The sequence below is a fragment of the Schistocerca nitens genome, chromosome 11 (assembly GCF_023898315.1).
Source record: "Schistocerca nitens isolate TAMUIC-IGC-003100 chromosome 11, iqSchNite1.1, whole genome shotgun sequence".
Classification (NCBI taxonomy): domain Eukaryota; kingdom Metazoa; phylum Arthropoda; class Insecta; order Orthoptera; family Acrididae; genus Schistocerca; species Schistocerca nitens.
Genome location: NC_064624.1, coordinates 37,177,960 through 37,322,138, shown reverse-complemented (window position 1 = coordinate 37,322,138; position 144,179 = coordinate 37,177,960). Strand labels below are relative to the sequence as shown.

The following is a 144,179-nucleotide window of genomic DNA, read 5'->3' as shown; positions in this document are numbered from 1 at the left end:
GTGTATGATGTTAAACGTCACCTAAAGAATGGACATTCTCACCTTAACCTTTGAAGTCCCCAAAGAAAGATCTTAGCAACTCCTACGGAATAGGAAATGGTGAAGAATCAGTCACACTTGTCTGCAAGGGTTGTGCGAAAGGTGTGGTGTGTGTGTGTAGCGTTAACGTTGTGTACCTACACTAACACCCCCCTTTCAAAATTGGTACAATCCCTCCCCACTCATATGCTATCTCACCAAAAGGTATAAAATACTCTATAAAAATAGAAAATTATACACTAAAGTCAAATAGTTATTTTACCAGTTAGTCACTTCACATTATATCTTATACACACATAAGATACCCTGTTCACTTTATTCATCTAGGTATCATACAGTACCATCATATTATATCTTCTTCTAGAATGTTATTCTGTTAGTTTTACCTCATGCTTAGATGTTACTGTTTACTGTGATTCCTTAAAGTAGTCATGACGTTGCAGTCAGAATCAGTCACTTAAATACTAATATGATAGGTTAGTTTATGAGGTTATAAATATATTACAGAATTGTCGAAGATTTGAAGGGAATTCAGTGTAGGAAAACTAATTGTGGAAGTAACACTGCACCCAAATCAGGAATCGGTGGTCGTCACTCCCCCGTTAACACAGAATGTTAACGTTCCTGGGGAATACACCACTTTATATCTTTAACATTATATTTTCCTTTTTCTTCTCCAGTTGTATGATTCACTAAGAATAAGGTTTGTGGGTGGATTACCCATTGTACTCGGTAAGGTTCCACACACTTTTGAAAAATTTTATGCATTTCTCTCTTCAAGGCAGAGCTCTGAAGATGTTGTTTTACTGAGACTAGATCATCTAACTCGTATTGAGGTTCTATAGCATTCCAGTTCCTCCCCCCAAGAACCATGGACCTTGCCATTGGTGGGGAGGCTTGCGTGCCTCAGCGATACAGATAGCCGTACCGTAGGTGCAACCACAACGGAGGGGTATCTGTTGAGCGGCCAGACAAACGTGTGGTTCCTGAAGAGGGGCAGCAGCCTTTTTAGTAGTTGCAAGAACAACAGTCTGGATGGTTGACTGATCTGGCCTTGTAACACTAACCAATACGACCTTACTGTGCTGGTACTGCGAACGGGTGAAAGCAAGGGGAAACTACAGCCGTAATTTTTCCCGAGGGCATACAGCTTTACTGTACAGTTAAATGATGATGGCGTCCTCTTGGGTAAAATATTCCGGAAGTAAAATAGTCCCCCATTCGGATCCCCGGGCGGGGACTACTCAAGAGGATGTCGTTATCAGGAGAAAGAAAACTGGCGTTCTATGGATCGGAGTGTGGAATGTCAGATCCCTTAATCAGGTAGGTAGGTTAGAAAATTTAAAAAGGGAAATGGATAGGTTAAAGTTACATACACTCTTGGAAATGGAAAAAAGAACACATTGACACCGGTGTGTCAGACCCACCATACTTGCTCCGGACACTGCGAGAGGGCTGTACAAGCAATGATCACACGCACGGCACAGCGGACACACCAGGAACCGCGGTGTTGGCCGTCGAATGGCGCTAGCTGCGCAGCATTTGTGCACCGCCGCCGTCAGTGTCAGCCAGTTTGCCGTGGCATACGGAGCTCCATCGCAGTCTTTAACACTGGTAGCATGCCGCGACAGCGTGGACGTGAACCGTATGTGCAGTTGACGGACTTTGAGCGAGGGCGTATAGTGGGCATGCGGGAGGCCGGGTGGACGTACCGCCGAATTGCTCAACACGTGGGGTGTGAGGTCTCCACAGTACATCGATGTTGTCGCCAGTGGTCGGCGGAAGGTGCACGTGCCCGTCGACCTGGGACCGGACTGCAGCGACGCACGGATGCACGCCAAGACCGTAGGATCCTACGCAGTGCCGTAGGGGACCGCACCGCCACTTCCCAGCAAATTAGGGACACTGTTGCTCCTGGGGTATCGGCGAGGACCATTCGCAACCGTCTCCATGAAGCTGGGCTACGGTCCCGCACACCGTTAGGCCGTCTTCCGCTCACGCCCCAACATCGTGCAGCCCGCCTCCAGTGGTGTCGCGACAGGCGTGAATGGAGGGACGAATGGAGACGTGTCGTCTTCAGCGATGAGAGTCGCTTCTGCCTTGGTCGTATGCGTGTTTGGCGCCGTGCAGGTGAGCGCCACAATCAGGACTGCATACGACCAAGGCACACAGGGCCAACACCCGGCATCATGGTGTGGGGAGCGATCTCCTACACTGGCCGTACACCACTGATGATCGTCGAGGGGACACTGAATAGTGCACGGTACATCCAAACCGTCATCGAACCCATCGTTCTACCATTCCTAGACCGGAAAGGGAACTTGCTGTTCCAACAGGACAATGCACGTCCGCATGTATCCCGTGCCACCCAACGTGCTCTAGAAGGTGTAAGTCAACTACCCTGGCCAGCAAGATCTCCGGATCTGTTCCCCATTGAGCATGTTTGGGACTGGATGAAGCGTCGTCTCACGCAGTCTGCACGTCCAGCACGAACGCTGGTCCAACTGAGGCGCCAGGTGGAAATGGCATGGCAAGCCGTTCCACAGGACTACATCCAGCATCTCTACGATCGTCTCCATGGGAGAATAGCAGCCTGCATTGCTGCGAAAGGTGGATATACACTGTACTAGTGCCGACATTGTGCATGCTCTGTTGCCTGTGTCTATGTGCCTGTGGTTCTGTCAGTGCGATCATGTGATGTATCTGACCCCAGGAATGTGTCAATAAAGTTTCCCCTTCCTGGGACAATGAATTCACGGTGTTCTTATTTCAATTTCCAGGAGTGTATAATGGGAATTAGTGAAGTTCGGTGGCAGGAGGAACAAGACTTCTGGTCAGGTGAATACAGGGTTATAAACACAAAATCGAATAGGGGTAATGCAGGAGTAGGTTTAATAATGAATAGGAAAATAGTAAAGCGGGTAAGCTACTAGAAACAGCATAGTGAACGCATTATTGTGACCAAGATAGATTCGAAGCACACGTCTACTACATTAGTACAAGTTTATATGTCAACTAGCTCCGCATATGACGAAGAAATTGAAGTAATGTATGATGAAATAAAAGAAATTATTCAGATAGTGAAGGGTGACGAAAATTTAATAGTCATGGGTGACTGGAATTCGGTAGTAGGAAAAGGGAGAGAAGGGAACGTAATAGGTGAATATGGATTGAGGCTAAGGAATGAAAGAGGAAGCCGCCTGGAAGAATTTTGCACCGAGCACAACTTAATCATAGCTAACACTTAGTTGAAGAATCATAAAAGAAGGCTGTATACATGGAAGAAGCCTGGAGATCTGACAGGTTTCAGATAGATTATATAATGGTAAGACAGAGATTTCGGAACCAGGTTTTAAATTGTAAGACATTTCCAGGGGCAGATGTGGACTCTGACCACAATCTATTGGTTATGACCTGTAGATTAAAACTGAAGAAACTGCAAAAAGATGGGAATTTAAGAAGATGGGACCTGGATAAACTGACTAAACCAGAGGTTGTACAGAGTTTCAGGGAGAGCATAAGGGAACAATTGACAGGAATGTGGGAAAGAAATACAGTAGAAAAAGAATGGGTAGCTTTGAGGGATGAAGTAGTGAAGGCAGCACAGGATCAAGTAGGTAAAAAGACGAGGGCTAATAGAAATCCTTGGGCAACAGAAGAGATATTGAATTTAATTGATGAAAGGAGAAAATATAAAAATCCAGTAAATGAAGCAGGCAAAAAGGAATACAAACGTCTCAAAAATGAGATCGACAGGAATTGCATAATGGCTAAGCAGGGATGGCTAGAGGACAAATGTAAGGTTGTAGAGGCTTATCTCACTAGGGGTAAGATAGATACCGCCTACAGGAAAATTAAAGAGACCTTTAGAGATAAGAGAACCACTTGCATGAACATCAAGAGCTCAGATGGAAACCCAGTTCTAAGCAAAGAAGGGAAAGCAGAGAGGTGGAAGGAGTATACAGAGGGTCTATACAAGGGCGATGTACTTGAGGACAATATTATGGAATTGGAGGAGGATGTAGATGAAGATGAAATGGGAGATACGATACTGCGTGAAGAGTTTGACAGAGCACTGAAAGACATGAGTCGAAACAAGGCCCCGTGAGTAGACAACATTCCATTAGAACTACTGACGGCCTTGGAAGAGCGAGTCCTGACAAAACTCTACCATCTGATGAGCAAGATGTATGAATCACGCGAAATACCCACATACTTCAAGAAGAATATAATAATTCCAATCCCAAAGAAAGCAGGTGTTGACAGATGTGAAAATTACCGAACTATCAGTTTAATAAGTCACAGCTGCAAAATACTAACGCGAATTCTTTACAGACGAATGGAAAAACTAGTAGAAGCTGACCTCGGGGATGATCAGTTTGGATTCCGTAGAAATGTTGGAACACGTGAGGCAATAGTGATCCTGTGACTTATCTTAGAAGCTAGATTAAGGAAGGGCAAACCTACGTTTCTAGCATTTGTAGACTTAGAGAAAGCTTTTGACAATGTTGACTGGAATACTCTCTTTCAAATTCTGAAGGTGGCAGGAGTAAAATACAGGGAGCGAAAGGCTATTTACAATTTGTACAGAAACCAGATGGCAGTTGTAAGAGCCGAGGGACATGAAAGGGAAGCAGTGGTTGGGAAGGGAGTGAGACAGGGTTGTAGCCTCTCCCCGATGCTATTCAATCTGTATATTGAGCAAGCAGTAAAGGAAACAAAAGAAAAATTCGGAGTAGGTATTAAAATCCATGGAGAAGAAATAAAAACTTTGAGGTTCGCCGATGACATTGTTATTCTGTCAGAGACAGCAAAGGACTTAGAAGAGCAGTTGAACGGAATGGACAGTGTCTTGAAAGGAGGATATAAGATGAACATCGACAAAAGCAAAACGAGGATAATGGAATGTAGTCGAATTAAGTCGGGTGATGCTGAGGGAATTAGATTAGGAAATGAGACAAAGTAGTAAAGGAGTTTTGCTATTTGGGAAGCAAAATAACTGATGATGGTCGAAATAGAGAGGATATAAAATGTAGACTGGAAATGGCAAGGAAAGCGTTTCTGAAGAAGAGAAATTTGTTAACATCGAGTATAGATTTAAGTGTCAGGAAGACATTTCTGAAAGTATTTGTATGGAGTGTAGCCATGTATGGAAGTGAAACATTGACGATAAATAGCTTAGACAAGAAGAGAATAGAAGCTTTTGAAATGTGGAGCTACAGAAGAATGCTGAAGATTAGATGAGTAGATAATGTAACTAATGAGGAAGTATTGAATAGGATTGGGGAGAAGAGAAGTTTGTGGCACAACTTGACTAGAAGAAGGGATCGGTTGGTAGGACATGTTCTGAGGCATCAAGGGCTCACCAATTTAGTATTGGAGGGCAGCGTGGAGGGTAAAAATCGTAGATGGAGACCAAGAGATAAATACGCTAAGCAGATTCAGAAAGATGTAGGTTGCAGTAGGTACTGGGAGATGAAGAAGCTTGCACGGGATAGAGTATCATGGAGAGCTGCATCAAACCAGTCTCAGGACTGAAGACCACAACAACAGCCTTCTCGTTATGTTTGCTCACTAGTTGTTGGGCTCTCTTAATTAAGTTCTTAGCAACTGTCGTTTGATTCAGTTGGTCATCAGTAGTATGCTGTTCAGACCACGTACATATTTAATAAGTGATTCACCTATAAAGGGTTTACCTATTACTTCTAATGGTGTTAGTCCAGTTGATAGATACGTCAGCTGAACAAATTAATATACTTACCTGTCAGAAGTTAGTGTTACAGGAATAGTGTGAAGAATTGGTGCAAAGGGGTGAAACTGAGCACAAAGCTTGTCAGATAACTGCAAGTTTTTCAGGAACACCTCCAGCTAGTTCTGCAGCATCTGTAGCAATTATTCCAAACAGCTCCTCTGCCGTCTCTTTTATACCTACATTTTTGAGAAAGCCGAATGGAGGTGTTACCACTTTCTTACAGAATGTTCGCGATCTGGGGCATTTTTGGACTTGGCCGAATGGAATATTACTAAAGATAGTAGGGTCAAAGTTGCCAGATGACAGACGTAAGTACGTTTAATATGTTGATGCATTATAAAACGTAATAAAATCTGAAGCAATTCAGTTCAATTCAATTTAGTTTATTACTACGAATCTTAGATATGTTTTCTGGAAACTCCACACAGGTCGTACATATTGGTTAATAATGGTGACACTTCCAGGCTCATAAATGTCTTTTATCACTAATATGCATTCTTGTGATCTCATACACATGATGATATGGCTCACACCCTAACCAAAACAGCGCTGCCCTGTAACATACCACGATATTCATCAGACATAGCCCGACTATCACCAATTAACCATCTACAGGTGTAGTGCGAAAGTCACCGTGACCTGCAGATGTATGCTCCACAGAGTTCGTCGCAGTATTGTTTTGTTGCTGAACAGTCTAAGATGATGTGTCAAGGTGCTGGCAGTGAAGTCCATAATGGTGTCGAAGTTAGCTTCGTGATATGACCACACCACATGAAATGGTAATTTATAGTCAGCACAGGCAATATTATGCATAATTTTGGCCGATTTCTGAGTAACAGATTTTTAGTGTTCTAGACAGTTTCTTTTCTCGCCTAGAATAAAGCCTAAATATATACTAGCAGAGCTGCATTTTGCAGGTATTCTGTCAAGCCTCAGGGAAGGATTCCGACTAAGAGAAGACCTTCCCTTCAAAAGTATGTATGTGGTTTTATGAACAGATATAGTCAGTTTGTTGCTCTTGCATCAACGCTGCAACTGAGCAAGCCCATCGCTCGCCTTTGCCGTAAGTCTCGCCCTGGAGTCTGCAGACACACCTACTAGGATGTCACCTGCGTATGCGACAACAGTTTCAATAGCATCTGCCCCAGATGTAACAGTGTCAATACTAAGATTCCAAACCGGTGGACCACTTACGTAACTTTGAGGATAGTCCTTGGTAATCTTTTTAATTACTTTTCTCTGAAGCCCTGGCATACGATTTAGCAGAGCACTATTCCGACAAATAAGAAGTCAGCTACTACAGAGACCATTTATCCACGTTAAGGCACAAGCTGAATGAAGATTTTGTTGATCAAATACGAGCTGTGTCAGGCGGCACATATGTGTTAGGGTGGGATGCCACATGTAATGACATGTTAATTGAGCTAGCTAGAGCCAGAACAATTGACGTCTTCATACGTGGGATAGATCTGCAGATATGTAGTGAAGTAAAGGTGGCCTCACATACTTCACTGCATGAAGCAGTAAGACTGACACATTTTTGCAAGAAGGCTGCAAGGTTCATCTCTACTCTGGCACAAAGCAATAAGCTGCGCCACGTTTTTGTAAACGACACGAATTCCAAACGCTGATATACACGTAGGGGGATCAGGCCCCACCACCCATCCTCAACGTAACGTGGGTAATGTATCCAGACCAAGACAGAAGTGTAAATGAGGTGACTTGCATAATTTTAAAGGACAATATGAGAGGAAGAGTTGCCAAAGTGTCGGTAGATACAGGGGCTCAAATTAGAGCATTATTTGTTTCTCTTAATGATAAGAGTGCACTTAAATCGTTTCGCTGTAACATTAGTGGATTAAGAGAAGAAGTAGTACTGCCCACAGGAAAATGTTTTGTAAACCTGCAGATGGATGGTAAGAATTATGGTTTTGATAGGTAAGTTGGGAGAAGACGCAGAAGGGATTTCAGTGTCATTCTACAGAAGGATATCCTACATCAGTACTGGGTGGTGGTAGATTATGGGACGCATATTGTTAGATTCAGTGAGGCAACTATTTCGGCGAAATTCGCTACCCTCAATCACTAGGAATTTGTGGAATGAGGCCTCTTCCACAACCTCCAACAGAATCACATACATGGGCATTTGAAACTTACACAACTGGTAACAATCAGCGGTGGCACAGGACCGACTTCACAATCCAAATGTTGCCTAGATTAGACTTTCTCGTTGATACACTCGGTCTAAACAACGTTCTCTAAAGGTTGTTGATTCGTGTGAGAAGAAGTACAAATAAAATAGAGACACTGGTACAGAAGTTTTGTGCTCCAGTATTTATTGATGATTTTCGGTAAGAAGATATACAGATTACACCTGGAACAATACTTGATAGTGCTCAGGAACTTGGAGAGGAAGAATTTCAGTGTGAAAATAAGTTAAAGTGTAAGAGCAAGAAGCAGCTGATGGAAGAAGAGTTTGCACAGTAGCGACCTTACTTAAAAATCAGGCCTATGAGAAGTTAGCACAATTGCCAGTGTAAGTGAAATCTTTTGTACTCGGTAGTAAATGAATATGCTTGGTTGTTCAAGGAACAGCAGTGTATGTCAGTCACTGACGTTGTACAACACGAAATTCAAACTTAAGGCATTAGGCCAATTGCTTAAAAACTGGACAGGGTCGGAACTGGGCAGATTCCTATTTTATCTACAATCTGTTATTCAGGATGTTACACTACAACAGCTGGCTGCAGGGATAGATCATTCCTCTGTGAACCCCTGCTTGGTCCCTATCGTTGTGGGACCAGAAAAAGGCAATCAGTAGAGAGAAAGCCTATCGCCTATGCATTAACGTACAAGCAGTAAACAAGATAACTGCCACTGATACCTACCCTCTACCCCATATCGACGACACATTGGAGAGATTGGGAAACTGTAGGTATTTGACTACATTTTACATGCATTCTAATTACCACCAAATTCTGATTGCACCAGAATACCTAAAATACCGCATTTGTGGTTCCCTGAGGGTTGTATGAGTTTTTACACATGCCTTTCAGCCTTAGAAATGCGCCTGTCACTTTCCAAAGACTCGATGACTTGTTAATAAGATATTTGAAGCGTACAACATCTTTTGTGTATTTGGATGACATGATATATATTTGCAAGGAGTACTGAGGAACATTTGGTGAGATTGAGGTACGTTTTATCAAGGTTACAGCATACACATTTGAATTTAAAAAATTTTTTTCTGCACAATCAAAGGTTAAGTACCTGGGACATATTATCAGTTAAGATGAAGTTAAGACAGATCCACAGCTAACCAAAACAGTTGAGACTCTTCCAGGCCCACTAACGATAAGGAAATGCAACTTTTCTAGCCTCCATTAATTATTATCGTCTTTGGTAAAGGGTTTTGCTATGACAGCCAAACGATTAACTAAGTTGTTAAAGTAAGGTGTAGTGCTTGAGTGGATAGAAGGATATGAATAGGCTACGAGGAAACTTAAATATGATTTGACAGGTTCACATTATTAATATACTGATTCTGAAAAGCATTTTATCCTTTGAACAGACACCTCGAATATGCTATAAGTGCCGTTCTTTGTCAGGAATAATTGCTAGCACTTAAATTCGGAGTCAACTATTGCAGATATTATTTCTACAGAAGAAAATTCGCTGTGGTCTCTGATTATACTGCTCTTTTGTAGAGTCGCAGTTTAAAGGACCCCAGTAGTCATTTGACTCGTTGGGCATTAAAACTATCAAAATATGATTATGACACATGCCAAAAACAAGACTGTTCATACCTGAATGTTGATGCACTGGGCCATAAGGTCAAAATGATTCATACTGACAATGTTTTAATAGAATAATTGAGAGATGTACAATGTAACTGGTACAATTCTCTTCAACATTTTATCACAGTTGATTATATTGTATGCCACATAAATTCTCCTGAGCAACAGAGTCAAAATTGCAGAAAGAGTTGCAAGCATGTATAATAGCTCAGTATCATGACAGTTTGCAGGCATGTCATAATGGACAAAAAGCCATGAATTGCAGAATAGACAAACAGTATTGATGAGAAGGTAGACAGACTGATGTTCATAAGTATATACAAAACTACTTGCCTTGTGGTCAGAGTTCAGTCCCACAATGGACTTAAATTGCCTTGCAAACACTTATAGACGCTACAAACCCATTTCAGAACGTTGCCTTTGACAGTGTCAGACCGATCCCACAGACCACACAGAATTATTAATATATCCTATCTACCACTGATCTAGATATCTAAGTCTAGTACAAGTTCCAGGTATGACTATAGGAATAGTAATGAGTGCCTTTGTAAATACTTAATTTTTATCATTCGGAGGCCCTGATGATATTTTGACTGAACAGAGGACTAATTTAATGTACACCCTGTTTCTACAAGTGTACAAATTACTATGAACCCAAAAATAGAGAAACACTCCTTATCATCCAAAAGCTAATAGCCACCTTCAATGTGTTCATCAAACAGCAGTTCGGATTTTGTCTTACTACATTAACCACTCAATGACTGGGACAGGTAGGTTGCCTATGTAACTTCTGCATAAAATAGTCATATACATGAATCAACTAGGTATACATCCTATGAGGAAGTATATGGATGGCCTACGAGCTCCCCATTTGAACATCATAAACACCCATCTGCCGTGGATCTGGCAGAAGTTGTCACCTAAAGGCTATCTGGAAGCAGATACAGCAAAATAAATATAAGCTACCCAGAAACAAGATGAACGAAGTAACAAAGGGACTGTGCTTTCTCAGTGTAAACTTGGGGACCTACTTTTGATTTGTAACCCCATGATTAACAAAAGGGAAGACTAAGAAATTCATGTCTCAATACGAAATGCCTTATGCCATCACACGAGTGACTTCTGTTTATGCAGATATTCATTTTCTGACCATACAGTGGTAGTATATTCTGACTGGTTACAGCTGTACCATGGTCAAGCTCTGCCACCCTCTGCAGTGTCACTTACTTCAGTTCAAAATTATTTATGACAAGGCAGAGGTACTATCATGCAGAAATGCAGGAAAAAAAGGACAAGTTGCTGTCAGCTCATCCTCTGTATGCCTTGAGAAATAAGCACCCTTATGCCTTAAGGTCATGGGATTGAGGTATCGTTTGTTCGAACGAGTTTTATGTGGTATTTTATTCTGTGTAGGATTGATTTCACTATAGGAAGAAATTTATTTTATTGATGCTGTTTTGAGTAATAATTCTGTCATTCAGTCAGTCATTTTGACTGGCTAGTGCAAAAGAATTGTGCTAGACTATAGAACCAGTCTCCAGTTGAGGCTAGTTGGCCATCTTTCTTTTGCAGTTTTTTATGCAAGATGCTGCCAAAATTGCTTTCTAAAGTAAGAGTGTGTCTTGCTGTCTTATAAGTTACTGTATATTAACAGCAAAGTAACGAGAGAAGTGATAATGTAAATGATTAAAGTGTGACCAGAAGTAATTGCTTGTACGGTGGACACGAATTTAGAGAGATCAGTTGTTTTATAATAATCAAGTACCAGTAAAAGAGAATGTGAGGGGCTACAATTCAACACCATCAGGAGATTACTATGTTACTCAGTAAAGCTGTAAACATTCCTATATATGAGACCCGTACTATGATGATACATGAAATAACTGTTAGTTTTACATTATGTGCACTAGAGACTTTACATCATGTGAAATGGACTTTTTACGAACGCATTTACACTATTGAAAACGAGGTTTACTCAGTACTACATTGTTATAAAATGAGAATTACAGTTTTGAGGTAGAACGATGTTTTACTTAACCAACTCATAAGCAGCATTGAAGTGAAATAGATAATTGGAGACGTTAAGTAACGAAGTCTCTTTCCAGTAGCTGATATTGATCGAATGGTTTCTTTACAGCAATACATATTTTTCTTTTGCCGAGTTTCGTACGAAAAACACATACAACAAATTTTCACTTATTGTCAGATGTCATGCTATTTCCACTTTACTATCAAAATTTACTTTAGAATTCACAGTTATATTGTCCACAATAGTCAACTAAACTTCTTAATTTAATACATGAAGAGACAAGAGATAAGTGCATTCATTTATATAACAGTTAAGAACCAAATCTGCAACAACCAGGCGACCTCTATATCAAGTGCTTTGAGTTAATACTAAAGACTAATTCATGCAAAGAGTACCCTACAGAGATCATGTACTTACAGTCGCCTAAAATCTGCAAACCACAGCTATAAAATTACCCAAGACTCTCATAGTATACATTAGTGGGAAGTTATAATGTATAAGACGGTATTATCTCGAAGTTGTGTTAGCGTTTTGTAAACAAAGAATAACTCACACTGCAAGATATTACTAGCACTCAGGCCAACACATGCATATAGAGCAGCAGTTACTGTTTGGCAGGACTTTTGCACGTCAGATGATCTATATTCTTTCTATGTGAAGGATAACACAACAAAAATAAGTCCTGGCCTTCGCAATTTGTGGTAGAATGTATAGTACCTCATGTGGATTGATCTGGTGAAACAAGCGATTTATGGTTATGAAGTTTGCCATATGCCATTATAGGAAATGTATTACGCCTTTAAAAACTATACTTTCCTCCATTCTCCACCTAATTTACAATAGACTTCAGATGTGAAATCCTGAACATCAGAGTTATGTGCATTATCAGAAGACACTGCTGCATGTCGAGACCATAGATCCAGCATGACAAAAATATAGGATATCAAGGGTAGGTCAGGAGAACGAAAGCATAGATAAGTTGAATTATATACTACTTCTGTATCACAAATGACCTAACTTCATTACCAAACAATGATAACTGAAAGGCACTAATGACACAGAAGGTGTCAAATATAGTTTCACAGCAATGGTTTGTGAAAGGTAATGTGTAATTATGCCCCATTCTATATGAAGTTAAGAGACAAACAATTTTCAAACAACAGTAGCATCTTCACTGTCATATGGACGAATAAGAATTACATACGGTTTTGCAAAGAAGGGTAAATGCATTGATTGTTGTAATTATACAGTGATGGACTAACTGCTCTTGTCACTGTGACAGTTGCTATAAAAACAGGCATGCCAATCAAAATGTTTCAAATGGCTCTGAGCACTATGGGAGCATCTGAGGTCATCAGTCCCCTAGAACTGCTGTGGTCATCAGTCCCCTAGAACTTAGAACTACTTAAACCTAACTAACCTAAGGACATCACACACAGCCATGCCCGAGGCAAGATTCGAAACTGCGACCATAGCAGTCGCGCGGTTCCATACTGAAGCGCCTAGAACCGCTCGGTCACAGCGGCCAGCTGTTCTACATTACTCGTCGCCATTGTGCAAAAACGGACCTCAGATATTATCTACATCCTCCATTGAAAAAAATGTGGCATTCATCAGTACAAAATCACATTTATCAAGCAGTTCCTGGATGATGCACCTGGCACCACACCAATTTCAGCCTTGCTCACTCCTTCAAGAAGAAATATGAATAATAAAGTCTTTTTCCAATGTGGCCGCCACCAATGTTATCAGTTACAATCATTAATTAAATACTCACTAACCCACAATTTTGTGCATCTGTCCCTCTAGTGATGTGTTTTACCTGCCAGTTAGGCTCTGCTATTTTGATGACGTGAATGCGAACGCATCTGATGCCCACCATTCCGTTTATGGGAAGATTTAGAATGCTTCATGCAATCTGTTCAAATTCTCTGTGCTTCCCCATCTCTCACTAACCAATAGAGCAGTGGATATGCATACATTACTGATACAGGTTTCTTTTGCGACCCTTTCATATCCACTGATACGTACCACATTATGCATTCACATGTAGTACACTATAAGTAACTATACAATTGGATACACCACAGCGCCTTACACACCTACAACGTTAATGTACTACTTGTCAGCCTTGCATCACTGAGAAAAACTTTAAATGCTTTGACTCTTTTAACTCATTTACTTACCTCACGTATCTACAGGCGTTTCTGCTCATTTCACATTCCTTTACCACATTTAGCTTTGACATACTTTTATAGCAGCAGAATAAAATTCTATGGCTTCATGACACAAATCTTGTATGGAAGCAGCACACTCTTTTCGATTCCTACCACTTGTAAGTTCATTACACCTTGATAGCCTGATGAGATGACGAAAAACGTCTGATTCATCTAGAAACGAGCTCCTGCCATTTCTTTTGCTTCCCTTTATGATTAAGTTGCAGTAACTGTAGTGCATGATGTCACCTCTTTTCCTGTTAATGTATTTCTGTTTTCCAGTTCATATTGTCATGTTCTGCGATCTGTTTTTATCACATAATTTAATTAGGACTGGCATGAACCAGTTAGGTCCCTCAACAGTCATAAGACTACAGTCCTAGCCATCATGAGTTTGGACAGTTAATCATGATTCCCTTCCTAGTTCACCTCACACTCTCATTGCACCACCCATTATATTTTAATGCATTACAATTAAAAATGTAACCAATACTCTCAATTTTAAATTCGTTACAGATAACTAAAGCTGGTTTGGCCATTTTCCTAACAGCTAAGCCCTCTATTCTTTCTCATAGTTCACCAAGGAAGTTATCACTACTGGGTATGTCTACTGGCTCCCATTTTGACATCCTTGTCCTAAATCTAACATTTCCATACTCATGCCAGTTTACATAATGGACGCTTCGAAAATGTGGTTTCATTCTCATTAATTTTCAGAAAAGTGGTGATAGAAACTCACATTTATTTTCTCAACAAAGTATAGAATTAGCACGCTACAGTAAATCATACACATTAGCCAACTGTTGACCTAATTCTGCAATATGCCAGGCTACAAAGTCTTTTGTTCTTTCTAAAAGCATGCCAAAAACAACTGGCTGTGAATTCAGTCCCCTCAAAATTCAGCCCTGCTCAACATACTTCATCAGTATTTTTTCAAAAGAATAATGATCTTTTAAACTTTTGCAAAGTCTCAATACAACTAGCACCTGTGAACACTCTATAAATACTGCCGATCAATCATCTTGATTGCGAAGCCGTCGACCTTGGTACCCTGTTGCTATTGCCTCTACACGAGTGCTATCTCTTGCAGCATGCAAGCAGAAACGACCAGACAATGTGTACTACCATCTCTGTCTTTTCACAGATTTAATTCTCCTTCACTGCATTACAAACACTGTTCATCCTGTGAACAAACAGTCACAGTACCACTCCGCATTGCTATGCAAGTTTGGTTTAATAGAACAAATTTGGTACCCCTGATCAGACTGATGATGATCGCTGTGATATAGCTCCCCAGCGAGCTTCGTTCTTTGTTATGCAGTATCATGAAATCCTAGTATCCTGGCATGTGCAGCTCAATCACATTGAAGACAACTTTTGGTTACCAACTGACAAATCCATAATATAGCCGCTGTGCTAATACTGAAATACTAAGAACTTAAAAACGCGATCCAGCGTGACTTAATAACTGCACACAGGGAACTGTGCAAACTGACTGCTACTTTGGAAGGGACCAAAGCCTTACAGATCTTGTTGTATAACACCCACACAACACTTGAATGTTAACACTGTGCACACTACCATTCAGTCAAGACTGCAACAGAGCCTCAGCCCTAACTTAGTGGCAGTTGAAACCTTCCAGCAAACCATAACTAATAATTCATTTCATGCATCAGTACACATGCAAATGATCTACTCCATCTAGGAATCAACCTTGCTGTATTATTGCACTGCTGCTATTGTACAACTGTCATGATCTACAGATGTTTTAAATGTGCAGATATCCCTGCCCATAACTTGCACCAGTCGCAAATTTGAGTGTTATCACCATCTCTTTCTCTATCGCCTGTGTGGCTGCCTATGAACGCAATGTTTGGCAAACGGGCATCCTGATTGTTTCCAAGGGTTGTCCATCACACTGCCATGTAGTTCGAGTTTCAACTGTGCATTCACACTAATTATTACAAGCCTCGTACCTTATTACTCTACATTAGTGCATTGTGAAATTGCATTGCTTTTAGGGGAAACTACAGAATTCCCTTGCTCTCACATTGTTGTGGCAATGCACAAATCTTTATTTATGCCCACTGGGAACAGATTACTGTATTTGGTAGCACAGTCAACTATAGTAGCAGTTCTCTGCTGTGACCATGCATTTACACTCCAGACTTCTCGAGTTTCTCTAACGGTAGACTTTTATTCAATGTTCTTATTATGATGTATCACACCCACCATTACGTTATTTGCTCATTTAACTTACACACAGAATAACATTTAAATTTTTCTTCTAATTTTCCTGAAACACCTTTTGTGCTGGCACCCAATCGACAGCCTGCCTACACTATCAAAAAAATCAAAGACTCACCTTCTGCAAACCATTGATGAATACTAGCTTGGGAAAATTGCAAGTTACCATTGACCACGGCATTGCACACATCACTGAGTGGAGTAAGCTGGAATTCCTACATAGAGTGGTTGCCCTGGTGTCATGTATCTTCCAGTCACTGTAGTTGTCCTCAGAATGGTTATATGGATCATATGTAATCCAGGATACTGTGAACTATTCAGATCACCAAACCAGTGGTGCACAAGCAGCAGCTGTTGGGTAATTTTATACTTAAGTGGATTTTGGATCCTGGCGCAATTCAGTCACGACTCTCGTTTATGACTAAGCATTAGGAGATGGGATGCTAATATGTATTAGATTGTTTCCATTGTATAATTTTGTTATTTTGCGTATTTTGTAACATAGGCGAGCATTAAATTCCACTTAGTTAAGGACCAAACCAATGATATAGGATTTAATAACCAATATCAATTAAGTTAGTTAGTTATTGAGTTAGTTACGTGTTCCATTTATCAATAGCACGGAAAAACCATTATGATGTGGAATGTGTCAAATACACAAGAAATGCGCCCAGGAAACAAGTTGCTATTTTTGTTTACATTATAGTGTTTACATTACCTAAATATTCCTATTATCTACCCCATTCCCTTAAATGGCACAAAATGCATATATTATATCTCCAGATTTATTTACTCATATTCAAGAGTTCATCTATGGTATAGAGGGAGCTGTCAAGGAGTTATGATTTCAATTTGTTTTTGAAACTATTACTGCTGTCTGTCAGACATTTTATTTCATCTGGTAATTTATCGAAAACTTTTATAGCAGCATATTTTACCCCTTTCTGTGCCAAAAATAGGTTAAGTAAAGGACAGTGTAGGTCTTTCTTTTTTCTGGTATTGTAATCATGAATGTCACTGTTGATTTTAAACTGGTCCATGTTGTTGAGAAAAAATTTCATTACTGAGTAAATGTACTATGAAGCAGTTGTAAGAATCCCTAACCTTTTAAACAGATGCCTACAAAATGTGCGACTATGAACCCCACACATTATTTTAACTACTTTCTTTTGACCAATGAATACCTTTTGCCTAAGTGTTGAGTTGCCCCAGAATATTATTCTGTATGACATCAGAGAGTGGAACTATGCAAAGTATGTTAGCTTACTAATTTCTACATCCTCAAAATTGGCAATTATTCTGACTGCAAAAGTTGCTGAACCTAGTCGCTTTACGAGATCCAAAACACGAATTTTCCAATTAAGATTATCATCTCTATGTACACCCAAAAACTTAGTATGCTCTACCCTGGCTACAGACTTCTTTTGATGTGTTATGTTTATTGAAGGAATTATTCGCAGCAGAAAATTGGATGTACTGTGTATTTTCGAAGTTCAGAGGAAACCCATTCACAGAATACAAATTAATAACTTTTCAAAAGACCTTATTTGTATCATTTTCTATTGGACTTTCCTTTACTGGATTAATAATTATGCTTGTATCACCAGCAAACAGTGTCAGTTCAACATCTTGTTTCACATAGGAAGGGAGATCATTCACACATATCAAGAACAGGAGGAGACCCATGATCAAACCTTGTGGAACACCTAATGTAATTTCATTCCAGTTAGCTGAAGTGGCAAACTCCTTCCAATCACTAGAAGCATACAGGGAGACTTTTTGCTTCCTGTTCTGTAGATATGACTTAAACCACTCATATGCTTTTCCATTTATACCATAGAATTGTAATTTCTCTAACATAATGTCATGGTTCACACAATCAAATGCTTTGGATAAGTCAGAGAATATTCCTACTGGTGACAATTTACTATTTAAACACTCTATTATGTAGACAGTGAAACTGCATATTGCTGTCTCAGTGAAACAGCAGTTCTGGAATCCAAACTGTGACTTACTAAGTATCCCATTACTGTTGAGATGGCTAACCACTCTTGAATACATTACTTTCGCAAACATTTTTGAAAATGCTGTAAGCTAGGATACTGGCCAGCAATGATTGGCATCTGTGGTTTCCCCCTTTTGTAGAGAGGCCTGACAATGGATATATCTTAACCTGTCTAGAAAAATTCGCTGAGTCAGTGATGCATTACATATGTGACTCAAAATATCAGCTGTAATTGCTCCAAATTGTTTTGATGTCGTCTAATCTTACAGAATATTTATTTTTCAATGATTTAATAATTTTCCTTATTTCACAAGAGTTTGTTAGATGAAACCTAATCTGGCTAAAATTTATCAAAACTGACTCTTCCATGTGCTGCCTGGCTTCTTCTTTTGAACTATTCTCACCAATTTTTTCTCCTACACTTAAGAAGTGATTGTTAAATACATTGGCTACCTGTGTAATGTTGGTTAAGATGGTCTCATCCTCTTTATCAGTAATACTACCTACCCCACTGGTTAGTTTTCCTGTCTCCCTTCTAACAACATTCCATATTGATTTGAATTTATTGCTGGAGCTGTTAATTTGTTCTCTAACATATATATTTCTTGATTTCCTTACAACTATTCTCAGTGTGTTACAATAATTTTTATAGTGTAAAACTACTTTTTGCTGTCTCATACAGTTTTCTTTTTCTTTCTGAAGACACAATAATACCTACAATAATCCAAGGTTTCTTTAAAAATATTGCGGTGTTACATTTAGTAATTTTCTTTGGAAAACAATGTACAAAAAGGGATATAAATTTATAAGGAAATATGCTGCATTTATCATTAGCATTTGGATCATTATATATATCTTCCCACTTTACATTTCCTAAACTTGCTCTGAAGTGATCTATAGATACCGGGTTGAGCACCCTCACACTTTTACTTAATGGTTTCTGAAGTGTACACCATTATGTTTTGTAAGTTAATCAGTTGTGCATCATGGTCAGATAATCCATTTACTACAGGGAAAGCATGTGTTTGTTCTACATCCTCTTGCTGTACAAATACATTATCTATTAGAGTACTACTGTCTTGACCTATACGTGTAGGGATACTGATTCTAAGTTATATGTTGTTAACAACACTTCTAGTTCACTTTTCCTATAAGAATTGCTTAGAAAAGTTAACACTGAAATCACCCCAGATTAATAACTTCTTTTTGTCTGACAGACAGCATAATAGGCAGTCAAACTTTTTCATGAATAGCTCCCAATCTCCTGTACACTGTTGCTAATATCAACATTATCTAGCTGAAGCTAACATGCACAAACCTCAAAGTGCTGATCAACACAAAATTTGCTCACTTCAACAGTTCTATATTTATACCCTTGTTTTATGAAAATGGCAACTCCTTCTTTATCCATACTAAATCTACAAGTGTAAGATGCTAAATGATACCCATTTATACTGACATTTTCCATCCCCACAGTTACATGGTGCTCAGACAGACAAAGTATATCAATCTCATTCTTATTTTCGAGATAATCTAAATACACTATCAGCTCACCTACTTTTTTTTTATTCCTGTGATATTTTGGTGAAGTTGATATCATCCTTAGCTTTATCCTTATTTGCTGTGCATGAAGTTTCTTTTCTTCTATTTTCCTTGGTTGTTGTCTGTCTGGAAATTGACTTTAACCTAAAAAAACCTGTCTGCCTTGGTCGCAGTAACCACAGGGATCACCCCTTGTGTGACTGTGGCCCCCCTTACAGTATCTGCTAATAGAGAAGCTAATTTATCTTCCCCCTTCCTAATAAGGTGCAGGCCATGTGTAGTGTAGCCCCACCTACCAATAGCATCAACTGGACTAACACTCATGTGAGACTTTGCCGGTGTCTGGAGCATCCTGTTCAGTTCAGTGTTAACACGCGATACCTAGGGCTGATCATAGCGCTGAAATACCTCCAAAAACCAAACATTCATGTGCCCAGTTTCTGCTCCTATTTTATCCAGGTCACTCCTAATACTATACTCTGGATTCATAGCCAGGCTGCTTACTGCTCCCCCAACTATAATTACCTGATTTTCCTTCTCAAAGTCCTTGCATAGCTGACATACGTTTTCTGTCACCTGGCTAAGGCTAGCACATGGTTTCACAAAACTTGTGACCTGGTACTCCGTCCCTAATTTCTCCTGTAGCTGTTGGCCCACACCCCTCCCATGACTGCTACCTATAAGCAGAATTTTTCTTTTCCTATTCTGGTTTGATCCCGACCTGTCTTTTTTCTTTAAGCTAATATTCTGCTTCAACCTACATTCAACTAAATCTGAATGAGGCCCTTCCTCCACTACTTCAGGTAGCAAGCCAAACTGATATCCTAACTGAATTTTATAAGTTTTATCAACTGTTTCCCTTTTTCGCCCTTTGCTTGCTACCTTTTACCAGCACCCAGAGTCCTTTTCCTCCCTTAGCTTACAGAATTCCAAATTCTTGATTTCTAATTCAGCCTTAAGGTCACAAATCTTTGCCGCCAGTTCCGCGATTTTTCTATCCTTTCTATGTAACCTACACTGCCATGGAAGAGTCTCATCATCTATCCTTGTTTCCTCTCCGCTACACTCTCCCCAATGAAATCACAACCTACAGTCTATATAGAACACTCCCTCTTTCAAATTTCTACGGCAACCACCACACTTGTCACAAATGGTTTGATAGTAAAACGTGACACAAAAGCAGAAAATAACTTCAACAGCACAATAGGTTTTAACCTGTCCGAGTATGTAACTAAACATTAATGTAAACAAACTTATAAACTTGGCTCAGAAACTTTTAATCAACCACACAAATTCTGGATGAGAGACACGAATTAATTTAACTTTGAAGAGCTAAGTCTAGTCAAAAACAAATATCTACACTCGAACGAAATTTACGCCAAAATATGTAAACAACAATGCAACTGCCGGGCTTCACAAAATATTTCCTTTTCGATGTAATTACGTTTAGAAAAGCAAAACCTTCAATACATAGATTAGATAAGAAGTAAATGCACTAGTCTAAAATGTAAAATTAACTAAATTAGCTCTTATTTCAATATTAATCGCTTAACTTAGTGAGAGCTTCATACACGCACATCTGCCTGGCTACAGGGCTGTCAACCTAAGTACATGAAATAAGATTTAATAAAACAATGAAAGTGTTACAGTTGTCTTAATGAGATTAGTTTATTATGGATATATAATCAGTTTGTAATGTATCCTTCAATAACTTTGTAATTTTAACTTTTATACTACAAACTGCAGAGATTATAGGAAAAGTAATAAATCTTATTAATATTATTGAGCTAGACCTCCTTTTGTATCGAAATAACCAGCCAGCCTTGGATGATGCACCCATCTGATGCAGTGTTACAGCCTTTCATGATCTGCGAGGCTAGACCTTCACAACTGGTAACAACAATTGCTGGCCCCAATGCTGTCATTCTGAACCACAATACTCCATCACTGTCCACTGGCATCACCATTGCACCAGCTTAGCTACTGCCCAGCTGATGTATCTTGGCAGCCCTCATGCTGTCCCTGCTGGTTCAGTACATGGTCAGTACACCTGTTGCCTCGGCACCACCACACCACTGTATCAGTGCATCATTACAGTTGGCTGTGTATATTTCTACAATAGCCAAAATTGGCCAATTCGAACTCTAAATTACTGTACTATTATTTGTCACTTCTTAAATACTTTTAGTTTCCTATTCCTGTCCACTTTTTTTACTGCATTTTGGAAATTATTTGTTTCCCCTATTAGAACGTTGCATCCTTTAGCAAGAGCCACCGGTCCAAAGGAGCATTTTCAAACATCAAACTACTACTTTTGTAATTTTGAAATAATTAGCCTACTGCTATGGAGGGGGAGTGAAGTGTGTGTGGTAGATAGATAGACCGAGTGGGGAACACTTTATGAAATGTTTCACTTCAGAGCTGTGGCTAGTCAGGGGCTAGTTCTGTATCAGTTACCGCTGTATATGCCTTGTTCACATTCATACAATTCTGACAGTGAGGATACTGATGGGGAGACACTTCCGAGAAGCATCCTTAGTGAGGAAAACCTAGAAAACCATCCAGCAACCAATGAGACCGCTGTTAATGGTCACATGGGACCATAGGGCATAGCTGGGATAAATTTGGCTCACTATTGGCAACCAGCTGTCAGTCTGATCAGAGGTGTGCTTCTATCCCATTCTCCAGCACTATGCCCCTCAGTCTGTTAGTGGCCTCAGAAGTAAAGTTCTGATGCAAATACCAGTTAGTTGTTTTAAATTACTCCTCATTGTTGTTTTTTTAAACAATATGCTTGATTACCCTTACTCCTGGATCCACAACCTACAACTGACTTGTCCTTGACAATTCTTATACAACAGTTTATTGTGTAGTGATTAGCTTAGGTTATTATTTTAATAGGTGCAGTTACACTCTTTAATTTATGGTTATGTACAGTGTTTATGTAGACTCAGTTCTTTGGGTGGTTTTCCACACAACCACTGAATATGTTTATTTTCTGCTTACATCTCGTGTACCAGAGAAACACCATATGACTCATCCTTAGCTGATGCCTATAGATATTCAGTCCATATTGTGTACCTTTTTTTAACATGTTAATACAAATTTTACTGTTTCTTAGAGATTCATAATATGTATAGTCGCCACACTTTGTAGTACATTTTCAGATTCATTGGAATATAAGGCTATTGTCCAGAAACCCGGTTTTTCTTTCCTTTTAATGGAAAATAATATTTAATACAATTGTATGTGAATGTTGTCTATTATGAATAACCCATACAGCAGTTGTGGATGTACTATCATGGGAAAGATGAAATACAATGTTATCATATCACTACAAAGTGTCACAGCTGAAGTGTAGCAACAGTGCCAATCACTTAATTATAACTATCTCCCATTGTTACACATATGATGAAACATACTAAACCACTTTCAACAATAACAAATATGTAGGAAATCAGAATTAAAAACAATCGTTCTGAAATTGAAACTGAAGCATAAGTACAATTTTCCAAAAACCTCATGTATATTTACCACAAATTAAGAAAAATACCCACAATCGAAACATCTTTGAATATAACACACGAAATATTTAATGCTCACGTTCTGAGCTCTCTCAAGTGTTGTTCTTGTGTATACAAATAACTGGAATCAAATCATAACACCTAATGTTTATTTACATATTTCTTTTTTTTTGTAGAACTTACGCAGTATTAGATGCTGAACAAGTAATTAAGAGCTTTGGTGGATAACACTTACCTATATTATCTCTGAATTATGTACAGAGCTTTGTGAAACAAAAATATTTCACAAAAAATATAGCTATTGTGCACTAGTGTAAATGGCAACCAAGCATGATGAATTTCTTAGATTACACATTTCTGCATCTGACCCATTTACATGAAGATGCACTGATGGGCAAAAATGTGATGAACACTGTTCATGAGGAGAATGAATGCCACGTTGTATGCACATGATGCAGTAAGCAGATTACAAGTATATAAGCAGACCAGAGATTTACACTTTTTGTTCTATCAGTAAGATGAGCGTCGAACATGTAAATTTAATGATGTAAGTGACTTTAGCAAAGGGCAAGTTAAAGTGGCATTGCAGTTGGGAACTAGCACCTCAAAAGTGGTGAAGTTGGCACAAAAGATCTATGCTACTGTTGTGAACATCTGAGGAAAGTGGCTGAAAGGTAATAAGTCCATAACATTATGAAAAGATGTAATACATCAATACTTCTTCACAAAGAATGGAGGTCAGAAGCTTGCCTGCTCTGTAAATCTGGAGATGTGGCAATATGTGCCATATCTAATGACAGAAAACAACGCTGGGGCAGCCATACACGTTTTGAAACCCACAGTTCAATGTACATTGTTGAATGTGTGGCTCTGGAACATATGGTCACTGTATGTTTCCATACCGATTCACCAAAATGTTCACCTGCAACTGCAGTGGGCAAGGGATCATTGACGCTGGAGTGAAGGTCATTTCAAATGTTAACTGTCAGGATGGGTGACATTTCCTGTTACACCAGGTCAGTTGCACATCCAGATATGCTATCATCTAAATGAATGTAACCAAATAGAGGGCCCATTATGCTATGGGGGCAGTCACTTTGGCTCCTGTGGGACACCTGTTAGCAACAGAAGGCATCATGACAGTTGCAGACTACATGACATTTATTGCAACTGCATGGATTCCTTCATTCCTGAAGGCATCATGACAGTTGCAGACTACGTTACATTTATTGCAACTGCATGGATTCCTTCATTCCTGGTGTGCTCTCCCATAGTGGGGGCATCTTTCAGCGGGATAATTGTCCATGTCACATGTGCATGGTCTGAGTAGCATGGTAACTAACACTGATGTCTTGAACCATACCATTTAGCTAATCTGAACGTGTGGAATACAACTGGTGCAACATACACCCAGAAACATGTAAATGATGTGTCAAGTCCATATCATGTAGAATTGTCAAAGTACTGTATTCCAAAGGTGGCCGAACATGCTATTAAGCAGGTTCGTATATTTGTTGTTATGTTTACTAACGCAGGATTAGTACCAACAGAACATAAATGTACACACTATTAATGACACACCAAGTCTCTTGAGAAAACATATCTGAGTACAATAATTGTTATAATCATGTTTCTCCAGTATTGAGCCTCAATGAAGCAAGTGCCATGAATATATTTTTACTGTCACTGTTTCTAAAATACAGAGTTACAAGTACTACATGATGACTTTGTTTGGAATATTAAGCAGCAAGCCATCACATTTCCTTGGCCTTATACTGAATATTGCAAGATACTTATGATTACTGAGAAATGTAAGGATTTATCACAATTCACAATCTTCTTGTCGCAAGATCAATAGGAAAAAGCAGCAGTGCTAATGGCAAAAACACATTTGATTCGTGTTTCTTAAGTATTTGGTAATACCATTTCTTGACATCTGGAGCTACAGATATGAACTTTTTGTCACATTATCTGTTAGCGCTCTATAGTACACATCATAACAAATTTTTTTACAATTCTACCAGATTTTAAAGTTATTTCACCGAAAGTACAATTTATTGTCCCCTGGTACATACATTATTTTATAGGCCTTGAGGGCACCAACCACGAAAACCTATTTGCGTAAACTAACACATACTTACATTTTCTTTCTGATGTGAAGTAATGCATGTGTCTTGAGAGTATCCAAGTAAGTGAAACTTTTGTCACAGATACCACATTTGTGAGGTCCACTTCAAGTGTGTTCAAATGCATGTGTCTTGAAATCACCTGATGTAGCAAAACATTCCCCACAGATCTCACATTTGTGAGGTTTATTTCCAGTGTGAAATAATAAGTGTCTCTTGCGATGATCTGCCCTAGCAAAGGATTTCCCACAAATCTCACATTTGTGAGGTTTATTTCCAGTGTGAATTAATGTGTGTTCCTTCAGATAGCGTGACAACGCAAAAGCTTTCCCACACATCTCACATTTGTGAGGTTTCTTTCCAGTGTGAATTAATAAATGTTTGTTAAGATTGCCTAATATGGTAAAGGATTTCCCACAAATCTCACATTTGTGAGGTTTCTTTCCAGTGTGAATTAATACATGTTTCTTGAGATCATCCAACATAGTAAAAGTTTTCCCACAAATCTCACATTTGTGAGGTTTATTTCCAGTGTGAATTAATAAGTGTCTCTTGCGATGATTTGCCCTAGCAAAGGATTTCCCACAAATCTCACATTTGTGAGGTTTATTTCCAGTGTGAATTAATGTGTGTTCCTTCAGATAGCATGACAACGCAAAAGCTTTCCCACACATCTCACATTTGTGAGGTTTCTTTCCAGTGTGAATTAATAAATGTTTCTTAAGATCGCCTAATATGGTGAAGGATTTCCCACAAATCTCACATTTGTGAGGTTTCTTTCCAGTGTGAATTAATACATGTTTCTTGAGATCACCTAACATAGTAAAAGATTTCCCACAAATCTCACATTTGTGAGGTTTCTTTCCAGTGTGAATTATTAAGTGTGAGTTAAGATTGCCTAATGTAGTAAAAGATTTCGCACAAATCTCACATTTGTGAGGTTTATTTCCAGTGTGAGATAATGTGTGTATCTTGCAATGATCTGCCCTAGCAAAAGATGTCCCACAAATCTCACATTTGTGAGGTTTATTTCCAGTGTGAATTAATAAATGTCTGTTAAGATTGATCAATATAGTAAAAGATTTCCCACAAATCTCACATTTGTGAGGTTTCTTTCCAGTGTGAATTAATAAATGTTTGTTAAGATTGCCTAATATGGTAAAGGATTTCCCACAAATCTCACATTTGTGAGGTTTCTTTCCAGTGTGAATTAATACATGTTTCTTGAGATCATCCAACATAGTAAAAGTTTTCCCACAAATCTCACATTTGTGAGGTTTATTTCCAGTGTGAATTAATAAGTGTCTCTTGCGATGATTTGCCCTAGCAAAGGATTTCCCACAAATCTCACATTTGTGAGGTTTATTTCCAGTGTGAATTAATGTGTGTTCCTTCAGATAGCATGACAACGCAAAAGCTTTCCCACACATCTCACATTTGTGAGGTTTCTTTCCAGTGTGAATTAATAAATGTTTCTTAAGATCGCCTAATATGGTGAAGGATTTCCCACAAATCTCACATTTGTGAGGTTTCTTTCCAGTGTGAATTAATACATGTTTCTTGAGATCACCTAACATAGTAAAAGATTTCCCACAAATCTCACATTTGTGAGGTTTCTTTCCAGTGTGAATTATTAAGTGTGAGTTAAGATTGCCTAATGTAGTAAAAGATTTCGCACAAATCTCACATTTGTGAGGTTTATTTCCAGTGTGAGATAATGTGTGTATCTTGCAATGATCTGCCCTAGCAAAAGATTTCCCACAAATCTCACATTTGTGAGGTTTATTTCCAGTGTGAATTAATAAATGTCTGTTAAGATTGATCAATATAGTAAAAGATTTCCCACAAATCTCACATTTCTGAGGTTTCTTTCCAGTGTGAATTAATCCATGTTTCTTGAGAGCGCCTAACACGGTAAAAGATTTCCCACAAATCTCACATTTGTGAGGTTGCTTTACAGTGTGAATTAATACGTGTTTCTTGAGATGGCTTGACATAGTAAAAGATTTCCCACAAATCTCGCACATGTAAGGTTTCTTTCCAGTGTGAATTAATGTGTGAGCCTTTAGATAACGTGACTGCGCAAACCATTTCTCACAAATATCACATTTGTGAAGTCTTTTCCCAGTATGAATGGAAACATGTCTCTCGAGATCACCTGACCTAGCAAACAATTTGCCACAAATACCACATCTGTCGGTTCTGTTTGCAGTAAGTAGATCAGCCTGGGCACTGACATTAACAGCTATAGACAAAGTTCCATAATTACTTGTTTTCTCTCTATCATTTGTCATATGTGTGTTACATATGTCATTAGAGGGCTTCTTTGAATCTTTCCAAGTTTCCTTACGTGAAGACTGCTCATTGTGTTCTGTGACAGAAACTTCTGGCTCGCTATCCAACGAGGTAGTGGTTTGATGCTCTTCACTATGTCCATATTTTTCATGACTGTCAGCAGTTAAAACTTGACGATTCTCACTCATTCTCATATGCTTTTTCAAGCCAACATTACTGTGAAATACCTCACCACACCACTTACAAACATATGAAGGTGGTTGCGTTCCATCAATGTGCATAAACACATGCATTATCAGTCTGTATTTTGAAGAAAAGCTCTGTTGGCAGAAATTACAGCTATATACATGTAATTCCTTTTCCCTCGTACTACAGTCAAATTGGGTGGCAACTGAGCATTCCTTATCAATAGTCACTTCTTCTGTATTGGTACTGAACCCATGTGTTGACTTCTCCATGTCTATCACCAACTCATCCTGGACCAGTCTATGGTGACAAGTTTCTTCACATGATATGCTGCAACTCCCACCAGTAGTCTGAGTAAATCTGAAGAGTGAGGAGGATAATGTTAAATATTGAGATATACAACAAAGAAACAATATTTGAGTGACCATAAATCCAGTACTATAGGCCACAAGTCATAAAAGTGCATAAGAATTGACATATTCAGTAACTGTTACTGATTTAAAATTATAATATTCCACCAGAAGTAAAGAACTGATGAGGTAAAAGTGGTTTAAAACAAAAATAACCAGAGGAAATTGAATAATAATTATTCTGAGTCACTGCCGATTTGATCTGAAATTTTTAGATTAGAACTAAAATACTTCACTTTCACCTGTTACAATCTTTTTTAAAATACAGTGCTACAAGTCAATAGTCTACAACAATTTATGAAATGTATCAAAAAATGAATCAGTTACATGTTTTAATTCAAAATTTTTAAGTTCAAGGTATTTCAGATTTATTTAAGAGAAATAATTTCTAAATGTTCCTCTCCCATTATGTTAGCTCTGTAAGTGCATTCTCCTGGTTTCGCCAACACTTTCTCCTCTAGAAATGGTAAATTTATTTCACCTGGTAAACAATTTTTTTGTTTGATTCCAAATAAATCAATTACTAGTGCAAGCATCAATATTTTCATTAGTTACCTACAATGGATGTTGATCAGCTGGACAATGACTGTTCATGAACAAGAATCAATGTGACAGCAATCAAGGGCACAAATTTGCATACTGATGAATGAATGTGAATGACACACTTGCAGATGGTTTTAATCTAAAACTGTTTTTGGCACTGCAACTTATATGAAGCCTTCCACAAATGGAAACATTGTCTGAACAGATGGAAATAGTGGCAAATTTTCCAGTACACTTTGAGTGAGCCTTGTTGAAAATTTTTACATCTTCCCAACATCTGGTCTCCTGGCATTGCAGAACACCATTGTCTGAAGGACACATACATAAATGGTCACATCATCACCCATTAAATACTGAAGGGTAACACTACATACTGAGTGGCAGTGATAACAGCTGATGCATGAGCTACACCTGTAGTATCTGGGTTTCATTATTATACCTGCAGTTAAACCCTTTCCCACAGAAAAGAGCTGTAATGCTTTTCAGGTCCCCAGTATGTACATAGATCGATATGAAAGATTACAAACTACTGAAGGTGTGCAGGCTCCAGAGTTTTCTTTTGTTCTGACTGTACCTTTTCATTTTATTGCATTGTGTTGAGTATATAGTTTTGTTTGGCATCGTATCTGGTAAATTTCGAGTGTTTTTGAACAATTAATTGGATCACACGATTTTTTAAAATGTAACTGGTATCACGGTGTGTCAGATTCTAGAAGTTGACAACTGAATCACTAAATATTGTAACTTTTATAACTCAATAATTTACAACTTGTATTTTCATACACATGTAAGTGAAGTAACTGAACACTAATAATGATAAAACACATCAGAAAAATATGCAAATAAGATTTCAAACAAATACCTTTCTGTTTTTCAAACTACTAGAAATAAAACTTACAGTTAAAATTTTACAATATGCCAGTCAACCATAAACCTACCAGAATAAGAAACAGAATTTCTGGAAAGCTTTAGCAATAAATAAATTTTGAGGTTTTTATTTATCAATTGCTTTAGAGACCACCATGTAAGCATTGTGTAGATACTGCGTGCTTGTGTCATATCCCTAATCTTTACTGCACAGCATTTTGTGTGGCAGGTACATTGATAAACTATTCATCTACATCTACACGATTACTCTGCTATTCACAATAAAGTGCCTCGCATATGGTTCAATGAAGCACTTTCAAACTCACTCTCTACCATTCCACTGTCGAACAGCGCGCAGGAAAAAGGGGCACTTAAATTTTTCTGTGCGACCCCTGATTTCTCTTATTTTATCGTGATGATCGTTTCTCCCTATGTAAGTGGGTGCCAACAGAATGTTTTCCCAACCGGAGGAGAAAACTGGTGATTGAAATTTCATGAGAAGATCCTGTCGCAACGAAAAACGCCTTTGTTTTCATGATTACCACTCCAATTCACACACCATGTCTCTGACACTATTTCCCCTATTTCGCGATTATACAAAACGAGCTGCCGTTTTTGTACTTTTTCAGTGTCATCCGTCAGTCCCACCTGACGCAGATCCCACACCACACAGCAATACTCCAGAAAAGGGTGGTCAAGCGTGGTGTAAGCAGTCTCTCTAGTAGACCTGTTGCACCTTCTAAGTGTTCTGGCAATGAATTGCAGTCTTTGGTTTGCTCTGTTGTTGTTGTTGTTGTTGTCTTCAGTCCTGAGACTGGTTTGATGCAGCTCTCCATGCTACTCTATCCTGTGCAAGCTTCTTCATCTCCCAGTACCTACTGCAACCTACATCCTTCTGAATCTGCTAGTGTATTCATCTCTTGGTCTCCCTATACAATTTTTACCCTCCACGCAGCCCTCCAATGCTAAATTTGTGATCCCTTGATGCCTCAGAACATGTCCTACCAACCAGTCCTTCTTGTCAAGTTGTGCCACAACTCTTCTTCTCCCCAATTCTAGTCAATACCTCCTCATTAGTTATGTGATCTACCCGTCTTACCCATCTAATCTTCAGCATTCTTTCGTAGCACCACATTTCGAAAGCTTCTATTCTATTTTTGTCCAAACTATTTATCCTCCATGTTTCACTTCCATACATGGCTACACTCCATACAAATACTTTCAGAAACGACTTCCTGACACTTAAATCTATACTCGATGTTCATACATTTCTCTTCTTCAGAAACGGTTTCCTTGCCATTGCCAGTCTACATTTTATATCCTATCTACTTCGTCCATCGTCAGTTATTTTTCCCCCCAAATAGCAAAACTCACCTACTACTTTAAGTGGCTCATCAGCTAATCTAATTCCCTCAGCATCACCTGACTACATTCCATTATCCTAGTTTTGCTTTTGTTGATGTTCATCTTATATCCTCCTTTCAAGACACTGTCCATTCTGTTCAGCTGCTCTTCCAAGTCCTTTGCTGTCTCCGACAGAATTACAATGTCATCAGCGAACCTGAAAGTTTTTATTTCTTCTCCATGGATTTTAATACCTACTCCGAATTTTTCTTTTGTTTCCTTTACTGCTCGCTCTATATACAGATTGAATAACATCGGGGAGAGGCTACAACCCTGTCTCACTCCCTTCCCCAACCACTGCTTACCTTTCATGCCCCTCTACTCTTAATTGCCATCTTATTTGTGTACAAAATGTAAACAGAATTCTACTCCCTGTATTTTACCCCTGCCACCTTTAGAATTTGAAAGAGAGTATTCCAGTCAACATTGTCAAATGCTTTCTCTAAGTCTACATATGCTAGAAACATAGGTTTGCCTTTCCTTAATCTTTCTTCTAAGATAAGTCGTAGAGTCAGTATTCCTCACGTGTTCCAATATTTCTGTGGAATCCAAACTGATCTTCTCAGAGGCCGACCTGTAACAGTTTTTCCATTCATCTATCAAGAATTCGCGTTAGTATTTTGCAGCTGTGACTTATTAAACTGATAGTTTGGTAATTTTCACATCTGTCAACGCCTGCTTTCTTTGGGCTTGGAATTATTATATTCTTCTTGAAGTTTGAAGGTATTTCGCCTGTTTCATACATCTTGCTCACCAGATGGTAGAGTTTTGTCAGGACTGGCTCTTCCAAGGCCATCAGTAGTTCTAATGGAATGTTGTCCACTCCCGGGGCCTTGTTTTGACTCAGGTCTTTCAGTGCTCTGTCAAACTCTTTATGCAGTATCGTATCTCCCATTTCATCTTCATCTAAATCCTCTTCCATTTCCATAATATTATCCTCAAGCACATCGCCCTTGTATAGACTCTCTATACAAAGTGTTACAAAAAGGTACGGCCAAACTTTCAGGAAACATTCCTCTCACACAAATAAAGGAACAGTGTTATGTGGACATGTGACCGGAAACGCTTAATTTCCATGTTAGAGCTCATTTTAGTTTCGTCAGTATGTACTGTACTTCCTCGATTCACCGCCAGTTGGCCCAATTGAAGGAAGGTAATGTTGACTTCAGTGCTTGTGTTGACATGCGACTCATTGCTCTACAGTACTAGCATCAAGCACATCAGTACGTAGCATCAACAGGTTAGTGTTCATCACGAACGTGGTTTTGCAGTCAGTGCAATGTTTACAAATGTGGAGTTCGCAGATGCCCATTTGATGTATGGATTAGCACGGGGCAATAGCCGTGGAATGGTACGTTTGTATCGAGACAGATTTCCAGAACGAAGGTGTCCAGGCGGGAAGACGTTCGATGCAATGGATCAGTGTCTTAGGGAGCACGGAACATTCCAGCCTATGACTCGCGACTGGGGAAGACCTAGAACGAGGAGAATGGATGAGGCAATTCTTTGTGCGGTTGACGATAACTCTAATGTCAGCGTCAGAGACGTTGCTGCTGTACAAGGTAACGTTGACCACGTCACTGAATGGAGAGCGCTATGGGAGAACCAGTTGTTTCCGTACCACGTACAGCGTGTGCAGGCACTATCAGCAGTTGATTGGCCTCCACGGGTACACTTCTGCGAATGGTTCATCCAACAATGTGTCAGTCCTCATTTCAGTGCAAATGTTCTCTTTACGGATGAGGCTTCATTTCAACGTGATCAAATTGTAAATTTTCACCATCAACATGTGTGGGCTGACGAGAATCTGCACGCAATTGTGAAATCACTTCATCAACACAGATTTTCTGTGAACATTTGGGCAGGCATTGTTGGTGATGTCTTGATTGGGCCCCATGTTCTTCCACCTACGCTCAATGGAGCACGTTATCATGATTTCACACGGGATACTCTACCTGTGCTGCTACAACATGTGCCTTTACAAGTATGACACAACATGTGGTTCATGTACGATGGAGCTCTTGCACATTTCAGTCCAAGTGTTTGTACACTTCTCAACAACAGATTCGGTAAGCGATGGATTGGTAGAGGCAGACCAATTCCATGGCTTCCACGCTCCCCTGACCTCAACCGTCTTGACTTTTTATTAATGGGGGCATTTGAAAGCTCTTGTCTACGCAACCCTGGTACCAAATGTAGAGACTCTTCATGCTCATATTGTGGATGGCTGTGATAGAATATGCCATTCTCCAGGGATGCAACAGCGCATCAGGGATTCCATGCGATGGAGGGTGGATGCATGTATCCCCGCTAACGGAGGACGTTTTGAACATTTCCTGTAACAAAGTGTTTGAAGTCACGCTGGTATGTTCTGATTCTCTTTGTTTACATTCCATGATTAATGTGATTTGAAAAGAAGTAATAAAATGAGCTCTAACATAGAAAGTAAGCGTTTCCGGACATATGTCCACATAACATATTTTCTTTCTTTGTGTGTGGGGAATGTTTCCTAAAAGTTTGGCTGTACCTTTTTCTAACACCCTGTATACTCCTTCCACCTTTCTGCCTTCCCTTCTTTGCTTACAACTGGGTTTCCATCTGAGCTCGTGATATTCATGGAAGTGGCTCTCTTTTTCTCCAAAGGTCTCTCTAATTTTCCTGTAGGCAGTATCTATCTTACCCCTCGTGAGATAACCCTTTACAGCCTTACATTTGTCCTCTAGCCATCCATGATTAGCCATTTTGCACTTCCTGTCAATCTCGTTTTTGAGACGTTTGTATTCCTTTTTGCCTGCTTCATTTACTGCATTTTTATATTTTCTCCTTTCATCAATTAAACTCAATATTTCTTGTTACCCAAGGAGTTCTACTAGCCCTCGTCTTTTTACCTACTTGATCCTCAGCTGCCTTCACTATTTCATTCCTCAAAGCTACCTATTCTTCTTCTACTGTATTTCTTTCCCCCATTCGTGACAATTGTTCCCTTATCCTCTCCATGAAACTCTGTACGACCTCTGATTTAGTCTGTTTATCCAGGTCCCATCTCCTTAAATTCCCATTGCAGTTTCTTCAGTTTTAATATACAGTTCATAACCAATAGATTGTGGTCAGAGTCCACATCTGCCCCTGGAAATGTCTTACAATTTAAAACCTGGTTCATAAGTCTCTGTCTTACCATTATATAATCTATCTGATCCCTTCTAGTATCTCCAGGATTCTTCCATGTGTACAACATTCTTTTATGATTCTTTAACTAAGTGTTAGCTATGATTAAGTTATGCTCTGTGCAAAATTATACCAGACGGCTTCCTCTTTCATTTCTTACCCCCTATCCATATTCACCTACTATGTTTCCTTCTCTCCCTTTTTCTCTACCCACAATATTATCTATGTGATCGTTCGAATTTAGGTTATTTGTAATCCCTAAGTATTTAGTTTAATTTACAGCCTTCAGTTTCGTGTGACTTATCGTGTAATCGTAATTTAGCACACTTCTTTTAGGACTCATGTGAATAACTTCATACTTTCCCTTATTCAGGGTCAGTTGCCACTTTTTGCACCATACAGATATCTTATATAAATCATTTTGTAAGTCGTTTTTATCATGTGATGACTTTACAAGACGGTAAATGACAGAATCATCTGCAAACAATTTAAGACGGCTACCCACATTGTCTCCTATGTTGTTAATATAGATCAGGAACAATAGCGGGGAATGCCGGATATTACTTGTTTTACTCGATGACTTTCCATCAATTAGTATGGACTGTGACCTTTATGACATGAAACATGAATCCAGTCGCACAACTGAGGCGATACTCTGTAGGCACACAGTTTGGTTAGAAGACGTCTGTGAGGAACAGTGTCGAAAGCCTTCTGTCAATCTAAGAATATGGAATCAATTTGACATTCCTTGTCGATAACACTTATTACTTCAGAGTATAAAGAGTCAGTTGTGTCTCACAAGAACGATATTTTCTGAAACCATGCTGACTGTGTCAATAAATCGTTTTCTTCGAGGTACTTCATAATGTTTGAATACAGTATATGTTCCAAAACCCTACTGCAAATCGACGTTAGTGATATAGGCCTGTAATTTAGCGAATTACTCCTACTTCCCTTTTTGGGTATTTGTGTGACTTGAGCAATTTTCCAGTCTTTAGGTACAGATCTTTTGGTGAGCGAGTTGTCGTATATTATTGCTAAATATGGAACTATTTTATCAGCATACTCTGAGAGGAACCTGACTGGTATACAGTCTGGACCGGAGGCTTTGCCATTATTAAGTGATTTAAGCTCCTTTGTTACTCCGAGGATAACTACTTCTATGTTTCTCATCTTGGCAGTTATTCTTGATTGGAATTCAGGAATATTTACTTCGTCTTCTTTGGTGAAGGAGTTTCGGAAAACCGTGTTTCATAAATCTGCTTTAGTGGCACTATCTTCAGTGACTTCACCATTGTTATCGCACAGTGAAGGTATTGCGTGTTGCCACTGGTGTGCCTTATGTATGACCAGGATCTCTCTTGGTTTTCTGCCAGATTTCGAGATAGAATTTCGTTGTGGAAATTATCGAAAGCATCTCGCATTGAAGTACGCACCATATTTCGAACTTCTGTAAAACTTTGCCAATCTTGAGGATTTTGCGCTCTTTTAAATTTGGCATGCTTTTTTCGTTGCTTCTGCAACAATGATCTGACTCACCTAGTATACCACATTAATTTATGTGATATTTATCTCTCAATTGCTATCGATATTATCTCTTTGAAAACATACCACAACTTTTCTACACGTACATGATCGGATCGGAAGGAGTGAAGACTGTCTCTTAAGAGGGCGTTAAGAGCATTCTTATCAGCTTTTTTAAATAGATATACTTTGCATTTCTTTTTGATGGTTGCAGTGATGATGGAAGTGCACATGTATTTTATCAACACACATACTACAGCCTGGACAGTAACACTGCTGATGGTTTACACCACATTCGTTAAAAATTTTGGCATGATAGCTGTTACCTCTATTTTATTCCTTCCTTTGTTCTCTCAATTTTCCAACCAAAGGGCTGTCATTATGAACAAAAACAGTTTCTTACATTCGATTTATCTACGCCAGTACTCCTCTACCCAACAACTAGTTGGGTTGGGGGATCAATGGGACTTCGCAACCTTTACTCAGTCTTTTGGCCGAGGCTAGTTGCAAAGTGCCATTCCCAAAGTCCCTCCCCCCCCCCTATTCCGCGATATAATTAGTGAATTAATGTACCCTAACTGTTTCCATTCAGTGTAATCCATGGGAAAATGCGAATGTCTGCAAGCTGTGTAACTGAGGTGGAAGGTGGTGACCAGCCTGCTATTCACCTAGCAGGGTGTAGAAAACCACCTGAAAACCACATCCAGGCTGGCCGGCACACTGGCCCTTCGTCGTTAATCTGCCAGGTGGATTCGATCCGGGGTCAGCACGCCTACTGGAATCCAGGAAGCAGTGTGTTAGTTCTCTCGGCTACCCTGGTGGGTCGTTTCTTACATCACTGTGAAACTATTACATCTGGTTCCACCTACTAAGGAAAGATTGTCAGTGCACTCGATGCCAGGGTTGGAGACTGTTGTGAATACAAGCAAGCCTTTTAAATCTTATCTCAGAAACATTAATAACACGCAAAGAAGGTATGTTCCTTTGAACATTTTTATATTATCAAGATTTTTTTTTTCATCACTGTTGAATATCTAAAATATCTTCAGGGAAAAGTACACCTGATTTCTAGTTCAATGTCTCGATTCCTGCCCAACGCATTACCACTGAGTCACAGGGCAGGAATCTGCAAAGCAATGTTATATTGTCTAGCACAAACATTGCTTGGATTGTGCATGTCTCCATTTGAGTTTCCCCTACAATAAAAGAAGGAGTCATGGTGATATGAGTATGTCCTCTGTTATCATTTTCACAACGACCACTACTACCACCACCACCAAGCCATTTTCTGAATTTGTATCACCAATTTCCATCATTTAATCTTGATGAATATTAGTGTCATCCACAACTTCATAAATCATTTACCGAAATATACGTTGAGGTACAGTTCTCTTACTCTCAGAAGTCATGTATGATGATGATTGGTTTGTGGGTCACTCAACTGCACAGTCATCAGACCCAATTTTTAAGGTCTTTTTTTTTACACAGTCCAATGTAGCCACTGTCACGAATGATGATGATCAAATGATGAGGAAAATGCAAACACCCAGTCATTAGGCAGACAAGGTCCCCAACCCAGCCAGGAATCGAATCCAGGATCCCATGATCCAGAAGCAGCAATGTTAGCTACTAGATCACGAGCTGTGGACAGAACTCATGGAGAAAAGAAGTCCGATCTGACTGGTTTGAATGGTTAGGGAGACATGGGGCACACTGCACAATGTAAGAGACACTGACAGAGGTCACCATAACTATTACACTGTAATAACAATAAACACAAGCTGTTGATAAAAACCCCTGCTGAGTGGCAATCATAGAACGAGTGTGGTATCTGCTAGACGTCATAGCAACTTTATTAGGAATTTACTGAGGGCAAAATTGTCTGAAAAGCACCCTGTTTTCATAACAAGAAATCGATCCGAGGCGTTTTAACTGATTTTAATTAAACTGAGAGTGTTCTGGGTGCTGCAGTGTGGGCTCTATACTTTGCAAGATGCTGTAACATTGTAGGATGTATATTAACTGGTGTCCTCAACGAGCATGCTGAAAAATAATTTTTCACTTTCCGCCACCAGGTGAAAATATGGCGCTATAAGCAGTGAGAATGAGGTATCAGGTAGGAATAGAGAAGAACGATCAGACCAATGATAATGGTGGTTCTGGTACCTTTGTTAGCATATGATCAGAAGTTACATATTCAAAATGGTCCACTGCCTCTGCAACTTGATGTATGCATGACATGACATAGTTAATAGTTGTCTACATCATATACAGTGTAATCAGATTGACTGTCATCATATGATAGCTTACTGATCAGGGGTAACCGGATACATCCCCAATAAATCTTTCACATATCCCAACATCCACATGTCACATGAATTTATATCAGAGGATCTCGAAGGCCACATATCTTGAAACTGCCTAGATATGATGCAGATGATACTGAAGTTTACATGAAACCAATGGTTCACTCGACAATGACATACCATCAAAATAATGGTACATGTGTTTTCATGAAATGCTGGAATCACGTTGCATAAGAAGGTCCATATAAAATTCAGATGTCACTGTACTCCTAAGAGGTGCATGACTTGTCATTATCTTCTAGGAACACTGACTGAAAATGAAGGGGGCTTGTGAAATCACACCACACTATCACATAAGCTGGGAGCAGTGGATGTTCCTGCACAAGATTTAGGAGGAAAACCCCCATATGTGACAGTTCTGTGCATTCACAGCCCTATGCAGAGTAAAATATGCCTTGTCCATCCAAAGAATATTCCCCAGCCAAAAGTCGCTCATTTCCATGTGTGCCAAAAATAAAGGCAAAATGAAAGTGTTGTGGCCTATCTTGGGGCTGCTTTAGCAGCACATTCAGAGCCTTCTAGAGATACTAGTGTAAAATGTGCCACCAAATCTTTTTAACTGTTGACTGGGGGGGAGGCAATCAGAGGTAGCGTGTGTGTGGAGGGAGGGAGGGTGGGGGGGGAGGGTGGGTAGGGGAGGGTGGGTAGGGGGGAGGGAGGGAGGGGAGGAGGGAGCGAGGGAGGGAGGGAGGGAGGGAGGGAGGGAGGGAGGGAGGGAGGGAGGGAGGGAGGGAGGTAGAGAGAGAGAGAGAGACAGAGATCCTGTGAGAACACTAGCATTTACTGCAGAATTTGAGGCATCTGCTGCATGATTAGCTGTAGCTAAAAGCAACTTCAACAACCGCTATGGCAATCTGCTGCACCACCCAATTCACTTATTTCTTCAAATTCCTTCATTGTATTCTTCAACACATTTATTGACATGGGGCCTCTTCACAGCCATGTATTTCAATGATATTCCTGCAATGCAGTCCTGCTGTTCTGATAAAACAGCTGTACCACCTGTGCACTGCATTTCTTCTCAATAGGCACTTTATTTCATATGAAAGAGATACCTTCTTAACTGGGTGTATATACAAACAAGAAAAAATTTCCAGATTTCCCAGCTAGAAACGCGCTTGCTATGGTGAAAAACTTTTTATTGGGTGGAAGTACATTTTTCCATGTGAAAAGATGGTATCGTTTCCATAGGAGCTGTAAACCTGATCAATACATTGAATGGTTATGGAGTTATAAGCCTGTATAGAACTTTCTGGCAGTTTAGGAATCTCAACCTACCTGGAGATACGGGCTGGGGAGATACATGGGAGACAGAGAGAGGAAGGGAGGGTGGGAGAGTTAGAGATAAAACAGGAAAAGAACTAGTGCCTGAGGTGCACAGGATGGAAAGGGGATATGGGAGGGGAGGGGGGAAGGAGAGGGATGAGAGGACCCTTGTGCCTCCTCCCTGTGCTTCTGCTACTTGTAGCTTTAGCAGCTCCTGTTCGAAGTGCGCTCGGCTCTGCATGCACAGGACCAAGATTTCAGTACAATTCAAATGCATATTCACTGTTATGAGCATAAGCATCCAGCCATGAACACCTCCACTCCCATGGCCAGTGCTCCATCAACTATCATGCAGCACACTTTGCCCCGTGCACCTCACATCTCTGAGCCCATTATGTCATATGACGTTACTGCAATTAACATGTATGAAGTGTTGCATATGTTCGAATTGTTTAACATGCCTGTAGATACAAGAAACGTTTAAAAACTGGTCTACCTGTAAATCTCATTATGTTTTGTTACTATTGTATCAGTAGGAGGTTCTACTTTCTTTTTGAAACATATATGCACAACACTCTCTCAGCATTTGCATCTTGACAATGACTGATTAAGACATCGACTGTACATATTAAAAACAAAAAAGAAATCCCACTGCTAAGCATTCGATTTTCTGTATTCAGTTGATTAACTTTTTGTCCATGGTACACTGTAATGGGAGTGCTGATGATGAAGATATTGACGCAATTTGCTGTTGTTGCTATGGTATTCCAGAAAATGTAATGAGAACAGTGTCAGTAAATATGTGAAGAGCAAGTGACTCTGAGACAATTATCAGCCACACCACCTAAACGTCCGAAGCCCACAAGCATATATGTAAGATGACGATGATGACTGATGATCTATATCTACATGATAACTCGGCAATTCACGATTAAGGGCCTGGCAGATGGGCATCGAACCATAATTTTTAATTTACTTCTCTACCATTCCACTCTCATTGCGTGCAGGGTTACATATTTCCATGTGAGCTCTGATTTCTCGTACTTTACTATGATGATAATTTCTCCCTACATACACTCCTGGAAATTGAAATAAGAACACCGTGAATTCATTGTCCCAGGAAGGGGAAACTTTATTGACACATTCCTGGGGTCAGATACATCACATGATCACACTGACAGAACCACAGGTACATAGACACAGGCAACAGAGCATGCACAATGTCGGCACTAGTACAGTGTATATCCACCTTTCGCAGCAATGCAGGCTGCTATTCTCCCATGGAGACGATCGTAGAGATGCTGGATGTAGTCCTGTGGAACGGCTTGCCATGCCATTTCCACCTGGCGCCTCAGTTGGACCAGCGTTCGTGCTGGACGTGCAGACCGCGTGAGACGACGCTTCATCCAGTCCCAAACATGCTCAATGGGGGACAGATCCGGAGATCTTGCTGGCCAGGGTAGTTGACTTACACCTTCTAGAGCACGTTGGGTGGCACGGGATACATGCGGACGTGCATTGTCCTGTTGGAACAGCAAGTTCCCTTGCCGGTCTAGGAATGGTAGAACGATGGGTTCGATGACGGTTTGGATGTACCGTGCACTATTCAGTGTCCCCTCGACGATCACCAGTGGTGTACGGCCAGTGTAGGAGATCGCTCCCCACACCATGATGCCGGGTGTTGGCCCTGTGTGCCTCGGTCGTATGCAGTCCTGATTGTGGCGCTCACCTGCACGGCGCCAAACACGCATACGACCATCATTGGCACCAAGGCAGAAGCGACTCTCATCGCTGAAGACGACACGTCTCCATTCGTCCCTCCATTCACGCCTGTCGCGACACCACTGGAGGCGGGCTGCACGATGTTGGGGCATGAGCGGAAGACGGCCTAACGGTGTGCGGGACCGTAGCCCAGCTTCATGGAGACGGTTGCGAATGGTCCTCGCCGATACCCCAGGAGCAACAGTGTCCCTAATTTGCTGGGAAGTGGCGGTGCGGTCCCCTACGGCACTGCGTAGGTCTTCGCGTGCATCCGTGCGTCGCTGCGGTCCGGTCCCAGGTCGACGGGCACGTGCACCTTCCGCCGACCACTGGCGACAACATCGATGTACTGTGGAGACCTCACACCCCACGTGTTGAGCAATTCGGCGGTACGTCCACCCGGCCTCCCGCATGCCCACTATACGCCCTCGCTCAAAGTCCGTCAACTTCACATACGGTTCACGTCCACGCTGTCGCGGCATGCTACCAGTGTTAAAGACTGCGATGGAGCTCCGTATGCCACGGCAAACTGGCTGACACTGACGGCGGCGGTGCACAAATGCTGCGCAGCTAGCGCCATTCGACGGCCAACACCGCGGTTCCTGGTGTGTCCGCTGTGCCATGCGTGTGATCATTGCTTGTACAGCCCTCTCGCAGTGTCCGGAGCAAGTATGGTGGGTCTGACACACCGGTGTCAATGTGTTCTTTTTTCCATTTCCAGGAGTGTAGATGGGCGCCAACAAAATATTATCAAACTCTGACGACAAAATTCGTGTTTGAAATTTCACGAAAATCTCTGGCTCTAGCGAAAAACGGCTTTGTTCTAATTACCGCCATCCCAGTTCATGTATCGTATCCACAGCACTCTCTCCCTGATTTCGTGATAATACAAAAACAGCTGCTATCCTTTAAATTTCTTTGATGTCCCACACCACACTGGAATACTCCACAAGAGGACAGGCAAGCACAGTGTAAGCAGTTTCTTTAGTAGACTTGTTACATTTTCCAAGTGGTCTGCCAAAAAACCAATCTTTGGTTTGCTTCCTCCAGAGCAGTATCTATATGAATGTTATGATTTAATTTACTCATAAGTGTAATCCCTATGTATTTAGTTGAGTTCACAGCTTTTAGGTTTGTATGATTTATCGTGGTAACGAAATTTAGCACATTCATTTCAATACTCCTGTGGTTTACTTCATACTTTCCATTATTTACAGTCAAATGTCATTTTTCACATCTTAAAAACATCTTTATCACTTCACAATTCGTTTTGATCATCTGATGACTTTACAATAAGGTAAATGACAGCATGATCTGGAAACAATCAAAGAGAGCTTCTCAGATTCTCTCTTAAATCGTGTACATAGATCAGGTACAAGAGAGGGCCTATAACACTTACTTGGGAAACGTGAGATATTACTTCGATGACTTTCTGTCAGATATTACGAACTGTTACCTTCCTGGTACAAAATCACGAATAAGTGCAAACAACTAGGATGATACTCCAGGGGCACACAACGTAATCGGAAATCACTTGTGAGGAATAGAGTCAAAAGCTTTCTGTAAAACAAAAAATATGGAATCAATGTAATGTCATCTGCCCAAATTAGTCATTACTTTGCGAGAATAAAGAGCTTGATGTGTTTCACAAGAATTATGTTCTCCGAATATGTGTTGGTTATTTGTCCATAAATGATATCTTGAAGGTCATTCACAATGTTCAAACAGATTATATTTTCCAAAATCCTACTGCAAAGTGACGTTAGTGGTATGGGTGGGCATTTCATCGGAGTACTCCCATTTCCTTTCTTGGTTTCCGGTCTAATTTGTGCTACTTTCCTGTATCTGGGTACTGATCGTTCTGCAGTTGAAGAGTTGCTTATGACTGCCAAGTATGGAGCTATTGTATCAGCATATTCTGAAAGGAACCTGGGTGGTGTACAGTCTGCCCCAGAGGCAATGCCTTTCTTAACGTGGGTGATGTACAGTCTGACCCAGAGGCATTGCCTTTCTTAAGTGTTAAGCTACTCCAACACATTTAGGATACCCACTTCTAAGTTACTCATATAGGCAGTTATTCTTAATTAGAATTCTGGAATACTTTGCTTTTCCTGTGCAGGAATTGATAAAATCCGTCTTCAGTAACTCGCTTTAGTAGCACTGTCTTCAATAACTATACCATTGTTATCGCGCAGTGAAGGTATTAATGCATCTTGTCAATTGTATACTTTACATACAACCAGAATTTCTTTGGGTTTTCTGCCAGATTTCGACACAGAGTGTCGTTCTGGAAACTATTAAAAGCCTCTCTCATTGAAGTTTGCACTAAATTTCGAGCTTCTGTAAAACTTGGCCAATCCTGTGGATTTTGCATTCTCTTAAATTTGGCATGTGTATTTCATTGCTTCTGAAACACTGGTCTGACCTGTTGTGTGTCAGTACCACTTATTAATTTATTTGATATGTATCTCTCAGTTATTACTTATTTTACTTTAAACCACATCTGGGCTATGTTTAGAAAGACTTATCTGAAGGAGTGGAAACTCTCTCTCTTTGGGATGTGTAAAGTGAATTTTTATCTGCTTTTTCAAGGGCATGTATTATGCGTTTATTTTGGTGAGTTTTGATGTTACAGTATTCACTCTTGTGAACTTTTCATGGCTCAACAACATTGTGGTCACTAATCCCTGTACCTGTTACGCTCCCTGTTTGACCATGGTTATTAAAATGTTTTCTCAACCATTTACACTTTCAGTGCGTTTCTGAACTCACTGTGTAAAATAATTTTCAGACACACCATTCAGTTCGCTTTTCGACGACGTTTTATGCCTACCACTGACATTGTATTTTCGCAAATATATCGAGGGTAGACGAAAGTCCCCACCAACTCTAATTCTACAAGTGGCATACCTATTTCAAATGACAAGTTTTCTTTTAACTGTTCAGCATGTTTCATCCAAGTCAGAGCATTGGTGAAGGGAACTTATTAATTTATTCCAGTTCGTAGGTGTAAGCTCCACCCGTACTTATCATACTGTATAGGCTTTCACAGTCAGCATCCCCATTAGTTAAAACTTATGGCCTGAGAAGCCATGGTCAATCTGTAAAACTACTACTTCCTGACGTTTCGTTACTAACAGAGGGCAGCAGTGAGTCAATGACTGGCTGCCAGGCTATGGAGGTCCCAAAATTGCCTGTCCATGATTTATTTGGCTCTGAGCACTATGGGACTTAACATCTCAGGTCATCAGTCCGCTAGAACTTAGAACTACGTAAACCTAACTAACCTAAGGACATCGCACACATCCATGCCCAAGGCAGGATTCGAACCTGCGACCGTAGCGGTCGCGCGGTTCCAGACTGAAGCGCCTAGAACCGCTCGGCCACCGGCAGCCGTCCATGACTTATTTCCAGTATGATAATGAGTTTCACGAACAAACAGAAGGCGTGGCCATGGGCAGCCCTCTGAGTCCAGCTGTTGCTAATGTTTTCATTGAATTTTTTGAACAGTAAGCACTGCAGCCGGGCAGAAAAAGTCATTGAAAGTGGTGTCGGTACGTGGATGGGACTTTTGTGATATGGAATCACAGTAGAGAGGAACTGTACGGTTTCTTGGTGTATCTGAATAGTATTAATCCAAAGATACAATTTACTATGGAGAAACAGAGAAATGGCAACTAATTTTTTTGGACGTATCAGCAATTAAACAGGTAATGGGATTCTAGGGCATAAGGTGTATACAAAAGAAACACACATCGACTATTACCTCCATAAGCATTCGAACCATCATCCCAGGAAGAAGAGAGGTGTCATTAAAACATTGGTGGACAGAGCTAGTAAGTTTATTTTCAAGTTGATCTAAATCATTTACGAATGGCTGTTAAGAAAAATGGATACGCCGACAACGACATCGAGAGAGCACTTCATCCCAGAAGAAAAGTATGTGACAACATGCAGCAACAACTGTCAGCTGGAAAAGTTTTTCTTCCATTTATTCACAATATTACGGACTGTATTGGGAAAGTTTTGGCCAACCGAACACAAAAGGAACTGTAGACTGGGATATACCGACAAATCAGCTGTACCGAAACATGTTTTTAAGGAAGGCTGTCATGAAATAAAATTTAGTGAGACAAGCGTGTTAGCCAGAACATCGATTATTATGCACGTATGTATAGAAAAGCTATAGAAATTCTGGAACACCACAATGATTTCAACACAAAAGGAGACGGCTAAAAGTTAGACAGGATATTGTGGTCGACTTTGTTCCAATCATGTGACGATCGAGTACATTCGTTCAAGAATAATGATGTTAGTCAGAGATAGACTTATAGTCTGCCCCACGTGACATATGTTGGTGCCATTTATGCACACTATATAAACGGGAAATCCATGGCCTGGCAGCCATCGTTTACTCACCTCCGAAGATGTTGGCTGCAGTAGGCAACGAAACGTCAGGAAGAGGTAGTTTTACAGATAGACCATGACATCTCAGATCACAACTTTTAATTGATCGCTACCCTTACTACCTCACAGGAGCTATCTACTTAAATTTCACTACAAGGTAAACTACTTCGAACAGCAATGAACACTACACCACCAAATGTATTTCATCTATTCTTTGTGAATATGCTTAGGTCTCTTCAAAAATTTCAGCTGAACTTATTTAAATACCTATAACAATTTGACATTCAGTGCTTTCTGTTAGCGCTTTGAGCCCTCGTTCTTTTCTAATGCAACTATGACAATTTACAGCTACGATACTTACTGTGTTGTATCTACCCTCTTTCGGTGTTCTACTTGCAGCCTTTGAAACTGAAGCACTTTCTGCACTTACCTGAGACCCTCTAATTTTAAAAAAAGCCCAGTCCCCTCTACACATCCGCATACTCGTGGAACTGCTTCCTTTGTGTAGTTGACTCCTGAGCCATTTAGCTGAATCCATAAATCCACCACTTTATGACGCTAGTTGGGGAATCTGCAACCTACACAGCTGCAGAACTGTCTGGGACTCTGATTCAGACTTCACTCCACTCTATAAAAGAACCACCTTCAGTTCTGCCCATGATGCTTCAGATGGTGAGCTCTGCCTTCATCTCGCACACAAGACTGGCAGTCGTTACTAGCCAGTCACCTGAAACCTGATAGAACCTCTTCCAATCCAATGTGGCACATATTGTTAGCACCAACGTGAGCCACCACCTACTGCTGGCTATTCCATGTCTTTCATGGCATCCAGAAGCACCCATTTCTTATCTGTTAAGACTCCTCCCAGTATGTACATTGGATTCCTTCCCCTCCTATACAGTCGTTTCACTAAATGGTGCCATTACACACCTAACACCGGAGCTTCCAATCACCAGTAATACTACCCCCTGTCCTGTCTTGCACACTGAGAGGCTTTCTCTGGAACATGGCAAGCGACTTCATCTGGCTCATGGATTTCATCAGCCATAGACAGAAATCAAATTGTTCATCAGACGAACTGAGCAGGCTCTCCGATCAGCAACATGGATATTCTTTCCTTGCCACCCACACGCTGGAATGACTTCCCACTCGACCACAAGTGAGAGGTTCAAATGGCTCTGAGCACTATGGGACTTAACATCTATGGTCATCAGTCCCCTATAACTTAGAACTACTTAAAACTAACTAACCTAAGGACAGCACACAACACCCAGTCATCACGAGGCAGAGAAAATCCCTGACACCGCCGGGAATCGAATCCGGGAATCTGGGCGCGGGAAGCGAGAACGCTACCACACGACCACGAGCTGCGGACCAAGTGAGAGGTCAATCTCAGTATGGGCAGTACCCAAGGTGACCGCAGCAGTGGACCAATTGGTGGACAACACTACCTGGAGCTGTGAGCGAAGAATCACCAACTTCATTCACATCTGAACACAGCAATTACTATATCTGTCCATACCAGAGTTGGCATGGTAAATAAACAGACATATACGAAGTATAGGAGTTGAACGTAAGGAACACAGACAATATTTAAAATAAGTCACTTCTTATGAAAACATGTCAGCTCACAGTACTCTGATGTACTACTGCTGCTACTATGAGAGCTTCCACTGGATTGGGCGATCTAAGTGCTGCAAGTAACACAACACAAAGGAGTGATGCAATTCAGCCAGTGGTTCTATGGACCACACAGTTTATAAAGCTTATAAATGTGCCTGATAAATACACACACGTGCACAAAATACGGGATTTGAAGCTAAATAACAATAATAACAATAACAATAATAATACCATTACAACTATAATAGTAGTAGATGTCACGAAAATATACTTACAGCAATTGATAAATAATTCGCTCACTTGTGACAAACATCAAAGGATAAGGACGTCAAGTCATGCATCAAAAGTCCCCATTGTGAGCCAATTTAAGTATTAATGCTGACGAACAGAGAAAATGAGCAAATAAGCTTCTAACGAACACTATATGCTTTCCTTGCAGCAAAGGTGAAGTCGTTGCAGCAGCAGGCATCTGGTGTCAACATAATGCCATTCAATCAAACCTACTGTTTGAATACCAGTGGGTGTAAGCATATTACTCTCAGTGTAATATCGAATAGGGAGTTCTAGTAAGTGGAATTTCTTGAAAACCATCGATTTAGTGATGACAAAGTAATATTCGCTTTGCATCAATGACACTGACAATGCAATGTCTCAAAGCAGATGTCAGCCTTGTTCCACAGAAAAGTTTGTTCTCCCCTGATGTTACCAGGTGATCATACCATCTCTGTAGGGGATAGAGTTGGTACAGTTAAAATATTTAACAACAGAGGGAGCACAGATCTACAGGAGCTGATTTTTAACATTTTAATTAAATGCTGTACAGCATGAGCTAGAGTGTTGGCAAAGATGGCAGTCACATATTCTACAAGTAATTTACTGTCGATAGCTTGCCAAAATCTCCACTCATTGGAAACTACCATAGCTCGACTCCATGATGCATTCTGTGCATTGATGGAAGTGGAAATGTACGAATCATCATTACCAGATGTGGGCACTGAATTACGATCTAATTTAAGTTTGTTTATATACCCAGCTGTAAGCAAGAGTTTATAAAAACCCTCCATTTCAATGTAAATAAACAGTTACCACCATAACCAAGTGGACGAAAGAGTCTCACCACAAGGGTTTTTAAATGACTGGTCCTGCAGTGATGAAGGTAGAAACCTGAAGAACGAGACGAATGGACCATTACTTCCTGATATTAGAGGTGCTTTGGTTATTGGGGTTTCATGCTGCGGAAAATAATTACTTTTTACACTGTTGACATATCCTGTGGGAGTCCACTTAGAGCAGGTATATATTTTTCAAAAATTCTGTTTCAATCAAAATATCAACTACTGCAGGAGATTTTGCATGGAGTTAAGGTACTAACATACTAAACTGCCAGCAAAAGCAGTGATATTCCACCACCTGAAAACGTAAAACCAAACAGCATATTCATTTTTGGCAACAACTCTGTGGAAAATCAGGATATCCGCCGACATTTCTGCTTTGCTCGCCACATGGAAGTGAATATAATTTATTTGAGTGAGACATACTTAAGCATACCCAGCATGTTGTCAAAGAAGTGTAATGTTAAAAACTGAGGTGTGGAAGACAATTTGACAGAAGTTACTTTCGTGAAAGTTAGGTCAACTGCAACGAGACCAGTGTCCCTCAGCAACACTTAAGCCAGTAACTGACAGGCTGAAAGAGGTGTCATGGACTATGGATGAAACCAGAAACAGGAGGAGGAGGAGGAGGAGGAGGAGGAGTGCTGAGTTAAGAAAGAACATATGGGGTCATCAGGGCAAAACCGTATTTGTTAGGTAAGCACTCAATATGTTTAACCAAGAAGGCAATAAGAATTGGGAACAAGGAATTTGAAAGATTGCCTAGGCTGTTACAGTTAATAATTTTGAAAATGTCAACTGTTAAAAATATACCCTGAAACTATAGAAACATGTGGTCCAATATCACATATGACCAACGTATGTAAAACCCCAAAAGGATGATGGAAGTCTCATAGAGCGACAAATACAGGATTTTAACTGAACCAGCATTAGCAGCTCCACCTAGTGCAGGTAAAATAGTCAAAGTTCAGCCTGAAACACTAAACAGTCTACATCTAGAATATATAAATTATGGTAACTAAATGGAATCATAGATCGATTACAACTGTTTACAGCTTTAGCTGGTGAAGAGATCGCAGATCACATGAACAAAATATTATCGATCTTACCTGGGCTACGAAAATTAGGCATCGTCGAGTAAGTGTGAAGAGAGTTGTTCATGAGCTTTACAGACCTGCATGCAGAATAAATCTGATAATACGAGGAATGGATTATGCATGGCAGGCTGATCTCTTGGATATTCAAAACTACTTACAATCAAATAATGGTGTCAAGTACATTCTCGCAGTCACAGACACATTCCAATTTCGCTTGGGCCTTACTTTTGAATGTAAACACAGGGAAGGAGGTTTGAGAGGTTTCTGAACAGTTGTTGCAGACAGGACTGAATCGACTGTCCATCAACCTTGAAGACATATGATGGAAGTGAATTTTACGATAGACATTTCAAAGCAGAATTCGAAATAAGTGGGATAAGCCACTACTCAACATTCTCATATTTGGAAACAGTATTGCCAAATGGTTGAACTGGACCATCAAAAATGGAATGTGGAAGCAATTTAATCTTCAATGTATGTGCAAATGGCTGAACATACAGCCAAAAATCATTAACGAGTATAATCGCATTATTCACCACAGAATTAAGAGCAAACCTATTGAAGTCACAAAGGAATTACAAGAAAGCTTTGAACCCATTATGTTCCTCATAGAGCGGATCATATGATGTCAAAGGAACAGGGCATTGATGAAATGGCTTAGTTTCTCATCAAAGCTCAACAGCTGGGTGAACACCCACAATTTGCTATGTAATTCGAAAAGCAAAGCTGAAACCATGCAGTAGTGTGACATGAGTGCTACGAAACGTATCAACAAAGTTGGAGGTGGTATTCTCGAGAATCTGCCATCAGAAGTGTATATCTCTGGATACAATTTCTGTGGAGCTGGAACAAAACTAAAATAGCACCTAGCTTATGGTGATAAGGGCTTTAATGCATTGGACAATGTATACAAAGTGCACATCATTGCCTACACTACAGACAAAGATCACTGTATTGCAGAGCAAATATTCATTGATAAGGCTACACAGGTATGTCAAGGAACAGTAATTCATGCAGCACAAGCTATTTCTGAATATGTGGTTGATAAGGCAATGTTTGCTCGAACTTAAATTGGGTACTGGACTAGCCTTCAAGCATTACTTAATTCAGTTCACTGTATACTAAAGAAGAAGAAAAACCTATGGGATATTTAAAAAATTGGTGACAGCTGCAAAAGGTGCCTTTAGGCAGAAAGAAGGAAGGAAATGATGTGTTAAAACGCCCACGTTCCTACAAATATCAAAGACATCTGGTGGAATAATTCTGTTTCCGATACCTGCATTTGCTGGGCTGTCAGCTACTGGTTTCATTAGCTAGGAGAGCTGATATAATTCAAGCAGTACAGAACGCCCGAAAAAGCGAAAAGTAATTACAAGCAGCTGAAAGGCATAATATGACCATGGAGGCCATTGCTATAGGCGAAGGCCTATATTTACAATACAGGAAATGGCTTTGGTTGTACATAAAGGCCCACAGCAATGATACTGGAAAAAAGGATTAATAACACAGATCTGGTTAAACTCGTCAGCAAACTTAAAATCACGAGATTTTACAGCGTGTTTATAAAGGATACATTGCCTAAGACAATGTGGAAATCCAAGAAACATGGAACTGTCAATTTCGATGTTGTTTGGGGTATGGAGCTCTTGGTGATTTAAAGCCACCTGAAGAACTGTGTTGTCACTTCACCAATAGGAACCAGCTGATGTACAATGTTCGACGCTACCATGACTTCAGTTCATACCTCTGAGGATATTTCTGCATGATATTTTTCCTGAAAATTGCATAAAAACAAGCAGTACGCAAGTCTCCACGTCATTTGAATCTGCGATGTAATTATGTTCACTCTAATCCTAATTGGTTTAAATTGAAAGCAAACTAATTTCCTCCAATATATATGCAGGGGGTAGCGATGTACAGCATTGACTGGCTGGAAACATACGAAAGCATAGCTAACGTCACTGAATTAATAATAAATTGCATCTAGAGAATTGGGAAGTAGTGTCAATTGCAACACTGACAATTCATATGTATACTTGAAACGTTTTGTTAAGGGATTTGAGGTATGAGGTGAAGGCAAACGTTAATATCTTTAAATCAAAGATAGAAACAAAACACATTGCGGACTTCATTCACAAATATTTAATAGGATGATCACTAGGTTTCTCAGAGGGACAAGTGATGGTGCATAATACTGATAAAATTTTTGAGTTAGCAACTGATGAACCAACTGCCAGTCAGTACAATTCGTGGAGAGTGTAACAATGTAATGAATTTTGTACCTTGACGACAGATTAGTCCACATTATTTATGCATTTTTTCCTATAGTGAGTCTCGCTTATAAAAGTGAAGAAAATGACGTCTACAATGAATATGGGCTGCTACATGAAGCAAAGGTGGCGAAGGGCTCACAACCATCAGGAATGTGGCAGGTACTGTGAAGTTAAGCTGCAAAGCAGAAGCCATAAGTCAACTCCACGAGGTAACTGAGATGAATGGCATGACCCATACTAGAAGGCAAGGGAGTCATGGAATGAGAGGGAATAAGATGAGTGATCAGGCGTGAAAGAGAAACGGAATGCCTATCCACAGAGGAGGACATCATGCCAGTATGACTAGTTGTTCAGCATCTTCTGCACTGACTCTCAAACGGGCTCGCGTAAAAGCCACCAGTGGTAAAACATATTCCATGATGGTGGAGTGTGTTAAGACAGCAAATGATGAACAGAAGTGCAGAGGAATGAACTAAACACCCACAGTCTAGTTATGAATGGACATGGTATTTAAAAAAAATGGAGGAGGGTGGTCTGATCCGCTCCCCTGGAAGTACCACTTAGGAGATGTAGGACACTGAGGAACTGGGTACCATGTACAGCCAGGTAAGAATACATGGGAGGACCAAGTCAGTTTCCTATCAGATATTAGCTACAGGAATTTTCTAGTTTCAATGAGTGGAAGAACGAAAGGTGCAAGATGTAAAGATGGTGTAAGAAACTCATTACGCAGCCAAAAATTCATACAAAAGGTTTTGGCAGTGGAAAAGTCAAAGCCACTGTCCATGCTTCACGAGAAAAGAAGATAGGAACGACGCTGAAGACGCCACACAAGGAGACACGTTTGTGTGGAACTGTAACAGAGTGTAAAATCCTTGGCGAAAAGGGAGCTGAGACGCCTGTTGGGTGATTCCATAATATGGTTGCTTGAGATAGCAAAGACAATGATACCCAGGACGAGCATTCAGGCAACCCGTTTTCGTGGATAAATGTGCGTGACAAGTCAAACCATATAAACCTTGAGACAACTTTGTCTTTCAAAACTTCCTCTAGTAAATGGGGCAGACAGCTTCTAAAGTCCCAAATGTACGGACTACAGAGGATACCAGCCCTCTAGCAGATGTATCAGGACGATGGTTCAAAATGTGGAGAGCATATCTCTGCAAGCGAATCATATTGCTGCATGCCTCAGTCCACCAGGGACCAGGACACACTACAGTAAACTTGAAGTGCACGGTGGGGAACATTCTTCGGCGATAAGGATAACATTTGGAAGATACTTTATGTGGTCATCACAGCTGTGTAAAGGTCGTGGGGGAGGGGTATAGCCTACAGTCGGCCTTAGGATGTCAAAGTTAGCGTAAGGAGGGCTATGCGTGAAGTTTTCAGTGAATTCGAAAGTAAAATTCTATGTACCGATTTGACAGAAAACCCTAGGAAGTTCTGGTCTTACGTTAAATCAGTAAGTGTATCGAAAAAGCATATCCTGACACTCTGGGATGATGATGGCATTGAAACAGAGGATGACACACGTAAAGCTGAAATACTAAACACCTTTTTCCAAAGCTGTTTCACAGATGAAGACCACACTGCAGTTCCTTCTCTAAATCCTCGCACGAACGAAAGTATAGCTGACATCGAAATAAGTGTCCAAGGAATAGAAAAGCAACTGAAATCACTCAACAGAGGAGAGTCCACTGGACCTGACAGGATACCAATTCGATTCTACACAGAGTACATGAAAGAACTTGCCCCCTTCTAACAGCCCTGTACAGCGAGTCTCTAGAGGAACGGAAGGTTCCAAATGATTGGAAAAGAGTACAAGTAGCCCCAGTTTTCAAGAAGGGTCGTCGAGCAGAAGCGCTGAACTATAGGCCTATATCTCTGACATCGATCTCTTGTAGAATTTTAGAACATGTTTTTTGCTCGCGTATCATGTCATTTCTGGAAACCCAGAATCTACTCTGTAGGAATCAACATGGATTCCGGAAACAGCGATCGTGTGAGACCCAACTCGCTTTATTTGTTCATGAGACCCAGAAAATATTAGATATAGGCTCCCAGGTAGATGCCATTTTCCTTGACTTCCGGAAGGCGTTCGATACAGTTCTGCATTGTCGCCTGATAAAGTATGAGCCTACGGAATATCAGACCAGCTGTGTGGCTGGATTGAAGAGTTTTTAGCAAACAGAACACAGCATGTTGTTCTCTATGGAGAGACGTCTACAGACAAAGTAGCCTCTGGCGTGCCACAGGGGAGTGTTATGGGACTATTGCTTTTCGAAATATATATAAATGACCTAGTAGTGTCGGAAGTTCCATGCAGATGATGCTGTAGTATACAGAGAAGTTGCAGCATTAGAAATTTGCAGCGAAATGCAGGAAGATCTGCAGCAGATAGGCACATGGTGCAGGGAGTGGCAACTGACCCCTAACATAGACACACGTAATGTATTGCGAATACATAGAAAGAAGGATCCTTTATTGTATGATTATATGATGGCGGAACAAACACTGGTAGCAGTTACTTCTGTACAATGTCTGGGTGTATCTGTACAGAACGATTTGAAGTGGAATGATCATATAAAATTAATTGTTGGTAAGGCGGATGCCAGGGAGAGATTCATTGGGAGAGTCCTTAGAAAATGTAGTCCATCAACAAAGGAGGTGGCTTACAAAACACTCGTTCGACCTATACTCGAGTATTGCTCATCAGTGTGGGATCCGTACCAGGTCGGGTTGACAGAGGAGAGAGAGAACATCCAAAGAAGAGTGGCGGGTTTCATCACAGGGTTATTTGGTAAGCATGATAGCGTTATGGAGATGTTTAGCAAAATCAAGTGGCAGACTCTGCAAGAGAGGCGCTCTGCATCACGGTGTAGCTTGCTGTCCATGTTTCGAGATGGTGCGTTTCTGGATGAGGTATCGAATATATTATTGCTTCCCCCTACTTATACCTCCCGAGGAGATTACGAATGTAAAATTAGAGAGATTCGAGCGCGCACGGAGGCTTTCCAGCAGTCCTTCCTGCGAACCATACGCGACTGGAACAGGAAAGGGAGGTAATGACAGTGGCTCTGCCTGACCTGCCGGTGACTAGCGCTAAGTTGGTTGTACTTCGCAACATGAGCAGAGTGGTCTGGAGCGGATCAACTCGCCGCTGTGCTGGCCATGCGGTGGTGATTAATTGATGTCGGTGTACTTGTTCTGCCTGCCTGTCCGATGTGGAGGTCCGGTGGGGTCCTGTGATACTCTGGCCCGGAGACAACTAATTGCTAAATTTTGGAGTCGTCTGCCAGGTTAAGGTGTGAGCTCGGTTGGCTCGTCAGATTTTCCGCTGGAAGCTCCAGCTGCGGTTTCTGAACTTCATTCTGATGTGGGACGGCATTATTGGAAGTTTATGCTGTGTGTGTGTGTGTGGCACATTACGATATTCATTGGTACTAATTTAATTGCTCAACTGGAGTATCTTTTGTTTATACCGCTGAGTGGGTCGTTACCCACCCGGTCTGCTCAGCGTAACCTTTGGTGGTGCCTGTATGTTCCTTTTTGAAGGAATTCATGTAGGTGGTTCCTGTTACCTGCCCGGAGTTGCGTTCATGTATGGTATATTTGGCATTTGACAAGTTAGGTAAAGTCTGCCTAAGGAAGGCGGTTTTGGACAGTATACGCATAGTGAATTACTTCTGCTTATAATATGGTCTTCTGGGACCTGAACAACACGATCTCGTCAATTTGGTTTGTGTCACAGCATTTAGTGGTATGTTCCGTATATTTATCTTACTGTGTTATTATTAACTTGGTGGAATAGTCGCGTTTGGTGTTGGTAAGGCACTTCTAAGACTGTGGTTTCACTATTCATGTGCGCTTGGCTTTTATTGTTTTGTTTATTAAGATTTGTGTGTGTTGGCTTCTGGCACCTGTTAAGAGCGCCTGAGTTAACGGCGCTGTGGTTATGTGCTGTCGGGATGTTATATTGTTATTTCATTTTTGAATTTTATCTTGTGTTGATATTATCTGTCATGTGTTACAGAACATAACCAAGGTGCAGTTGTGGGAGGCATGTCGGGGAGCTCTCAGCATTTATTTCGGGGACTGTTTCTAGTGGGAAGGCTCTGAAGTGTGAGAGCTCGGTCGTCTGTGATTGTGTTGGGAGTTGCCCTTGCCCTTTCGTTGTATCAAATTATTATTTTGTTATTATATTTATTGGTCGTGTGTTGCGCTTCTATTATTTTATGGTGCCAAGTGCCATTATCTTTCTCAAAGTTCTTTCATATAAATGATTTTAAATCGTAATGCCAAGTTAACTTATTATTGGATCTTGGTTTGTGGTATAAAATCTTTTAAAGCACCATTGTAATTTGTTCTTGCAGAATAAATTTATCTTATTTTATGGTGCCAAGTTGCCATTATTATTAATGTTTTTTAGTTTATTGCTGCCCTTAATGTTTTCCGATTTTATGGTGCCAACTGTCATCATTCTTAAAGGTTTTTGTAAATGATCTTAAGTTGTATTGCCAAGTTAACTTATTATTGGATTTTGTCTCTTGGCTAAACTCTAAAAGCTGTTTGGGGATTATTGGGTGGAAATCCTTGGATAGTTGTCCTATAAGAACACACATTCCAAAGATGACAGGCGAGCTGGACAGTGCAGAACAAGAAGTCCAAATGGTAAGAAATGTGCATGAAATCTGAAAGGAACGTGCGTGCTCTAGTGGTAAGAGATGATTCAGAAGGTCAGCTAAGAGGGAACCTCTTGGACAGGTTCTCTAAGAGCCCCAAAGCAGATGGTGGGCAGTGAAGTTGCCAAGCAGCAAAAAGGAGTGAGGGAGCTGACCAATGAGCTAGAGTAAGTCCGACTTGGTAACAGCAAATGATGGAGAGGTGTAGATCTTGCAAAGAGAAAAGGTGAAATGAGGAAGGGCAATGCTGACTGCAACAGCTAGCAGTCGCATGTTAAATGAGATGGATGGCCAGCATGGCTCCCACATGAGGTGGAATGCTGTCCTTGGGGGGTAAAGGTCACAGAGGACCAGAAAGAAACATGAAAGGTCAAATGGGTTGTGAGGATAATTTTTTTTCTTGGAAGCAGAAAACAAGCGGACACTGCAATTCCAAGAGCAGCTGTAATCCCTCCTGGGATTTAATGCCATGAATTTTCCATTGGAGAAGTCATAATGGGGATTGGGCAAGAGGGAACAAATTAAGATTAGTCACCTTGGTGGCTGCTGAGTGCCAGCCTTCAAAAATCCACTGTTACAGGGGGAAGAGGCTGGAGAATCCTGTTCCATGAGGTCTACAAACATATTGGCTATCTACCTGGGTCAGTCTGAATTCCACGACAGAAAATCGGTAGGCAGTGGGCACCAGAAAAATGGAGGTCAGCCAGGTAAGGGTACATATGCCAACACCACTGAAGTGGATCTCCAAGTCAGCGAAGGAGAAGACCATTTGTTTTTGTTAGAGTTCTTAGAACTTTCTAGTTGACAGATGAAGAGTATGTTTTTAGCTGTAGAAAGTCTTTGCAGGGGTATTGCTTTTGTCCTTTCAGCCTGACAGTTGTGTAGCACGTGATTTCTCCACCAAATGTAAAGATCTGATTGCTTGTTGCGTAGCTGTAGTAGGAGACAGGGATACTATTGTGACCTGTGTGATTTCACTACTGCAACACTGACTTGAAGTTGGAAGTCTTGGTGGGCATATCCTCCGTTACGCACGGCATAGCAAAAATGGTACTGTAAATGCCAGACGGTAAAATGCACGGATTTTGACTAGCTAACAATTGCAAGTGACAGGGTGGGGTTTGATGTCCTTCAATCAGATCTCCTGGATGCTTACTCATTAAGACACTTGGGACATTCACGGGATTACAATTGATACAGCAGAGAGGAGGCGAACAGCTGCCCTCGTGAGCATCTCAGCCAAAAGTAACACACTTGGCCATGTTTTGACTAGATACAAGTTTTATTATAAAGTTGACACTTGTACGAACTCATCTGGTTTGGAATGTATGGTTGGACTGTGATTACTTGACAGCCTCCCTTAATCTTTGAGGCAAAAACTACTCGAGCAAATGGTAGAAAATGAGTGCATGTGGGTCCGCAGCTCATGGTCGTGCAGTAGCGTTCTCGCTTCCTGCGCCCTGGTTCCCGGGTTCGATTCCCGGCGGGGTCAGGGATTTTCTCTGCCTCGTGATGACTGGGTGTTGTGTGCTGCCCTTAGGTTAGTTAGGTTTAAGTAGTTCTAAGTTCTAGGGGACTGATGACCATAGATGTTAAGTCCCATAGTGCTCAGAGACATTTTAACCATTTTTTTTTTTTTGAGTGCATGTGGGCATTAAGTTTGCAACCATCTTTTCCATAAATGAGAAAAATTTCACAGAGTCTCCAACTGCAACACCTTCCAGAATAAGGCATGCATTAACTGTACCAAAGAAATGACCCTCTTCGGTGTGTGATACCATGAGGAACCAAGGTGCATTTGGGAGGGCCTTCAAATCTATAGCCTCATTCTGTTTATGTTTAGTAGACACACGTTAAGATGGTGATTGATACATTGCAAAAGAATCCCCCATGATTGCCAACATCTCCAATGGCATGCTCTTTCCAACTGGGAACCCCCTCAGAGGGGGCTTCACCCACCGTAAATGATTGTTCGCACCTCAGGTCACACCCCCCAAACTCCTGACAGAGGGACCAATTGGCATTTGGGAAGGTAACAGCTCAGGCACTCACCCTTCTGGGCCTGACCTGTATCAGAGGGTACATGAGAACCCTACCCACTGAATTGGAGCTGCCAATTATGCATTACTTTGTCACCTGTAATGTGTCTAACGAATGGGACAGCCTTCAGGAACACACCAGGACGAAGGAGAAACAAAGAAAATGAGGATTCACCAGTTAAGTCTTCACAGCCTTACTGAAAGTCGCACCAGCTACTTACGTTTCTTCATGATGGTGGCCTGTAAACCACTGCAAGCTTGTGCGTTACCTGAGCACCACTGCGGCACCCCATTGAGAGAGGTGTTCAACACTATATTCATTAATCTGAAAGGCTGGGAATCAGCTCCAATTTTTGGATATATAGCAATTCACCCTTTCTTCTAACTTGTTCTACTGCAGTATGATATTAGCTTGTGCCCATCAAGATGAATTTCAGTGATTTCATGTGGCATTCTGCATTAAACACAATACAGCTGCTGATATGCCACCTGAACTTTTATTTTCCTGTATGGATATCAGACATTTGCTCTATTTATCTAGGAATAGTCACATAATGGTTGTTGCAAAGAATAGTATTAATGAATCATTACAGTAGTGCATTTTATAACTGAAGTACTCTTACAATTAATAAACTAAAATTTATATTTCTGAAATAGTTCTGCAGTGAATTATGAAAACTTACCTTGCACTATCAGATGCATATCTCGTTGAGGTTTCCACCTGAAATATTTGAAGAAATGGCCAGTGATTTACAACTGATGAGACAGTAAATACATAGAATTCTATTAACGCCCACCAACATGTGATTGGTCCACAAAATGCTGTAAGTTAGGCTTGAAAATATCATTAAAGAGGACATGATAAACTCTTGCAGTTAATGAAACAGAATGTTAGTAAGAATTCATTCTCCATTTTCTCACTGTCTTCAGTACTGTAAATAACTACACAAGCCAGTAATTTGGTTGTAGCCATACTTTCTACTAGATACTTCACAAAGGAAAGTGACCAATAACATCTTTAATCTGTTATGCACTTACACTTTGTGTAAAATTTTCTTTCACTTTTTTCCGTTATGAAAACTGCCATGCAATGACAGATGAATCCATCATCGTAAGTGACACATTTGGACCTTTGTGCTCTGGGCAGCCCAGACAAACTTGCAGAGGTGAGGAGTGACTCCTAAACCCAACCTTAAGTTCACACCTGAACTACATACAGGCTTGGACCATTAAATATACAAACATTAATAAATATTGGCAAACTCAAAATAGTTTCACACATTGTAAATGGACAAGTTAAAATTGGCACTACAAAATATCACATTCACAGATGAAGAAATACCACAATCAGAGAACTGTAGATTCTTCACGGAGAACACAGGAAAGAAATTCGCGAAACTACTACAGAACTAGGCTCTGCATTCATAAATGGCAATTATGTTGCAAACGGTACCAAATTTTTTGGGAGGACAACGGTTCAATCCCACGCCCGACCATCCAGATTTAGGTTTTCCAGGCAAATGCTGGGATGGTTCCTTTGAAAGGGCATGGCCGACTTCCTTCCCCATCCTTTCCTAATCCGATTAGACCAATGACCTCGCTGTTTTGCCTCTTCCCCCAAACAATCCAAAATCCAAATTCTTCATTACCTCCAGAAGTCTCTCTCCCTGCAATAATTCAATATTTAGGTGAAAGGTACACAATAATTAATGCACATGCACCAATAGATCAGGATAACAATGCAGAAGGTAAAACAGTCCTCAGAACAATGTTGAGAAGCATCTGATGAAGTTCCAGAGAAAAACATACAGATTTTATTTAACTTTTATCCTCAGACTGGCACAGAATGGAGATTAGAACATTATCTGCCTAAACTGCTATTAAATGAATTTATTCACAACTGGAATTTTGACTGTTATGCCATTCTCAAGTGACAGCTTACTATGAACTAAGTCAGTGTTATTAAAGTCATGCTTAGTGCTTGGGGACTGGATATTAAGATGTGCAGTATGACATGACTTTGATAGAAATTAGTACATGAAGTACTACCAATTTCTAGGCATACAGATTACAAAGACTCCCATCTTGTAAAGAAAATTGAATTTGTAAACATGGTTAACACAAGGAAAGTATTACCTCAAAAGGAATTATAAAGGATTCAGACATCCCACTGAGCTACCACTTGAGAATTGTACAACTGCCAAATTAATTTTGAATAAGTACATTCCATATCAGTCCTGGTAGAAAATGTTTTCATTTATGAATGTCTGCCTGACTAGATGTAAGAAAAAAGGGAAACTGCAAAGAAAAAGACATTTAGCATACACCACTAAAAAGATACGAGGACAACAATAATATGATTTGAGAATATCAGACAGCTTGTGTGCCAGTAACAAAGCACAATTCCAAAAAGATGATGAATTCCAGAGTCAGACATAGATACCTGTTGAAATTGACCATTACCACTGAATAATAAAAGTAAGATTGCTGGCCTAGAATAACTGATAACCATGTTCACATAAGATTCAATGAAATTCCATGAAAAGTTCAAGGAGACAACAGCAGAATTCTAAAATACAAGATATATCAGAGATGGCTTAGGACAGGATGGTCCTGTGAAGGCCAAATTGATAGAGGACTAAAGGAGCAAAATACTATTGGAATACATCTGTAACATTTTAGAAGGCCTATGACTATAAAGCAAGACTGCTTTATTTAAAAATTCTTAAAGAATCTGAAATACAGAAGACAACACGGGTCTTCTTAAAAGAACTACAGCCTCATTTGAGATAAGAACAGACTATAGCCAAGGCAATGTACGAACTCCATTCTTCTTTCAGACTATACTAGAAAAGTGAATACTGAACAGATGGAGCAGTTGTCAGAATCTACTACCAGAAGCTGAATACTACTTGGTTAGAAAATTGATAATTTCAAAATTGTTTGTTCAAATTTTGTAGATAATTTAGCAATGCTGACAATGTAGAGAAACCACAGAACAGAGAGAAATAAAAACAGTAGGAAAAGCATGACTACTCGTCTCCTCTGATAAGCAGCAGTGAAGCAGTAATGGGTAACTACAGGACTGCAACATCCCTATCAAATACGAAGTGTGGGAGGGTCAGGGGAAGACAAATTTAAGGATCTATGAGAAGTCATGTAGCCAAATGGTGGGGAAACTGGAACCACAAGAGGAAGACTATAAAAGATGGACTCTGAATTTCAGATAACAGAAGATGTTTATAGTAAAAATTCATTCTCCAAAATTGCAGAACCTCCAACTTGCAAGGTAGTCATTTGGCCAAAATACACATCTGTATCACACAGAATACACATCTGTATCACAAATACTAATTTTAGAATCAACAAAAGATAGTGAAAATTACGAAAAAGAAAAGATATTAGGAAACAGAATACCACCACTAACATTTAAATTCAGAAACAATACAAAGTATAGATAAATATGTAGGAAAATAACTGGAGACAAAATTTGGCATACAAGGTTAATGAGTCTTAGCATACTGAAAAGAAAAACTGTGTAGCAGTACTAAAACCATTAAAAATCTCAATGCCTTACAAGAGTGCACAAAGACCTACAAGAAACTTGTATAAATTAGCAAGATATTTAAAACCAAACCAAATACAGAAACAGGATTGAGTTGGTAAATTCTCCACAGCATAACAGTTCCAAAAAGGCAAGATAGAAACTGAACGTCAGGTGCATGGAAAGAAAAATGTGTACAGAAGAAGTAATAGCATAAATAAATGTAAAACCTTAGCTGGCCTGTAATTGATCAGGAAAAATTTTTTTTTCCATGTTTGTAGTACCTTCTCAGTAATGCATAGCGATCGTATATGTACTGCAAACAAGTTGCAGCAAGCAGCTCAAAGAGTCTCTGCAAATATGCAGATAACAGTATTTGGAGTGTTTTGTTAGGCTACAGCAGTGATTAGAAATATTTTGCAGTGGTGTTGTTATGCTGTCAGTACTGCTTGCATGCAGTAACAAAAGAGCAATGCATTCAAGTGTCACTCCATCAAGAGCTGCACACTGCTGTGGTTACATATCTAGTGAACAAATAAGATCATACAACAACAATGTACATATGTATTCCTTTAGCTCGAAAGTTTGTAACTTGCCTTGATGGTATGGTATCCAGTAACTACTATGACTGAGGTATTCACTCAGTGATTGTTTTCTTGCAGAGAACTAGAAGTATAGCAAAACAGAACACTCGCTTGATGTGAGACAAGCTGTTTTACATGTCTTCAAGATTGGGAGTACTTCTAGGGACTATGGCATATCACAACCACAAACAAGTGAGCACAGTCAATAGCAAAAACATGGAACAACAGTAACCAATAAGCCAAGATCAGGTCATCCCTGAAGAGAGAGCAGGAAGGACAGAATGATTTGTACGCAATCAGCTGGTGTTCCAAGAGAAACATCTCAACAAAGCTTGTGAATCCCTGTAACATGTTCATTGCACTGGTGCATTTCTTCTGCCAATTGAATCCAATGTTACTAGATAGAAATAGATTTCCTGCTGCATTGAATATATGGCCATTTTTAAGGCAACCGGGAATTTTGACTGGAATACTGGACTTGTTATATTAAATTTGAGTATAACACACCTCAATTTTGGAGGCAATTTTTTGAAGAAACAAATGAATTTTATAAACTGCAATATATGGTATCAAGTCTTTGTAAGCCCCACTGGAAATTAATTTGAACAAATAATGAAGGTAACTGAAAATCCATCATGCATTCAAACTTTCAAAAATTATACGTGAGATAGTAATGTGAATCTACCATCAAATGCACAGGATTGATTGACACTGAACATTTCCCATTTAACATTGAAACATGAAAATCTATACATTTAATATTTTGCTCTGGTGAACTATGTTCCTTCTAAGTCAAGAGAAATGCCCATAACCTACTATCCATCGGGGTTACTTTCCTGTGAGAAAAGGCCGACAACTGTGAGGAAGTATTTAAATTCACATCCATGTAACTTTTGCACTTTAATCTTTAAGCAATTTTAGGACTTTCCCAAGGTCAGTGCTATGATGGCAAGTAGAATTTTTGTCACACATTTAAACATAATCATAAACTCATTCACAAACAAAAGATGAATGCGGCCAAAATTAGTGAGGGACAGCAATAAACAAAGGATGCAACAAATCAAAGATTCTAACTCTGCTGACTGATATCTCAAAAAATCAGATGCATAGCCAACTGCTAATTTGTCACTTTCCAGCTATAAAATATTATTCACAAATATTATACAGAAAAACACTAAAATTGAATTCAACAGTACTATTTCAAACTGTGCAGCCCATCTTCAGGAGATAAATAGAGCCCTGTATAGTTTTTCATTAATTTTATAAACACTGATTACAATAATGCTAAATAGTACTACATGTAAGCCAAAATTGCCACAAGCATAAACAATACATCAAACTGTACAGTGAATACATAGTTTGACTGGAACTCAACTGGATCCAGGGTATCTACAATTTGATTAGAACTACTCAATTAATTTGACCAGAGCTAAATGTACTCCACAATTCCATACACCAAAAGACAGCTTATTTTACACTACACCCTTATCCTTATCAAACGTGTATTAGATACTTTTTTGACAAATTAACTATTATGCAGTGTGATCAAGATGTGTCAAGTTCAGTTGGTTGTAATTCAAACTTGGTAAGTGCTATGTAGTAACCTAAAGCACCATGTAAATGAGCAGGAAATTACAATCTCACCTGATATGACAAGTTTGTTTGTATAAAAATATTTCCTTGTATTTAATTACTGTAACAGTTGCATATGATGGCAATTTATCATGTTTTAACTGATAATTAATGTACACTGCTGGCCACCGTAAATGCAACACCAAGAAAGACAAGAGGTAGCACAACAAAATTTATTTTGTAGATAACATGTTGACCAAGTATCAAATGATTACGTTTACAGACGTCTGTGACATGTGGTTCCTGCCAGAATCAGTAGCCGCCATTGTTGGAGATCACCGCTGCCACACGTCTCGGCATTGAGTCAAAGAGACGTTGGATGTGTTCCTGGGGTACAGCAGCCCAAGCAGCTTCCACACGTTGCCAAAGATCATCTGGTGTGGCAGCTGGGGATGTAATCTGGGTCACTCGTTTGAGCAACCATGGACCACATGTTTTCTATCGGCGAAAGATCCGGAGAGCGAGCCGACCAGGGAAGCAATTCAATCTGGTTATTGACGAAGAACCTTTGGACAATGCGTGCCACGTGTGGTCGCGCATTATCCTGTTGAAATATGGCTGTGGCTGAGCCCTGAAGGTAAGGAAGGACAACTGGCTCCAGCACCTCGGATATGTAGCGCCGGCTACTTGAAGTACCAGCAATGCGTACTAGAGGCGTGCGAGAGTAATATCCAATACCGCCCCATACCATAATACCCGGTGCAAGACCAGTGTGGCGGTGCATAATGCAGCTGTCCAGCATCCTCTCTCCACGGTGTCTCCACACTCGAATCCGACCATCATGGTGCTGCAGACAGAAGCGTGCCTCGTCAGTAAAGACAACGTCATTCCATTCTGCCGTCCACATCCGTCTGTCATCACACCATTGGCGACGGAGACGTCTGTGGTTTTGCGTCAATGGTAGACGAAGCAATGGACGTCTTGCGGACAGACCACTCTGCTGTAAACGGCGTCGAATGGTACGCGCAGACACTGGATGATGCGTTACAGACGCAATGTGCTGTGCCATGGTTCGGGATGTCACTGAGCGATCCGTCACTGCCATGCGCACAATTTGCCTATCAGCACGTGCAGTGGTGCACCAAGGTGAATGCGATCGACTACGCCTGTCCGTCGTACCCTCCTGCATCCAACGGTCACATATCCGCATTACAGTTGTTTGGTTTCGTCCAACACGCCTAGCGATTTCTCTGTATGATAATGCATGATCTCGGTAAGCCACTATCCTTCCTCTGTCGAACTTGGATACTTGATCAAAAGATGTTCGCTGTTGTCTACGAATCATAACTGATCGTCTTGTGAAACAACCACAAGGTAAACACACGTGCCGAACGTACACTCGTCGAAATCGCCAAGCGTTAAATGGCGCTATGAAGTGGCGCCACAGACGCACGTGATGTGCGTCTGCGCTGAAATTCTAATCAGTTGCATATCTCATCGCTGCAAACTCATGGTGTAAATTTCACTTGATTCGGATGCTTCCTTCAGGGTGTTGCATTTACGGTGGCCAGCAGTGTAGTATTTATCTCAGAATGTTTCGTAAGGTTCTAAAGCGACCAGCATGGGAAGGTACTTATCTCAAGCCAGGCTTCACAAAATCCTCACCAGAGTACCAACTAATCCAGGAGGTTAATTGAGGAAGGACGATGGGGAAAATACAGAGACAGCACATGAGACACTGGAACTGCTCCTCAAAACTCATTTTCCTCAATATGCTCGGGTGGATAACATAGAGCAGAACGCGAGCCCTGAAAGACAATAGTTCTGAGGCACTCAAAGAGAGGACTGGGAATCAGCTAAGGAGTGTGTCAATTTCAGTAAAATCCTATGGGCGGTGGCAACATTCTAATCGGTCAAGTCACCTGGTCCAGATGGAACCGTTTCAGCTCTCTTAAAACAAATAGGAGACAATCTTATGAGAGTCCTCTGCACGTTATTCCGGGTTAGCCTAGCAGTGGGAGTCATTCCCAATGCCTGGAGGGCAGTGAAGGTTGTCTTTATTCCAAAGCCAGGGAGAATTGATCATACGAAGGCCAAGGATATGAGAGCAATCAGTTGAGTTAATGTACATGCTGGGGACAGGAGGCTAACTAGGGCTCCTCTACATTCAAACTAACACACATAATCAGGTAAATCAAGTGAGACAGCTCTCCAACTATTTGTTGGGAGGGTGGAGAAAGCACTTTCCTTTCAAGAAACAGCCCTCTGCATCTTCCTGGGCATCAAGGGGGCTTTTAGTAACACAACCTTTGATTCCATGGTTAGGTCAACAGAGGTGCATGACCTAGTGACCACTATATGTAGGTGGACTAGGGCCATGCTTAGTGGAAGGAGGGTAGAGGCCACATGATGAATGAAAAAATAGTAATTAACACCACTAGAGGTTGTCCACAAGGAGTTTTGTCCACTTTATTGTGGAATCTACTGGAGAATGGACTCATTGAGGAATTAAATTACAGACAATGCTTTTGCCACGGATACGCAGATGACCTTGTCATAGTAATACCCGGCAAATTTGCTGACACGGTTAGGAATATGGCACAAGGTGCACTGGATATTGTGCAAGACTGGTACATTACATAGGACTTAAACGTTAATCCTAACAAGACTGTTGTGGTACCAATCACGAAGCAGCACATCTAAAGCTTTTTGATGAAACATCTGTGAAGGGGATAGTGAAATATCTAGAGATAATCTTAGATGAGAAACTAACATGGACCCTTCACATTAAGAGCATCTGCTCCAAGGCAAATTGTACTCTAGTGAGTACCAGAAGGCCTTGTGGCAAAAACTGGGGCCTAAGATCCTGATGTATGCACTGGACACACACAACAGTGGTTAGACTTAGGATCTCCTATGGGGCCGTAGTGTCGTGGAAGAATGTACAACAGCAGGCTGCAGCTAAGGAGCTTGCTAAGGTGCACAAACTGGCCTGCTTTGCCACAACAGGCAGAATTAGTAGCACACCAACCACTGGGATGTAAGTCATGCTGGACATGCCTCCACTACATCTTTGGGTTAAGATGAAGGTAGCAGCTGGTGCATACACACTCAAAACTGGTAAAAACTGGATCACATTGGGATATCTAGACACACACACACTAAAATAGTGAGGCAAATATAGGAATGGCTTGAGAAATGCCGCCTGACTATATAACAACTCCCAACTGCTTCAACAAGCCTTACAATACAATAATTGGAAGCAGGGAGCAGTGGGAAAACAGTTTGACACCATGCAGAGGACACTGTCTGGTTCACTGATGCGTCAAAATCAGACCAAGGCGCTGGGGGCGGGGTGTACAGGGTTCAGCCAAAACTGGAGGGCATCATCTCTCTAGGAAAACTGGCCTCGGTATTCCAAGCTGAAATTACTGCAATCAAGGCGTGTGTGGAGGAGAATATATATACACTCCTGGAAATGGAAAAAAGAACACATTGACACCGGTGTGTCAGACCCACCATACTTGCTCCGGACACTGCGAGAGGGCTGTACAAGCAATGATCACACGCACGGCACAGCGGACACACCAGGAACCGCGGTGTTGGCCGTCGAATGGCGCAAGCTGCGCAGCATTTGTGCACCGCCGCCGTCAGTGTCAGCCAGTTTGCCGTGGCATACGGAGCTCCATCGCAGTCTTTAACACTGGTAGCATGCCGCGACAGCGTGGACGTGAACCGTATGTGCAGTTGACGGACTTTGAGGGAAGGCGTATAGTGGGCATGCGGGAGGCCGGGTGGACGTACCGCCGAATTGCTCAACACGTGGGGCGTGAGGTCTCCACAGTACATCGATGTTGTCGCCAGTGGTCGGCGGAAGGTGCACGTGCCCGTCGACCTGGGACCGGACTGCAGCGACGCACGGATGCACGCCAAGACCGTAGGATCCTACGCAGTGCCGTAGGGGACCGCACCGCCACTGCCCAGCAAATTAGGGACACTGTTGCTCCTGGGGTATCGGCGAGGACCATTCGCAACAGTCTCCATGAAGCTGGGCTACGGTCCCGCACACCGTTAGGCCGTCTTCCGCTCACGCCCCAACATCGTGCAGCCCGCCTCCAGTGGTGTCGCGACAGGCGTGAATGGAGGGACGAATGGAGATGTGTCGTCTTCAGCGATGAGAGTCGCTTCTGCCTTGGTGCCGATGATGGTCGTATGTGTGTTTGGCGCCGTGCAGGTGAGCGCCACAATCAGGACTGCATACGACCGAGGCACACAGGGCCAACACCCGGCATCATGGTGTGGGGAGCGATCTCCTACACTGGCCGTACACCACTGGTGATCGTCGAGGGGACACTGAATAGTGCACGGTACATCCAAACCGTCATCGAACCCATCGTTCTACCATTCCTAGACCGGAAAGGGAACTTGCTGTTCCAACAGGACAATGCACGTCCGCATGTATCCCGTGCCACCCAACGTGCTCTAGAAGGTGCTCTAGAAGTCAACTACCCTGGCCAGCAAGATCTCCGGATCTGTCCCCCATTTAGCATGTTTGGGACTGGATGAAGCGTCGTCTCACGCGGTCTGCACGTCCAGCACGAACGCTGGTCCAACTGAGGCGCCAGGTGGAAATGGCATGGCAAGCCGTTCCACAGGACTACATCCAGCATCTCTACGATCGTCTCCATGGGAGAATAGCAGCCTGCATTGCTGTGAAAGGTGGATATACACTGTACTAGTGCCGACATTGTGCATGCTCTGTTGCCTGTGTCTATGTGCCTGTGGTTCTGTCAGTGTGATCATGTGATGTATCTGACCCCAGGAATGTGTCAATAAAGTTTCCCCTTCCTGGGACAATGAATTCACGGTGTTCTTATTTCAATTTCCAGGAGTGTAGGTGCTACAAGGACCATAGCATCTACATCTATTCAGACAGCAAGGTAGCCCTGAAATTATTGGGAGCTCCTGCAGCACAATATATTATTATTGCAGAATGTCACAGGGCTTTGGTGGAGTTAGGGGATTCAATAGCAGAAACTTAATATGGGTCCTTGGTCACTCAGGGATCAGTGGCAATAAAGAAGCTGACAGATTGGCCAGGATGGGGGCAAAGACTCCATTCAGTGGACCGGTACCTGTTCTGATAATCACCAATGCTATGATCAAACGAACTATGGAACTGGCTTAGAAGAAGCACATAGAATACTAGACCAAGGTCTATAAGCAAGAACATGGTAAGGTAACGATGCCAAAGTTGAGCTTTAAAAGATGCTCTGTAACCCTGGGCTCGAAGAGGAAAGAGATTAAACTCATGTTTGGACTGATGACCACTCATGGGAATTTTTAAAAAAACACCTACATACAATGGGTATAATGGAAGAAGACCATAAATGTAGCATCTGTGATGAGAGTGAAGAAACTGCATCACACCTAATCTTCCAATGCATGACATTGGAGAGCAAAGAGACAGAATTTTCAGTGAAACTAGAAGTGAATAAATTGTGTCTAACAAATTATGGGTAGAGAGACTCCTTGCACTATCTAAGGGCACTGGTTGGCTTTACTAGATATACAGCAAGCAATACTGCACAATAAACTGTTTCGGTGCCAGGTTAGACCAAAGCTGTCTTAGCTTCTCTGCCAAAATCAAATTAAATCCCTCATCCTTAGTGAATTTGTGTTCAGGTATTTTTGACAAATTAACTATTATGCAGTGTGATCAAGATGGGTCCAGTTCAACTGGTTGTACTTCGAATTTGGTATGTGCTACATAGTACCTTAAAGCACTATGTAAATGAGCAGGAAATTATGATCTCATCTGATATGACAAACTCATTTCTATAGTAATATTTCCTTGTATTGACTTATTTTAACAGTTGCATATGATGGCTGTTTATCATGTTTTTACTGATATTTAATGTTAATATTTATCTTAGAATGTTTGGTAAGCTTCCAAAGTGACCAGTATGGGAAGCTGTTTATTTCAAGTTGATTAGTTTCAATAAGAACAATGTACTTTCAATCACTTATTTTAATTAAGTTTTGTAAGATGTTTTGAGAATGACTAGCATGGTATGGTTTCTTGAGGTTTTAAATAAACAGTGCTGCTGTGCCTCATGGTCTTTGGTAATGTATGTGTGTTTCTCGCATAGTCTGGGCCGGTGAACTGTTACTGTTAAGTCTGCATAGGTTTTCACAGTAGTTGAACCAAAGTCTCTGGGCAGCCAACCAGTTGTGTCATTTCAGCTCTCTAAAATTGTATAGATGATAAGATTTTGAGCAATACATGAGGATTTTGGCATTTTCTCATTCCATTAAATTGTTGTATGTTTTTGTGACTGACGAACTCTCACTTTGCGCAACTGATAGTTCTGTTTTGTAATGAACTTTGATTGACAGTGACAAAGCATCACTGATGATTAATACCCAGCTGGACTTAGTTCCGATTTCACATTAGCTTATGTAACTGGGGAATCTGTCAAATATTCATAATTATTCACATAATTGAACTGCATTATGTTCAATCTAACGTGTTTAACCTTGCTATGTGATCCTATATAATTCAATTTAATGATTTTAAGGATGGCCATTTCTATTTTTGTGTCTTACATTGACAGTACACCATTCAACTTAACTTTGTCACTGTGTTTACATTTCCTTATTTAGTTGTCATTGCATTTAAATTCGTTTAAACAACTTGTTTAAGTATACATTAACTATTACAAGATATGCCTAACTTCATACTTTTAGATGTTGCTTGACTGACAGGTGGTTTTAACAGGGTAGATACTCAGTGGTAGATGGCCTTGACCCATGCATGGGACTGTAGAGAGACATTCTGAAATCAGCTCTGTTCACTACCCTGAAACTCAGTACATCATAGGACCAATTTCAAAGCATTAAGATTACACATCTTGATTGAATTTTCACAGTAAGCAATCAGCACACAGTGTCAGTAGCTGGACTGAAATCACTATCAGTTGCCCTATTGGCATACAAACTGAAGATAATAGACACAAGGCCAAATATTCAATTTTCTCTTTCAAATCTATTTCATTGTGGAATATCATAATGGAGTTCCTCCTTTCAGTACCGGCATAAACATCATAATGACAGATTCTGAGATGATCAATTTTTGCTGATTTTATACTGTGTACTCACTTAATAGAGAAAAGGCACCTGGGCAATATGAGATGGCTGTACAATACCACTCATATTACACTTAACTTGTTCCTTCTCTAACTGCAGCATATCAAACATCTCTGAGCCCATGGAAGTTTCCTAGTGGCTGGAAGAAGGTACCAATCAATCATATTCTCAATTAGTGTCACCTGATAGATGTACATAATCATAGCAAAATGAAACATGTGCATGAATAACGCTGTATGGTATATTTCCAAGTTTTTAGGATATCGACAAAAACTGTTAATAAAAATGTAATAGCAGATATTTATTGTTTGCAGATGCAGACTGTTGAAAATCGTTGGTTGTGCTTTTTAAAATTGCACTAAGGATAGGTTTTAGAAAATACATAACTATTAAAATGGAAAAAAAAGTGTATAGCAACTGATATACAGCATTGCTGTATATCACACTCTACTAGAACTATAAGGTTGCCTAGAGTCTCAAAGTTTTAAATAAAAAAATTATATCAAGATACAAATTAATATTTATAGTAAACTGATTGCTTTGGTCTTAAATAAGTAATAGAACATGAGTTTGTTTTGAAGTTGAGCCCAAAGCTGGCACATTACACTCAGTTCGCACACTGAATGTTTTCATAAAATGCCTGGATTTTGATTCCCTGTATTTCATCACATCCAATAGATTGACTTTCTTCTCCTTACAAGATTCAGTACCCCATTGTAGAGCAACCAAAAACCAAAATCCAATAGAATTTCTTTTACTTCAAGTTCAAAAACATGTTTCACAATACAATGTCTTTCACATGGATGAAACCGCTTATGCCTTGAGAATCATCACTGCTTAGCTTCAACCAGAGCACAGCAGTAATTTTCAAAGTAGGTGGCATTTTGTGAACCAGCTCAACAGATCCGATGCCCTTGTCTTCCATCATCTCCTTTATGGTCAACTTCGAAGGTTCTACAGTGGCCTAAGCAATGACATGCTTCCATTCTAAAGGAGCCATAACTTTTGACACTTTCTTTCCTCAATCACTGCAAAGTTCCTGTCACAAGGCAGGAAACTATCACTCTAACATAAAAACTTTTTATGTATTTTTACACAGTACTTGCAGTTGACCAGATAGAAATAAAGTGCTAAAATTCTCCAGTTATCGTTCTGCCCAACATGGTGGTCAGACCATATAATTAGTTTGTGTCCCATACCCTTTTCAGGCATCACAAATTTAATCAGACAGGAAACTATTTTGGCTGAACCACACCTTGCACCAGATCCATCCCCTAAATTTACCGTGTTAGTTAAGTACCAGTCATGAACCATGAAATTACATGACGGCAACTGTCTCTGGCAAAATACCATGGAATGTGCCAATTTATGACAAAGTAGAACGTGTTGTATGTCCACGCATGTAACATATACAGGGTGATTCAAAAAGAATACCACAACTTTAAAAATGTGTATTTAATGAAAGAAACATAATATAACCTTCTGTTATACATCACTACAAAGAGTATTTAAAAAGGTTTTTTTTTTCACTCAAAAACAAGTTCAGAGATGTTCAATATGGCCTCCTCCAGACACTCGAGCAATATCAACCCGATACTCCAACTCGTTCCACACTCTCTGTAGCATATCAGGCGTAACAGTTTGGATAGCTGCTGTTATTTCTCGTTTCAAATCATCAATGGTGGCTGGGAGAGGTGGCCGAAACACCATATCCTTAACATACCCCCATAAGAAAAAATCGCAGGGGGTAAGATCAGGGCTTCTTGGAGGCCAGTGATGAAGTGCTCTGTCAAGGGCTGCCTGGCGGCCGATCCATCGGCTCGGGTAGTTGACGTTCAGGTAGTTATGGACAGGTAAGTGCCAATGTGCCTCTCCATACAGTTGATTGTGGAATTTGCACCTCTCTGCTAGCTCTGCGAGTCGATTTTCCTGGGCTGCGAACAAATGCTTGCTGGATGCGTGCTACATTTTCATCACTCGTTCTCGGCCGTCAAGAACTTTTCCCTTTGCACAAACACCCATTCTCTGTAAACTGTTTATACCAACGTTTAATACACCACCTATCAGGAGGTTTAACACCATACTTCGTTCAAAATGCACGCTGAACAACTGTCATCGATTCACTTCTGCCGTACTCAATAACACAAAAAGCTTTCTGTTGAGCGGTCGCCATCTTAGCATCAACTGACGCTGACGCCTAGTCAACAGCGCCTCAAGCGAACAAATGTACAACTAAATGAAACTTTATAGCTCCCTTAATTCACCGACAGATAGTGCTTAGCTCTGCCTTTTGTCGTTGCAGAGTTTTAAATTCCTAAAGTTGTGGTATTCTTTTTGAATCACCCTGTATATTGTTCCTTTGTAGCCATTTCTGTGTTGTTTTTTAGCAGTTTGTATGCTCAGTCTGCTTTTGTATGACAACTGACTAAGTTCTATGTTGTGCATTTGTATCTCATCTGAAGCTGTGATCATAAAGAATCATTAATTTCTGCACAGATTGAGATTGTGGTACAGACATTCTTTCGAAGATTTATTCTTACTTCGAGAAACTCAAACTGAGTTCTTGAATCAGGGACCTGTCATCATTTGATATGACATGTGGCCTACACAAATATTTTCCTCAACCATCTTCAGGAGTGGTCACTCCACTTTCCAGTTTATGTTGAAGAGAGAGTTTTCATTGCTGGGTGATGCAAAATATGTCAAGCAATGTTTTTTGACACACTTCTTTTGAGTGGACTTCATATTTGAAAGCAGCTTGTCTCAATTAAGTACTGTCTGTCTTACCTTCCTTTCGTCTGCCTGGCACATCTATTTACGTAGAGTTTATCGAGTAAATTGCCTTTTCATTGTGCATCAAGGCATGGTATTCTCTGTACAGCCTTAATTTAATTTACGTATTTATGTCCTAGAATCCTTCTTTTGAACACACTTTTGTGTTGCACACATGGTGCTGAATCATGCTGTCAATACTACTACCCAATATTCAACTGAATTATCATACTCCACATTCTCTTTCAATAATATAGCAGTGTGTTTTCTACTTTTTCATCACTGATAAAGACAGAACTGCAGTTAGTTTTATTCATGGTCTTAGAATTATGGGACAAATTTCAAATTTGGATCAACAACAAGTAATGGAAAATCCGGGAAGGAATGTAACAATATTATAAAGAGAAAACTTGATCGGTTGGTTGGTTTTGAGTATAAAGGGACCAAACTACAGGGTCATCAGACCCTTTTTTCCTGACAGAAGCAAGGCTCAAGGTACAAAAACACTCAGCAGCACACCTAAAAAGAAAATGAGTGGAATGAACAAAAAATGGGGAAAACATACGCCACAAAGAAAAGCAGAAGAAGGTATTAAAACCATAGAGCATATAGTCTGGGCTGGCTGATCACAATAATAAATGAGGATGAGCCAGCCACTCTGCAACATATTAAAACGTCCACCTGAAAAAGACAAGGCGAGAAGAGCACATGTAGGGTAAAGATGACAACGAAGACAAACAAATGCAAAGAAAGTGCGACAGAATTACAATGGAGGGAGGGTGGCGACCTCAGAGAGAAGGCTAAATGCCCACCCTTGGATTGTATGACGAAACCCCCTCACAAATAAAACCTAAAATTAAATCTGCAGTTTGAAACATTGTTACCCAACACCAAAGGTGGGGTTCTTGGAAGGTTAAAAGTCTGCCGTAGAGTGGTTAAAAGTCAGCAGTCCAGCAAGATGTGGATGACAGTCATATGTGAGCCACAGTGACACCGATGTGGGTCCTCACGACAGAGGAAGTAGCCATGTGTTAGCCAGGTATGGCCGGCATTTGTTTGGTTTGGTTTGTTTTGGAGGAGGAGACCAGACAGCAAGGTCATCAGTCTCATAGGATTAGGGAAGGAATTCGGCCGTGCCCTTTCAAAGGAACCATCCCGGCATTTGCCTGGAGCGATTTAGGGCATGTATGGCCAATGCAGAGCCAGCAGAGAACCACAGAGTCCCTGCGACAGGATTGCATGGAGTCTTTTACACATTTGTAGGTTCCTTAAGGGCACAGAGTTTGTTGTGCATACTGAGATTATGCCATTCGGTCTCCCAAACCTGAAAAACCTTGTGGTATAATAATGATCACAGGTCAGTTACAGGGATGCCGACCTCCATAAGTGGTTTCCGCTTAGCCCGTTTGGCCAGCCTGTCGGAAAGTTCACTTCCTGGGGTTCCAATGTGGCCTGGGGTCCACACAAACAACATGGAATGACTGGACCATTCCAGGGCATAGATGGATTCTTGGATGGTCACTACCAAACGATGGTGCAGGTAGCACTGGTCGATAGCTTGTAGGCTGCTCAAGGAGTCAGCACAGAGAAGAAACGACTTGCTACGGCACATTGGATGTGCTCAAGAGCACGAGAAATGGCTGCCAGCCTTGCAGTCCAAACACTGCAGCCGTCTGACAAGGAGTGCTGTTCAGTATGTTCTCCATGAACATATGCAAAGACAATGTGACCATCACCCATGGAGCAGTCCGAGTAAACCACTTCACGGTCCCGGTACTCGTCAAGAATCGAGAGGAAGTGACAGCCGAGAGCTGCACAGTTAACTCATCCATTAGCACCCTGTGAATGGTCCAGGCAAAGCTTCAGCTTCGGTGTACACCATGGAGGTGTACATGAATGGACCTTGAGCATAGGTGGTAAAAGCAAGGACTCCACTTCAAACAGACAATATCAGTTGCGAACTGCAGTCATAAGCCCTGACCTGGGCCTCCGATGCAGGAGATGAAATACCGTGTATGGGATACGGAGATGGTAATGTGGATGCTCTGGAGAACTATGAATGTGTGCAACATACCTGGCGAGCAGTTGTGCATGTCTAACCTTCAATGGAGGGACTCTGACCTGGTCACTGGACTCGTCCTGAAACCTCCTGTTGCCAGTCAACCGGGTAGAGTAAACATATCGCTGAGGGCGCCACCAAACATTAAACCAGTTTCCCATAGTCAAGACGAGATTGAACAAGGGCTCTATAGAGCTGCAGCAGCTTAGTGCGATCTGCACCCCAGTTGGTGTTGCTCAGGCACCAGAGGGCATTGAAGTGCTGCCAGCAGTTCCACTTCAGCTGACCAAGATGAGAAAGCCACGTCAATCACGTGTTGAAATCCAGTCGTAAGAATCGATATGTCTCCATTACAGTGAGTGGATCATCTTTAAGGTAAAGTTCTGGCTCCGGATGAATGGTACGACACTGACAGAAGGGCATGACACACAACTTCGCAGCTGAAAACCAGAACCTGTGGGCTAGACCCCATGACTGCACCTTGTGAATGGTTCCCTGTAGGCACTGCTCAGCAACACCAGTACTGGAGGAGCTGCATGAAATACATAAGTCATCTGCGTACAGAGAACGCGAGACCGATGGCCTGACAGTTGCTGCAAGGCAGTTAATGGCCCCATTCTCCTGAACGTGGGGCAAACTACGGGAGGCACCAACTTGGACACAGACAGTACAGAGCGATAGGAGATTTTGCATAAAAATCTGGCACGGGCTCTGGAGACCCCACTCATATAATGTGGCAATGATATGATTTCGCCAGGTCGTGTCTTAAGCTTTTCATAAATCAAAAAAGACGGCAACCAGGTGTTAGCGTCTGGAAAAGGCTGTTCAGATGGCAGACTCAAGGGAAACTAGATTATCAATGGTAGAGTGACCCTGGCGGAAACTGCCCTGGCATGGAGCCAGTAGGCCACATGACTCCAGGACCCAACACAACTGTCGACTTACCATACGTTCTAGCAGCTTAAAAAGAATGTTGGTGAGGCTGATGGGCCAATAACTATCCACATCAAGTGGGTTTTTACCGGGTTTGAGCACTGGAATAATGGTGCTCTCCCACCATTGCGATGGAAAGACGCCATCGCACCAGATCCAGTTGAAGATGATAACGAGATGGCACTTTTAGTCAAACAATAGATGTTTCATCATCTGACTGTGGATCTGATCTGGCCCAGGAGCTGTGTCAGGGCAATGTGCAAGGGCGCTGAGGAACTCCCACTCTGTAAATGGAGCATTATAGGGTTCAATGTGACATTCTGTGAACTAGAGTGCTTTCCTTTCCATCTGCCATTTGAGGGTGCAGAGGCTCAACCGTAGTGCTCGGCAATTGCCTTTGTGTCGGTAGATAACACACAATTGATGTTAGTGCCAGTAACACTTGTCGTGGTCTGGTACGCACATACATGTCCGATCTTCTTCCCGACTTAGGAAGGTGACGTACGGCACCAATGGTCGAGACATACCTCTCCCAACATGCCTGTTTCCGTCTTTTTATAAGCTGGAGAATGCGAGCATGAGCCCTTCCAAAGCTATTAACTGTGCTAGGGAAGAGTGTCACTTACGTCACTGTAGAGCTTGTCGATGCTCTTTAATGGCCTCAACGATTTATGGCGACCACCAAGGTTTTCGCTGGAGCACTATAAAGAACAAGGGATCGTTAATTCTGTCACAGAAACGATCGTTCTAGAGACCTGCTCAACTACCACATTGATGGTACCATGTGATGGAGTTTCAATGGTGACAGCAGAGGTGAAAGCTTCCAGTCTGCATTGTTTAAAGACCATCTTGGTAGACATCTGGGGAGAATGGTGCTGGGGGAGTGACAGGAAGATGGGGAAGTGGTCACTACCACACAAGGCATCATGGGCTCTCCAGTGGACAGATGGGAGAAGTCTTGGGATGCAGAGGGATAAAGCAATGGCCGAGTAAGTGCCATGAGCCACACTGAAACGTGTGGGGGCCCCTAGTATTTAAGAGGCAGAGGTCGAGTTTCGACATCTCTAACTTGACCAGTAAGCCTAGTGCCACCCCACAATGGGTTATGGACGATAAAATCTCCCATAAGTAGGAAAGGTTTAGGGAGTTGATGAATCAGTGCAGCCAATGCTTTCAGGGGTACTGCACCATCCGGATGATTATATATGTTGCAGGCAGTTATTTCCTGCTTTGTCCTTATCCTGACAGCCACAGTTTCAAGAGTGGTTTGAAGGGGCACAGGTTAACTGCATACTGAGTTCAGGCCATAGACAAGAACTCCACCTGACACACTATTATAGTTGCTACAGTTCTTGTAATACCCCCTATAGCCATGAGGGGCAGGGGTCCGCATTGCCAGGAACCAGATTTCCTGGAGGGCAATGCAGAAAGCAGGTGTAAACCTAAACAGTTGCTGTAGCTCAGCCGGGTGGTGGAAAAAGCCGCTGCTGATCCACTGGAGGATGAGGTTATTGTGAGGCTGGGAAGGCATGAAGCATGCAAGGAGGTAGGTTACACTTCAGCGTCACCTGCTGCCACCGATTGAGTATTTGTATCCGTTCCTACTGTGAATGAGGCATCAAGTGATATCCAGGTCCTCAGTAGATGCTGAGATCTCCACCTCATCCGCAGGTATAGAACTGGTAGCTAGTAGTGGTGTTGAGGCCACCTGAGGGTTCTTTTTCTTAGCAGACTTCTTTTTTTTGTTTTTTTGCCCTCACTTCTCTTTAGGGGCTTGCTGGGAGGACTTCTCTGAAGTAGCTTCAGGCATGGAGAAGACCGTGCATCTATTTGACCAGCAGCTTTTGGCTCCTTTAGCCACTGGCGAGTGTCCGCTGTAGCATTAGTGGAGACCTTGGGAGAGAAGAGTCCCAAGCGACTGCTTCCACACGATATGAGCCAGAAGAGGCTGTTGCTTCTCTGGCTGGTGGGTGGGGACTGATGTCCCCTGCATTTGGGGAGGAGGGGGGCCTTGCTCCTAAACTAGGTACTTGTGATGGCGATGGTAATGTAGCTGCATCATATGTCGACGTCAACCATATTCGGTTGTAATCGTTCAAATTTACATTCAGCCTCTTGGTAAGTCAATCTGTCCAGGGTCTTGTACTTCATGATTTTCCGCTCCTTTTGGAGTACTGTGCAGTCTGGCGAGCCGGGGGACTGCTGCTTTCCGTAGCTGATACAAAAGGGAAGGGGCACACATGGAGTATCTGGATGCAGTGGACATCCGCAGTCTCGACATGTGGCACTGGAAGTGCAGCGGGAAGACATGTGCCCTAATTTCCTGCACATAGAGCACCGAATATGGGGAGGAACATTTGGTTTAACATCACAGTGGTAGATCATCACGTTGACCTTCTCAGGCAATGAATCATCCTCAAAGGCCAAGATGAAAGCACCAGTAGTGACCCTGTTGTCTTTGGGTCCCCTGTAAATGCGCCAGATGAATAAAAAAAAAACCACCATTCAACATTGGCACAGAGCTTGTCAGACTGCAAGAGGAGGTCGCAATGCAAAATAATCCCCTGGACATGTTGAGGATTTTATGGGGAGTGACAGAAACAGGATTATCACCCAGACGGTCAGAAGTGAGTAATGCCCGGGATTGGGCTGGAGCTGCTGTCTGAATCGAGACTGCACGGCTTCTCATATTGGACAGTGCTGCCACTTCCTCAAACTTATCCTCAAGATATTAAAAAACTGAGGCTTCATGGGTAGAAGGAGTCCCTGTCCATTCTGCTACAGACTAAATACCGAGGCGAATATGGCTATCTTCTTTCTGTAGCCCTATGTTTCTCCCATGGTGTAGCAAGGGAGGGAAAAGATTTAGGATCATATCTGTCAGCTTTGTACTCGATCTTGCCTTCTTGGAGACAGCTGGTGTCTTACAGTCACCAGTAAGGGATGACTTAGTCCACTTCATTGTGGGTCATCTGCCCTGATGCCACCCATTCCAATCATGGGCTCTCCCCATGGGTGCTACCCAGCAACAGCGAAGGCCACATAGCATGCTGGCCATTGTCAGGAGTCCTGATGCCTCAGGAAGACAGGCATCTACTCCTTGGCATACATGGGGAGTTTACAGATCAGGCATCAGCAGTGCGATCCCTGTGTTGTCAGGGGACTACCACCAGATGGGTACATGATTTCCCCACCACAACGTAATGGCTACTGTGCTGGATATTGGGTGCAGAGAAATCCAAACTGCCATGAGGGTGAAAGAGTACAGGAGAAAATGGAAGAAGATGACATACCCCGCAAAGTGTGCTCATCCAAATAGTTGAATTGCTGGTGGAGATGGAAAGCCAAGACAATAGGCTCAGGACATCCAATCTAGGGGAACTATGGATAACTCATGCACCACGTAAGGCATCCTTCCCCATATGGCCCGCACTTCAGTAGAATTTGGAAAGTGGCAGGTCAATCCATAAAATGGGACCTGAAGTTATAGGGGACAAGAGTGAGAGACTTGTTTTAGTCACGCCTTACGACAGGCAGGGATACCTTAAGCCTATTCTAACCCCCAGACCTGCAGGAGGAAGCAAAGTTGACATTTGCCATATTGCAGAGATGCTAAGTTGCAGATAGGAACAACAAAAAGAGTGTGACAAATAAAACTTTTGGCCCATAAGCCTTTCGTCAAAAATAGATGACATACACACACACGACTGCAGTCTCGGCAAGTTTAGCCACACTGTGAGCAGCAGCACCACTGCATGATGAGAGTAGTGACTGGGCAGGGGAAACAAGGAGGCTGGAGTGGGGAGGGATAGTTGGGTAGGGGTGACTTCCAGTGCAGTGCTGCTGGGGAGCATGCAAGGATGAGGTGGAAAGAGGGTAGGGCAGCTACGTGCTGTCAGGCAATTAGACAGCGGGCAGGGGAGAGGTGGGAAGGGGGGCACCAGCAAAGGAGAGAAGTAAAAAGACTGGGTGCAATGGTGGAATGATGAGAGCTGCATGGTGCTGGAATGGAACAGGAGGCTGAATGGGTGAGGACAATGACTAATGAAGGTTTAGGCCAAGAGGGTTATGTGAATGTAGGGGAAGTTCTCCCTGCACAATTCAGAAAAGCTGGTGTGGTGTGAAGGATCCATATGGCACAGACTTTGAAGCAGTCACTGAAACAAAGGATGTCATGAATAGCAGCATTCTCAGCAACCAGGTGGTCCACTTTTTTCGCTGGCCATTCATGCAAACAGGTGGCTTGTCGGGTGTCATGCCCACATAGAATGCAGCACAGTGGTTGCAGCTTAGCTTGTAGATCACATGACTAGTTTCACAGATAGCCCTGTCTTTGGTGGGAGAGGTGATATTTGTGATGGTGGTGGGAGGATGTACAGGACAGGTCTTGTATCTAGGTCTATTGCAAGGGTATGAGCCATGAGGTAAGAGGTTGGGACCTGGGGTTGTGTAGGGATGAACAAGTAGATTGTGAAGCTTTTTGGATAGTGGAATACCACTGTGGGAGGTGTGGGAAGGACAGTGGGCAGAACATCTCTCACTTCAGGGCACAACAAGAGGTAGTCAAAACCCTGGTGGAGAATGTAATTCAGTTGCTCCAGTCCTGGGTGGTACTGAGTTACATGTGGAATGCTCCTCTGTGACCAGACAATGGGAGACTGGAAAGATAAAGCATGATATATTTATTTTTGTACAAGGCTGGGAGGAAAATTACGATCAGTGAGGGTCCTCTGTATATTTTACAGACTATAAGATGCTACAGGCTATAGGGTACACATTCATACTTAAGCACTTTTTAAAAAGTAACATTTTTACAATTTGTAATATTAGATTGCAAAGCCAGGCTAACAACAATTCTTAGTGTATAGAACCGCACTGACCTAAAGGCCCCTGAATACCAAAATTGACCTTCTCCTTCATAATGACTGTCTTCTTCATATAAGAGATGGTCTTCACCGCCCACCAGAGCATTACCTATGCAGTACTTATTGACATTTTGGTCAAATATTTCTTCTCTTACGCTTGACAACAACTTTTTTCCAGTGACACACTGGTGTGATTGTAGGTCCTTTCAATGCTCTCTCTGGTGTAAGTCCTTGTTGGGTTTCGTCTGTAGCATGTCAACTGAATTTGGTGAGAAAATATGCCAGAGCAGAAGTGAGCTGCAACAGTGCCAGCTGCAGGTGGGTGGGAGTATTACATGCTGAAAAGCAATACACAACCAACTGGTGTTGCCAAGCTGAGTCAGTTGGGCGTGATATAGCAACAGGCAATGCTGGAGTGCATTAGCAGAAGGTCGGGAACGTTTCCTCACCTGCCACCAGTCGTGTTTCAAACATTTGCCTGAAGCACTAAATGAACATAGTCTGGAACGAATAAACATTCAGCTATTTGTGTACTAAATGATTCTTGTCTCAATATCAGAGTGAACAACAGCCACAAGCCTGTGACACCCAGAGTGACATCCTAGAATGCACTATGGGGTCTGCCGTTTGACCACTACACAGGGTAGCCTGCTGTGAGGCACGAGAGAGCTGGCTGCTCACTGGAGGAAGTTTATGGACATCATCAGCTGCATCACTGTCGCAGCCAGAGTGACTGCTGACAGCAACACTGAGTGACCCCATATTCAGCCTTGCTCCTTGACCTGTCAGCAATGACAGATGTCTACTATTTCACTTAAGAGGCAACTGGGAGCCTCTACCAAGCTGTTCCTGATTTACTACAGCTGAAGGTTGGAAAAAAGAAAGTAATTAAACGTATCTACAGTCGCCCTGACACCTCATTTCACCCTCCACATGTGACAATCCAAGGCTCATGCAACATTGATGTCAGAACTTTGCCATCACTTCTTAGAGCAATGTTTGAACCTACACCCTATGTTACAGTGAATTAAAGAAAAAGAAAATCCTTATATTTTGGTCATAGAAAAGCCATCTGACAGTCGTGAATTTTATAACATAGATTTTATTGCGAATAGAGAACCAGTGGATTTTTCTACTCTTAGAGGTAATGGAAGGTAGGACTAGTTAGTGACTGTTAGATGTGCACAGTGTAACCTCAAGGGTCATAAGTGCAATGTATGAAATCACTTCTAGGAAAATGTTACACATGTAATCATTTGGGCCATACGGCTAGGCAGTGCTGGGAGACAATATGGCTCATAATTACATGTAAGAATTAAATTAATGTATTTTGTCTTCTTGTCTTGTGAATGTTAGTTCTCGAATTGAGTGTTGTCAAGGACAAAGCTTGAATAGGACCAGAGATACAAGGTGTACCACAATCAGAAGTAGTATGCATATTGTTCGAGAAGGTAACAGAATTACCAGCAGAAAATAAGGAACTTTGTGGGTTGACAGGATCACGATCATTCAACCCAAGTGTAAATTTGTCAGACAAAAGTTTAATTGGTCCTTGTCCTGGTAAAACAACCGACAGTGATCATGTCTTGACCTTCAATATCTGGCTCAGATGCACGGTTGGTCTAATGAAGTATTATTGACTGTTACAAAACTGATGCTAACAAAGGAAGTAAAAACATATTTAGGGTATACAGGAGCTGTGTAGGGAGCCACAATATTTGAAGAATTTAAAGAAGGGTTAATTCTAAGATATATGGATCAAAATAGTGCCAGACACTATAGGGAACAATTCGCAGTAATAACTAAGAGAAATAATGAAACTGTGGAAGAATTTGCAGATAGGATAAGGAAAATCAATGGACATACCTGTGCATTGGGGCAGGATGCTGAAGTTAATGGCATTATTTTGCAAGAAGCATAGCAGAGGATCTTCAAAGCTTTTTTAAGAGGGCTGCATGCAGAAATGTCAGAATGTGTGTGGACAGGGTGTCTGACAGATTTGCGCACAGCAGTGCGGTAACTACAGTGTGTGAGGAGATCAATTTGTCTACTGGAATACAGGGCAAATGGACACTGTTTGCAGCTAATATAAAACATTTCAAGTTTGCACAAACAGGCCATGTAAGGACGAAGTGTCGCCAGCCTCAGGGTGATGTGAATAAAGAAAGAAGTAGTAACAGTTTTAAAAGTAGAGGAGCAGGTATAAATAAGGTATTGAACACTAGCTGGGACCCCTGGTCCACCTATGGTCTTCCCAGTAAGACTAGATGCTACAAAATTGTATGCAGATGTGGATGCCATAAGATCTGTATGGGATAAGAAGAATAGGAACAAAAATGATTCCATGATATCATTGGACACAGGGGAGAATGTTTCGGTCACCAGTAGTGATCTGGTGAAATGTACACAATTGGACCCACCACAGTACAGACTGAGATGGAGTGGGAATAAAGACATCATCACACCATTAGGACTGTGGACACAGGCATCCACCTGAATACGGCTTAATTTAAACAATGATTAGAGATTGTGTCACATTCAATTGAGGGGTACCACATGATTCTGGATTAGATTTCCTTATCAGCATTGTGCCATACTCAACTTCCAGCTACATAGGGTGGAACATGGCAGAAAAATGCTTCAGTTAGGTTAAGTCATGGTAGAGAGGTGGCAAGAAGAGTCTATTGCGAAAGATGAACCAATTAAACCATGAAAACTATACTAAGACTCGATTCGCATGATTATGTATCCAAGGGTACTGGGAAATTTCATTGGGTCAGTGTCGAGTCCAGCTTGCTGGCAGGAATTTTGTGTGTGATGGAACCATTAGAAGAGAATTAAGTATTAGATCAGGTGGGTTGTTTATTTAACAGACATATCATGCCCATACCTGTTTCTACATACCATTTCAGCACATAGGGCACATGATTAACACACCAGTTGTTAATCTCCAATATGAATATCTTGCAGGAAGAAGAATGGAACATATGGGGTGTCAGCCACAGAGAATTGCCAGACATCACTGAAACTGTATGAGGAGCAAAAGTGAAGCATCTAGAGGGAAGCAAGAGCAAACAGATGACAAAACTACTTTTGGAATTCAATGGTTTATTTTTTCAAAAGGACCATTATCAGGTACGCATATTACACAACACTGCATACCAATATGCAATGAGTCATCACTCTACCACAAACCATACAGAAGAGCTAGCAACTTTCACCCAATTTTGAAGTTGTAAATCGATCAACAGCTGAAAGATGGAATACTTGAAGAATGTGATGTCGACAGTGGACAGGAATATTTGTGCCAAAAATATAGGTTTGGTTTGATTACAGGCACCTAAATGAGAAAACCATAATGGATGCCTACCATTTCCCAAACATCACAGAAACTATGGATCATTTAGAGCTATCCTAATATTTTTCAACAATGGATTTGCAGAGCGAGTATCACCAGATAGAGCCTGTATCATAGGACTGACACAAAACAGCATTTCTGGAACCATGGGGACACTACCAAATCAGAAGGATGCCATCCTCATTAAAAAATGCACCTGTATAAATTTCAGAGATTGTTGGAAACAATTCTCAGAAGTTTGAAACCATGGAAATGCTGTGTATGTTGATGGAATAATCGTCTATGGAAGTGACAGCAGACAGTATATGCAGTGCTTAAGGGAAGTATTCCTAAGGTTAAAAGCAGTGAAGTTAACAGTGAGTACAAAAAATTGTGACTTTTTGATGGAATAGATAGCATACCTAGGACATATTAAAAGATGGATGTAACACAGACCAAGATTAATTAGAGCTGTATGGGAATTTCCCGTACCACAATCTGTAAAAGAGTTGCAGTCACTCTGGACTTGTGAACTATTACCACCAGTTCGTAAAAGGATGTGTGGATACTGTCAAAAGGTTGACAATTCTTAGAAGAAGGGTACTAAATTTGTGTGGTCAGAACAGTGCCAGCATGCTTTTGAGGGGCTAAAAGAAGCTTAAACATTGAGTACAATTGTAGCATTTCCAGATTTTAATACAGAATTTGTTTTATTATGTGATGCGTAAATTCATGCACCAGCCTGTCTCTTATCAGAAGAGGTAGAATGTGTAGAACATTCAGTAGCTTACGCTCAAGGCAACAGAATTCTGAAGAATGAAGTTATTCCACAATGGAGAATGGGAAGTTAACCTTATTTATGGACTTTCATACTTCAAATTTTATCTGTACAGTAAAACATTCAGAGTAATAACAGTAATAACGACATTAAAATAGTTGGGGTTAAAGAATCCTTCCCAATAGGTTGACATGATGGGCAGCAAGGCTAAGCGAATTTGATTTTGAACTTATTCATAAAACTGAGAAGAAGCATGGGAATGCAGATAGCTGAAGTAGAAAACCAGCAGTATTACATATTACTAAGAATATCGAAGAACTACAAATCCAAGTAGAAGTCTTAGAGAGGGAAGTAGTTATTAAAATGGTTGCAGTCCGCAGAAGATAGTGTTCCAGCTAGGGGTAAATTTGGTGCAAGAAGGAAAGTATTTAAAGGGTCTAAGGAAAGTACAGAAGGAACTATCACCAAAGTTGAGGTTCGTTTCAGAACCTGAGCACAAAGGCTTGCCCTTTAATTTGGAGTAGCCACAGCATCATTGAGAACTGATGGAAGAAAAGTTTCTATTTCCATTTCTGTAACAGTAGCAGGGAAACAAGAACATCATGACTGCTACATAATTCATGCATAACTCGTCACAAGGGGAACACTGAAGAAATTTGTAAGAGTAAAAACTCAACGACTGTCATTAACTGCAAAATATGAAGGAAGATATGTAGAAATGGAGGAAGCAAAGTTACAAAAATGCCACCGAGAGAAAATCATAGTCTGTCTGCATATGGTAATATGAGTGGGGCAGGATTCCTGTGCAGTGAAATTGATAATGGGAGAAAGGAGGAAAGAGAATAAAATTAAAAAGTGGTCCAGCCAGAATTGTACTTTCAGCATGTCGAGGCACATGGGCTTTGTCAAGACGGTAGTAGTAGCTAGTTGTTACAAAAAGTGGAGGGGTACATCAGCAACGAGGGTAGAATGAAAGGTGAATGCTTTCTTATTAAATGGAACAGCGTCCAAAGTAATGGGGCCTACTTTCTGCCTGTCCACCATGATTGCAGGGATAACTCACTTGAGCATTTCCCAGCCACATTTGTACTGGCCGGAAGAGCCCATGGAAGTGCCACCTGCCACAAACCACCCAGCTTAAATCAAACTCTAGGGCCAGAACTAATGTAATCTGTAAACACACTTCTGAACTGGCAGGAGGGACCAATCTCCCTGGAAACGTTATTGCAACATGTAAATTCATATTGTGAAAATCAGCACCAGAATGAGACAACACTCACCATTGTCATACCAACCACTGCAGTGGCACTTGTTCTGCTGAGCCTGGTGTTCTTCTGGTACACAAAAGACAAAGAACATGACCGAGTTCGGACCCAGCCATAGTTCAGGTTCCACTGCGTTGGATAAACCAAGCATAAAAGCAGCAGAATGCACAGTGATATAGTATGAAGAATAATCGATTTATTTTCACTTTTAAGTGAGACGTATAGAGTTGGAAAAAATTGTACAAGAGGCACAGTAATGAAATTAGTACCATGATGTTTGAGTCAAGGTGCAGGGCAAGGCGCCCTATGGAAATTTATAAGATTCAGTGAAAGGGCTAAGGTAACTAATTGTTAGAACGATACATAAGTGGCGAAATAAGGCCGGAAATACTTGTCACCAGTAACTCTGGTTTAATAGGTAGTATAGTTTGATCAATCCGAGAGAGAGAGAGTCTTGATAAAAAGGTCAATGTAGCGTATTGACCATAACTGGTCAAAAAATATGCTAGAGCAGAATAACAGCCAGCTGCACATGGGTGACGGTGCTATGCATTGAAAAGCAAAACATGGCCAACTTGCTTTGCAAAGCAGAGCCAGCTGGGCATAGTATAGCAACAGCCAATGCTGCAACATGCTAGTGGAAAGATGCAAGTTTTTCATCACTTGCCACCAGATTAGTATTTACAATACATGCCTTAAACACTAAACAAACATAATCTGAAATGTAGAAGTACTAAGCAGTTCATATGATACTTGTCCCACTATCACAGCCAACACCACACACCTGTGACACCCACAGTGACACCCTGGAATGCAGCATGGAGTCCACCATTCAAACACAAGACAGGGCAGGCTGCCCTTAGTCACAAGCAAGCTGCCTGCTCACTCTTGGCATTGCCTTCTGTGAAGATGTGTCAGAGGTAGACATACAGCAGGTCTCCAACAATAAAGGCCACTCTGCCAAAGCCATCTGCACACAGTTTACCTTGATACAACATGTCCAGCGGATGCTGCAGGCTTATATGCCAGCTACCGTGCAGTACAAAGGCAGTCTGTTGTGACCTTACAGCCAAATAACAGTCCTCTCTTCAGAAGTCACATGTGGTCGACCCTGCCCTGGACTTTGGGATACAGTTTCAGTCTCTATGAACTGTCGTTACATCCAAGAAACAACAGCACAATTCACACTAAGCCATCAGGCCACATCAATTATTGACTGTCCTGCTTCCTTTCTTTCTATGGCCCTCCAATGCCAAGTCTAGTAGGCATTTTCTCTGTGTCAAACTGCACTGTCTGTAGCTGTGTACATGGTGATTGTGAATGTGGGGTTACCCAACAAACACTACCTCGTTTCATACGACCCCTGACATCACTGGCAAAGTTGTCAATTGACCGGAATGCCATCTTCCATGCAGAACACGATCATACGGACATCTGGTTACAGTTTGTAGGATTGTATTGTGAATGAAACACAAGATGGGGAAGTAGTAGTTTGTTGCTTTAATTCTGGATATAAGATTAGTTTAGGCCATTTTGCATTCAGTCCTCAATTGGCACATGTAGTCTCACTCATTTTTTCAGTTCTTCCTTACTGGCAAGCCAATCACGAATGGCTCTTTCTGTTAGAGGAGGACCAAAATGCCACTCAGCTGCTCTGTTTCCATATTGGTCTGCATATGCTATTATCTTCAATTTATAGCCCACATCATATGAAACCCCTATTTTTTTCATTAATAAACTACTAAATAAAATACTCTTCTGTTATCAATAATACAAATCACTTTCAGTTCAAGTTCACTGGAACTGTAGACTGCTGTGATACATCATAGGCTTGACAGTGTTCAAGGTTTGTGATGGCGGGGCAGGAGGGGGACAGTGTTAACAAGCTTGTTAAGCTCTACAGCTCATGTTCCTTGCATCGGTGCACTGCTACTGCCAGTTGAATCGTGTTTCCAGATAGTTATAGGTTTCCCACAGCACTGAATATATGGCCTTCTTTAAGCCTGGCAGGAATTTTAAATCAAACACTGGACATTTTAAAATTAATTTTGAGTATAAGACACACCTGAATGATGTAGGAATTTTTTTTAAGAAAAAAGTGTGTCGTACTCCATGAAATATTGTATGCTTTTGTTCTGTATAAAATATAAAGTGAAATTGGTGATGTTTCGTTGTGAGTGACACACTTTAGGTCTCAGTGACCTGCCCTTCTTTCCTAACCTTCCTGTATCTGTTACTAACTCTTTCCAGATGAAGGAAATAATAATTCCGAAAGCTAGGGAAGTTCCTTGTACCTTTGTGTGCATGTATTGTCAGTATTAGCTATTTCAACTCCTGAAGTTAAGTGAAGACCAGCCATTTTGTCTGACAAATTTGTAGTTTTGAGCCAATCCAAAATGTGAACACGAGAGTAAAATGTAATTTTCTGAACCTTAGCTGTGTTTTTGCATCAAGGTTTATCTGTAGTATCTATTATCCTGTCTGAAGAGCAAAAATGTAAATAATTTCCCACATCTATTTTTTGAAAGTTACAAGTAGAGGTTACAATGATATGAAGAATCTTTGTCTTCACATTACATACCTGATGTACTGATCAGTATGACAATTCCTGTGTGCTGATCTGAACTGCGTAGACCATGTTACAAAATACATTTTGTTTGGCTACAGTGTTAGAGGCATTTTAAGTTTAAATTCATCATGTTTGCTGCCAGATATGGAACTAAAAATACTGATTAAGTTGTGATATCCAAAGAAGAATTTAATATCAAGGATTCTTACTACACAGAAGGTAGGTCAGGAAGAGTGTTTAAATTTTTTGTTAGTTAACTTTAACCTAAACAATTTAAAAAAGATTTGCTGTAAAGCAAAGAATTTATGGCGGAATTAATTTGTGGATGAAACAATAAAAGTTTCATTTACTGAATAATTTACATAGTAATACATCTGTATACGAAGGCTGGTGCATTGTTACACATTATTATTACTAGCTTTCTGTTAAAGATAATGGATAGTAAATGAGAGAGAGAGAGAGAGAGAGAGAGAGAGAGAGAGAGAGAGAGAGAAATTTTGCAAAACTGTAAGCAAATCAATTACAATTGGTTCAGTGTAGAGAAAAAGACAAGAAAATATCACAAGACTCCAGAAGAAAGGAAAGAGAACAACTTCGCAAATGTCTAGATTTAAAATAAAGGTAAAGAGGAAAAAGAGTTGTGAAGAGTATGTACAAGTAATGTAAATGCACAACCACTCATGTCACTGGAGTGTAAACATCAGAACCCTATTTACGTTCATACTAATCCCCATAAACTTTAGGAAAAGCCATGAAAAGATTGAAATAACTACATCCAGAGAGCCCAACATGGAAATATGCAGTAACAAACAAATTAATTGTTCCAGTGGAACAACTTCCATAATGTTTAAGCACACATTAACAACACAAACTGGATAACAAGGTTTCAGAAAAAAAGAAGCAAACAGTTGAATTTTTTTACAACAGAGATGACAATCTGTCAAGCACCTGACAGATTATTTAAAGATCAGAAGACAAAGATGCACAGAGTTTTGCAAAAAGTACTACATGGTATTTTCAGCTCAGGGAGCTTATAAGCAATTTTAGGCAAATACAGAAATATGACAAATAAAAAATACTTTCATTTATTACACATTTTGTTCGTTTTGAATACACCTCAATGTATGTATGAAGGTATCATGCCAACTCTTATTATCTGGTGAATGCACTGAAAAGAGCATTTTTTATGAGGTAAGGAGTTACTGGAACATGTAGCCTACCGATAATTCATGTGTACTGCGAACTCGTGTATAAAGTGTAAAAACTGTATTCCTAAACTTCACTCCACATTAAAGAATGAAGTTGACTGACAAACAAGTAAAATGGAAAAAATGGATTGATGTTGACAGGCAACAAAAATATGCAGAAGTTAATGGTAGCATCACTGACAGTGTCAGAAATGTATAAGGAAATTTTATATTTAATAGTTCACTGCTTCATAGAAAACTCACAATCTGCTGAATTGGGGATATGTGCAAAATGGATTTCTCTAATCTGGAGATCTACAGACTGACTTTGTAGATAGTGTGTCTATGATTAACGAAGGCCAAAGTCAAAGTGCTCATTCATAACATGAATAAGTACAGGCTTTGCAGGTTGTGCCTGTATGCTGCAGGAACATTTTATCATGCCATCATCACTAATGAGATCTAACACATGAAACAGTTTCTGTTACTGTGTTCTCATATAAATAATACCTGATGTAAATAAGAAGATCTCACATCTAAAAAAATTTGACAATTCGTTGAGATGGCTGTACTACTTCTACATTTGAAAAAAAAAGTACACATTATCCAGTTTGTGTTCTAGAGTATTTAAAGTGGAAATGGACTGTTATTCTTTGCTGCGTGACATGGTAAAGTCGTCATGGATGCTATTTGTGGTACAATGAGGAGAGGAGTGTGGAACCAGATGAAACACAGAAAATGGTATGCTGGCTGAGCTGCAGATTTTTATAAATGGCACAAACTCGGATTCAAGTAAAAACCATGTTTTATGGTACTGGAAGATGGTTTCTGGACAACTGAGTGAGTGTAACTCGCATTCAGGTCAAACGTTTTTGCTCATATTCAAAACTATTATTATTTTTTACCTTAAGGTATCATAATATTGTTGTCACATCAACCCTGAAGCTTGATAAAACCAAACATCTTCTCGTAACTAAGGATGCAACCCATCAAAGATGTGCCTGGTATTCAGAGGTGGAAAATGATTCTTGCGGGATCAAATGCTGCAGACGAAGACACAATAGCAACACATGCTGTCAAGAATGTGCATATTGATCTGATAAATCCTGGACTTTTGTCATTGTAGAAATTTTAAATGAGAGGTATAAAACAATTTCTATGGCATCTCTGAAAATACAGAACCTATGATAATGTTTTTGAAACCCATTCCAAAGGCTACAATTTTTTCACAAAATACAAAAGTGACAGCACTTTTTGTTAGAACTGAACAAATTTGAACATTAATAAATTAACCAATGATCATTTAAAAAGCAACAGATATTACTTATGTCTTTAGAATTGGGACCTATGACTGTGTTGTAAGATGAATCTTTTAAGAAGAAAACGTAATATAATGAAAAACTGAAAGACTCATGTGTTTAAATCATGATCTATATATAGTTTTAGTTTTTTTGAGTATCAAAAATTGCATTATGAATAATGCTATTTGTGCGAGCTACGTATAGAATCTATGGTGTCCCAAATGCAATTAGTTTTTGACTTTTATCTTCAACATTTCAAGTTTTAGATTAAATTATTGCATGCCTAATTTAACATATTCCTTATGTATTTGGATTTTAAAGGAAGGGTGCAATTCAAATAATTTCTGATTTAAACATAATTTTAAGAAATTCTTTCAGAAGCTATCTTTAATTCCACACGGCCAATTGTGTGAACCTATTATCAATCATTTACAAAAGGAACTGTTACTATAACAATGAATGAAACTCACTTTTCAAACATGTGATTGCCCAAGAGAAAACTTGGAATCGCTCTTTCCTCAGCTGAATTGTACTTTCGATTCAACTAACATTTAATGAGTAACTATACTGTTGTATTCCATTAAGAAATAATTGTAGCTCTATCCACTGCAACTACCAGGCCTACTGATCATACAACAAAATCAAATTATTTCAAACATCAATTGGTGGATATTTAGTAGTTCAGTCATTTCTACAATGAAGTAAACAAATTTAGTTGATAACCTACAAAATATTTCAATGCATCCTATGGGTTGTTCATTAAAATTATTTAAACCAATACTTCACAACAAGAGTAATTATCTTTTATGTTGGTTAACTGTCACAACACAGCTGACCCAAACACTACTCCTCAAATATTATGAGAATCAATAGTGGACAGATTACATTAACCTCTCAACAGAGCCACATCATTTTATGACAAGAAATTAAGAATGTTCTGACATTTACTCAGCCATAACCTTACTTGTAGATCAGAATTGTTTTGAGAAAATATTAAATTCTTTATAAACTTGACAACTAAAGACAATATGATTCATCATTGAAGACTTAGCACACATCCATTGAGTTAACTGTGTTGCAAAAGATATGTACAATACCAATCCGTGTTTGCGACATCTGTATTCAGACACTGGGCTTAACAGATCACGTTTTGTTTTGAACATTATACATACTGGTTAGACAGTGATGAAAGGAAACACAGTTTACCAATAAAATGAAAAAAGGTAAGGCATATGTACCCATTTCCAGCAATTATTTGGTTGGTATATGGTTCATGGCATATTTACCTAATTGTAATATATAACAGATACAAATAAGAGACTTAAATAATCAACAAATTGTTCTCCTTGACTGTTTACAGCAGTCCCCCAATGCTGGGATGACTTTTTCATTCTGTAACTGAACAAGTCACATAGAAGTGGAGAAAACTTATTGGCATCACATTAAAGCCTTAATCTCCCTTTACTCAGGGAAACTACAAGTGTTGTCATGTTAAATGAATTACACTTACAAGAACTGAATCTTAGCTTAGCAACAATAAACTGGGTCATAGTGATAAATGATACCTTGGGAGGAAAACTGAATACAGAATGGGGAAACAATACATATGATGTCCCACAGGACTGACCTACATAAATGTTGTGCTAAAGCCATTGGAGATGCCTTCAAAATCTGCAATGCTTGCCGATAATTAGTACACTGATAATGGCCAAACACATTCATACTAGAAACAGCCAGAAGAATAATGGAACATGCTTGCAACTGGTTTACAGGCAACAGCACAAAAATTTAACCTTTATACTTACAAAAACATACATCATGCAATTCCAAACAAATTCAAATGACTTCCAGATACAAGGAGATATCAATGACAGACACTGGATGAGGTTCCAAGAGTTAAGTTCTTAGGCATTCAGATCGATAACAAATTAAGGAGACACCAGCATGAGAATGAGATAACCAAAAAGCTCATCTCTCTCTGCCCTGTAATTAATATTTCCTCACGAATGGCAAAGAAAACATCAAGAACTTTTCCCCAACTCAGCCAACGAACTGTACTGTGGTAAGGTATATCCCCATACTCCGCTTCCATATCTTTCAGGAATCCTTTGAATTGGCGATGATTCATACCGTGATGACGCAAAAAATTCACACACTTCACGACATGTTTCATTACGCCACCTAGCTCTACTATTTCAGCACACAGTGCCTGTTGGTGAATAAAACAATGAAGAGTCAAAATGTCTTTCCCGAATTCGTCCCCGAGTTTATTTTGCAAACGAGAAGCAAAACATTGGTGACGCCCGATCATTTGTGGTGCACCTTCTGTCGCTACAGAATGCGGTGTAATCGAGTGGTACCACATCCAAGAGTTCTTCAGTTACTTCCAGCTCCATGTCGACACCACGCACAAAGACTGCAAGCTGAGCACAGTCCGATATGTCGGTGCTTTCGTCAGGCGCTAGTGAAAATGTAACAAAGCTCTCCACCTTTTTCATGAGCTGTGTCTCTAAATCTGCTGCCATGTCCAGAATTCGACGAGACATTGTTTGCTTCGACAGGCCAACCCCTTCAATTGCCAGTACCTCCCTTGGAAACAAACATTCTGCAACTGCTGCCATGCACTATTTTACGAGTGGTCCCACCAAAAACGGCTTGCCACTCATCCCAATGATGTGAGCGACCCTGTAGCTTGCTCGAATTGCAGATTCAGTTGTGTTTTGTCCACTCTCATTCACCTGAATATTATAAACGCATTACAGAACACGAACTATGTTGCATGTCTTGATACACTCCGTATTACGAAACCGTTTTTAAACTTACGTCTCCTGGTTTGTCGTTCTTAAGCCTGGCTACGAGTTCTCTGCGTGCAACGCCTTCTACCTGTGCGCTGCATGAAGACGTGTATAATGTCATTGTATATTGTAGCTCTTCCCAGAATTAAATACTTTATGACATACAAGACACTGCGGACGACCATCCCTCTCAATGAATAGAAAAGTATCATCCTCCAATAGAGGTAAAGGGCTCCCGCCCCTAGTCATAGCTGTCATTGAACATGGATTATTGCGTTAGTTGCAGCTGCATGCAGCCAGGGGGCAGTGAGTTCGCTTTCCCCCCTCCATGCGGGCTCCGAGCTGCCGCAGTGAGCCCTCCGGCTCCCTGGAGCTCGGTTGGAACAGCCTGCTCCAGAGTGTCTACATGCAGAAATGCTTCCCAGCACGCTTTCTCTCAGTCCTAGCCTATAGGATAATCTTATAGGACATGGCAGCAATGAACAAATTAGTATTTATCCTATACAAGCTTGTAGTAGGAATGTGATGTGAACACTTCGCATCTACATGTCACTATGGAACTCCCTATTGCCTTTCACATTAAATAACATTAATATTTTATTTATTTCTATTTGGCTTTCCCAGAAGACAATTCCAACAACAAGTGAAAACTCCAAAAGATGCCAATGAAATTGCCTGTAGGTGAGTAATGCTGAAGGGATCAACTTGACAATTTTACGAATTTGTCGACCCCATTTCAATTGAAACCCAAGCAGACACCAAGGAATTGGATGCAGTATGTTTCATTCAGTGTGTGACCAGTAGTGTCTACTTCTTCTAGTAGCAGGCCATTTCTGATTGCTTTTCCATCTTATAAAATGAGTCTTCAAGGGATGACTTGAACTGGTAGCTGCAACATTAATAAGGGTAAAGTGCTGTGCAATATGGGGCAGGAAGTTTGTTGGTAGCGATCAGGAGTTATTACTAAACGTAAGTAATGTGATGAACAGTTTGACGAGATTAGCACTGAACTGAATCTGAAGAGGAGCAAATTCTGTAACAAATTGAAGAAAGTTGACAATGTTAGAAAACACATAGATGGCCAAAAACAGAAGAGATGGGAAATTATCAGAAATATAATTTTTCATACAGATGGTATACCACTGCATTGGAAGCAGCATTGATCAGCTAAAGGGTCTGCAGACCTGACCATGAAATTTGCTTCATCTCACAGTATGGTATCTTTTTTATTGGTGGGTGTTTGTGAAAGGCTCCACCTATGTGTTCCAATAACACTGGATGAACTATGATGCTACATGGGAACAGCATTGAGTTTCCTAAACTGACATGCTTGCAAATGCATGGATCAAGTCTATTGTCTGGATGCTTAAATGTGTAGAAAAGGATTTTGATATTTGTGATCAGTAAATGACGAATCTGGTCCTAAACATAGCTGTGAAAAGTACCTTAATGATGTATGTGCACACACACAAAATGTGAGCAACATCAAAACCATATGGTTCCTTTGGAAATAAAGGCTTTGCAGGCATGTATAGAAATAAAAATGTGACCCCAATTCTGTACCTTTGTAATAAATAAAGTTATAGCCTGGTGAAATCTGATGATTTTAAACATCCTTGAGGAATTGCTTATACAGGTATAACTTCTTTCAGTGAAATATGATGATCTTAATTTGTCTTGATGGGTTGCACCTATTATTGAATGTTTCACAATGTTTTTCCGAAAATTAAATTTGCTTTCAACACTGTTCTGGCTAGAGATATGGTGTGAATGTTATTCATTTGTTCATTCTTGAATTTACACATTGCATTCCATAAATGAAGATGTGGATGGATGTGGGATGAGCCACACTGCAAATCTTAAGGCAGAAGCTCCCACAGGGATTTATCTCTGAAGTGTAGTGACGTCAAGCTGTTTGTGACTAGTGCTAATCTACTCACACGGCTAATTAAGGGAACTAGTAATAGATTATTTTGTATGTATGTATATGTACATTTACTACTATGAACAATATCGTTGTTGCTCCTACTACATTGGTCAGCTACTTATTTTACCTAGAATTTCCACATACATCTATACTCCGCTATCCACTTAATGGCACATCGCAAAGGGTACCCCACAACCCTGCTGGTGATTTCCGTTCCCATTCCACTCACAAATATGAGTGAAAAAGACTGTATATGTGCCTGTCAATCAGCCCTGACTTCTCAAATTTCACCTTCATAGTCCTTATGTGCTGTGTATGTTGGAAACAACAAAATCGTTCACCAGTCAGCTTCAAATGGCAGTTCTCTAAATTTCTCAATAGTGTTTCTAGAAAGAACATCACCTTCCCTCTGGGAATTCTCATTTGAGTTCTTGAGGGATCTCCATTACACTTGTGTGTTGTCTGAACCTACCAGTAACAGATGTAGCAGCCTGGCACTGAACTGCTTCTCCAACAAAGTATTAATTTGCTAGCTTGCTCTAGCTTCTCATGCAATTACCTAATAAAATTCCCAATTCCACAATTACTACAGAATCTTGCTGGCCATGTGCCAGTATCAAAATGGTCAGCCCTATTTTTCTGCATCATTATTAAGCTCTTGCATTTTATGCTCCCGAGACCACAAAGGTTGCATGTCCACTCTAGCTGACAGAGCTAACATATTTGCTGCACAATTGCATGTACTACTCAGGATCACTGTTATGGTCACACAGCCTGTTCGTAGATTCCTCAGGTGTCTTCCACTGTTTAATCTAAGTTACGTATTTTCAAAGTAACAAGTGGGGTACAACATCAGTGATTTCAGTGCCAACCACATGACATGGTATTCCAGACCACACAATCAGCAACACACTGTTCTTCACACTTGCTATGGGAGCAGCACTCCATGCAGTGGACACTATCCCTGAACCTCTGACCCTGGTGCCATGGAGACATCTTGTTTGACCTGTGATATCTTGGGCTGCATATGAAGGCCAGTATGGCCTTTTGTATTTTCATGGTAAGTGGTCACCAACTACAATCCAGCCACTTTGACATCTACAGCTATGCCCTAGGACACCCTACAGATCACTGTTTTAGCCAAACTCCTCATATGCACATCCCTGACTACTATGTGCAGCATTCTCATTTCTGTAAAACCCTTCTTGTGGAACAACACTACTACTGTTTCATTTACTGTCCTGTCTACTTGTGATGCCAATGCATCCCTTTCATTTGTTTAAAATGGCATAACATGAGTCCCTGTGACATTTAAGTCTTGGCCTGTTAGCTGTGAATCAGCTACACTCCTTTATATATTCTCTGAGCTGTCCCTAGCATGATAGTTTGGATCCTAGACCTGTATGCTTGTATAATCACCACACATTCCAGTGTCTGAAGAAGCTAACATTTCACTGCCTGAAAAAATCCTTTATAACTTCAGAAAGTTTGTTTATGAACAATCAGATCAAGAGTGAGCCAGTACCTAACCTTCGCAAATGCGTGTTGAATATTCCCCAATATTTGTCTAATTTCATTCTTGTGACATGTTTATCAATGCGAGCTTCTCCTTCCCTTAGCAAGGTCATAAAGCATATTTAAAAAAATAATCTTTCTTCTTCAGATCTGCCTGGACTCGAATGGTGAGGCCATACATGGCTTCAGCTATATACAATCATTCACTAAAAGCTATAAGAGTTTTTCTATTAATGAAAATTTTATAAGTAATACAACAGGTACCACAGAAGCTGTCACAATATGTACAGGTTGTGGCCAACATATTGGGGCTGATCTAGAACCCACAAATTTCATCTCTGTTTTTCAAATCCCAAAAAAATATTTAGGGCAAACTCAAGAATAACTATGATTCACACAAAAGATAAGAACAGCCAGTGTTCTTTTGAATTCTATGTATCAGAAGTTGTTGAAAGTAGGAATATTTCTCAAATCACCTACACTATTAGAACTTACACTTCATCTAAATGTGAATTTCGCGACCATCACAGACAACCATTATACAATGTAGTTGATAACAACAAGGGCTACTGAGAACAGCATTATACCAGCCACTAGTCCCCTTCCACTTCTATTTAAAACAGTCAGAATGTAAGAGGTGATATGAAAATCAAGTGCAGAAGTACAAGAATACTCTACAATTACAAACAGCAACAAATTCCAGAAAACTGACAATCAGTGACAATTCCACTGCAATGCATCTTTTACTCTACACACTTAACAAAAGACTTACTACTTGAATACATGCAATACATCAGAGATGTAAATACTTACAGTATTCTCAGTTATATTTAATTCAGGATCCTCCTTGATAAAATCAGTGGACAAAGATATTCCCAATGGATCTTCAACAGACTGAAAGAAGAACACAATCTGTGAATTATAACTGCTTGCTATCTTCTGTGTGTATATGACAGCTCTCAATATTCTTTTCTCATTAGTATCATCCAACTTTGCAGAGATTCTTATCAATTGGGAAGAGAGTGTGTCAGAATGCATCCAAATCAGTTCTATTGCCCCTGATTTTGCTATCAGCCATTGTGCAGTACTTATTTGGCATGCTTTCACTTTCTATTCCTGTCACAGAATCCACTGTGATTTCAGAGGCACTATGGCCTACTCTATCGGATGGTTGTACTCCCATATACAAATTTGATATATGTGTGTGGCAACATTTCAAAACTAAACTCAGATAATATAAAGATGCAAATATCTTCCAACAGTAAACCCATAAACAAGAGGAATTTTTGGTCATTAATCAAATGAATGTGGCATTCCACACATTATCATCAAAATTACCCAAATTTAATGTTATTTACATAGCTTCTTGCCATATCACCATGTATTTTCAGTGCCTGCTCTTTAGGGAACAATGCAAATTTATGTCATGTGTACTGGATGAAAATCATAAGAAATTCCACAGCAGGATTTCAGTAATGATGTAAATACTACAGTGAATAGTGACTGGGAACTCTAGAATATACATCCATCACATGTCATAGTTCCGAATATGTCACAGCACTGTGACACAGAGATGTAATAAGTTTAACAATTACTTCCAAGAGAAAGTCTTCCTTGCTCCGTTGACACCAAATATGTACTTAAGGCATTCATTACATAGAATCACAATCAAAAAATAATGCAACAGTAATGGTTCATAAAGATATGCTTGTTACAAGTGCTGTTAAAATACTATTGGTAATACCCTACAAATAACACATCTAACTAGAGTTTCTTACTACACTTCCTGCACAATACAGTGCTTGTGTGAAAACTTACATTATGCTCAGATCCAGCAGCACGGTGTTTCAGTTCGGGATCTTGCTTTACGCAAAAACTAGGGTCGCCAGCCTTTAATGGGTCTTCAAGAAACTGAAAAACCAAGAAAATGACGTATCAGGGCCTCTGTCTCTTGTTCCTACACGGCACTGTCATACAGTGGGAGAGAAGGGGCCGAGACAGGGTGGTGGTGGTGGTGGTGGGTCGGGGCGCTGGGGCAGGGCGACAGGGCGCGGGGGCAGGGCGACAGGGCGCGGGGGCAGGGCGACAGGGCGCGGGGGCAGGGCGACAGGGCGCGGGGGCAGGGCGACAGGGCGCGGGGGCAGGGCGACAGGGCGCGGGGGCAGGGCGACAGGGCGCGGGGGCAGGGCGACAGGGCGCGGGGGCAGGGCGACAGGGCGCGGGGGCAGGGCGACAGGGCGCGGGGGCAGGGCGACAGGGCGCGGGGGCAGGGCGACAGGGCGCGGGGGCAGGGCGACAGGGCGCGGGGGCAGGGCGACAGGGCGCGGGGGCAGGGGGACAGGGCGCGGGGGCAGGGGGACAGGGCGCGGGGGCAGGGGGACAGGGTGTGGGGGCAGGGGGACAGGGTGGGGGAGATAGAGGGTGGGGATAGAGGGTGGGGATAGAGAAGGGGGAGAAAAGGGGAGTTTCTTATCAATCTATTTACACCAAGAGACATGCGCATAACATATCCAGTCAGCAGTCAGCAAAATCTTACAAGACCATATCTTGGGCATTGGGCAATGGCAAAAGCAAAATTAGATTCGACATTCATCATAATGATGATGCTACAACATATTAGAAAGTAACTTTTTATTCCAACACTGGACCATGTTACAACTGGCATGAGAGAGCGTTTTTCTGAAGAAAATATTTATCATTTTAAATTCAACATCCTTTTTCCATCACAATTACTGGAATATGATGCTAATGATCTTGCGCACAAACTAAATCAGTGCTTAACCGAACTACTGTATTTTGAAGACGACTCACACTTTGTGATTAAAAAGAGACTAATGGGACAGTCTCTTCAATACAAGCAATGAGCATAAATGCCCTTAATGATTGTGTTTTTGTTATGCAAGCATTGTCTCTCTATCCTATATCTGACTATCCTACTTTGCACACGCTGTACAAAATATTTGTCTACCTGCATCTATTGCTGCAGTAGAAAGAAGTTTTTCAACACTGCGGAGTACAAAGACATGGCTGAGGTCAACAGTGAAGGAGGATCGACTTAATGGCTTAGCTCTGTTGGACACTCACCCTGAGATTGCTTGTAGTGCTGACAATGTAATTAACCAATTTGTCAGGAAGAGTAGGTGCATAGAATTCATCATTTAAAGTACAGAACCACAACTATAACTTTTTTATATCATGTATATGTGTATAATCAGTTTAAATAAAACTTTCTTACATTTTCCATACGACTTGATTAGCTTTTATTACAGTAAAAGTAACTCAAGATATCTTTAGTGAGCCCTCCTTGAGGTTTTTCTGTATCTGCCACTGTCTCATATGAGATATGGTGTAAGTTCTATTGGCCAGCTGTGAGCTGAGGCTCGTGTGCAACAACAAAATCTGTTGGTTGGGCTCAGAGGACACCCTAGGCTCACTTTTTGGCTGTTGACTGAAGAGGCAATGAACATTTGTAAGTGAGGCAAGAGAACATCTTTTAATTTGTAGAGTCAAGCTGTGGATGAACTACTATCACCCAATTTTGAGCAGAGTTTAAGACTCAGATCAGACCTTTCATTAGTTTTGTGACCTCCACTACATATTCTCTGGAAAATGGTAGGGTACCTATGTAGCAACAATGAGTAAGTTTCAGAGATGTAATCTCACATTTACAAAACTGTAATGCATAGATTTGTACAGTCTATTACAGAGTTGTCTTTTGTTTGTTTTGAATGGCCAGCAACTGCTTGTCTCAGAGGCTCAAACTGCAGTATGTGACACCAGCAGAGCACAGTAGGGGATGCATAATTACCTACTGAAAGGTAAGCATATTTTATTCAAACCAGTAGAAAATACAAGGTATCGGTAGTCAATCACTTAATGCTCCCAGTATGCACTGTTGCCCCTTTCAGATGCATTTATGAAGCTGCACAATGAGTGAGTGTTGACCATAATGGCACAGTGAGAGGAGGAATATCACACTGGCTGAATGTTTCTCCCCATTGTTGTGGGTTGATCCCAGCAAGCAAAATTATACCATATTGTGAAAATTGTTTTTACCAAGAAATGGTCACAAACAGGGAATGCTGATATTACACATTCACGTCCACAACGTTGGACAAATGATTGCAGTAAGGAAAACATGTTCAGATTGTTGGAACATGATGTGATGATACATCGACATATTCGAAAGAATGGACACCACATATGTAATTAAGGTGATGTCAGCCAATGATCCTTTCAGTGTAGGTGCACACCACACTACCTCTTACAGGAACCAGTGAGACACCATGTGTAAGGAGGATCATGAGCATGAGCACTGCATCAGTGGTGTGTAAGTTCAGAATTTGGGTCTGACAGGAAGCATGCTAGAGTAGACCATGCAGATGTGATGACCACTGTGTCCAGATGGCATAGTTGTCACTGCAACTGCCCAGTCCACATGAGACTTGGGTTCAATTCCTGGTCCAGCACAAATTTTCAACTCTCCCCATTGATGTAAATTAATGCCCACAGACAACTAATGTCTCTACTTCCTTTGTCCCTGAGTCATTGTGGCTGCAGGATCAAAATGCTGTCTGTCCCCTTGGACATGTCCAAAAGAACAGACAACACATGCACATTTGACATGTTGAGGTTAGATATGAATAAAAATTTATTTTGCAGTGATAGTGATTCCTTCCATTTATGTTTAACCAAAAATATGTAACTTTACGTCAGCCTAATTTTCATGACCTTTAGTCAACAATCCCTGCTCCTTGAATGTAGCATTATTGAGCAGCCAAATTCTGCCTGAAATAACACCCATAGCACTCAAAATCAATTAGCATGTATGATATTAGGTTACCGTTACTTGAAACAAAGGTGAAGCCCGTACATTATTTGACTGCTAACAATACCCTGATTTAATCAGGGTTGTTTCAGAATCAGGTTACATATGAAGGGCTTATTTCAATAGTGGTAAAAGTCCATTTTTGTTCATCTTGAGATACAAAGTCCTAAAGTTAAATGAGGCTGAAAAATCTGCAGTTGAGATACCACAAATGTATTCAAGCATATGGCTTTTTGCTAGACATGAACCTTTCTTTCTCTTTGTTTGGATCATTAATTTCAGAAGCATTATAGGCAGAAAAGTGGAGGTAATGGACTTGTACCACTATTGAAATAAGCCCTTCATATGTAGCTCTCCCTCTCCCTCTCATTTTATGATTACATTCCTTCCATGCTTTTGTAGTAAAGAGGTGCAATCCCATATTTTAGTAACTTTAAAGTGTATTCGTGGTCTGTTGCACAGATATTAATTATTTTGAATGAAAAGCTACACAGTGCAATAATGCATTAGCCTCCACTGGTGAAACATCAGAACAATAGCCAGCTACATATATAGCTTTCTCTGTGTGTTTTACTGTTAATTCTTGAATAGTAGTACTGGAATGGATATAATGTGTGCACACTGTGTGCAGATGGAGGAGCTGGCCTCAGTTCACCAACAGCTGAAGATGCGTTTTGCCATATTCAGCAGCATTCACGCTGCTGCCTATTGTAGTAGTGGGGGCCGAGAATCTGGCTCATCACATAGGATGCCTAAGGTGCCACCTATTTTTCCCACTGGCTCTGTTGTCAAGACACCTTGTGGTGTACCCAATGTGGCTCAGTTGTCCTCACCAAATGGTGGGGGATGGGTCGTAACAGTTAGCGCTGTTTGAGGCAGAGAGTGATGTGGAGGCTGCCTCACCCACTGACCCTGTGAGTGGACTGGCAGGTGTTCATTCATCAGGGTCCAGACAGGCCCAAGTGGAGAGAAGTTTTCTAGTTAATCAGGACCTCCAACGTCAAACGCATTATGGAGCTCCTTACGGAAATGGCATCCAGGAGTGGAAATGAATCCTATGTGTACTGAATATGTCTGCCATGGAGCCTCATCTGAGATGTGGAAAATGTCCTGCATGTGGCTACGAAACACACAGGGTGTGGCTGTCTACAAGTTGTGGCTGATGTTGGTGCCTATGATACCCATCGTTTGGGTTCTGAGGCCACCTTCACTTTATATTGAGAGGTAGCACAAATGGCGAAGAGCCCCTGTGTCACACATGAGTGCATGCAGCACACACAGTTTGTATCAGCATTCCCAGAATTGATTCAAGTCCTTTGGTTTGGCGTGAGTGGAGGGTCTCAACCAAAGGCTTCATCGCTTCTCTGACTGCCCAAACTGCAGACTGCTGGAAATGCATTATGAGGTGAAGAATTGTAGAAATACTTGATGGGTCAGTGGTGCACTACACAAAGCAAGTGTTTTTTTAGGCTAGGCAGTTGTTTGAGGTCCTCTGATGAATGCACGCTAGTCAGACTGCATACAAAGTAAAGACCATACTACCATCAACATGTTAACAGTAAATTCTTAATGTATTTGTAGTTCCTGAATGTAATGCCCTCCAAGAAAGTTGTCATGTTCAAAATACTCTTGGACCAAAGCTGGCCGAAACATTGAGCAGAAACCCTTGAAATATTTAGCAAGCCATGGAATGTACACTGAAGAGACAGATAACACACCTGTGGGATGGTAGCATCAGAAGAGTGGAGGGGAGACGAAGGGCAAGAATGAATATGGGTGAAATTTGTGCAATAAATGAAAGCGCATGCTATTGGTGGTAACCCCCAAACAGTAGTGAAAGTAGGATTCTCAGACTCAATAATAGTCTTATATTGCCAACATAGGTAAGTATACTTAAAATACTTTTTGCCACAAATAAGTAGGCAGTTATGCAAACATTCATTTTCATTCCATATGTTTTGTGGATTAGCTATGACTGCTGGACACAATAACAAGAGACGGTACTTGTATAGTTTACAATGTGGTAATGACAGGTACATCACACATATCCATTTGTACCATTCAGTTCTAATGTATCTTACTGTTTTCACGTAATTTAAGGCATAAAGTAATGACTAACTGCATAGCAGAAGTACTAAGTCATTGAAAGGCACATCAACTTTGCTAGCTTTCCCACAGATACTGCTTCAGAACTATGGTCTCATTTTACAGGCTGACTACATTGTGGCAGCACTGTGGAGAAGCAGACTAAACAGTTTCACATGACCAGTAATTATGGGATCCATTTCCATTCTTGCAGATGAATTGATTTTTTTTTTCAAGAGCCATCATACAGCATCACAAATACATTCAAGAAGATTTTTGCACCAACTAGGTATGTCTGTAGTTTTGCACGTATTTCCTGTGACTTTTCTTACAAACTGGAATGACCTTTGCCTGTTTCTATACATGTGCAAACCACTGTTCTACAAATGAACAATTCAGATGGCAGAAAGGTGTCAGTTCAGCACCGTTTTTTGTGTAACTGAATCTGCTAACTACACTTTATGGTCATGTGACCTCTGGTGTGTTCATCATCTACTTTTGGAGTGCATTCCATATGGAATTATAAGGATTATAGCTCTGGACTTTACTGCTAAATGCTTCTGCCTTTTTCTAGTACTTGGTGGCTCAATGGGTAATTGTGACACTACAAATCCAAAGGTCCTTGATCATTGAACAGCAGGTACTTTGTAACTAGTTGGGTAAATCAGTTCAGATGTAGAAAGAGGGTAACAGCACATGGTAGTCAGTAGGACTGTGTGTAGTAGAGAACTCCGGTGTTTAAAACCTCCAGGCTGATGACAGCTTTACCTCTAGTTTATATTTATGTTTACCTTTCTGTCATGTATTCTCTTCATGACACAAGCAGATGACTGATCCTTGGCTCTGTCACATATGCCAGTTAACAACTTATTAGCCTTACAAACGGGCTTTCCAAACTTATTAAGCTTGAGAATGCATTTCACATGGAATCTGCAGCTTGATTATCTTCTTCCTGGCTGCTGTGCATGTACGTTTGCATTAAAACTGTGCAAGCCACCAAACGGTGCATTGTGGATGGCATCTATTACCACAGCAACAACAATTACTACTACTAGGCACTTCTATGGTGTTCTATACGTAGTGTCCCTTACAAATGAACCACAGTTTTCCAAATACAAAAAAAGTTGATTATTCCCCATCCTACTACCATCCTTATGTGTTTGTTCCACTTTATATCACTTCGCAATGTTATGGTTGAAATGGCTCTGAGCACTATGGAACTTAACTTCTGAGGTCATCAGTCCCCTAGAACGTAGAACTACTTAAACCTAACTAACCCAAGGACATCACACACATCCATGCCCAATGCAGGATTCGAACCTGCAACTGTAGCGGACGCACGGTTCCAGACTGTAGCGCCTAGAACCGCTCGGCGATTCCGGCCGGCCTCTGCAATGTTATACCTAAACATTTTATTGACCAGACTGTCAATCTGTAGAGTACTGATGTTGTATACAACATTATGGGATTGTTTTTACTACTTATCGGCAGTTACTTGAATATTTCTGCATCTGCCATTCATCACACCACATAAAAAGTTTGTCCAAGTCATTTTGTATCCTCGTAGTCACTTAGTGATGATCCTTCCCCACACACAATGCCATTAGCAAACAGGCACAGAATGCTGCTCATCAGATCATTTCATATATAGATATGGCACCATTCTCTGTGGCACTATTGATGATACTCTTGTCTCTGAAAAAACAGTTGCTGTTGAGATCAAAGTACTGGCCTCTGTTACTTGAGAGGTCTTTGCACCATTCATATATCGGGGAACCTATTCCATATGCTCATACCTCTATTTACAGTATGCAGTGGTGCACTGTTCAAATGCTTTCTGGAAATATAGGAATGTGGAATCTAGCCTGTTGCCAATCATCCATGGTTCACAGTATGTAATTTGATAGATGACTAAGATGAGTATTGCACAAAATCAATGCTGATTTGTGGATAAAAACTTTTCTGCCTTAAAGAAATTAATTATATTTGAACTGAGGATATGTTCAGGAACTCTGGAGCAAATAATCATTATGATATTGTTCTGTAATTTTGCAGGTACATTCTTTTACCATTTTTATATACAGAAGCCACCTGAACTTTTTCCCAGCTGCCTGACTCTTTGCACTAGGCGAGAGATTTGTAATAAATGCAAGCTAAGTATGAGGCCAATGCTGTGCTCTGGACAAATGATTTGTGATTCTGTTTGGACATGGCAACTATTATGTTTTCAACTCTTCCAGTTGCTTCTCTACTCCAGGGATCCTATTACTATGTTCCTAATACAGGAGTCAGTGTGACAGTGAAACAACAATATGTTGGTATGATCCTCCTGCACAAACTTGATAACTAAATACAGAGAGGGGTTAGTGACCACCTTCTGCTTTCCTCCAAAGCCACACCAGACTGGTCAATGACTGCCTGGATAGAAGTCTTTGACCAGAAATGTCTCATGTTCTCTGTAAAATCTGTTGCTTATGTATGATGATGGTAGTTGTATGCTTCACGCATAGATCTTTTTACAGACAGAAGAATTTCCATTAGCACTTGCCTGTCACCAGTGTGCATACTTTTTTGAACTGAGTGTACAACAGTCTGCTTCCTCAGTGTTTTCCGAATTCTGACATTAAACCACAGTGGGTCTTTCCTGTCTGTAATCCAGTTACTCACCACATACATATTCAGCGTGTGATTTACAGTCCATTTAGCGTTTGTCCATCTTCCTCTATGTAAATCATATTGGAAGTAAATGACATTCTCATTGTTTAAATGGGATGCTAACAACTACTTAACTCTTTCTAGCAAATCTATTCACCTAGCCCTCTTAAAGGATTCATTAACTTCATTTACCATCCTGAATGAGATTTTCACTCTGCAGCAGAGTGTGCGCTGATATAAAACTTCCTGGCAGATTAAAACTGTGTGCCGGACCGAGACTCGAACTCAGGACCTTTGCCTTTTGCGGGCAAGTGCTCTACCATCTGAACTACCCAAGCACCACTCACGCCCCGTCCTCACAGCTTTACTTCTGCCAGTACTTCGTCTCCTACCTTCCAAGCTTTACAGAAGCTCTCCTGCGAACCTTGCAGAAGTAAAGCTGCGAGGACAGGGTGTGAGTCGTGCTTGGGTAGCTCAGATGGTAGAGTACTTGCCCGTGAAAGGCAAAGGTCCCGAGTTCAAGTCTCAGTCCGGCACACAGTTTTAATCTGCCAGGAAGTTTCATTTACCACTGTTGCTGTGCTGGCATCATGATCACTAGCCCCTCTCTGTACTAATACCATCTGTAAGGACAAGCCTTTTTATAGTTGCAGTATTTCAACTATTTCAATTTTGTGTGGGCAATTAAACTAGCAGCTTACGACAGCTTTCAGAAAACTGTTCAAAAGTACTTTACAAGACTGCCTGTCCATACCACTTGCAATGTATGCACAGACATCTTAGTCTCTACTCAGTAGCTTAGGATCACCTACTTTTTCTGCACTACTTTGTGTAGATTTTTCTTGAATAATTCTGTAACTGTCACAGCAGTATCACGTGGCGAATAAAAACATCCAATGCTGGAGTTCACATACACGGAACCATTAAGGGAACTACTCATTAAAACAGGAAATCATAGCTTGAGTCTTCCGACTTGGTACCAATTTTCATATAACTTCATCAATGCTATCTCATTTAATTTTTATTTGTACTTATAATGTAAAGAAGCAATTCTACAAACTCACAAGCAAAACTACTTCACCTGCTCAAAGATAATGTTTAAATCCATATGGGTAAAGTGTAACAAAATATTCTATTTTACCGGTTTCCTCGTTTCCAACCTGGAGCATACTGTAATACTGTCACCCTTGTTATCTTTACCCTAAAGTAAAAACAGGACTGCTAAAGTGAATACACACACAATTGATTACCATCTCATTATTTTCACCACAGCTCAACACGATTACTTCCATGTAGTCATATAAATTCTAAAATTACCTCTTTATTCACACCCTCCTCCAACTCTTCTTTTACATTCATGCTGCATGGATAATCTTGCGCCTGTGGCAAAAATAACAAACTGTAATAAGTACTTTTAAGCAGTCACAGTCCTCCCATATTATATAAAATGTATCACACAGATAAACCCCAACCATCACACTACTTTATAACTAAATAGTAGTTATTGTTAAGTGTTCTCTTTTGAGTTCAAAATTCTCAGTGATGAGCTCACTATGGTATAGTTCACTGGGAGGCAGCAAAAAATTGTAAGACTGATTAATGACAACGCCTTTGAAAATTCATTATGATCTTTCATTTCAGCCTTCTCCCTATGCTATTGTTTTCAATCATATTTTCTAGCTTCATTATCTACATATGCATATAATGGTAGTGTAATGAAGTAAAATAGCACAGCTACTACCTGAAACAATGACTTCAATGTTGTTCATAAAATCGATGTTGTTCATATCAAATTACAATACAGTTTACACCAACTGTGTGGGGGAGAAGAAACTGGACTGTCAAGTGCCACATCACTCATACTACTTTTATGATTAGAATAATAAAATGTCTAGAGCAGTTACATCAAAACCTTGTTGCACTGAATGCTTATTTATGATAAAATTATTAAACACACACACCCTACGTTGGCACACTACTTAATATTATTCTAACTTCATGAATTCCTTTTGGTGGGACAAGCACGTTTCTAACAGAACAAAAAGAGAGAGTAGGCTACAGGCTACATCAGTCCTATTCTATGGATCTGAACTATGGGGTTTACTTGCTGATCTCAAAAGAAGACAAAGTTCTGGAAAAATTATCTATGGAACAGCACCAGCATATCAATTCTGAAAAACCCATAATGTCAAAGAAAGTGCTGGAATGAGAACAAATGAAACAGTGATAGCATAGGACGAAAATCATTAAACTGATATTGGGATCTGTTGAGAATGTTAGATAATTAGCAGCCAAAGAATAATTTTTTATTTGAAATCATCTTACTGATAGAAACAAAGTAGACCACTTAACTTTCAGAAAGAGTATATTGACAAAATAATGAAGCAAAATGGTGTACGCAAAGAAGATGCCTTGAAGAGAGATGCTGGGCAGAAGATAGAAAGAATACAGCAAAATGTTATTAATTGACCTTTGTATTAATTAACTGCCTACAATAATACTAATATACTAGTACAAATAATGATCATTATGATTTTATTATTATTACTATCTGAGGCATGGTGGGCTACCTCTTTGAATTCCCATCCTGCACCTGGTGATGTCACTTCTTTGGCTTGGAGCTCGGGGCACCATGGGCCACGATAAGAGCCACGCACGGTACATCGACAGTATTTGCCATTCAGCCACAATTGACAGAATGGAGTGACTAGTAGCCCTTCAAAAGTTCTGTCAAGTTATTAATTGCAGGCACAGATGTTAATGAAAGACAGTACATTGGTGTGGTCTTGGCTATCTGTATTTGCTATTTGTTCTTCTCTGTGGAAGTCACATTATGCAACAAGCTTTCTCATCTGAAAAACTGCCCGATTTCAGTTGTGTTGCATGACTTAATACCTTGTGGCATTGCCTTGGAAGGGGTTAGGGTAGTGTCTAGCAACTAGATAAACTTGTTATTGGTATTCAATTCCCCATGTTCAGCAGTGGATTCGATGATTTGGTAATCCTGAATACTGTTTTAAGTGTGACCATGTTTAGCCTTAGACCGAGTTTTTGATGAGAATCATCTGACGAGTCCATTGATCTACCCAACTATCGTGGCCGTGCAGTTGTATTAAGTGAGAATGACAGTGGAATTTAGATGCTCCTTAGTCTGCTCCAGTTTTCTACTGTTGTGGCACACTTTGATTCTTTTGGACTTGGACTCAGGGCATGCTTATCATGCTGTGGCTGTTAACATTGCCTCTGTATATCAGCCTCAGGGAATTCACCACTGCCAGCTACTGATAGGCTGCCTTCACTCAAGTTACGTAAATCACTATTCGAAATTTGTACTAAAATTTTGTACATTTTGATTTTTGGGGGCTTGTTGGGTCGAGTGCCTCTGTTGTACATACTGTCGAGCACTGTTAGAATGGTCACATGCTGATCATCTCTATGTGAATCACACGTCACATTCAGATGTCATCCAGACTTGTGAAAACATAGCCTGTTGGTAAGTAACAGGCACATATGACGCTGAGAGACTGGAACAAGCAAAAGTGTGTAAAACCATCAAGTGTTACTGAGCTCTGAATGTTTTTCGTGTTCGTTCACTGGCCATTTGTGAGGTGGAGAGTAAAAGAAATTTATTCCGTCTCAGGGTGAGTTACTGCTTACCAGATTTAATTGTTGAAGTGATTGTTATTTTAAAGTTGTCATGGAGTGAGCTTTTCTCACCTGTTATTTATTTACTGCTACAAGTAGGTTCTGACTACTAATTACTGGTTTTCCTTTTTAAAGGGTGTTCTTGAGCTGCTATGCATGCACATTCACATACTGAATCACTTAGGGATTTTCTACAGTATGCCTTAGAATTTTCACTGTGTCTGAAGCCAGTTATATCGATCTGTGCATGCTCATTCTCTTGTTAATTACTTAACTGCTCACTGGTGCAAGATTTAGAGAGACTTGCTCTCTCTGTCTGCCTGAAGGTAGCTCTAGAAATCAGTGCACCTGTTTACTTTATTAAATTATCTAGATGCACTTGGAGGTGTATTTTAAGAATTTCCTTTTTCTAAGGGTCCCCAAGCAGCTATAAATTGCTCTGTCTTCCAGTATAGCTATTCAGTTTTAACCTTTGAGATGAGTTATCCTTCTGTGTTGTATTAAAGAGCCATCTGTTTCCAGATAATTATTTGTTCATTTGTTGAAGCATTTTCTCATTTGCGGTTTCTGAAGATGGAAATTTTGAATCTAAAATCTAAGAACTGAAGTCAGACACAGCTTTAGTTGTTAACTATTGCCTTATTTAAATTGTCACTAAACTAAGGTGTGCAATGTCTTAAATTTGAAAGTTCGGAGTGTTGCTTGTAATCCTGCTAATGTATCTGACTTAAGTTATTTTTCTTAAATAAAAACATTTTAATAAACAATGGAGACTCATGTGAACCCCAACCCATCCAGTCCTTCCACTTAATTTCCCCTTTTCCTGCTGGATGTTTGGTTGGTAACAGAGTATGGTTATTTTCCTGAAAGTAAAGGGGGAAGGTGTCATACTGTCATTCACCACGAGGTGTGTGTTTGCAGGTATCCACTGCTGAACATGGGGTCCCACAACTGTTCCAGTTTGTCCTCATTGAAAAATCAACAGTTTATCTACGAATTAAAAGTTTGTCAGCATCCATGTAAGGGCGGTGTGCCCAACTTGTGGACGACCCCTTGGTGATTAGTACCAACTGCACCATGGAGGTATATGTTGCACTAGCTGCCTGAGCTCCGGCCATGACAATCTTGTGTCAGAATGTAGTGTGTTTAGAAAGTAGTCAGCCCCATCATACGCAAATACATATAATTCAGGCACAATTGATCCATTGGGATAATCACTTGTGTGGTACTGCACAATGTAATCTCTATTCTGAGCAGATTACATTAGCTCTGCAGTTACAGGGACAGCTGCCTTTATTTAGACAAATTAGGAGCAATAGGTGGTGAACAAGATTCTCCCACCGACATATAACTGCTGGAAGTAGTAGGAATGCTACGGACACCTTTAAGGACATCAGGAGAATTCATTTGGGAAATTACAATACCAAATATTGTTACTGCTGCAAGCTATAATGGAACTTTCAATGTAGAATTTAAAGGCAGGTAAAATTTATCATATGGATCATAGTCAAATTTATGTTCCATGCCGACACTTTGGCCATCACTGACAATGTTGTTGTTCAGACGCTGTACCCCCTGTGTTAAGCCATGTTTTCACTCGAATTTTACATGAAAGTGCAACATCAAGGGAGTTGTAAAAATCAATTATTGGCCTGATATTCTCACCTCATATTAAGAGGCTACTCAGGCATAAACATTTTTGGCTATTGCAGTTTCCTCATGAACCTTTTCCTAGGTTCATAGATGAATGCATATGACCATTCCATACCTGGAATTTCAAGTCACAGAGATACAAATACTCAATAATATATTGCAGAAAATGCGGCCACAGGACTGTTCATGGATTACCTTCGCTAATAAATGCACATCTTTTACTGAATTAGAGGCTTTGGTGTCCGCTATTGAAGTCTGAGTTTCGCAGGCCAGCAGTGATGGGGGTTTAAGTGTCATTATCAGGTTGGGGATTGAGATTCCAAGCAATTTAAAAGGGGACCACCCATAAGGAAAAAGTGTAGGATGTGTTTCCAGTGTAACAAAGAGGGGCATTTTGTATGGCGATGTCTGGTTACATGGAAGGAGAATCAAACAGCCGACATCACACAGAATGGAAGAGGCATGGTAGTGTTCTACTGCCTAGGGGCTGGATCTGTGCCAAGTCTGAGGTACGGGAACCTCTGCCTTGTCTTTGGGTACAACTTAACCAGGAACGAATGTGTGCCCTCCTCAACTCTGGTAGTTCAGTTTCTCGGTTAGATTATCTGTGGCAGTTGAAGTTCCGCCATACCTGTAAATTGCCTTGTTTGCATCCGTCCTCCCAATGTTGAGCTCTCACTGGGCACATGTTGCCTCTGAGTATTGGAAAATTTTCTTGGCCTGTGAAGTGGATAGTAACTAAAAATCTTTCAGTGAACTTAATTTTGCAGTGTGTTTTTGTAAGTGGTAGTGGGTTTGTGCTAGTTTTTCAAGGCAGGGTTGTTTATTTTAAATTTAACCCAGCTGAAACATTCACATTGTGCTCCTGTCAGGTTGCCACAGGAATTCATAGTGTGTTACCGCAATGTTTGCCATTTCAGCTCAGTCACCTTCATCCAGTAGAGGTGATGCTGGTACTGGAAGTTTTTGATCGGTTACCACAGATGTTAACTAACAGATTGGACATCACCGATAAAATCCAGTACAAGATTTGCCTTACAAATGACATTCCAGAGAGGTTTTCTCCATCAAGGATGATATGTATGTGTATATGTTTATGTATATGTATATGTACTTTGATTAATAACGTGTTGTTCAATGCGGTCATCAGGACCTCAACTTCAGCCTATGCTTCTACCATATTCTCAGTATCTATGGGCAGCAGTGGGGTGTTTCATCCTGTTGTGGATTATTGTGCAGTTAATGAGAACGTAGTTTTGGAATCTGTGCCACTTCCCAATCTGCATAATTCTTTTACTTGGTTCAGTCAGGCTCAGTATTTTGCTGTCCTGGATCTCAATCTCGCATATTATCAGATCATGTTAACAGAGGATTCCAAGTATATTACTGCCTGCTGTACAGATTGAAACCTCCACAATTTTAACAGGGTGCCCTTTGGTTTTTCAACGGGAGTTACCATTATGTCTTGCCTTCTAGATTGTGTTTTTGGTGATTTCACATTCAAGTGTGTCTCTAATTACCTAGATGGCATGGTTGTTTACAGTTCTAGTCTGTCTGAAAACCTGCAACATCTTGAGGCAGTTCTGGTTTACCAGAGGGAGGTGGGACTTACTGTGAAACCATCTGAAATGACACTGGCACATAAGTTTCATCCTTGGGACATCTTAATTTCACTGATTGGATTGAAATTGACCATGAGCATACTAGTGATTTGCGAAAATTTCCAGCTCCTAGAAATAAGAAAGGTGTGGCACGGTTCATAGGCATGACAAATTTTTTTCAAAAGTCTGTGCCGAATTTTATTAAATTAGTGGGGTGCCTTAACGATTTAAGAAATTTCATATGGGACGAAAGTCATCCAGAATCTTCTGAAGCCATTAAGGTGGTGCTTAGTAACCCACTAGTATTAGACATACCAAATTTTGAGGTCGTGTTCTTCTTGCGGACAGACACCTAATTCTTCTGGAGTAGAAAGTGGTAGCTGTCTTCCTGCAGGAACGGAATGGTAGGGGAGGTGTTGCATGTTGATGCCCTATAGCAATGCACCTTGGGAACTTTCACCTGCGGGGATGAAATAATCTATGTATGAATGGGAAGCTTTGGCGGTTATGTTTGCCCTTAAGAAATTCAGATTTTATTTTGAACACCAGGAATTTTGTTTAGAGACTGACAATCAAGCTCTTAGTTAGGTTTTGGCTCATTATTTCCCTAATACCGTCTTAGGCATTTATAAAACTGTTGTCAAGATCAGACGACACATCACCTGGTCCTCCCTGTATAAGCAAGCCTGGAGGTTGGTGGGGTCAAGATCACTCAACATGTCACCTGGTCACCCCTGAATAAGGCTGTCCAGAGGTTGGTGGAGGAGTGTGAGAGCGGTAAGGGGGCTGAGCCCAACTTGAATTCCCTCAAGTGGCTTTTAGAGTCTACCCGTTAGGAATGCCTGATGGATTAACTTTGTATGGATTATATAGGTCCACTTCATCAAGTGTGTGTGTGTATTAGGCACCTACTAGTTATGATCATGGATGACTTTTCTCATTTTTTTGACACATTCCGAGCAGAGAAATGACCATCCTGGCAGCTGGCCAGCATTTGTTATGAATTTTTTCTGTTTCCAGGCCACCAAGGATGCTTGATAGCTTCTGTTTCCCAGCTATTTGTGAGGTTCTGCTTTGACAATGGAATTAAAGATGTGACCACAAATCCTTTTACCAGCATACTTTGCTGACCAGGTGAACTGCATGTTGAAGGCTGTGCTTATCTTTCACAACAAGGCTCAGACAACGTGGCTCAATTTTATCTTTAACACTGCACAACCCAAGTCCCTGGAGGCTGCTCCAGTATCCCTTATGTTAGCACATCCAGTCAATTTTCCTCTTGTCAACCTGTAGTCAATCAATGATTTGCTTCAAGAACAAGTCACCCTAGCAGTAACACAGCACAACTGGAGCCAGGCTAGACATAATACCAAAATTGCCTGTCACAGGCTATCCATCTGTTACAGTCAGGGGCTAAATGGTTCATTGGAAAGGCTGGGGACACAGTGTTAGTCCGAAACCCTAATATTGCTGAAAAGGGGGAGTTAGGGTTCGATAGCAAGCTAGCTTCTCAGTTGTTGGGACACTGTTAGATTGTCAGGGTGGTGAGCTCGGCAAACCTACTGGTTCTGAATTTATAGATGAGTAAAGCCTCACACATGCACATTATTCATATCAAGGAGACGCATATTTAAAGGGCTCCTTAATAGTGGAGAAGGGGGATTTTGGTTTGGTGGAGGAGGCTGAACCACGGTGGGCTCCCTCTTCGAATTCGTGCCCCATGTGCCTGGCAGATGTCACTTCTCACAGCTCACAGCTCGTGACACCAGTGGGCATTGTGGAGCAACAATGGGTGTAGAGGAACAGCACTGGATCTCATGGGCAGTCGGTGTCTTGAAGCTGGACTGGAGGGTGAGTCATGCAGGGCTCGTGGGCAGCATGTACTGTTTAGCCAAACTTTATGTGGCAGTATCATTATATCATCACAATCATTACAATAAAACAATCTTCGTTCAATAATGGTAACTGCCATAGGCTGATCAGCCCAAGATTATCATCACTCATCTAAAAGCTGGTATGTACACCTCTGGCACAGACAACAGTAGGGAGACATAGTGGCACGGAAGCAATGAGGCCTTCATAGATCACAGGAGGAAGTTGGAACCATATTTATACAATCAGGTCACCTCATTCCCATTAATTCTGGAAGGGGGGATGATCTCTGACGTTATGTTAAATCACATCCCAGATCTGTTCGGCCAGGTTCAGGGCTGGCGAGTTGGGTGGCCAAAACATCAATTGGAACTCACCACTGTGTTCCTGAAACCACTCTATCACACACTCATTGCCTTGTGAAATGGTGCATTGTTTTCATGAAAAATGCCACTGCCAGTGGGAAACATGATCGTCATGAAGGAGTGGACCTAACATGAACCATAGACTGTGGCACTGGTAGCGGGGCTTGCGTGCCTCAGCGATACAGATAGTCGTTCCGTAGGTGCAACCCCAATGGAGGCGTATCTGTTGTGGGGCCAGACAAACATGTGGTCCCTTAAGAGGGGCAGCAGTCTTTTCAGTAGTTGCAGGGGCGACAGTCAGGATGAATGACTGATCTGGTCTTGTAACATTAACCAAAACAGCCTTGCTGTGCTGGTACTGTAAACGGATGAAAGCAAGGGGAAACTATAGCCGTCATTTTTCACGAGGGGATGCAACTTAACTGTTCATTAAATGATGATGGTGTCCTCTTGGGTAAAATATTCCGGAAGTCAAATAGTCCCCCATTCAGATCTCCAGGATGACATCGTTATCAGGAGACAGAAAACTGATGTTCTACAAATTGGAACATGGAATGTCAGACCCTTTAATCAGGCAGGCAGGTTAGAAAATTTAAAAAGGGAAATGGATAGGGTAAAGACAAATATGGTGGTAATTGGTTAAGTTTGATTGCATGAGGAATAAGACTTCTGGTCAGATGAATACAGGATTATAAATACAAAATCATATAGGGGCAATGGAGGACTGGGTTTAAAAATGAATAAAAAACAGGAGTGCGGGTAAGATACTATGAACAGCATAGTGAATGCAGTAATCTAGCCAAGATAGACACAAAGCCCACACTTACCACAGTAGTACAAGTTCATATGCCAACCTGGTCCCCAGATGATGAAGAGATTAAAGAAATGTATGATGAGATAAAAGAAATTATTCAGATAACGAAGGGAGACAAAAATTTAATAGACATAGGGGATTGGAATTCAATAGTAGGAAAAGGAAGAGAAGGAAAAGTAGGAGGTGAATATGGAATGTGGGTAAGGAATGAAAGAGGAAGCCGTCTGGTAGAATTTTGCACAGAGCACAACTTCATCATACACTATGTGCTCAAAAGCATTGGGCCACCCCCAAAAACTTACTTTTTCATATTTGGTGCATTGTGCTGCCACCTACTCCATATCAGCGACCTCAGTAGTCATTATACATCGTGAGAGAGCAAAATGGGGTGCTCCGCGGAGCTCATTGACTTTGAATGTGGTCAGGTGTTAGGGTGTCATACGTCTGTATGCGAGCTTTCCACAGTCCTGAAAATTCCTACGTCCACTGTTTCTGATGAGATAGTGAAGTGGAAGCATGAAGGGACACATGCAGCACAAAAGCATACAGGCCTATCTTGTCTGCTGACTGAAAGATACTGCCGACATTTGGAGAAGGCTGTAATGTGTAATAGGCAGATATCTATCCAGACCTGAAAGAACTGCAAAAAGGTAGGAATTGTAAGAGAAAGTGGATAAAGTGAAAGGATCAGAGATTGTAGAGTGTTTCAGAAAGCACTAGGGAACCATTGACAAGGACATGGGTAAGAGATACAGCAGAAGAGGAAGGGTAGCTTTGAGAGATTACTAGTGAAAGTAGCAGAGGATCAAGTAGGTAAAAAGACGAGGCTAGTAGAAATCCTTGGGTAACAGAGGAGATACTGAATTTAATAGATGAATGGTGAAAATATAAAAATGCAGTAAATGAAGCAGGCTAAAAGGAATAAAAACGTCTCAAAAATGAGATCGACAGGAAGTACAAAATGGCTCCACAGGGATGGTAACAGGACAAATTTAAGGATGTAGAGGCATATACGACTAGGGGTAAGACAAACACTGCGTACTGGAATACTGAAGAGACCTATAGAGGGTCTATACAACGGCGATGCACTTGCGGGCAATATTTTGAAAATGGAAGAGAACGTAGATGAGGATGAAATGGGAGATACGATACTGCGTGAAGAATTTGACAGTGCTGAAAGACATAAGTTGAAACAAGGCCCTGGGAGGAGACAACATCCATTAAAACTACTGATAGCCTTGGGACCGCCAGCCTTGAAAAAACTCTGCCATCTGGTCAGAAAAATGTATGAGACAGGCAAAATACCCCCAGACTTCAAGAAGAATATAATAATTGCAATCCCAAAGAAAGCAAATGTTGACAGGCATGAAAATTACCGATCTATCAGTTTAATAAGTCATGGCTGTAGAATACTAACATGAATTCTTTACAGTCGAATGGAAAAACTGGTAGGTGCCGACCTCAGGGAAGATTAGTTTTGATTCCGTAGAAACGTTGGAACACGTGAGGCAATACCGCCCCTATGATTTATCTTAGATGATAGATGAAGGAAAGGCAAACCTACATTTCTAGTATTTGTAAACTTAAAGAAAGCTTTCGACAATGTTGACTGGCATACTCTCTTTCAATTCTGAAGGTGGCAGTCGTCAAATGCAGGGAGTGAAAGGCTATTTACAATTTGTACAGAAACCAGATGGCAGTTACAAAAGGGGAGGAGCGAAAGGGAAGCAGTGGTTGGGAAGGGAGTGAGACAGGGTTTTAGCCTATCCCTGATGTCGCTCAGTCTGCATATTGAGCAAGCAATAAAGGGAACAAAAGAAAAAAATTTCAGTAGGAATTAAAATCCAGGGAGGAGAAATAAAAACTTTGAGGTTAGCTAATGACATTGTAATTCTGTCAGAGACAGTAAAGGGCCTGGAAGATCAGTTGAACAGAATGGACAGCGCATTCAAAGAGGGATATAAGACGAACATCAACAAAAGCAAAACACGGATAATGGAATGTAGTCGAATTAAATTGGGTGATGATGACAGAATTACATTATAATAAGACAATTAAGGTAGTAGATAAGTTTTGCTATTTGGTGAGCAAAATAACTGACCAAGGTTGAAGTAGAGAGAATATAAAATGTAGTCTGGCAATGCCAAGGACAGCATTTCTGAAGAAGAGAAATTTGTTCACATTGAGTATACATTTAAGTGTCAGGAAGTCTTTTCTGAAAGTATTTGCATTGAGTGTATCCATGTATGGAAGTGAAACATGAACGATAAATAGTTTAGACGAGAAGAGAACAGAAGCTTTCGAAATGTGGTGCTACAGAAGAATGCTGAAGATTAGATGGGTAGATAATGTGACTAATGAGGAGATACTGAATAGAATTGGGGAGAAGAGGAATTTGTAGCACAACTTAACTATAGGGTGGGGAACAAAATGTGTTACCAATTGTTTCTTTTACAATTTACGCCACACATTAGATACTCCACTGGGATCTCTACAGCAGTACCAGCAGAGCTTGGAAAAACAAAGAGTTACGAAATGACATGTAATTCATGATACTGCCACTAGGAGAATAGTAACCAGCAATGGCTGACAATGGAAGACTGACGACACAGCAACGATCGGCAATTGTGTTACTTTTCCATGAAACAAAAAGCCTTGTTGTGACTCAGAGGTGTTTTTGACAACAGTTTAACACACGATGGGTCCCTTGCAAGAAGACCATTCACAGGTTGTACGATAAATTTGTACAGGAAGGAACAGTATTGTATCCGAAGCGACCTTGGCCTAAGCCTGTTTGTTCGTCGGAGAATATTTAAGCAGTATGAGTTGATGTACAGAGAAGTCCCGGGAAATTGTGTAGAAAGGCAGCAGTGCAACTGGGAATATCCAGTCGCTCCATTCAATGCATTCTTAAAAGTGGCCTCCACATGTACCCATACAAGATGACCTGTGCACAGAAGCTCACTGAAGAACACAAGCAGCAGAGACTTCTGTTTGCTCAGTGGGTGGAGGATAGGGAAGGAACTCTCAACAACGTTTGGTTTTCAGATGAGGCGCATTTTCATTTAGATGGTGTGGTTAACAAACAAAATGTACACTTTTGGGCCACTGAAAACCCGCAAGTGCTTCATGAACGACATTATTCTCCGAGGGTTACAGCGTGGGCAGCAATTTCCAGTCACGGACTTACTGGACCCTTTTTCTTTGAAGAAACTGAATAGCAAACGTTATTTGAGCATGCTTCGCAATAGATTCATTCCACAGCTTCTTGCAACTGCCTTGCCCTTCAACACACAGTGATTCATGCAAGGTGGATCAAGGCCACATACTGCAAACACTGTGTTGGAGTTTTTACATGAGCATTTCGACATGCGGGTCATTTCACTCAGGTTTCCAGGTCGCTTCAATGACTGACAAAATTGGCCCCCTAATAGTCCAGACCTCAATCCATGTGACTCTTTTCTTTGGGGGTACCTAAGGGAAAAAAATTTCCTGAAACGTCCATGTGATTTAATGGAGCTCAGAAGACTTATTCTTTAAGCTTTCATTGAAATTAGGGAAGACATGTGCCATAGGGTACTCACTAACTTCAGCCTTTCTTTGAAGAAAGTTAGGAAACGAAATGGTGGACATATTGAGCATGTACTGAGTTAGAACAAATCTCCATGGACAGCTCTTCATTGTAGTATATGTTCCTTTCAGATTGTATTGACAATAAAGTTTATATTCAAAAACAAAATGGTAACACATTTCGTGTGCCACCCTATAGAAGAAGGGACTGGTTGGTAGGACAGGTTCTGAGCCATCAATGGATCATCGATTTAGTATTGGAGGGAAGGGTGGAGGGTGAAAATCAGAGGGAGACCAAGACATGAATACACTAAACAGATTCAGGAGGATGTGGGTTGCAGTAGTTACTCAGGGATGAAGAAGCTTGCACAGGATAGAGTAGCATGGAGAGCTGCATCAATCCAGTCTTGTCACTGAAGAGCACAACAACAACAACAACAACAACAACAACAGAAGGGGTGGATGTGCTTTGCAACCAGTTTACAATACTTCTTTTGTGACACAGTGCCTCACACGAGCTCCACTGTACAGTCTGACGCCTTTGATTCATTCTTATTGATCATCCTCAATACTGACCCAGTTTGAGCCAATGAATTTTCAACTGTTTGCAAAACTTAAAGAACACCTTCAGGGACTCAACTTTGATAGTGATTAACTAGTATGAGCGTAGGTGAGGCTGTGGGTCTGCCAACGAAGTCAAGCATTCTACAGTGACGACACCAACAACCTGGTGTCTCACTGGGAGAAAGGTGTTCAGTGCCACGGTGACTATGTTTGAAATAAATATACAAACACGAAGAATAAATATGTTAAATATTAAGTTTGTTTTAATTAAAATGCTTCAATAATTTCTGAATAGAAATTTTGTGTCATTACTTTCCAGCATGTGCTCATGCGCAAAATATACACCAATTAAAAATTGACATTTAATTAATTTGGCAAAGAAGGTGGCTTTCAACTGATACAAAGTTAAGGTCATAGGGAAGTTCAGTCCATCAACTAACACAGCACACAGTGTATGAGAAGACTTCTTGTTGGTAAAAAGTTACGTTATGGGCACCATTTGGATGTTTTGGTTAACATTAGGCTGTGCTACTGATCAATTTGTTACCATATCCTTTACTTGGCTTTCACATTTCTAGACTTTGTCAGCTCACAGCCACACTGCCACTTTTGAACATAGGCTAAGCCTTGAGATGCACTATGAATCAGACTCCCACTACAACCAATGTTACAAGGGGGGAGTGGGTCTAGAACCACATTTTAACCTTGTAGCCTTTGAATAGTTCTCCAGTTTAGGTCCAAAGTCAATGGATCTTCAAACTGCTTTTCGTTTACATGATGTGTGTTGTGCATACATATCATCCTGAATGCCAAACCATCATTACATCAGGGGTCAAAGCCAAAGCCTGAACTGTGTTGGGTCTAACCACTCTTTTACTGTATTTAATAAAATTTAGTATATTTATTTTCCTATCATTTCCTCACAGTGATTGTTTAGGATTACTGTTGTGATAATGCTTGTCAAATGTTCACATAGTTTGTATAATCTATAATGATGTACTCAAATATATTCAAATGCAAATGCTGCATTAATGCTATCCCAGTACTTCTGCAGTTGCACTCAAGATGGATGTTGAAACAGATTTTTTCAGCACAGGTAGTTAACAAGTAGTTTGCATGATTGTGTAAGTGCGCTCAATTCTCATTTGCAGGATAAAAATACTAGTGGCACCAAGTGAATTTGTTTGCTGCTGATAGGTGAATACCCTACAACCAGTTGCACTACATCAGATTTCAAGTGACATGTATATGTAAGATTATTTACACCAGTAACTGTAACATTGTGACAGTTTCACAAACAATATGTGTAACAATGTGCAGCAAATGCAGAAAGTGGTTATGAACAAACCTGTCAATATTTGATGTGTAGCCCCATGGCTTCATCAAAACTTTGCTGCCAACATACAAATTCATTCTGCTGTGTAACAATTTATGCTTCCATGTGATATTTGTCTGAAATTTAACTTTACTGCTGAGAGTTCTACTTACATATGGTTAAATATTCAAAGTAAACAAAATATACTTCTCAGATTAGTGACCATGCGAGTGTCACTTCAAAATTATTTATAAATAATTTATTTTACATTATCAGTAAATAAATTACAATTCTCATTCCATACCATGATACACTGCAATAATGCATTAACTGCAGCCATACCATTTATAAATTTAATGGCACTGCTAAGATTCACTACAGTCATAATTATTCTTAAGTTGCACATTAAGGTTGTCATTCAAAAGAAGTGTATCAGAGAAGAATATACCCAATTTATGGCAACCAGTTTATCAGTATAATTGGGTTGTGCATTAAAAAAGTTTTCCATGTTTACTAAACATTAAATTGAAACTCTTGCTCAATTCTATGTGAGGTTTAATACAAGGCTTATTTCAATGCACTGTGTAAAATGTCATATTTAAGACAGTAAGTTCATCAGTTTAGTAAACCGAATTATTCATGTTTCCAGCTGTATGACATCAATTGTATGTATTCACGGATCACACTGCACACAGAAATTAATGAAACCCTGTTAAGAAATACAAGTAAGCCACTTACTATGAAGTGTAACTCAGTTTGTACTTCATCAGTTTCCTCTTTTTTTATCCACTTAGTTGGCTCCTGGTCCATCGCTTCAGTTCTACAGTCTGAAAAGAAAAAGCAATCAGATAAGAAAAGTTTTTGGCCCACTCAGTTTCTGTTTTCACCATGAGGTATAGTTCAAAGGCAGTATTTTCACTCATATATTGCATGCAGTAAATGGGTGATTACACAGGAAACAGATTCAAAGTGGCTGAGGAAAAGTGTGTTCATTGATATAAACGCATTCACATTTTGCAGGTCATGAAGAGTGATAACAATCATAAAATAACATGCAATGGAAACCGAGCATTTAAAGTTGCTACTGCTTCTTTGTAACACTGGTTCATGGATACCATCCTGTTGTGACAATTATGGAAGATGTGTAATTTTGTGTGCATGCATTAACTTCAGCATTACAAACAATCACAGCAGTCAATAGATTGCAGTGATATTACTCAATAACATCAAATATTTCATTCAATACTTGGTTCACTGTGTTAATTTCAGTGTGATAGGGACATGAAGAAAATCCGGACATATGGATTGTTTATGAGTGAATATGCATTTTCAACATAGGCATTACCTTGAAACTTACTTCATCTGTATTCATTCACGGATGTATGCCCAATTTACAGGAAGCGTCATCATTTTAGAATCTTTACCTGCTATTAAAGGAAACCAATACCTGCACTGTAGACTGCACATTGCAATGCGGAAGTTCTCATTCTTGATTACCATCAAGATTAAACATTGGTTAGCATTTTCTAACAAAACTGATTTACTGAAACAACTTCATACTAACAATAAATATGATGAATGATCTATTGAGTTCTGATGACATGTAATGCTTTATGTTAGACAGATTATAGTTAATCTGTACCTTGTATTTCGCCAGTTCGTAAATGATGTTACAGTACTCTTATACAGAACTCCATTAAAACCCACACACTACAACAAACTGGTATTTACATATGATTACACGAATACTAACGACACGAATAATCAAAGCACAGTGAAAACTAACAAAATGCAACAGAATTGCAGCATTTCCTTTCATGCGAACATACTGAACCCATGAAATGATGTAGTAACTGTGGGCACTTTAAAAAATCCTTACGTTAGCCCTAAAATCTGGAGCCGCTATATGTCTACATCACATCACAGAAAATTATCATCGCAATCATTATTACTGCTAAGTAAGTCAAAATAACCGTACTAACATGGACAACCTTTGAATTTCACTGTCCGCCTTTTCTCGTTAGCCATGAAGTATATGAGGAGATCACTTCGTAGACAAACTACTCCTGACAGCACGTCACACACTCAGCCGTTTCTTTTACGAAGATACACGTAGCGATTTTACCGGTCAGACCAAAAACAAGCACTAACAACTCAGGTATTTACTAGTTATGAACATAACCTGAAAAATTACAACATTCACACACCGTCACCAAGCACACTATAGGTGATGTGATCACAATTAAATACAGAATAAAATCTCATCCTTATGTACCCATTAAAAATTAAAACATAAGAAAGACAGCAGCCTCAAACAGCAGAGTCATCACAAGATATTCGCGAACTATTACACTCATCAAACTAAACTGTTACTGTGATAGAAATTAAGTACCATGTTAATTTACTTGCGAAACACATTTCTTCACTTATTCTTATTTGCAGTTTATAAACGCTTATAAATTACCTGGAGAATGTCACACACAAATTTCCACAACACCATGAGGTTGCTGCTGACTACACAGTACACGAAGGGTGACAGTATCACAGAACCAGCAGATGCATTCAAAACCAGCGTTAGTGATGGGCTAAACTGCGATTTTCCGATATCAGTGATTTCTGTGAATGCTACTTTTCAGTATCTGTTATTCTTAACTGTAATTGTCGCAGTTAAGGAACATAGGTTGTGTATCCCTCCGCCACTGCTATTTCTGCGATTTCTGCTACTTCTGCGATTTCTGTGCCTGCTGCTACTTCTGCTATTTCTGTGACTCCTGCGATTTCTGCGACTTACCACCGTATGAAAGAGTTACATCTGTCAACACAGAAAATTGCATCGCAACAAACCTGTCATTGGCAAGTATGTTTTACGTTTTTTCTTCCGTTGGCTTTAATTTTGTATTAAAGAAACAACTGTGAAAATATTAATAGTGTAATTAATATGCAAGTAGCCGTACAGTACCGTAATAGTTCGTGTTTAGAAAATGAATTCTAACATATTGTTATGCTCACAGGTACCTGAACTACATTTCAGTCACTCAGTAAAGTAATAACTCAAAATATCATTGTCAACAGATCAGAAGAAATTGTCACTGCGTCTTTAGACCGTTTTCGTCAGACGAGAGGTTAGTTTCTAAGCGTTTCGATGGACTTAATTACTTCAGTGAAATCGTTCTTGCAAATGTGACATTCATTATAGCAAATATTAGCAATCTACTCTGTCAATTATATTGCTAGTAATTAGTGACAGCAAAAATTGTTTAATAATCCTTGTGTTTTTGCAGACGCAGTTCTGACTCTGATTACTGGTTGCTGTACGTATCTGTACGTATCTGAGGCTGTTGAGAGAGACTCGTGAAGATTCAAGACAGCTCTTAGAGGATTTGCAGTTTAAAAGTGAAATAATTGTGAAATAAGTGTGTGAATGATTAAACTGTGTTTTATTGAAGTTGTGCGATTTTAAAGGCATAATAAATGTTAAATACAGTGAGTGAATAATAAAAATCTAATTTTCCACATGTTAAGCCGTCCAATACCCCTAATTTTCCGCCACTTACTTATTGGTAAACACTTGTTGGAGAGTGACATGCCGCCGCCCCCCCCCCCCCTCCCCCCCTTTCTCCACAATCTTGGTGTGACACTGACCTGTAACATATCCCGAAGTCTACAATATGGATTTTGAGGCTGTTGATGTGAAAGTGGGAAGTACAGATCTTCCAGTTAAATCGGGAATAGCTTAAGTGCATTACTTGAAAGTAACACAGGAAAAGCATACTTATGTAGGTGGTAGTAGTGTCGGCAAAAAGTTCTTGTGTGTGAAGTTGCCATGTAGAACACCAGGTGTAAAACTTTTCTCCCTAGTCTTGAACTGTGTCGGAACAAAAGTGAGGCATTCATATGACTGTTTTCATTTCACTACACTTATACAGATGTCTGAGTTCTGCTGTGTTAACATTGCAAAGTCCTGTAGGCATGTGGAGTATTAACCAAAACTGTCATATTGGAAGCAGAATCAAACACATTTGTTACGTTACTTGATATTTTCAGGAGAAAAAGGCAATGTTGCTTCTTATTAATATAATACATTCAGAGTCACAGCAGTATTTGACCAACCATAGCTGGTGCTGAATGTGCATGTCGTCATATAATATGAAGGGCTTATTTCAATTGTGGTACAAGTCCATTACCTCCACTTTTCTGTCTATAATGCTTCTGAAATTAATGATCCAAACAAACATAAATAAAGGTTCATCTCTAGCAAGAAGCCATATGCTTGAATATTTCTGTTATCTCAACTGCAGATTTTTCAGCGGTCATTTAACTTTACGACTCTGTAGCTCAAAATGAACAAAAATGGACTTGTACCACTATTGAAATAAGCCCTTCATATGCACACACAGCACATCGATCTCGTGAGGCACAAGGCTCTCATATCGAAGTACGTACGTCGGTCAACAGATAGCACTAGGAAAAGTATGTTAACTGCGCTTTTTAGTTGCTACTTGCGACTCTTAGTTGCGATTTGTCACAGAAATCGCAGTTTGACTGGGTAGCGATAGCGTAGTATGAACTTTGCTCAACAGATGGCAGTGCTAACTGCGCTTTTTAGTTGCTACTTGCGACTCTTAGTTGTGACTTGTCACGGAAATCGCAGTTTCACTCGATGGCGTGTCGCAGAGATGAGCGTAGTACTAACTTTGGCCTACAGATGGCAGTGCTAACTGCGCTTTTTAGTTGCTACTTGCAACTCTTAGTTGCGACTTGTCACAGAGATCGCAGTTGAACTCGATAGCGTGTCGCAGAGACGAGCGTAGTACGAATTTTGGCCTACAGATGGCAATGTTAACTGCGCTTTTTAGTTGCTACTTGCGACTTCTAGCCCCGACTTGTTACTGAAATCGCAGAAAGGAGTATGGAATTCGGCCAACAGATGGCTCACGGCATTGAATGTGAAATGCTACTTGCGACTGCTAACTGTGACTGAAATCGCAGTTAGATTTTGTAAAGTTGTTATTGTAATATCTGCGACTTCTCAATCACTGTGATTTCTAACAGATACGCGATTTCCTGCCCACCACTAACCAGCGTGAATCTTGTCGCTCGTGGGGCCAACAGCAGAATTTTTCGTCTTCTTCAGTGAGTGTTACGAGATATGTAATTAATAGTTTTTTCTGTATTTTCTATAGTATTTGCGTGCATTAGTATGAAATAGACTTGATAAATTGAAGGTTTCAGTTTTTATTTGCGTCTGAATAGGAAAAGCGAAGGACAGCTTCGCGTGTAAGCAAACGTTTGTTTACATTCTTAAATTACATTGTTAAATGCGCGGGATCATCAATTAAGTAGTGCACAATACTCAGTATTTACGTTTATTAGTGTCATTTAGACTCGATACATTGAATGTAGCCGTTTTTATAGTTTTATTAGGCCATTTTCGCGTGTACGTAAACGTTTGTTTACACTGTAAATGCGAGGGATAACCAGTAGGTGTAGTTTACCGCTGGTTACTGTTTAACATTTATAAATAACATTCACTATATAGCCCCTAGCAGTATACTGTAGGTCACTGTTTTTCCTGTAGTATCCACTTAATAGCCCCTAGCAGCAAAATAAGCACCAGATCTAGCTTCTACCATAAATTTTTATTGTTTTTCATTTTTGAGTGTCGTTTCTGCCACCTAGAGTGTAGTTGTTAACCTTGTGTGGCAGTAGATTTCCTTAAGTTTCTTATAGTAAATCACATATTAGCTAGACGGATAGGGACTGTGTCTGTTGTGTGCGGATGCAGGAGGAGTTAGCCACAGTCCAAATGCAGCTGGAAGCTTCGTTGGCCACAGTCAACTGGCTCCAGAGTGCCACCTTGAGGTGCGGTGGGGATGGGGTGCCTGGGGCAGCCTTTGCTGTACTAGATGTGCGGGGAGGGGGGCAGGGGAGAGATGTCACAGCTCTCTGTCACTGAGCCGACCTACACTAGTAACATAAAACTGTTTATTTGCTGCCATTAATCATCAGTGAGAAAAGAAGTCAACAAACCTAACTCAAAAACTTCATAAAAAGACTGAAAGCATTACAAAAAAACACACATGGAAAAATATCCTAAATGTAAAACCAAAATGAACTCCCAACACTGAAAAGATAGTCAACCAAAATGTAATAAAGGAGAAATTTTTAAAAAGAAAGTCTGAAACTAAATATAATGTGTCATTTCTTATTAATGTGCTCTATTTGTATGTATACAGTCAATTGAATAAAGCTGAAAAAAGGTTCAAGTCATGGCTGTCATACAAATTTTAATTAATTTCTTCAGCTTCTATCATTATTAAAGATAAAGCTGAGACTCATACACTTCAAGGAAACTTTAAAACCATCAGTTCATGAAATGAAAGAAAATGATCTGTTTTATGGCCAATTGTGCAATAAAATCTTCAAAGAAATGTAAATCCAAGTGTATGAAATATCTTTATTGATTTATGAATATTTCAATACCATAAACAGAGGATCATTTATAATTTTTGTCTCTCTGATGCAGTGTATGCAGTACTTTCACTCCTGTGCACTTCACACATGTAAAACAGACATCAAGGGACTCCAAACCTCCTGTTTGTGTATTAGTCAGTACAGTATCTTCTCTGAAAAATAACATGAAGAATGACAGAGAGCGTGGATCATTCCCTGGCTGATTGCTGTGTCCTCAGGACAAGTTTTTAAATGCGTGATTAAGTGGACTAAAATGATTTTTTTTCTAGTCAAATTTGTCACCACCCTTTCTTCCTCGGACAGACTATCATTTACATCTTGTAGACACAAGACTACTTGTTACACTTGTTGAGGTACATGACTTCAAGACTGTCATGGTCAGAATCTGTGGAGGAGTTACCACTTGTATCAACATCGAATAATTCATCCCCACTGTCATGCTTCATATCTTCATAATTTCTTCCTCAATAGAAGGGAACAACAACAACAACATATTCAATAGAAGGGCTGAAGATAAAAACATTTGGATAAACAGAGGCGTCCGATCCCACCCGTCGTCTTTGATCCGTGACATAAGGATGTTGTGGTGTGTGACGTCATGACGGTGCGGAGTTTAGTTTATGGGTGTGTTGTGTTTGTAGCTGTCGTCTTGTTGCAGTTGGAGGTGTCCTCAAGTGGTGTGTGTATGGTCCACCTATTATGTGGTGTATTGGGTTTATTTGGTTATCACTGCTTGAAGTGTGCATTTATCGGTCATGACTGTTATAGAAGAACAGAAATTTGTTTCAGTAAGTTAAGAATTAAGTTTGTGTTGTGTTTATGTTATTGTTGTGTCATTTGCTGTTTGTCGAGTGGTAAGTCATTTAATTTAATTTGTGGTTTCTTTTGTTTGGTATGGATATGTCTTCTAAGTTTAATTGGGTTAAGGTTGAGGGAGGGGGGGGGGCTGGTTTGTTTTGGATGTGTTTTTGTTTGTTTGTTTGTTTGGCGTAGGTGGGGGGATTGGGGTTGCTGACCTAGTATGTAGCACTGGAACTTTTTTGTGGTAAGTAGCCATTTTTTTAGATCTATTGTTTGCATGTTATGATGATTGGTGGAGTATTTGTGTGTTGTTGGGTCAGTGTTATTTACTGCATGTGTTGGTGGTTGGTGTTTTGTTATCAGCACTTGTGGTTGATTTATGTATCTTAGGGGAAGTACTTTATTTAATTTTTTTTGGTATCGTCAGTTGTATTTGAGCTATATAGGTCAAGGGAAGTGTCCGATTCCAATGACTCATCATAGCTACGTGTTTTGGTATTGTGAGCTGCTGTTGACCTATATAAGTCAAGTGAAGTGTCCGATTCCCCTTTTTGATGGTATGTGTAGTCGCAGTGTTGCAATTTTTCTAGATGTCAATTTTTCTTTTGTGGTATCGGCAATTGTGGTTGAACTATGTAGATGAAGGGAAGTGACAGAATCCTGTGAATATTGTGAATGTATTGGAATTGGGGAAATTTTGATTGGTTTTATGTTGTGTGTGTGTGTGTGTGTGTGTGTGTGTGTCCACCCAAAAACCCCAAATTTCCCGCGCTGGTCCCGTTAGTTTGATTATATTTATGGATTTTGTAATCATGTTTACATAATGACCTCATAGGCGCCATATTGGAGACGTTGTGAATGGTCGTGTCCACCATATTGGTGACGTCACTGGTCAAAGTGTACGGGTGGAATCGGACATTTCCGTAACCCCAAACGTTTTTATTCTATTTTTGATGAACAGTAAGATGAAGTAAAATTGAATGCAGTGAAATAATATCGTAGTAGACACAGTACTACTACCAACTTAGTAGCCAGAACTGTGGGGAAACTGCTAAAAAATAGGTTCAAAGCTCTATCGTGCACTTAAATTCATGAACAGTACACAGCTGCCTGCAAAGTTGCACATTTATACTTGTCATTAGTGGTCAGGGGGCAGCAGGATGGCTTAAGTTAACTCATCAATAGTGCTCAAGGAAAACCCACAAGCTGTGCTTAAACTCGTCAAAAGTACCTGGTGACCGGCAGAACATGAAGACAGTACTCAACAACAACAGTTAAAGGACTAAGGACAGATGAGGCAGTGGTTGGCCAAGAAATTTATTTGGAGGGTAGGCCCTGAAATTGTCATTTTATATATAGCTCAGTTTCATACTGCGTCGTGCCCAAAAACAAGTGTGTCCATTCATAGTAGTGAATCATATTAAAAAAAACTGTGTTAATAAAAGCCAAGTTAAGGAAAAACAGTAGTGTCCTATGATTTCGAACCGAGCATCACAAGAAGTGAACCAAGTATGGCTTATCCCTGGACAATAAGAATAACAATAAAGATGATGATGATGATGATGATGTAGTATTCCACATTAATATTAAAGGAAATAATTTTCAACAGACAAAACATCATGCTGCGTTAACTGAAGCGTGTGTCATTCGAAGGAAATAATTAATTCATTGTACATGTGCTATGCCAATCAACGATATCAATTCATTTTGAAATGTGAATTGACCACCTAGTATCTGTTAATGAGCAACTTTGGTGGCAACCACTGAACAATGCAACTAGCTGATAGTAATAATTTGAATCTAAGCTTGCTTGCTAAAGAGACTTGATTTTGTAACCCCAAATACAGACTCACTTAAGTGCCAGAGTGGACATTATCAACAAATATTGACTGAAATATCAGACTGTTCTGTGTCGCCTCGCTTTCATGTAGTGAAGAATTCTGCCTGGGCATAGAAGAAGGACATTACAATTTTGCTGATCTTGGAAGTGCTAGTAGGTAGCAGTAGGAAGTTTGACAGCCAGAAACCACACTTCTGAGAGTAGTTGTTTGCTGATGAGACTTGTGTTCTGGAATAAGTTCATCAGTCTGTTTCCGTTTGATCTTGCCATTTCTCTTATATTGTGTAGAGCTGATTGCCAGTTTTGGGCTGCCATTTTCACTGGCATTTGTGTGTCTCATGTACCATGTGCTCCCTTTGTTAAGTTTGTGGTTTCCGATAAATACGAGTGGAGTTTTGTGTGGATTTATTTTGGGCCTTGTCACTTTTTCAACATTTTGGAGGGCTCTTGTATTCTTGGAAAGTCTGTCTTGTCTTTATGAAGGATCCTATGTTGTCAGTGTAAGCTTTACATTTCACTGTAGCGCCGGGCAACTTGATTCCGGTGATGGTGTTGGTTTTCCGCTGCAGGGGATCCAGGGCCATTGCAAATAATGCCACTGAGAGTGGGCAGCCTTGTCTCACCAACCTCTGAACTTCCATCAGTTTTGTGTTACGGACGTTTATTTATGGCCTGGAGGTGGTGCTCTTAAGTATATTCATTATTATTCAGATGAAAGAGTATCCAGGCATAGTTTTTCTAGAATCTTGTAAAGATAGCCGTGGTTCACTCTAGAGAAGGCATATCAAAGTCCATCGGCACAATCGCAGCGTCGAATTTGTTTACTGCTGTAATGCCTATGACTTCTCTATATTTGGCTAAAGCCTCATAGGTGGCCCTTCTGGGCATGGCACATGTCTGGTGGGGGTGTATCATTTTCTTCATCAGCACTTTTAATTTGTCTGCCATGCATTGTGCTGCTATTTTGTAGTCAGTGTCATAGGTCTGTAATCCTCTATTTTTCACAATGCTGCTTTCTTCAGCATTAAGATAGTGTGTTACTTTTTAAAATCTGGTATTTTATGACCACCAATCACATCATTTATGACTGGTGAAGATGTCACTGATGATATCCCAGTACATATGGTAGAATTCAATGGGAATCCCATGTGTCCTGGCGATTTTCCAGCTGTGCTGGATTTAACGGTGGTATGGACATCATCCTTTTCCATACTTCTTTCCAGGTTCAATTTGTCTTTGTCCATCAGAATGACATGCAAGATCTATAGGAGAACAGTTGGCTGAGGTATTTATGTACCTGCTCCAGGTACATAAATTGTGTTGTGTGCACCAGAAAGTACTTCTGTTGAAGAGTCTCAATCTAAGATAAAACATGGTGTACCCTGTTTACATAGAAAACATCAACCCAGTCACATATGTTGTCTGATACCCATATCACCATAGTTTTGATAATAAACATTGGTGCAGTTTAAGTCGAATTGTTTTGATAAATCAGGAAATATTCCATCTACCTTATTCCCTCAATCTTTGTCTTTGAGGATGGTATGTGGAGTAAAACAAATAAATAAATTCAAAAAAAGTGTAAGGGGGTGTTGTGTGATGGAGGTTTTTAGAATTTGTGCTTGTTGGTTTGGAGGAGGTCATTCTGCTTGAAATAACTGTAAATATTTGTAGAGGTGTTATACCTCAACAGCATCTGAGTGTTGGTCCATAGGTTCAAGCGATTGCCACAGTATATCTCTCTTTTATTTTTAAAACCAGTTTTAATATAATATTTGAGTTTCCTTTAATACCTGTAGTATTATTAATTTTCTTATTTGCTACAAAGGCTACACTTGAACTGACTTCCACTCTTTTCATCTGTAATAAAATATACGGCCTGATTTTAATTCCATTTGGTCTGGATTTTTTCAACGCTTCTGATAACCTTTCTACATATTATTTGGTCTTAATTAACTCCTCTTGCAACTCCACTAACCTAGATCGTGATCCCAGAGTTCTGCAGTTTATTGTCACTGTTTAAGAAGTTGTAGAAACTGTTGTGGCATTGGCAAGACAGCCAATCCACTATGAGGAAGCCGAAAGGCACGCATTTAAACTCACGCAGGCTGGCGTGAGGTCTGGAACAGAACAAGGAAGTTAGACTTTAGCAAAAAAGGTCGTAGCTGTTGGAATACTTAACCTTAATCCATAATTGGTGAACATAGCTCTTGACGGTACAAGTTTTACAGCATCCATAGTAACTGGTAATGGCACCTTGCTAGGTCGTAGCAAATGACGTAGCTGAAGGCTATGCTAACTATCATCTCGGCAAATGAGAGCGTACTTTGTCAGTGAACCATCGCTAGCAAAGTCGGCTGTACAACTGGGGCGAGTGCTAGGAAGTCTCTCTAGACCTGCCGTGTGCTGGCGCTCGGTCTGCAATCACTGATAGTGGCGACACGCGGGTCCGACTTATACTAACGGACCGCGGCCGATTTAAAGGCTACCACCTAGCAAGTGTGGTGTCTGGTGGTGACTCCACAGAAACATTTGTGTTTCTAAGGCCCAAGTGATCAAATGCAGAAGAAGCTGTATGTGCCCTGTGGTCTGAGGCTATTGCCCGAGTTTCCTAAGTACAGTTTTATATATTCAGCATTACCCATTCTGTATAAGAGTATAACTCTTGATTCTTTAGATACTTTGGAAAGTTGAGGCGAAATTGACGTAAGATAGCACTTATACTGTGCATGCTTTTAGTGATGACATAGCATCACACTCAAATCTTAACAACTTTTTTTTCCATTTATGGACTTCTTTTTTACTTTCTGCTCTGTTGTGGTTAATATAAAATTAGTACCAGACCTAAAATTTTGACAGAGCTAAGTCTCTTCTTGGAAAGTTGTGTGTTGAAATTTCAATGCAAGCGAGAAAAAATTTACTTTCTACCAGTTATAAATTTTCTCTAGATTATTTATTAATGTACCATAAACCTTGTTATAATGTTGTATTGTTTATCTTATCTTGTGTCCCGCCTTACATTTGTAACTTATTTTACATATATACTCCTCTACTTCATTGTGAGCAGTAGTCTGTTACAATATCTTACTTATTGATAGTAGTAGTTCCTTTTACCCTATTACTAATTGTTTCACCTCTCCATTCATTTGTTATTTCAAAATAACTTCTTTCTTTTATAATCCCATGTTAAGGGTTTCAGAGTCTTACATGCTTACAGATTTGTTTTGTTACATTACTGATTATCAGAAAATTACTTCTGAAATGTTCACTTTCTATACAGAATGAATCATATTTTGTGTACATGGTTTGAGTTACACTAAAACAAACAGAGTAGTATCAGAAATCTGAGCCCATGTTACTTCTACAGTAATTGAAAAAAGGTAGATGAAATATCTCATGTATAAAATGATGTGTCGGCAGCTGGGCCAACACCTTGTAGATAGAGGTGGCTGAAAATGCACGCTATACTAACGCAGACGGGCGTGAAGTGCTGGAACAGGCTACGTAATTAATCATCATCATCATCATCATCATTTAAGACTGATTATGCCTTTCAGTGTTCAGTCTGGAGCATAGCCCCCCCTTATACAGTTCCTCCATGATCCCCTATTCAGTGCTAACATTGGTGCCTCTTCTGATGTTAAACCTATTACTTCAAAATCATTCTTAACCGAATCCAGGTACCTTCTCCTCGGTCTTCCCCGACTTCTCCTACCCTCTACTGCTGAATCCATGAGTCTCTTGGGTAACCTTGCTTCTCCCATGCGTATAACATGACCCCACCATCTAAGTCTGTTCGTCCTGACTGCTACATCTATAGAGTTCATTCCCAGTTTTTCTTTGATTTCCTCATTGTGGACACCCTCCTGCCATTGTTCCCATCTACTAGTACCTGCAATCATCCTAGCTACTTTCATATCCGTAACCTCAACCTTGTTGATAAGGTAACCTGAATCCACCCAGATTTCGCTCCCATACAACAAAGTTGGTCGAAAGATTGAACGGTGCACAGATAACTTAGTCTTGGTACTGACTTCCTTCTTGCAGAAGAGAGTAGATCGTAGCTGAGCGCTCACTGCATTAGCTTTGCTACACCTCGCTTCCAGTTCTTTCACTAAGTTGCCATCCTGTGAGAATATGCATCCTAAGTACTTGAAACCGTCCACCTGTTCTAACTTTGTTCCTCCTATTTGGCACTCAATCCGTTTATATTTCTTTCCCACTGACATTACTTTCGTTTTGGAGATGCTAATCTTCATACCATAGTCCTTACATTTCTGATCTAGCTCTGAAATATTACTTTGCAAACTTTCAATCGAATCTGCCATCACAACTAAGTCATCCGCATATGCAAGACTGCTTATTTTGTGTTCACATATCTTAATCTCACCCAGCCAGTCTATTGTTTTCAACATATGATCCATAAATAATATGAACAACAGTGGAGACAGGTTGCAGCCTTGTCTTACCCCTGAAACTACTCTGAACCATGAACTCAATTTACCGTCAACTCTAACTGCTGCCTGACTATCCATGTAAAGACCTTTAATTGCTTGCAAAAGTTTGCCTCCTATTCCATAATCTTGTAGAACAGACAATAACTTCCTCCTAGGAACCCGGTCATATGCCTTTTCTAGATCTATAAAGCATAGATACAATTCCCTGTTCCACTCATAACACTTCTCTATTATTTGCCGTAAGCTAAAGATCTGGTCCTGACAACCTCTAAGAGGCCTAAACCCACACTGATTTTCATCCAATTGGTCCTCAACTAATACTCGCACTTTCCTTTCAACAACACCTGAGAAGATTTTACCCACAACGCTGATTAAAGAGATACCTCTGTAGTTGTTACAATCTTTTCTGTTTCCATGTTTAAAGATTGGTGTGATTACTGCTTTTGTCCAGTCTGATGGAACCTGTCCCGACTCCCAGGCCATTTCAATTATCCTGTGTAGCCATTTAAGACCTGACATTCCACTGTATTTGATGAGTTCCGACTTAATTTCATCCACCCCAGCCGCTTTATTGCACTGCAATCTATTGACCATTTTTTCCACTTCCTCAAAAGTGATCCTATTTCCATCATCATTCCTATTCCATTCTACCTCGAAATCTGAAACATTACTGATCGCATTTTCACCTACATTGAGCAACTCTTCAAAATATTGCCTCCATCTGCCCAAGGCATCCACAGGATTCACCAGCAGTTTTCCTGACCTGTCAAAAATACTTGTCATTTCCTTCTTACCTCCCTTTCGAAGACTGCTAATTACACTCCAGAATGGTTTTCCAGCAGCTTGACCCATAGTCTCCAACCTGTTTCCAAAGTCTTCCCACGATTTCTTCTTGGATGCTGCAATTATCTGTTTGGCTTTGTTTCTTTCTTCAACATAACTTTCTCTGTCTACCTGGGTTCTGGTATGTAGCCATTTTTGATACGCCTTCTTTTTCCTTTTACAGGCTGCCTTGACTGTATCATTCCACCAAGCTGTTTGCTTCATCCTACTTTTACACACTACTGTTCCAAGACATTCTTTAGCCACTTCTAGTATTGTGTCCCTGTACCTTGTCCATTCCTTTTCCAATGACTGTAATTGACTACATTCAACTAACTGGTACCTTTCTGAGATCGCTGTTATGTACTTGTGCCTGATTTCCTTATCCTGAAGTTTCTCCACTCTTATCCTCCTACATATGGATCTGACCTCCTGCACTTTCGGCCTCACAATCCCAATTTCACTGCAGATTAAATAATGATCAGTGTCATCAAAGAATCCCCTGAATACACGTGTGTCCCTCACAGCTTTCCTGAATTCCTGATCTGTTATTATATAGTCAATGACAGATATGGTTCCCCTGCCTTCCCAAGTATACCGGTGAATGTTCTTATGTTTAAAAAAGGAGTTTGTGATTACTAAGCCCATACTGGCACAGAAATCCAAGAGTTGTTTCCCGTTCCTGTTGGCCTCCATATCCTCTCCAAATTTACCCATAACCTTTTCATACCCTTCTGTTCGATTTCCAATCCTGGCGTTAAAATCACCCATGAGCAGAACACTGTCCTTGTCCTTTACTCTAACAACTACATCACCGAGTGCCTCATAAAAACTATCCATCTTATCTTGATCTGTCCCTTCACAATGCGAATATACTGACACAATCCTAATTTTCTTGCTAGACACTGTCAAATCTATCCACATCAGTCGTTCGTTTACATACCTTATTGCAACTACACTGGGTTCCATTTCTTTCCTGATGTAAAGCCCTACACCCCATTGTGCTATTCCTGCTTTGACTCCTGACAGGTAGACCTTGTATTCTCCCACTTCCTCTTCTTTCTCACCCCTTACCCAAATGTCACTAACAGCTAAAACGTCCAGCCCCATCTTACTTGCAGCCTCTGCCAGCTCTACCTTCTTCCCAGAGTAGCCCCCATTGATATTAATAGCTCCCCATCTCATTACCATTTGTTTGCCAAGTCCTATCTTAGGAGTCCCTGGTTTGTCAGTTAGAGGTGGGACTCCGTCACCTCCAAAGGTCCGAGGCATTTTGCTCTGATTGTTGCCAGCATCATATTTAAAGTACCAGGGAAGCAGGTTGCTAGCCTTACTTGCCCCGAGTCCCATTGGGTTTTACCCCTAACGGCTGAGGGACTAACCGGTGGATTTGGTAGTCTTTGCCATATGAGCACAAAGGTGACCACGACTCAGAATATGTCCGAGATGCCCAGCCTTATTCCAAAGTAACTGGTATCCCGATTGTCGGGACCACTTACTTGGTCACCCATACGTTGCCCGTGGTTCATGAACTAGGACATGACAAAATGCTATGAAGAAAAGTACGTAGCTGGATTAATACTTATCTTTAATCTATAATTGTGGTACATCACACAAAGGAGACTTTAATTACAATCACTGTAAGGCTAATGGCGCCTTGCTAGTTCGTAGCCATTAACTTAGCTGAAGGCTATTCTGTCTCTCGGCTAATGAGAGAGAAAGGCTTCGTACATCTAGTCGCTAGCTAGGTCGTCCATACAACTGGGCTGAGTTCGAGTCAGTCTCTCGAGACCTGCCTTGTGGTGGCGCTAAGTTTGCGATCACACAGTGGCGACACGCGGGTCCGACATGTACTACAGGACCGCGGCCGATTTAAGCTACCACCTAGCAAGTGTGGTGTCTGGCTGTGACACCACATAAAATTTACTCTGTGAGCTATTGATTGATACTGTTTTTGGAGATAGCAATATTATGTAGATCAAAATATGGAGTGACATATGTACAGGCACATCAATGCTGCCCCTAATGCATTGTGTGCGTGCTGTGGTGCCAGTGATGGAAATGAAGTAGCGAGGCATGTCATTATTGAGAAATAGCATCTCATATGAAATGGCAGTCAATTAGATACATTGTCATGATGGTTTTTGAGTCTAGTAGGCAACCTGATAAGAAAACTATGAATAATTATGCTGGAAAAGTCAAAATGGTTATTATACAGGGTGTTACAAAAAGGTACGGCCAAACTTCCAGGAAATATTCCTCACACACAAAGGAAGAAAATATGTTATGTGGACATGTGTCCGGAAACGCTTAATTTCCATGTTAGAGCTCATTTTATTACTTCTCTTCAAATCACATTAATCATGGAATGGAAACACACAGCAACAGAACGTACCAGCGTGACTTCAAACACTTTGTTACAGGAAATGTTCAAAATGTCCTCCATTAGCGAGGATACATGCATCCACCCTCCATCGCATGGAATCCCTGATGCGCGTGATGCAGCTCTGGAGAATGGCATATTCTATCACAGCCATCCACAATACGAGCACGAAGAGTCTCTACACTTGGTACCGGGGTTGCGTAGACAAGAGCTTTCAAATGCCCCCATAAATGAAAGTCAAGAGGGTTGAGGTCAGGAGAGCGTGGAGGCCATGGAATTGGTCCGCCTCTACCAATCCATCGGTCACTGAATCTGTTGTTGAGAAGCGTACGAACACTTCAACTGAAATGTGCAGGAGCTCCATCGTGCATGAACCACATGTTGTGTCGTACTTGTAAAGGCACATGTTCTACCAGCACAGGTAGAGTATCCCGTATGAAATCATGGTGGTGAATTGAGGAAGTACAGTACATACTGACGAAACTAAAATGAGCTCTAAGATGGAAATTAAGCGTTTCCGGACACATGTCCACATAACATCTTTTCTTTATTTGTGTGTGAGGAATGTTTCCTGAAAGTTTGTCCATACCTTTTTGTAACACCCTGTATAACCTGCTCTCCTATTATAAGGCCTTAGTATCATGATTATGGTGATAGTTTTCTGCTTCATACAAAAGGTGGAAAGGAAAGGATTAAAAGGAAAAAAGATAAAAACGAGTCATTCCATGTCAGATAAACACAGAAAAGTACAATTTTCAACCTGACCTATTTCAATATTCATGAAATTTGGTGTGTTTATTGCTCATAACAAGAGAATGAAAAATAACAAATTACAGAATTTTAGCACAAGTAACACAGGAGTAATGGCCACTTGAAGCTCTAAAAATGTGCTGATAATTCGACAAGTACTGCTGACAAAAACAGCTGAAATTTTCATTCTAATAAAGACACAAGAGTGAACCAGGTAATTTTGGAAAGGTCTTCAAACAAGCTTTTCAATGACATGTGAGATTGCCATAGTTGAAGAATGTACACAATTAACGTCAGTGACATTGACCTTGAACATTGAAAAATATGCCACCTATGAAACTGATGAAATAATATATTTTCTTCTTCATGTTACACTGTACAAAAGTTGGGGTGATAATGGGTTTATGAGGTATAAATTAATACATACAGGAATGTGTTCTTCATGCAAAATAAATTGTGTTCAGAGTCTGACAATATGACACAAAGCTCTGAAAAACATGTTTATTGTTAAAAAGGTGGTGGTCTAACACAGCACTGGAAGGTAACGATGTAGGCGGGCCATTAACAACCTAACAAATATTGGATGGTAGCGTGCCTGCAATGTGTACACAGAAAGTTGCTGCAATAGGTCTTGTGTGTTGAAATTATACAAATCCACCTGGAGATGAAGTTTGAGATCATCATGTATTGCTGTAACCCATTCAGGGACGGTGGACACAGCAGATGTAAGAAAAATCTATGTAAAGTGCAAATGCGGATGATTAGTGACATAATGACAGATTACAAAATATGTGGTAAATGTAGAAAAAAATTAACTCGGGGACAAGGGTGGGTGGCCGACCCAGCTACATTGAAACACGTGGAAACCACGAACCTGTATTGCTCCTCAGATGAGTCACACATCTGCAGCCCCAAAAGTTGCTTTAGATACATTAAATGATAGTTTATTATCTCTTGGCAAATTCCCAGTGAAAAAGAACAGACTGGAAAAGAAAACATACGCGCAGAAAAACATTGAACAAGTTCTGAGTTATTGCAAAGTAAATACATACCTAGTGTGGAAAAAAATGCAGATTATGAAACAAATGTTGAATCTGAAATGGTAAAGCAATTGAAAGAGAAATTCAGTACCAGCACTGCAGACAGTGAGGAGATGCAGATGCTGACACATCTTCTGAAAAGTTGGAGCTTTCGAAGGATTGAAAATGAATTTGGATCCTCTAACTATTTAGTGAGAAAAGCAAAACAAATGTGGTATCTTAGAGAATCCCAAGCCAAGACCTACATGTGTCTTAAGTGAACAATTGTGAATGGTGTCATACTCTACAACAGACATAATAAGCCACTATTTGCCTGGGAAGAAGGATTTTGTTTCTGTTAATGAGCAGGGTTTCAGGGTTCATACACAAAAATGATTAGTGTTGCGAAACCTGCATTAGCTGTATCAGGCATTCAAAGATGAAAACCCAGGACTGAAGATAGAACTATTGAAATTCTGCCAGTTGTGACCCAAAAACTGTGTTTTGGCTGGTGCAGGCAGAGTACCATAGCTGGTAGATGCGCAGACAATGGGGTAAGTGTGGGGAGATCAGTGGTGGTGGGGTTCTGGGCAGGCACTGTAGGGTAAATACTGAGTGCTGCAGGGCAAGTGCAATTCTAAACGGAAGCCTACACTCACATATTTTGTAAATATTAAGAGAGGCCCCTCATGCCCACATTTGCATGGTGCCTATTCAAAAAGATTTGTCACCTCTTCTGTGGTTAGTATCCAAAAAGAATTCCACCGAAAATACAACGATTAATTTTCTCCTTGTTTGTTAACCATTTGTAACTTTCAGAGAAGTGTCATGAATGGGGAATTTTGAGGAAAACCTACACATTTCTCTTGTTGCCATGTTAAAATGTGCTTCTTTTGCCAAAACTCATCAGAGTTGACACAGTCTAACCTCACTAACGTGTTGTGCAGACGCAGTTGTGAGAGAATCCTTACACAGTGGTTCATTAAATTTATCAAGAGAGGAACTGGGGAAAACTAAGGTGAGCATTTTATGAAAAAGCACATACACGGTATGAAATAAATATGCAATGAGTTCATTTATGTTGTTCCAAAGCCCATACCATTTCTTGCTTCACCAGGTTGATGGCTCTTAAAAATAACATTCCTTCACTGGAAATGTCTGTAGTTAGTAGAACAATATGGTAGATAATGAAGAATTACATAATAACCGTATGGCAAAATACTCTCCTGTTTGTGTGCTGTCGTTTGTCAATCTCTCATTTTGATATCTCAAACCATTTATGAAATATGAGGAATGTTCTGGATATACCACCTTAACTTAATTGCTGGCACTGTGTGATCACAAATGAGTATGCTACGTCAGATCAATTTTCTCAAGATTGGTGACAATTACAGATCTCCACCAAGAATAAAGAAAAATTCAATATGTTAGCTAAATTTCAATACACAGCAACATATTATGTAACATGCACCAATCACAAAGTCATAGCGACATAAATTTTTCATTGCAAACTTTTTCGAATTTCGTGCTGTGTCTTACTTCCACGTAAATATCACAACAATTATGACCAGTAATGAAATGTTGGGCACCTCATAATGAACCTGGTATATAAAGCTGCAAGTAAAGCAAAAATGATTTTTTTTAGCAAATAGTTTCTGTAAAATCATTTAAAAAAGATTGCAGGGCATGTGCTTCGATTCTGTCATCACCGACCGGCTGGAAGATCGACGTAGATTAAAATTTCTTCCAGTAACTGACTGCTAAGAGCTTGACCTAAGGCTTGTATAAATACTGAAACAAATGTATTTAGCCCAAATGGTAATACTTTAAACTGAAAGTTTATTCCATCATATAAAAATGTTGATTATGGTTTTGAATTGTCATTTAATCTAATCTGCCAATTGCCAAATCCGTCAAACTAAAGTACTTCGCTTCCTCAAAATGTACTAATATTCCATTGATATACACTGATATATCTCCCTCAGTCTCTATATGTCTATGGAAAGTACGTGCATGTAGCATGAGGTGAACCCTGTCTGTAACCTTTCGTACTATCAGTAAAGGATTGTTGAAGGCACTTATGCTACATTCTATATCATTATCTGTCATCTTATTAATATCTTCTTGTGCTTAAGGTTTTAAACGTATCAGTACTGGTTAGGATTTGCAGAAAAATAGTCCTTTATTCTTAAATTTAAAATTACATGTATGATTGCC

General features: G+C 40.5%; 1 protein-coding gene across 2 annotated transcripts; it reads right to left on the bottom strand.

Moving 5' to 3' along the window:
• Window positions 1-22,874: 22,874 nt before the first annotated feature.
• On the bottom strand, window positions 22,875-126,018 carry LOC126213261 (zinc finger protein 492-like). Of its 2 annotated transcripts, XM_049940917.1 has the most exons (10): window positions 125,881-126,018; window positions 124,155-124,243; window positions 109,335-109,397; window positions 100,268-100,360; window positions 99,263-99,343; window positions 58,981-59,018; window positions 26,806-28,118; window positions 26,386-26,469; window positions 25,630-25,965; window positions 22,875-25,461 (listed from the first exon to the last, which is right to left on the bottom strand). In XM_049940917.1, exons 2-10 carry the CDS (start codon window positions 124,224-124,226, stop codon window positions 25,385-25,387), a joined length of 2,157 nt encoding a protein of 718 aa, XP_049796874.1. In that variant the 5' UTR covers window positions 124,227-124,243; window positions 125,881-126,018; the 3' UTR covers window positions 22,875-25,384. The 2 variants fall into 2 exon arrangements, with proteins under 2 accessions (XP_049796874.1, XP_049796875.1); XM_049940918.1 differs by lacking the exons at window positions 25,630-25,965; window positions 26,386-26,469; window positions 125,881-126,018 and adding an exon at window positions 125,408-125,529 and having other exon boundaries at window positions 22,876-25,461.
• Window positions 126,019-144,179: the final 18,161 nt, after the last annotated feature.

Bases quoted from the DNA above. Each gene is read 5' to 3' on its own strand.
- LOC126213261 (XM_049940917.1), bottom strand. From the start codon at position 124,226: ATGGACCAGGAGCCAACTAAGTGGATAAAAAAAGAGGAAACTGATGAA. The intron at 99,344-100,267 runs GTAAGTTTTCAC...TTCTTCTTTCAG, and splicing joins CTGCTGGATCTGAGCATAAT to TCTGTTGAAGATCCATTGGG. The intron at 25,462-25,629 runs CTCACAAATGTG...CTGGAAATAAAC, and splicing joins AATTCACACTGGAAAGAAAC to CTCACAAATGTGAGATCTGT.